Below are 144,179 nucleotides of genomic sequence, written 5' to 3'. Positions count from 1 at the left end.
TCTACTAAGAATCCACTTTTTCCTAGCAATGGGAGAAGGTGTGTATTCTTAGTTTCCATCTTCTTTTCAAATACGCAATCTTTATCAAATAGCCCTTTTATTACTGCAGGTGAATACCTTTGCATAAAAATCTCTTCCTTTGTGCATCCCTTAAAAGGATCCCTTTACATTTGTTGCAAGATATCTGTTTTACAACTATCTTTTCCTCACTTATAAAGTTATGCCTCTTTAGCTTGGATTTATGTGCTTTTTTGCATAAAGTATATCTCCTTGGTGATGAAGGTGTGAATCCTTATTTCTCCCTTTCTTAAGACATCAACATAGGTCTATGTTGACATCTTAAGGGGGCCCATACATGCGACCTCCATATAACATATGTTTAATTCAAGTTGCAGGTTTCCTTGCATACTGCCCTGTCTGGTTATCCTTTTTGCAAATTTCCTTACATGATGCCTTGTTGGTTTATCCTTATTTATTGTCTTAGATGGGATGTACATGCTCGAAAATAGATCAAATTCTTAGATGAGATGTTTCATTCTTGAAACCAAACAATTTTCTATTACATGTCTTAAACAGGGTGTACATGTACTCAAAACTAGACCAAAGTCTTAGACAAGATGTTTCATTCCCAAAACCAAACATTTTTCAATTACACATCTTATACAACTTGTTGGATACTCAAAACCATTCCAAAAGTATTATACAAGATGATTAACTCCTAAAACCAGACAATGACATATATAGAAGGATGTCAACTTATCCTCTTTTTCAAATTATTTAAGATAGGTTGACTAGCATGATACATATTTCTAAACCATTTAACCCTCCTTGTGTTACATTTATTGATGAGTGGAACTAGCATGATATAGCTTGGTAGACTATTATGACTTATACTTCCTACATGGATCACACAACATAACACAAGTTGTTGTCTCATGAGAATTTATGTTTCTGTGGATAACCTAATATGATACAACTTGCTAGCCTGTGGAGCTCATGTTCCCTCTTGCTTTTTCTTCTCATGGATCACCTAGCATAACAAATCTTGCTAGTTCGTGGCGTCCATGCTTTCTCTCCTTTCTTATCCCCATGAGCTCATAAATTTGCTAATTGTTGGATCGTGGTTCATCGTTCGACGCAAGTTCTTTCTCTTTCCATGTGAACACTTATGTTCTTGTAATAACATTCTGAGAATGAGATTAGTGGTTGAGCCATTTTGACTATCAAGGTCTCTTCAACTAGTTGACTTGGAGTTTTTGTTTAGTACTAACTCCTTTGGTGTGTGTATTTTGTCTTTGTTTGGCCTTTTTTTGTCTTTGTCTTGTTTTTTGTATCCTTGTATGTGATTGTGTGAGTTAAGATACTAAGGTTGGGTGATTGGTTCCTCAAAATTCATGATGTCTTATCTCTTTGTGATCTCGTTGCTAGTTGCTCTCTCTCTCTCTCTCTCTCTCTCTCTCTCTCTCTCTCTCTCTCTCTCTCTCTCTCTCTCTCTCTCTCTCTCTCTCTCTCTCTCTCTCTCTCTCTCCATTACCACAAGCATTTGTATAGGCTCATACTCTCGTTAAATTGGGGGCTAAATATAGTGTTGTAAATTATAACTACTATGATTTACACCTCACTCTTGGGCCCCTAGTTTAGTTTGTCTCATCCTAGTTCTCCCTTAGGCCCATTTTACTCCAAATTTGATGTCGCCTTGTTGCATGGCAGACCTTGCCCTTCTTTTTTTCTGCTTGTTGGCCTTGTTTTGGGAGGACAAGGGTGCTTGAGGCACCCCTATTTGGACCAAGGTGCCCTAGGCACCATGGTCCCCCTTAAACATGTCCCAATTTGATGTAGAGCAAGAACTTCTCCTAAACACACTTGATTGATTTGACACCTTTCACGCAATGGGTCATTTCAAACAATGGCTAAATGAATCTTAGTTCAACTTGGAAACATTGATATGGTGGCCTAACATGAATTCAACAATGAAAATAACATGTAAAATAGGGATCTTGGATTGTTCAAGCCCAACACAACACATCTCACAGGTTTCCCATCCAACCATGATCAAATAATGCATTTCTTTTATCGAATCTTGAAGCACCTAGGTTCTTTCACAATCTTCCCACAACATGAAACAAACAATCTTGCATAACTCACACATATGATCAAATTTTACAATTTCCTTTGGTGGAAACCTAGGCAGCAATGCAAAGAATATTTTCACCAAGTTATATCAATTTTTAATGGCTCAAAAAAAAGATATATCCATGGTTTACTACTGATCTCCTCATTCTAGCTTTAGCTTGGATGGAAATTGGAGATTGATTTCCTCTTCCATCCACTTGGTCTTCTTGACCTGCATAGGAAACAAACATATTAAAGAATTCATCTTTTGTGTTTTCATACTTCACTTCTTCATCCACCTCATGTTGTTTTCCATACATTCTTGTCTCTTCCTTATTCCCGAAAATATTTGGCATCACCTCAACCTTACTAAGCCATTCATTTTTTATTTTTGAATTGCTCATCCATTCTTTTGTTCTCCTTGACATCAACATTTTCAACTCCTGGATCTCTCTTGAGAACCATGCTATCTCCTTACTGTTGATGGGTGTTTTGACACACTCACCAATAGTCAAGTAGTTTATGTGAACACTCACCATTTCTCCTGAAAATCAATATGTTTCAGGAAACTAACTACTCCAAGGTCTCTATAGTCGGGTCTCGACAGTGATGGGCAACTCAATGGCTGATGTGATTGTACCTGTCAAGGGGCCTATTGGTTGAAACGACTTCCAATAACTTCTTTTTTTTTGTATTTTATGATTTAGATTCTCCTCCAAAATAAACAACAAAAGATAGATCAGGGAAACAAGAAAATAACAATGAAACCAATACAATAACAACTTAATGAACTACTCAATTAGCACCCTGCAATCTAAATATCATCAATATCATTTAAACCAAGATTCAGTAATGGACTTCCAATCAATATGCAAAGTCATGCAACCTCACAAATTCATGGAAACAAATATCACCACAATATTGTTCTATCACATCAATTCTCATACACCACTTATGTGCGCAATATGATTCATAAAGCAATAACACATAAGATCAAAACAAGTTGCTGATTTCAAATAATAGACATTACCAGATTGCAAAGAACAAATTCATAACACATATGCATAGATCATGCAATCTATAAGATGCTTTTTATATTAACTCCAAAGAATAAATTCAACCACAAAACCCTAGCCTAACAACAACAAAGATCCACCATAACATATGAAGATTACCTAAGACAATGCAAATCAAATGAAATCACAAATATTATACCATCACATGTCCAATAAGGTTTGAATCTCCATTCTTCCTATCTCCATTGATCTTGCTTGATATGTTTTCTCTTAGATTTTATATGCACAAGAGCTCAACAAAGAACGGAAATGTGGTTGCAAGTAGGCTTGATCGCATATGAAAGTTCAAAAGCGTAGTGTAGTCAATCGATCAGTTAGGGGCCTTGATAAAAGAGGAAGCATCTCCTTATATAGAAGACACTATAAGAAATGGAGGGATAAGATTAAGAGGTGTAAAAGATAAATGGTCAGCTATGATTAGAGGGTAGGTAGAGGAAATAAGAAAATAATGAGAGGGTAGGTAGTGTAGGAATTAAGAGATGAATGGCATGTGTCATAGGTAGAAAAGGCTAATGAATTAATTAAATAAATAAAGATTTATTTAATTAATAGAAGAAGTGGGATCAATTAAATAAATAAGATATTTATTTAATTAATGAAAGGGATAATTTAAATAAATAAATATATTTATTTAAATGAGAAATAAGGCTAGAAGAGGATAAATGAATTAATTAAATAAATAAAGATTTATTTAATTAATAGAAGAATTAGGCTAAAGTAATTAAATAAATAAAGTATTTATTTAATTAGACATGACAATTTTAGGTGTCTACAACATCTACTCAAACTCATAAAATATGCATAAAAATCCCTAAAAGAATCTCTAATTGGGCCTCAAATCATCAATTTGCGGACCTTTACAATGAATCAAAATCTTTAATTTATAGAGTTTCTTGTCCTACTTTCTAGGAAATAAACCTATCTAAATTAAGCACTAAATAAGCAAGGACTCACAATTGACATGCAAGTCTTTGCCTGAAACTCCAGTTAAACTAACTACTACGAAACTGCGACTGGGTAACCATTACGAAAACGATGCTCCATGAATCAACACTTCGCAATCATGCAAAAATTGCTCAATAATTAAAGTACGTGCTGGAGTAGTAGTTGAAGTCCCGGTACTAGTGGCATGCAAAATTCTCAAAATTGCATGTGCAGCAACTATATGTTCATCCTCTACTTCTTTGTATAGCTCTTGTAGTTACTAATGAAGCATGCAACTACCTCAGTAGGAGAATCAACAACATACGAAATCCGGAACTCAAACTTCTTCAAAATTTGTTTTTCAATATCTTCGAGCTCAATATGCCCGATCTCTGTCTTTTACCCATTGAATTGCCTCTTCTAGCTTTGAGGCGTATGTTCGCCCTTTATATTGGTACTTCATCGTGATCGACAACTTTTCAAGATCCGTTGTCTTTCGGGAAGATTTCATGAAACACAACCAAACCTATGAAACCAACCAAACAAGCATCAAAAAACAACTCAAAGAAACAACACTACAAAAATAGCTCACTTTGGGACTTTGGGATCCCAGGGTCTCGAGGTGAGAAAACAAAGAAAACAACAAAGGAAACCCGGAAGTTTGGGAACCTGAGGTCCCGAGCTTTGACGACGAACAAAAACTAGCAAATTCAGAATCCCAAGAACCCAAAACACCGAACTCACCAACAACACAAAAGGGACCACTTCAGGAAATCGGGAACTCGGGTTTCCGAAGTGGTCCAACAGTAGACGAGAAACAAACCCGAGACTTTGGGGTTCTGAAGTTCCCGGGAAGGACTCAACAGGAAACGCGGGACTTTTGAGACTCGAAGTCCCGGGGAAGGACTACAAAGACGAAGCCAAAAGGAAGCAAACTTGGGACTTTGAGGTTCCAAAGTTTTGAGGAAGGACTCAACAGGAAACACGGGACTTCGGAGACCCGAAGTCCCAGGGATGGACTACAAAGATGAAGCCGAAAGGAAATTTTGGGATCCCAGGAGTGTGGGGTTCCGAACCGAACAAAGAGAAAGGAATCTGGGAACTCGGGAACCCGAGTTTCCGAAGTGCTTCAAACAAAGACCAAAAAACACAAAACCACCACTTCGGGAACTCGGGTTTTCGAAGTAGTGCAAACAAACAAACGACCCCCATTTCAGAAATTTGGGAACCCAAGTTTCCAAAATGGGACACGGGCAACGAACTTGGAACCTTGATAACCTGAGTTTCCAAAGAACAGACTAGAAGAAAAAGTCAAGAGTTTGGGAATCTGAACTTCCGGGGTGAAAACCAAAAGATGAACAAACACTTCGGGAGTCCGGGAACTTGAAGTTCCGAAGTGATGCTCCAAACCAACACAAAGAGAAATTGGGAGTTGGGGAACCCGTACTTCTGAATAAGGAAATAGACAAATGACCTAGAACTTCAAAAAACTGAACCTTCGAGGCCAGACAAACAATTTCAAAGCAAGAAACATAACAAACAAAGACCCACATCGGGAACCTGGAAACCCGGGTTTCCGAAGTGAGGAAAACAAAAGCCAAAAATCCAAAGGGGAAAAACTAACAGAAAAGGACAAAAGAGGGGACCTGCATTTTCGTGAAATGAAAAATAACGGGGCTAGATATGCAGGGCATAACACTTACCCTCTATAGACATATTCTCTCCTTGGACTATCCTTGAGTCCTCTACAACTTCTTGTGTTGTCACTTACTCTTCCTAAACATCACCCACTTCCACATCAACATCACTATTAATTTCATTAGTTTGAGCAAATTCAAAAGAAATTTCTTCCACTGCTTTTTCAACTGGTTTTTCAAACAACATGGTATTTTCAAAATTTGTTACCTCAACCATTGCCTCATTTGTCTTTGCTTTGTACTGTTGTGTATCTATTTTCTCACTTAACAACAAGGTTTCAAGTCCTATCTAGTCTCCCTTCAAGGTTGTTAATACATATTTCTTCCCATCTTTTTCCAACTCATATGTGTTGTTTTTGTTGTTATGCTTCATTGTCCTACTATAATGCCACATCCTTCCAAACACGAGGTGACATACATCCAAATGCATAATATCACAAACTATTTCATCCTTATAATTGCTTATGTGAAACCTTAAGCGGGGTTTGGGATAGAAATTGCCTATGTTCAATTAAAAGATATGAATTTTTCTTTCTTGTTGGAAACCTTAGGCGAGGTTTGTGACTGTTTTCACCAAAAAATATTTTTTGAAAAACTCAATGAAATGATTCCAAATAAAAACTAAAAGTTCTATATTTCATAGATACATTATCCCTATGCCTGCCCTTGACCATATTAGGTTGTACAAAATGTAAGGAAGTTAAGTAGCGGAACAACTTCCTACACTAACCTTGAGAGGAGGGTAATGAAAAAACTTTTATAGATCATTACAGTAGTTACAAAAATAATCAAAATATAATGCATACCACAACACAACAACAAATTGATTTACGTGGGGAAAACCCTTTTGGGAGAAAAAAATTACACTCCAAAAGCAATGCAATATATTATTCAACAATCAATAACAGATTACAATATACTTGCAGGGAAATCTCTTCATAGGAGTACCACTAATCAGAGACTCAGAGGTAACTCAATCGCCATAAGACTCTTACACACAAACTCTATCTCATGCACCTCATATATAGGAGATACAATACAAGAAACTGTCAAACAATATTATAAAACCATGGGCTAAAACCACCCAATAAAGTAGATCCGACCTTATCTCCTTTCTAGATGCCCTATAACATGTTAAAATACACATCAATATGTGTCCCTCCATTTTACAACTCATTTATGTGTCTGATGTATTTTATATTTCCTATTTCAGGAGTACAAACTTCTGGAGGCCATAACTTGAGAACCGTGTGTCCTATTAACGAATTGTTTGAAGTGCCAGAAAGCTTGTGAAGTGCTCTATAGCCTCATAAGATGCTACACCTCTTATTCCCACTTTTTAGGGAATTTTGGGCCCTCTAAAATCCTCAAAATTAAATTTAAACCTTTCATTGCACCCCTCCAAAATGAAATATTTAATATCTTCAAAACTAATTGTGATCTTGTGACGTAACTTTACCAGAATGCTTATCTAACCAACCAGAAGCTTTGGGGAGAATTTCACACCATTTCATGCCCAAATCAAAATTTATTGTAAATAGTAACCTCATGTAAATGCAAGGTTGAGACACCATTTTCCCAACACAAAACTGTACCAAGCAAGTTTCTTGCTATAAAACAATAAAAATCCAGAAATGGCAATCACTAATTTGATCATAACTTTCACAAAACATAATGAAAATCAATCAAACAAAAAGAATTTGAAAGATAAAAAATATTTTACCACGTTTCCAATTAGTTTCGGGCCAACATCAATCTGTACTAATCTGTACAATGGAAATTACAGTCATATTTCACAAAAATTACAAGGAAAAAGTAGTGAAAAATGTTGTATCTCTTTCATTCAAACTTCTTTAACCCCAAATTCAAGTTTTGCTGTAATTTAAATACATTTTCATTCAGATCTACTACCTCAACTGACCCATCAATCATTGTGCTTAACAAGTCATCAATTTGACAATTTTTACAAAAGTTGCTTGACAACTATTTGAGCAACATCGCCAATTTTTACATTTTTGACATCTAATCACCCCAATATTTTGATAATGGTCCTAAATGACCCATAATGGTCTTATATGACCTTGTTAACTCAATCAAACCAAAAGAAACCAAAATTTGACAAATGACAATAATTTGACTCAAAGGGTGCATTCGGGATGCCTTTGGATCACAATTTAAATAGGACTATGCACTCTCCCTCCCTGATGGATTTTGATCCCCATGCCTCAATGTGACCATTGGAGGTCAAACTAATTGGTAATTCATTTAGGGAACCCTATATAAAGATATCATATCAATTCATTTTCACCTAGACGCATTCATCCACATTCATTCATCATTTGTGCATTCATCATCAAGCATTCTCAAGCATTCAAGGTAGCATTTCATCACACCATATTCTTCAGGCAGCATGAACCAAATCAAATCAACTTTCATGCAAGCATATGTGTTTGATTAGGTTGCATTTGTGTTAAGTCACTTGTATTACAGTAAATTGATTACATACAAGATATAGACTGAACTGCTCTATTCTAGTCTTTGTTCAAGTAACATTACAAACATCCGATTGTGTTCAATCCATAGACCATAGTCTCAAATTTCTCTACAACTAATCACATTCACCATCCAACAAAACCACCAATCAACCATCATCCTTAGTGCAAACGTTTTTCCGATGTTTATATCTCTGTCAAAAACAATTCATTTCAGTTTCCATGGCTTCCAACCGCTAACGAAGAGACAAATAGAACTCACAATGAATTCCCAATGCTCCAGCTAGGACAAATCACCAACAGACAACTTAGCAAGTCAGAACAAGTCCATCGTGGTCCCACCACGGTCTCAAAGGTTATGGACAAGAGGTCTTATTTTGACAATCTCCAAGAACTACATTATCAAAAATGTAATGTCATACCAAAAATCTCTTTGTCGCCAAGACTTTAGCATCGTCTTACCGATATGGTCTTCATCGACAAAGAAGATACCTTTGACTACCACCTAGAAGGCTCTTATTGTTCAACTCTCATGTCACCTTGATATACCTAACATCGCCAAGACCAAACAACACTATACCGAAATGTTCTTATTGTCAAGGAAAGGAACTTCATCTACTAGCTTGAAGAGTCTTACTGGCATCACATGTTACATCGAACTTCGCCAAGATCAATCAAATTTCTTATCGATATCATGGTTTGTCGGCAAGGAAGGTGAGTGCGGCTACAGGCTTGAAATGTCTTAGTGACATCAAATGTTACATCGAACTCCTTAACGTCGCGAAGACCCATCAAATGCTACACCAAAATAGGACTTGTCGGTGAAGTAATATGACTTCAGCTACCGGCTTGAACTTTCTCACCAAACATAAAGGTTACATAAACAATTCTTCGCCAAAACCACTCCAAAGTCTCATTGAAATAGTAACTCATCGAAGAAAGATGCAACTTCTACTGACTGCTCAGAGAGTCTTACCGAACTTAGATGTTACATTGAAATCACTGCTCTGCTCAACTTCACCAAGACACTAAATAGGTCACTGAACTTTCTGAAACTAGTTCTTTATGAGAGGTTTCAACTAGTAAGATTGACACTTCCTCAACAATCACATCTAAAGAGCGTTGCATCATCAACTTCAATCAGTAATTACAAGTCTGAGATATTATGATACAACATTCACTTCAACATTTTAATTACTATTTCAATTCAAGGTTCATTCCAAAACCCAGGTTTGACCTGAGTTAAACCCTCATCAACGACCCTATTTCTTTCTCTTTGTGTGCATGAAGTTGTCTAAAAAATTGCAAGGAATCTGGAAGTGTAGACGACGATGATCAAACTTATATTTTGGAGGCGCAAAAAGCAAATGACCAAGATGATTGGCTCCCCTTGGTCTCAAGAATTTCTAACGACCTTGCAACAGTGAAATATATGCATCATCCTAATCCGAAAAGGATATAGTTTGTTTACCCTCGATATTTGGAGGACCAAGGCAACCTTCTCCCCCGAGTCCTGGCAATTCAAGCCGATATTTTTGTCATAAATACTTATCCATTTTCCCTTCTCAAATCTTAGTTTACAACTTTACATGAAACCTAGAACATTTTTCTAGTATTGTTTTTTGTCAATTTCTCATTATTTACACTAGTTACAATTTAATTTCAACTCTAGCAAGGGAAGTATTAACCTGATCTGAGTTCGGTCCTTTTAGCATTGAATCAATCAAATTCCCTTCGCTTAATGTAAGGCTAATTCAAGGTTGAATTAGTGGCCTTCATTACCAATTAAGTTGTTGAAGCCCTAATTTCTCCACCTTAAAAAAAGAATCAAAATAATATAGGATGAAAGAATTAAAATAAGATGATGTGCAATTCTATAATTCAAATATTTGTACATATTTTAATGATTTAAAAAATTTCTTATTTCTTTTTCTTTTGGTTTATTTCCCTAAAAATCATTTTAGAATTCCTTTGTTTGAAGAAAATTAATATTGTCAATGTTTTTTGCATTTATATTATTTCATTGGTTGTCCTATCATATTTATAGGGCTTTCAATGCATTCCAATTTGTTAAAAAAAATAGATTTCAAAATCTTCATAGAAAAATAAAATTTGTAATAAAAATCTAAGAGGATGTGTATAAATATTATCTTTTTTGGATACAACAAAGGACGTGAATATGGAAAAATCTCATCTTATTCAATGCAAGAAAGTAAATGGGTAGACAAACCCAATCACATGCACACATTTGTTTCAACAATGTGGACAAATCTAATCACACAATGCATATTGAACATGGGTAAGTAATAAAGATCATGTATCCTATTGAAATGTTTGGGTTCTCTCTACAGCTTCTATTATACAATATTTTAAAATTCCAGATAACTACTCTAATCATATCTCTTTAACATTAGATCCCAAAGATTTACAAAGCTGTATAAATAAGATCTTTCATAATATCTAGTTTATCCGAAAAGAGTGGAGGTCTGGACAAGAGAATTGAATTCTTAATGGTAGGATAGTGCATCTTTACCAACCCAAAATATTTTCTTGTTGTAATACTACTAAAAATAAAATCACAAATTACAATTACAATTACAATATTAAGGATGTCAAATGCTTATTCCAGGAAAGCATATATACATAAGTATAATGTTGATGGTCCACATTGATGTGATGATATCAATACAAATGAATTATAATATAAATTACAATACAAATCATCCTTTTCATCATCAACCATGTGGTCATTTACTAACTAAGGATGGGAACATGGCCTAGGTGCTTTTTGTCCAACAACGAAGCAATTATGCTTCCTTGGAGTTCTTCATGACACAAAAAAACCATTGATTCTGGACGAAGAACCTATACCTAGAAACAAAAGTAGGATGGAAACCATGGTGCCTAATACATCTACATGCACATCTACTATATGATGATGCAATGACATGTTATCAGGATGTGGTAGAGAAACATATTAAGTAAATTTGCTAAGAAATTCATCTATTTCAATGAACTAGGATTTGACCAAAGCACTTTTAAAATGTGGATTTTTCCATAAAGAGGATCTTCCTTCTCTTTTGTTCCACATTCAACAACCCTTCTCGAAAACATAGCTTATCCCACACACAATGCATCAAACACCAATGATCCTATATTCATGCATTTTCCTATGAAGAGACTTCTTATTTCTCCTACATTTCTTTTCATATGCATCTTAGACAAATTCGCACTCTACATTAACATGACTTTCATTCGATATGGTTGTTTCAATGCATCGTTTTGCAATCATTTACAAACATAATATAGTCATTTTGAGAACAATAACATATTTTAAAGAAGAAGGTATGATACATGTATGCATATAATGTATATATGCATATATTCTATATACATATATATGAGCATACATTCTTAAAAACAAAATGAGGGCAAAAAGAAAATTTATACATCAATCTTAATCATGAAGAAGCACTCAAATAAAGTAGTAAGGAGAAGGTATATTGCATGTATGTATACTAAATGTATACATAAATGAGATAAAATACATACATATATATGTATGTATATATACATAAATATGTGTGTGTATAGATACGCACACACGAATGCATGTACATTATCTATTATAACAATTATATTCATGTTTTTAGTTTCAGTTTCATAACTAACTAATTTTTATATGAACATGAAGCATTATTTCTCTATGTTTCAATATATCTTATTTTTAAATTGTAATAACATCCTTTGTTTCAAATTACAAGAAAAATGACAATTAATTTTATTAATTTTCTCTATGTATTTTTGTACTTATGTAACTATCTCAATACAAATTGAATATTTGTTGATTTAAACATTCTTTAGTTATTCTACTATTTAGTTTCCTACAATCAAAACTAACTTATTTTGTTGTCTTCCTACTAGCTTAACATGGTAGTGAACAATTAGGAATTAATTATTTTCATTTATTGTTTCATCTATGGTTTTATGATAAATCTATGTTTACGTGATATGAAGAACAATTATTCGATCAAACTATCTAACGAGGATAATAAAAAATTTAATATACAGATATACATTTTAGCTGGCTTCATTATTTGATTGAGATTCAAAGAGGAAATTATTTAACCTACTTGGATATTGCCTATAAAGGCTTCAACTAGAAATGGGTTGAGCCTATATGCCTCGATGCTCAACTCAATCTGCCCGAACCCTTAAGTTAATTGCCTTTAATCACCTTTCGAATCTAAATATCATATTCTGGAGCACCTTCCCAGTCTTAACACTATGCCAATTCAACCACAAACAAAGCTGTTATTCCTATGTTTCTTCGTTGTTTCCAATATAAAAGCTATGCTCAGAATTGCTACACCCAGTTGCAAGATTAAACTTTCTGCAAAAAGTCTCGTTTTAGACTCTCTTTTTGTGTGATAAATAAGTCAAAAGATGTTGATTTTATTGTTCTATTCTATTTTGGCCTATCGCCTATTTGTGGAGTCGTTTCTATTCAAAAATAGCTGCATATTCCTACCTTCATAATCGTGTGGAGGTGCCACTTAATGGCCATTTCAAAACCAAGCTTTTATCACCTTTGCTATTTGGGATTCGATGGTTAATGATAAAGTTGGAGGCCAGTTCTTTTGAATTTAGTTTATTAATAGAATTTGATGTCATAAGGATTTTCATTTACTATATTTCATACATTTCACATTAAGAGCAACTTTCAAATGGTGGTATTACAACACATTGTCATTAATAACATTTGATCGAAACAATGTATTGTAGCACTTATGAATAATAGAAATTGGTGTCATTAATTGTAACATTGTAAGTATCATGTGACCATTATCACTTGCAATATTACAAGCCCGGTGTTTCTCATTGAAATAATTGGCCTCCAAGTTATTCTGAGGCTTAGCAAAATCAACAATAGTTTCTCATATGAGCACGTATAGGTGTGCCTATACGGTCATAAGTATATGTTTATGAGAGTGCATGCATGTACGTATAAATCTGTATATAGATGTAGTCATACTCATACTCATATGGTGATGTAGTCATGCTTATAAGTGAACTTATTAGTTTCTATGTGCAATTGTTAATTGTATGCGGGAAAAGTGGGCTGATAAAACTCAATATGTGAAAATATTGCTAAATACTTGTCCACACACACACACAGGACTTCTTGGTGCAAGCTATGGAGTAATGAAATATTACTCAGCTTCCCAAGGTGGATCCCATGGTTCTCTATCTCACAATGTCCCTCAAACCAATGTTTTTGCTTTCAAATTACTAGCAAAATGGTTTAGGGATGGCAAATGCAAGAACGAGGGATGTTTTGATAGATTTTAGTATGAGATGCATCCTAAGCTATGCATGATTTTAAAATGCAATAAACTAGATGATAAGATGACAAGGTTAGTATAAATACTATCCTAACATGATATATTAGTCTATGATTGAGCTAAAATGATAAAGAAATTATTCTAAACATGCATATTTAGACTAGTTCCTGATTTAAAAGAGGCTAAAATGATGAGCATATATGAGATATGAAAGCTTGAATGTATTTGAGCATAAGTATGATACTACAAATTTGGAAGATTTAAAATGGAGGAATGAGAGCTCTATTTATAGCAAAAACAGGGCAATAGATGGCCAAGATTGAAAGATTCAATCAAGGGTTGAGTTTGAAAGTTGGGGATCCATGTGCACAATTTGCACCAATGAAATGGTGACAAGTGTCAACATAGGGTTGGGTTGAGAGAAGGGGTTGGAAGCATTAAAGGCCTGAGAAGACCTCATGGTTATCTAGAGGGTAAGGGTCAAGCTTAAATTAGGATTACCCATTGGATTAAGAGTTAATCCAAGGATAAACCTTTGTGCAAATGATTAAGAGATAATCATGGTCAAAGCATTAAAAGCCTGATGAGACCCTTGGGTTGGATGAAGGTTGAGTTAAAACAAATGTTTTAACCATGTAGGAGGGTTTGAGTTAACCATTAATGGTTATTGGAGACTTTGGGGGATTAAGTGGTTGAAAGTTGGAAGCCTTTAATGGTTATCAAAGACTTTGAGGAATTAAGTGGTTGAAGGTTGAAAGCCTTTAATGGTTATCAAAGACTTTGAGGGTTTGAGAAGTGACTTCCCTTTGTTTAGGGATGTGACAAAGTTTAGAGGAGGGGTTAGGTTAATTAGAAGCGATTAGAAGATTCTAGAAGGGATTAAAAAGGGGTTTGGGATTTTGCAAGTGGATGGAGGGATAATAGGATTTAATTGAAATAAAGTAATTTAATTCAATTTGGTTGCAATTTGGGGAAATTAAATAAATTAGATTTATTCAATTTAAGATAACTATTTAATTAAATTTGAATTTAATTAAAAGTGGATAGGGGGGATTTAATTGAATAAAATGATTTATTCATTAAATGGGTATAGTGAATTTTATTTAAATAAATTGAGTAATTTACTTAATAAAATAGAAGAATGTGGATAATTTAATTAAATTGGATTTAATCAAATAAAGAAATGAACATAAAATATTCATTTAGGAATATGGTCATTTTTATACGTCTACATTAATAAATGAAAAATATAATACATTTGTTATTGCACTATTCATTTTGGACATATATCATTTCATGAAAAGTATAAATGACAAGATATTATAATAGCACACCAACATGTACCTGATATAAAGCAATGCACAAAAGAAAGACAAGGTACAAAATTTTACATTGTTTTTCTTTTCTAATTATTCACTCACAAGCATCAATGATCATATGTATGCATGGCAATTAAATAGAAGCATTCATCATATCATTCATATGCATGATCTACATGGTGTGTGATTTGGTTCCCATAATGGACATTGTTTACCCACATGGCTAGGATCCCTCTCCTCGACCATGTTCTCATCTTCGACTAATCCTGCAGCCACTTAAACTCAATCTATTGTTAATAGGTCAGCCTTCAAAAACCATTATCATCACATATACATAGTCTGAATCATCATCAATTTCTCATATCAATGTGACAACATCATTACAATCTAATTAAATCACTTTAAAATTAAGAATATCTTTATTGTACTTTACTTAATCAATTCAAACATAAACTAAAAATTAACTAATTAAATATCTGAATCAAGTTTTTATGCATTATTTAAATAATAAAAATAATGGGATGTGACATTCTTCACCACTAGAAAGAGACATTGTCCTGATATCTTATTACTCTCATACACACAAAAGTAGAAAAGTATCACACTACTACAATAATCATCTCACTGAGAAATCAAGCATCACTCCAAACATCAATGTTAAAGTATGTAGCTCCTCAAATGAGGAAACAATATTTCTATCTCCTCTACATCCTCCCAAGTAGCACTTTCCTCATAATATTGGTCCAATTAGACCTTATTTTGCTCAACAGCTCTATTATGCAGCTTGAGGCTATGTTGATCAATGTTGCCAAGGGGCTCCACCAGTACGATACTCGGATCCTAAACTTGTAAAGCATGCCAATTAAGTATATGTGAGGCATCAAGATGATATGGCTTAAGTAACGATACGTCAAAAAAATTGTGAATCTAGGCAAGAGTAGGAGTCAAGGCAAGTCTGTAAGCAAGAAGGTTGATTACTTCTAAAACATTTAATGGACCCACATATCTGAGAACTTGGATGCCTTATCGAATGTTATGGAACTCTTACATGGTTTGAACCTCAAAAAGACCTTATCTCCAACTGTAAACTAGTTGAAGGTCCTATTCTTGTCTGGATAACTCTTTTGTTTGTCAACTACTTGTTTCAGTCTCTCCTTGATAACACTCATTTGATCTTCCATTTCCTTAAGCATGTCGAGGCCTATCACAATCTAAGTCTTCTACTTTATCCCAACTGTCAAGTGTGAAACAGTTACGTCCATACAAAGTCTTGAAAGGTGTCATCCCCAAAGATGCATGGTACAAGTTGTAAGAAAATTCTGCCATTGAAATATAATCCTCCCACGTTGATCCATACAATACATCCTTAGGAGTTCTTATTCTACCTGGTTCATCCTTTTCATCTACCTTAGGGTCGTATGCAAAACTAAATTTCAACCTAGTGCCTAAAGTTGTATTTAATGCGGTCCAAAGCCTTGAGGTAAAGCAGGTATCTCTATTCGATATGATTGTCTTAAGGACCTCATGAAGATGAAAGATCTCCTAAACAAACTCGTTACCTATAGCCAAAGATCCATCCTTAAGATTCCCTAAAATGAAATGTGCCACTTTGGTAACTTATCTACTGCCACTAAGATGATTGCATGCTTCTTTCTAAACATTGGCAATCCTTGGATAAAGTTCATACTAATCAGATGCCACTTATATTTGGGTATATCATGCTGGCATAAGAGTCTTGTCGGGTGTACATGCTTAGCCTTGACTCATTGGCACTCCAAGCATCAAGCCACATACTCGGTTACATCTTTCTTAAGTTTGGGCCAAAAATACAAGATTTTCAATTTTGCTACCATCTTAGTCACATAGGGGTCTCCTGAATAAACTACGTTGTGGACCACCTCTAAAATCAACTTTCACAAACCTCCCTAGTCTAGAATATACTTCCTATCCTAGTATTTCAAAATTTCATCTTCTTCAAAAGCACAACCATCAAATCATCAATGTGGGACTATGTTCTAATGCTCGCCTCACTTTGATATAGTTCTCATTATTTTGAATGTATTGTAACACCCGTTGTCTCAAAGTTGACCTAGTAGTTGTCATGGCTGAAAGGTGTGCTCTTCTACTAAGGGCATATGATGTACTCAATGTCAAAATCATACTCATAAGAAACTCTAACCACCTCCTTTGACGAGCATTAAGATTTGGTTGGGTGAAAATGTACTTAAGTCCAAGGTGGTAAGTCTTCAGCTAGAAGGGTTTTCCCAAAAGGTAATGCCTCCACATTTGAAGTGTGTACATTTTAGGAGAAAGATCAACATTATTCTCCAAAACTTCATCCTTAGGAGGGAGAGTTTTAAAAGAAGTGTTAATAATCTCTTCTTGCACCAAAATGTCTTGATAGGTAGGAGGAACTCTAGGAAAGGGATAAAGTGACATAAGGAAGGCTAAGCCACTATCACATGTATGAAATATATGCAAATCATGAAACTATATAAATGAAAACACAATGAAATCAATTTTCTTTTTCAAATGATATGCAAAATGCATGATAAAGGGGATAACAATGTGCAATTTTTATGATTTTTTCACTAATGCATGTACATAAATAATGAATGAATGCATATAAATATAAGAGTTGTATGAAAAAATCATATCTGAAATTGAAAATAAGAATTTATGCAAATGGAAGAAGAGTCGGGTTCACCAAAATGCAATATAGTGGAAAATGGGGTTCACTAGTCAAAACATGCAAACTAGGAATGAAACCCAATCCAATCAATCACATTGGATAACACAAAATAGGACAAAAGACAAAACCTTGGGAGAGTCAAGAACTTGAGTGATTCGATTGTTCTCCTTTTATTGATTTGAATTGATTGGATAAGATAGATACAAAGACCTAGGATAAGTATGTACAAAATTGACAATAAGAAGCATAAACAAGCAAATGCATATATGAAAATGAACTAACATGTATAGAAATGGAAAGGGGATATAAAGAGGAATCTATGTTTGAAATTTGAGCTAAAACTGGGTAGACACTATGGCTAGGCGCCCTAGTCTAGGCAGGTGTCCATATGCAAAATAGCTGGCAGACTAATCTCAGAAGCTCCTAATCTTCTCTCTGGTCAACTTTCAAGCTGAAACACCAAGAACATGGTGCTAGGTGCCCTAGAACATGAGGATAGAGGCCTTTGGAACCCTAGTCCTCCTCCTTTCTAATGAAATTTGCTTCATTGGTCATGTCTTAGTCTATATTGTGCTCTTGAGTATTCTAATTGAACCTGTAACCTATTTCTAAGCTTGTATCTGCACAAAAGAGGACAAAAATGGCATTTGGGTTTTATAGGGGCTTACCTCAGTCAAACCCCAATTTGTACTCAATCTTACAACAATGATGAATATGAAATAGAATTCTAAATTGAAATGCGTGATTAAAATGATTATACCTCTAATTGATGATGCAATTCTCTTACAATAAGTCATCCACGTGTTGATGCAATAAAATGATAAATCGTCATTAAATCCATCATGAAATCACCTTGAAAACATAATTGAAGAGGCCTTGCTATAGCTTGGTGCTCCTTGAACTTAGATCTCCCCTTGAAGAATAATAATTACTCTTGGAATGAAACTTGTAGATGTAAGAAGGATATGATGAAATGAATAGGAGTGATGTATTATATTGGATCTCAAGGTTGATTCACCTATTGGCCAACTTAAAATAATCAATTTGACATATTGAGGAAAGATCTAGAAATGGAAAGACTACCACATTATCCTCCCAAAATTTTAGCCAAAAAGTGTCACACAATGGTGCTAAGCCCCATTGTGCATTGAAAAAGTGTATTGAACTTTAAAATGACATATGACCCATATAAGCTCAAAATGATATAAGATAAAGGGTGCACTTAAAATAAGGGTTCAAATAAGAGTGTGTTAACATGTTAAAGTAAAATAGGACTCATAATATTGAACTACATTTTAATTTAATGCAATAAAAGGTCCCAAAATACTTTTTTTTATCAATCAAAAGCACCTAAGTGGCTGCACCCGATTATATTAAAGTATGAAAATATTACATTTATGTTTATATCATCTACCATGGCTATCCATTGATTCATGTTGACATAAAAACCCTAAAACATCCCCACCAAAATGTCTCATTGTACAGAAGGAGACATATATGGCCATCTATAGACCATACTTACAACAAATACCTTACATTCATTTAACCAAACTTAGACTTATAAACATACTGTCAAAAAGAGGAGATGGTTCTGAAAAAGGCAACTCTATCCATTTCCCTAGGTAGGCACAAACCTTGCTTTCATCGGACACAAGGGACCATATTCAAAGTGCATCTCCAACTCTGTCACATCTACAATATTGCCCCCAACCATAGGATCTTTTTTAGTCACCACCCATGACCATCTCCATCCACACCACACTCAATCAAACCTTCATCCAACAAATATTTGTGAAACTACCCATCTTAATCCTTCGGTACCAATTCAAAAAAATTCTTTAGAAACAAGATGCTTCTTTCCACTATGAGCTTTCTGTAAGAAATTGAGGCCAAAAATGCATAGGAAATCAATGAAAGTCTCTCAATTTCACGATCCTATCACCTCTCAACATAAAAGTCCTTCGAAAGTGGAATTCCTTTGACTATAACCACATTCTCTGATACATCACCAAGCTCTCCTAGAAATTAATTTTTTATCATGTCTTGGTACAATGCGTTGGCTAGGACTCACCAACATTGAGCAGGGAGGGCAAAAACATGGAGGAAATATCAGTGTCAACTCAATAGTGAGGATTTGTATTGATAAACTCTTCACCCAACACCATTTTCATTGCATAGGCCACCAAGTCATGGCTCAACCTAAGCACACATTTTAGCCTCTTCTCAGAGTCCTCATCGAGAAAGGCTATATGTTGTTTCTTGTAGATTAACCAAATAGGGGTGTCCATTTCACACTCACACCTAGTACCACTATCATTAGACACAAACAAAATTCAAAACATTGATATTTGGTAGCAACAATAACCATTTAAAGGATATAGCATGTATCACATTGATTTCTTGTAGTTTAAAACTATGATGATGGATTAATCCTAGAGGACATACATGAGTGTAAATCAATCCCCGTTCTCCAAGATCATAAATATCATAATCTTTTTAGTACCATTTCGCAACTTGCCTAGCCATCACCTAGGACAAACACTATCTCCCACCTTTCAAATGTGCTATTATTCATCAAAAACCACAATACATGTCATGTGTTCGCTTCCAATCTGAATTTGGGAATATCAATTTTGGTGAGGTACATTTCCACCTTGAGAACATCAAAGATGTGTATCATGGCCATTTGAGCCTTTCCCATCCTAATAAATCATGCTTTGATGTGGTTATCTAATGGGAAAGGAGAAAGATTAAGCCTCTGCCACCACTAAATCCCCTCCAAATTTCAACTAGTCATTGTCAAAATTAGGGAGTAAACATGGCCAAATTGGTCAACTTATCCACCCCCATGTTACCTTCCCTATATACACATGAGATTTTAAAATTTTCAAAATTTCTTAACACATTCCAAATGAAAAGGATCTATTTATGCAATTTCCAATTGGTAATATGTCTATGCTTTATTGCTTTTATTGTGTAATGATTCCTTATTTTTCCCTCCTCTTTTTAAGCCACCATAGCTATGAAATTGTCTCATTTTCTACTCCATATCTTTCTATCAAATATACTACTAAATGTACATGTATACTACTAAATGCACATGTATTGCTCTACATAAGTAATAGAGTCTCACAAATATTGATCAACTAAAAAGTAGAAGGTTGCCTCCTTTGCTCCGTTGAATCTATGGAACCATAATATTGCCATGTGATGGTACCCCTATAATACTAATAGGGGAGAGGTATTGGTGTATTAATTGAAATGTGGCAAAAAAATGCTACAAAGGTGCTCTAAAATTTGAAATTTTAGAGGTGTTCAAATGCATTATGCAAAAAATATAGAGTCGTGCAAAGGTTCCACAAAGTTCGAAAAATGAAAAAAACTATAGAGATGTATGAGAGAATGATGCATTTAGAGATGTATTAGATCCTAAAGTATAATGTTTATGGAGATGCTCATGAAAATGGAGATCTAGAGCCTAAAAATCTACTATAAAAATATTTTTAAAATGCATTATAGTTTGGAAACCTAAGGATCTACAAAAAATTGGGGTTGTGTTGTTGTAAACTTCAAGAGTTTGACATGAGGAAAAATTTAGAGACATAATAATAATAATTTTGGCCACTTATCCAATTTCAGAGGTATAATGTCAAATAATCCAAAGCTTTGGTGTTAGTAGGAGTTCAACACTCTTGGTGGTGGATGGCAACAAAATACTTGTTAAATTAGTCATTGGACACAAGGTAACACCAATCTTCATAGAAGTTTATTTAAAATAAATGCCAAAGTAGTCATTTGCTTTCTAGATAAAATGTAGAGCTAGAAAAGTTGATATGGTATAAGCGTTTGGTGATGGTATGGTTGTGTGGATCCATATAGATTATATAAATTTCTATATATATTTGATTTTGTTGTACTAATGAGATTTTACCCATTTACTCATGCTTAGGTTTCAGTCAAGGAGCCAAGCTAATATTTTATTCAATAATTAGTTGCATTTTAGGTCCACGTTATATAAAAATGTTAGTACATTTAGTAATTGGTGTCGGTAGCTTGACAGTTGGTTATATCTACCATCTCTCTCCTTGCCTTGATAAGCAATACATATGTACATATTTTGCATCTCAATCCAATCATTCATCTATTTGGTGAAATAGTGTTTGCTTCTCTCGTATTGTGAAGGTGTTTATTTGTAGATTGTGCTCTTGGGAAGTGGGTTAAACCAACAGATTTGAACCCCTCCAAAAATGATAAAAAGTTCCATCTCTAAAACTTATAGTGGATTATATGAAAATATGAGCTTTTAGGTCTTTTGAGCACAACCATGAGAGCAATTTGAATCAAAGCCACATCATTTGAAAGGAGGTACCCAGAAACCCTTCCAAATTAAAGGTTATGTTGGAATAGAATTGCATGGAGGTTCTAATACCATATTTGAGTAGCCAAGATCAACTTATAATATTAAAAATTCCAAAAATAAGAATATACAAGATAAAATTATCATACAAAGCAATAATGAAATGTAAAAAGGAGCATTTCATATAAAAGTGAGGATAAGGAAGTGAGAAGGTAGGACTTAAAACTATCCCTTCAAAATTAAACACAAGTAGGATATTTGAGACAAGTGTGGGGATGCATGTAGAGTCCACAAAATGTGAAAAACAAAAAAAAAGTTTTTGTAAGTGAGCTCAAGTGTAGTGAAAAAAAACCAACTAGGCAAGATATTAACTAGTTAGACAAAAACACTTTTCACTCTAGCAATAGCACCTTGATACTTAACAACTAAGGTTTTAGGTATAACATTACCAATACTAGTATTATTGTTATTTTTGTAACTAATCATGGTCGACCAACCCTCCTCTTTTTATACTAAAAGCACCAATAGCTAGACAAGTGGGTTTATTGAAAGAAGTAATGAGGGGTCACTCCCCAATCTTATGATTAAAGGATTGGTAGTGGATGAAAGTACAAAAAAATTAAATAAATCACATGTGTCTACTATATTTGGCCACTTTGAATGACAATGATCTCCTCAAGGCCCTTTGAGAAATGAATTTCAACACATAATACTTTTTTGGTTGAGCCAAGATTGTTTTTAGGCTAAATAAAAATAACATTCCCAAGTGATTCTATTATTTAAATACAACATCACAAGGGAAACTTGTAGTGTCGTAAATTATATCCTTCTATAATTTAACACTCATTTTGGGCTTACTTGGATGGTTTTCCCTCATGCCCCTAATTCATGACTATTTGTGCTCAATCCATGGCCAAATCTGGAAGCCCAACAAAATCTTGAGCTCGCAAACCTTTGTTTTGGCTCTGAATTCGAGGACTATGAAGCCTAGCACCATAGAACTCTCAGAGTATGACGCCTAGTGCCCTAGTGTAGCCTTTTTAGGCCCAAATTTGAAACTCCTGGATAGTCAAGAAATTTAAAGAAAGAAAGTGCTTCTTGATGTTAGTCTTCTTTGAAATTCAAACATGAAATGTGCGAGTTGTGTATAAATACAACTCCCTCCCCCTCATTTGAACATCTCTTCACATCAAGTAAATTACAATTGAGCATTACACTCGGATATCTTCAAGTTATTAGAGGAGAGATTTGAAGTCAAGCAATCAATCATTCAAGTCTAAAAATCATGATCAAGTTTATGTGTTCCTCCATGAATCAAGGCATGCATTAGCTCCTATCAAGCAACATCAACCTGTTGTGAGGCCTCAAGGCAAGAAGTTTATAGATAGGTATCATTTATCAATTCAAAATTTCCTTCAAGGTTTTTAGCCTCTGCCCTACCAGGGGTAATCTCTCTCACATCATACCATAATTATAGTGGCTTGGTTAATTTCTACCCGAGGTTTGACTTAGGCAAGCCCCTATATTACACAACATTTTTCCCTCTTTTTTGCATGTAGGTTACAAATCTGACAACCAAAAGTTGTAGAGCTATAGAGAGTATACTGATACATACAACTCCAAATGTTGAACATGCAAAATCTCATGGTCTATTTCGTTTTGCACATGTGATTGACACTTTTTGGCTGAATTTTGAAGGGAGTGATCTACAGAGCATGCTGATCCAAAATCTAAAGTTTTAGTACTAGATAGACATTTTTAGGCTCAGTTTTCAGTGACAGGTTCCTCTTTGTATCTCATTTCTAGATCTATACTTTTGTGCTCACTTTGTGATCTATTTCTTTTTGTTTATGCTAAATGTTAACAATTTACTAGAGTTTTACACAATTCTTGCATCATTTCTTATCCCAATAATATCCAATCATATAAATAGAAAAGGGAACAATTAATCATACTACTATGCTCTCCTTAGGGACTAAAGCTGAGCCTAATTTATTGTTCTCCAATCAAAGTAAGGTTAGAAATTATTCCTAGTTTGCATGTTTAAGTTAGTGAACTCCATTGCCACTACACTTCATAACCCAAAAAATTCCATGTAATAAGGACACATGGAACTCTATTCTTAAAGGGCACAAAGTCTTGGTTATTAGTTGTAGAGACTAGAATGGAGTCACAAATAAACTAGGGGCCATGTTTGAAAATGACCTCTACACCACTAGCTTTAGAAAGCAAAAAAGAAAAAACCTTTTATAAGATTTTGAATATCATCAAGGTGGATCTCATGTAGGACCCAAGCCTTGGCCACCCATTTTTAATCATGGTTTCAAAGGGGCCCCCCAATACATAAAATAATTAAAGAAAAAAATTAAGCCATCAATAGACACTATCAAATTCTACAATGAGATGAACCGCATATAGAGTTGTTTCAAAAGAGATGCCTTTGAGATGAATTTCTTGGGTCAATTTGGTGGTGCCATCCCCACACATCACTAAAAAATCAACATTAATTGTAGCCACTTTAATGAAGTTTGAGGCCATTTAAAGAGAGAAAAAATATTAAGTGTGGGAAGTGAATAGGATGATAAATGTAGTAAAATTATTTAAAACCTTGGTTTGGAGTAGTTGAGCTTTATTTAGCTCCTCATGCTTTTTCTTTAGTTCTCTTGAATTTAGTTTAGGGCATCCTTGTGCTCTCTATATAAGAACATCATTATGCATTATAATTTCATCCTGTAATCTTTTCTTTTGAGGAATGTGACATATTTTTCTTACTACTCTCATTTGTGGAAGGTCTTCTAGTTTTCTATTTGATCTCATGGACTTGCATTGCACAACTTTGTGTCACAAAATTCAACATGGTATTAGAGCATGGATTCAACAAACCCCTTCTTAAGCTTTAAGAGTTTCTTTTCTTAGAAGCATTGCAAGGTCACCAAGTTTGCCTTATTGTGTGGATTTGGAAGTGGGCAATTTTTTATCAGCTTTTGGAGTTGTGTTGGTTATTTTGACAGATTCTTCTCCAATTTTTTATACCTGGCCTCCAAACTCTTGACCTCAGTTTTACACTTCCAGGGCCACTCCTTGCACATGCAAATTTTGTTTTGCGAAAACCATGCATCGTTGTGTTAGCAAATAAATTTGTCACTGTGCTTTCTTTACCAATTTGCCCAATGGACAACAACAAAACATTGCAACATTGGATAAATCATCACGGAGAAGGATGATTTTCCTCTGCTTTCAAAGAGGAGCAACTCCCTCAAATGTTAATTTTATATTTCAAAATAATCCCTCCTTTCCAAGAAATAAATAATTGTGACCAGAATAAAATATGAACATTTATTAATAGCACAAAGTCTATTAATAATTTTGGTATAATTAATATGGAAAATGAAATAAATGCTTGTACAAAGAAACATATAAATGAATATTAAGAGCACACATTCTTTCAATATCCATAAAATCCTCCAATGAATAATTGCAAATATTGATAAAACATAGTTTATCAATATTTCTCCAAATCGGTGATACAAAGGCCACTCTCTTTGATCAACACAAAGACTTTTAAAGATAAATTCATGAGAGAAAGCAATTATTCTTCTATCAAGCCTGTATTTCAACTATGAGTAAAAACAATAAACTCTAGTTACAAATCTCCTTTTTTTCCGTAGAGGAGAGAATCCCTCAACAAATAAAGAATTCATCCATAACTAAAGTAATTGGGTAACTACCCGTAACTTCCCTTTTACCCAACTTTCTTTTTCAACAATTTTTCCTCCCAATTTTGATTTACCCACTTACATTTCTTTTTCACTTTCATCAAGATTTCTACATATTTGTGTACAATAATTCTGCACATTACAATAAAAATTAATTCTTGAAAGAATTAATTTACATGAAAGGTAAAAATCTTTGACTGAATTTCACCTAATTTTCACTTGACATAATTTGATATTTAACTATTTTGCACAATATGATGATATTTAATTCTTAAAGAATTAAATATTAGTACAAAATAATTTATTAAGCCCTTATTAAATGAAAGTATTAAAAATTTATGTCCATTTTTCATAATTAGCCAGTGAAAGGGTTACCTAAGATTTAAAAAAAAAATCATAAGGTAACACGTTGGAAAGCTCATTTAGTGATCTATTTAGGTCTACTAGTATTTTATCCAAAAATTTTCCCAAGTATATTTTATTCAAATTAGTGTTTTTACTATCTGGTCGGTTACTTAGATGTTTTGGCATCTAGAATGGATCTATTTTTTGGAGAGTTCTGCATTTGATGTTCTTTACATATGTAGAGATTCTTGGGGTCAAATTATTTTATTTGAGGAGGTTTTGTAGGTTTTTTTGTTCACCATTATGTTGCTAGCCTAGTAAAGGGCAACTATGAGTCTTAGTGAAATGACATCCTGACTCATCTCAGGTGGCTAGATATTTTGCCTTATTTTGTATGGACTCATACCTGAATGAACCATATCAGGAGGTAAATCAAATTGGGGTAATATCATAAACCATGTTATAGGAGTGATTTGTTCTAGTGTTGATTATGACACTATGTGTGTTATATTGGACCTTGAGTATCCTCACACACTTTGGACTCAACTTCAAGGGAGATGCATGGAGACCCTCATATTTTCCATTCCTAGAGGATCCTACAACAAAATTATCTTCTTGGACCCATTCACATGTAGATTTCATACACTTTGATGATGATAATTTAGAGGAGCTTGAGTATATCAGAGGTCTTGCATGTTCTGATGGATCAAAGGCCTATCTTCATATTCCTACTCCTTACATTGAGATCTCATCTCAATCATCTTCATCTTCAATTATTTTTTATTAGATTGAAATTGGCTCATGAATAGCCCCCATTGATTCAATGTAACAAAACATTGTTCTTCTAGACACAACTACTTGGGATTTGTAACTTATAGACATATCATCCTTGTTTGTGGTATCTCATATTGCAAATTTGGAGGATTATTTTGAGGACATCCATCTCCTCTTTGTTGATAGCCGCATCAATGTTGTCAGCTTATCTTCATCACCCATGGAGATTGTTCTTCATTAGTTTTTACAGAGTACCGATTTGTTACCTCCTACATTTATTGGGCATGTACCTGATTGGTTTGTGGTATCAACATCTATCATTGGTATAACAATATTTGAGCAGTTCCAGAGGCACGTAAAGTTTGGATTTGGATTCCTAGATCTTCCAATTTATGGGAGTTTCTTCTCTCATCTCTAGTGGATTTATTTCTTCCTAAGGGGAGAAATGTTGTTTTTAGGCAGTGGATCGTGTTCTATCTTAAAGCTTTCATCATTGACATGAGAGCTAATTCTTCATTGGGGGGATTTATATCCTTATTTTCTCTCTCTTATGGGGAGAACATTCATTGAACTATTGTGATAGAAGCAGTCCTTGGGGAGTCACATTGAGTCCTCCTTTCCTTCAAGATTTCACTAATATTGTTATTTCATTTTATCTCTTCCGGAGAGGATTTTTATCCCACTTGGTTTTTCTCCATTTCTTCGTTTGTGAGAGTTGCATTAGTTTGTACATGAATACCTAATCGAGTCTTCATTGTTGAGACTCAATCATGCTTGCATTTTGCATTCATCATTATCTTTTTTAGATTATCCCTAAGCTAATCTTAGGGGGCGTGTTGGAGTAATTAGGAAAATGATCTAATTATCAATTAATTAGGTCCTTTAATTACTCTATTCACTTAAGCTAAACTTAGGTGCTTTTTAGTTTTTATTTAATTAGGCTAATATTAGCTTCACTTTAGTTTAGTTGTAGTTGAGAGTTATTTAGCTCCTCATTCTTCTTCTTTAGTTAGATCCTAAATATAGTTTAGGGAATCCTTGTGCTCTTTATATAAGCACATCATTATGCATTGTAATTTCATCCTATAATTTGTGCTTTTGAGGAATATGGCTTATTTTTCTTGCTACTCTCATTTGTGGAATGTGTTCTAGTTCACTGTTTGATCTTGAAAGCTTATGTTGCAAACTTTCATGTTGCAAAATTCAACAAATATGATAGATAATTTTTTGATAAGAGGGCTTTTACACTTCATTTGGTATTGTTTCATGAGCATTTGTAGGTTACAATGCCTTGGAAAATTGGAAAGATAATTGAGAAATAATAGCAAAACATCATAACATTCTTTTTCATAGTTCACAAACATATCTAACTTGAAATAGAGTCATTTTCAATACATATAGATTTGTAGCCGCAGGTATTTATAGGTGACAACTAGCAAATGATTTTGAAAACTAACTTCAATTCACACATATCAAGGCCTAAAGGTGGTGACTTACTCATGGAAGCTTCTAAACACCACAACTAATTCCTCCAAGGTGCCCAAACTAGTTTCTTACTCTCTAATATGCATTACATTACTTTTTCAACGACTTAACTTAACAAGGGAGCTATGTGGTAGTAACTAAGTGCAATAATTACATAAGGGTGACATAGCTATGTCACTAAATCTAAGAAATGGTTGTTATATGATAGAATTTATGTTTATTATTCAAAAATGGTGTCATTGATGATTTGGTGTTGTCATTAATGTCAACTTCTTGTCAACCAAACTTTCAATTTGATTTCTCACCCTTCTATCAAACTAGATATCTCTAGTGATACACCTTGCATCCACACTTAATAGCTCGACAATTTGAAAATGAACACATGACACCCTAGGAAGCTTAGTAACTTACTTGTGGGGTGGTTCTTCTTGGATAAATTAATGCCATTAGCAAGTACTCCAACTTAACTTGGCAAATAATCTCCCAATTGTGGAAATTTGTTTGAAACTTAATACCTTGAAGCAATAACTTTATTCCCTATAAGATACCCTTCAAAAAGAAGGTTGACTTGGTGGCTAGAATTGTACAACTAGATCTAAAAACTGACCCAAAATATGCAAAATCCACCAAAACATTAAATAATAGTAATCATAACAAATCCCAAACTCTAAATCAAAATACCATGTAAATATTCATCTCGACAAACCTTGAATCATAAAAAACTCAAGAAAATCAAAAAATCTATGAATGAAATGAGTGAACTAGCTAGGGTAGGTCTTACACTACTAAAACCAAAAAGACTACAGAGCAACTCTAGAAAGAACTTGAAAGCTCATTCTGATAGCATCTTTATATGTGTGCAAATTCATAATCTAGAAATGAGAGACCAAACTCCAATATATAGACCTTGGAGGAAAAAATTAGGGCATTTCAAATATTTGAATATTTTATTCCATTGAAAAATGCCCCCATATAGCCTTTAAAAAATATCTTTTGTCTCCTGGAGCCTAGGCATCCAACTCAGGGATACATACTTTATGAAAGATTTAAAACTTAAGTTAAATACTAGTAGTTGCACACTTTTTTGTGCAATGGAGTGTGAATAGGTTTTTTTTTTTTTTTTTTTGTTTTTTTAATATCTTGAGGAATAGATGAAATAAGAGAATAGAAAACAAAATTGAAACAAGACACTACTACGTTATGTAATTTTTTAATGTTCTTTGACTCTCAAATTTATTCAATCCTACAAAGATCAGAAATGTTGAGAAACAAGATGAAACAAACAACACAGAGTGAAAAGCTAAAACCAATAAACATAAACTAAATTCTAACTTTTGGCAATAGAGTAATTGATAGCTAGGCCACCAAATTTCCTTTGCCATTGGCAAAGAGCACATAGGAAACTAGGCTAATAGTTGACCTCGTCGACAAAGAGCACACAACCAAGCAGGCCAACAAGTTTTTTGGAAAAAAATGAGGTTTTTCGGGTTTAAAAGCCCACACATAAAGCCTATCGACTAATTAAAATCTACTTTTAACACACTTGAGTGAAAATATTAAATATAATTTCCAACCTTACAAAACTCACCAAAACACCAGAAATAAAAATTCTATCATATCAAAACATAACTAAAGTTGAAAGATGATAATTATTGCTGACACGAGCACATACTATAAATAGTAGTGTTCTTCGAGAACTATATAGAAGAAACCCAATAAAACTTAGAAAGATTTGTACCATGCAAGCACTTACTATAAATAGCCCAATGTTATTTGAGAAGCAAAGAGAACGCACTCAAAAAAGCCTAAAGTGATCAATGCCATGTAGTCACTTACTATAAATAGTAGTGCTGTTCGAGGACCAAACAAAACAAACATAGAAAAAATCTATAAAGATTGGTGTCATGCAAGCACTTTCTATACATAACAACTTTTATCACTACCCACTTAAATTGATAATTGAGTTGACCAAGAGCATTGGAACTCACCTAACACATTTGAGATTCTACCAAAAAAACCTTGAAAATTGGTCAATGCTCATACTCATAGGACAATATGACATGAAAATGGGGATATTACACATTAAGGAGCTATCAAAGTTCTTTGTCACATTCAGAGTGCTATATTTCAGGTAAAGAATCAAACCTTTCATGCAAGGATAAAAAATATTGATGTCTAGTACAATTTTGTTCAAGATGTGGTAGAGAAAGTATGCTAGGTAAAGTTGATATTTATTAAATTTTGTAGATGCATTGATTGAGCTAGTGAGCACATAGAAGTTTAGGTGGTGTCATAAGTTTGTGGGCCTCTCTCCCCTTGAGAATTAGTTGAAAGTGTTGATATTCCATATCACAAGGTATTTAACAATTGAGAGAATGTTAGGAAATGTGTCTCAACCTTGCAATCTTATGTGCAATATATGTTCTTTGTGATAAATTGACCCAAAGGGCTCCCAACGACTCCTCCTAAAAAATACCTTTTTGGTGCCTTTTTGTCTGTTTTAGGTGTTTATGACATTTTTTTTCTCAGCCCATGGTTTTGATGCTCACAATATTGTAAAACTCTCTTTTTGATGTGCTTATTAATATTCACCATTGCATTAAGGGTTGATGTAGTGAGTTTTTGTATGCATAATTAAGTTGCCAATTGTTGTTTAGACCTCTTCGATAAAAGCACAAAGTTGTGTCACACTTTTAGCTAATTAAGTAGTTTACAGTGAAAGTGTTTCAAGTAAAAGAGTTTCACTTGAAACCATGTGGTGTATATATGACGCTAGAGTTCCAGACAAAACTTTTCACCCAAAACCTTAAAATATATTTTTTCTTTTGAAATTTTGAATCATAGTCAAATTTGAACGTAAAGTTTTAGGAAAAAGGGTTTCAGTCAATGTGTTTAGGTTGAAACGCTTTTTACCGAAACTCTTTGTCGCAATGAGTTTTTGTATGTATAGTGAAGTTGCCAAATTTTTTTAGAGCTAGATTTTTTGTGATACAATGTAAAGTCTTAAATTTTACAAGTGTATTGTAACTATTAATTATTGAATAATGTATATAGTTGCTTTGGAGTGGGTTTTTCCTCTTGAAGGGGTTTTCCCTACATATATTGTTGTGTTTAAAGTATATTGCTTTTGTGTTTATTTCATTGTAATTGTAAGATCTTTTATTTTTTCACATACCTCCTCTTATAGACTAGTGTAAGAAGTATGTTCCACATTTATGCTTCTTTTCATAAAAGGTACTTAACTCTATATCTTATAAAGCAAGCAATATGCTTAGGATGACTCTAAAATCGTATTGGGATGCTCCCATATGAATAATATGATTTCAAAATGAATGAATATCTTAAAATACATCATAATACATAATTCAATGTAAACATACATTGGATTGACTCAGGATAGTTAATAAAAGGGAATCATCAAATTTTAAATTTAAATTTATAATTAAAAGATAATTAAGATCAATTCTACACCTACAATAATATATAAAATTTCTGAATTTAAAAAAAAAATAAAAAAAATTAATTGAACAATAACAACATTTATTACTACATAACAAGCACTCTAATTTAAATGGGCCAAAATATAGAGAATAAGGGCGTGGGTTTGCAAATTCGACAATCACAACAATACCCATTCCCAAAGACGTAAGTAATCTGCACCAATCTGTGTGTGTGTTCGATTCATAAATTTCGGAGGTTGGTAAATTGTTAGGATCACAGAGGAAGAAGATATGATCGTTGGATAGTTATGCAGTGCGGGAGCAGAGGAGCCTCTGTAGTCATAAATGTCAATGATTTTGATTTCAGACCACTCCTTTCGGAACTTAGGCTCGGGACACTCCGCTTCAAGGTGAGTCTAAATGCATTGCTACAAATTTTGTATTGAAATGAGTGAAGAGATCCCGTCTATATCAATTATGTACTGAATTGACCGAATCATTTGCTCCCTGTGAAAATTATGTTGAACTGTGTAAATTCTTTATGTCCAAATAATTAAACATCTATATCCCACCTCAAGGTTAAACTACCTTTTTGTCTACAAGCATGTTTGAGGGGCTTCCTCTATGTTAAAAATGTAGAGTCTTTTAGATGTGGTTCACACTATGAAAGGAGCGTGCTTGCCCCCACGGCCGATACAGTGGTAGGTACTTGGCCTGCACATTGTTGGGATACAGGTTGGAGACAAGCTAGTGGCGCCTCAACAACTATGAAACCCCGGGGATGGCTGTAACCATCCATTTTACCCAAACCTTCCCCACCTTCGCCGCCCCGGTTTCCACACCTCCACCCAAACAAAAGGCTTAAACGTGGACCTGTGAAGAATCTTTTAATTGGTATCCATTTATTTAATTATATTGTTGACCATAGAATTTTATTCTGGATTCTTCAGCAACCAATCCGACACCTGAAAGTTTAAGGAATTTAGCTCGGGAAACTTTTGAATCCAATGACCTTTTTGTCAATCGTTAACACGTTCTTCACTTTCGCTAATTTATTTTGATCATGGATCACTGAGTGTGATGCAAAACATAGATGTTAAAAATAGCTGCACATTTTTTTACAAAACTTTGCAAACCATTATTATGGACTGCAAAAACCTAATGATAATAATATTCTTTACTTTTTCAGCTGGTCGACAGTTGAGATGGGTTATAATCAGGAAAAAGGATCAGTTTCAATTTTTCAAATCATGTGAGGCTGAGAACCTCATTGAAACACTCTGGAAACAAACTCTGGGGATTTGTTCCCATGGTGGGGAAACACCCTCACAAACTGGCCACCTCATGGGCTTGATTATAGTCTGCTCCTTCTATGTGGAAGCATCCACGGTGTTCACACAATTGTGCATCCCAAGGGTTGTCTTACGGCAGAGGTTATCCTGCTGCTCCTCACCCTTGCCAAAGGTTTCTAGCATCCAATTATGATGTGTTCAAACCAATTTCAACACCCAAAAGTCCTGGTGGCATCTATTTACGTCAGCAACTATATTGCTCCTAGGAAGCTAGTAGCCTTCCAAAATTGGACTGGTGAAAGATTCTCACAGCTCAGTCCTCTTCTCCACAAACCAAAACCAGATTTGAATACCCATTTAAAAGTTCTAAATAATATGTCAAAATGAGTGTAGGTTGTTTCACAAGGTGTTTGCCAAAATTAGGGTTCTATTGCTGCTCCAAAAGCTCAATTAGCCTACTTTTCCAAAGGAAGTATCACCAAACTTGCTTGTCAACCTCCCACACTAGTTTGCAGAGTCTTGTAACTTCACAAATGAACACAATCCACCTTTAGTGTCACTAAAATCCCTCCTTTTCTCACTGTTCTCTCAAATTCTCTTACTTTCCCAATCTAAATCATGGAGTTGCTGAACTAGGGCTTGGCCAAAAACCCTTCTTACTTCATCCCCCGCTACAGAACTTGACATCAATGAGAAGAACAGATCAGAAAAACTTCTATTTCACCAGGTTTGATTAGATTTGGATGGTGGAATACGGTTTTATTTGCATTTTCCCTCTCAAACCCTTGTAAACTAGGGTTTTCAGGCAGTTTTTGGAAAAACAGTTGTAACTTGCTTACTACTGGATGAAATTCCCTCTAATTGGTCTCAAATGAAAGTAGATTCACAGACCTCTCCTTTGAGTATGGTCTTCCTTGGTTTTCACGTCCATACGGGACCGTACAAGCACGAGAGCAGCAAAATAACAGTCTAGAATGCAGAAAATCACAAAGTTTCTCTATTTTTTTTGTCTCAAAATCTTCCAACCAACATTTCGTCGACCCAATAGAGGCTTTTAAACTTTATTTGGCCAGGAAACCAATGGCCACAACTAATATTGAATTACATGACTCTTCAACTTCCAAAAGTTGTCAAGTTGCTCAAGCAACTTTGAGAATTTTGGACAACTTTTACAAAATGACTCAAACTTGACCTTACATGACAAAAACACATGAAAATGGTCATAACATGACCTTATCACATGAAATAAATCAAAATACAGTATTAGACTCCTAAGTACATTATTGATCCAATTTTGCCTTAGGTGCTCCTGCACCAATATCATATCATCTACATACAAGACAATAATTAGGATATGATCATCAATACATTTAATGTATACACAGTGATCTTCTTCACTTCTAACAAAACCCAATTTCATGACAAATGAATTAAAGTTTGATACCACATTCAGGGAAACTATTTTAAACCATAAAGAAACCGTTTTAACTTGCAAACCAATTGTTCCTTTCCTTTTACCTTAAATACTTTAGACTGTTTCACACAAATTTCTTCTTCCAAGTTGCCATGTAAAAGAACAGTTTTAACATCCATTTGCTCAATATCAAAATCATTAGCTACAACAATGGATAAAAGAAATCTAATAGAGGACAATTTAGCAACAGGAGAGAAAATCTCATCAAAATCAACTCCCTCTTTGTGGGAGTAGTCCTTAGCTACTAGTCTAGCTTTGTACTTCTCCAATGAATTGTCTACTCCAAATTTCTTTTTGTAGACCCATTTACAACCAATGGCTTTCCTTCCCTTGGGCAAACGAATAAGACCCCAGATATCATATGATTTTAATGGCATCATCTCCTGTAACATGTCTTGTTGCCAAGAATCACAATCATCTAAAAGAATAGGGTTCCCTATAGGGTCTAGGTTCATCATCAATACATAATAAATCAAATATACAACAGAAGTCTGGTGGGCTATACTCCGTTGTCTTGTGAATCTTTTGAGAATAGGAGTATGGGGCTCTTGCTGTTCTTGACCTCGGTCAACCTCTTCTTGTTCATCTACCTCTAAACCTTTATCTTCTTCTTCTTCTTCTTCATCCTCATGTCCACCTCTCTGTTCTTCCCGAGGTGCACTTTCTTGCTTAATTTTTCAAAATGCACTTTCCTTTTCTTATCTTTTTCTTTTGGTTGTTCAAGATTAGAAATAACACTAAGTACCTTGAAAATCACATCTCTTCAAAAGATAATTTTTATGGTTAGAGGATTCCATAACTTATATCCATTTACATTATTACCATATCCAATGAAAATGCACTTTTCAACTTTTGGTTCCAACTTAGTTTGTTTTTCTTTAGGCACATGAACATAAGCCTTACAATTAAATATCTTTAAATTTGAAACAGAAGGTTTCTTACATGTCCACACTTCATAAGGTGTTGTTTTAAAAGCCTTACAAGGAGATCTATTTAACAAGTAACAAGTAGTACTTACAGCTTATGCCCGAAAGCATCTATCAAGCCGTGAACTACTTAATATACTAATAGCACTTTCCATTATTGTTTGATTCATCCTTTCTACCACTCCATTTTGTTGAGGAGTATACGGAGTAGTCTTTTGTCTAATAATTCCTGCATGTTTACAAAATTCATCAAATTCCTTAGAATAGTATTCCCCTCCATTATCAGTTCTTAAAACCTTAATTTTGCAATCTGTTTACTTTTCAACTATGGCCTTAAAATCTTTAAACTTAGTGAAAGTTTCATGTTTATGCATTATAAAATATAGCCACGTGTATCTAGAAACATCATCAATGAAGGAGACAAAATATCTAGATCTTCCAATTGATTCAATATCCACTGGTCTAAAAACATTTGAGTGAATAATTTCCAATTTATTTTTAGATTTATTACTGGCTGAAGGAAATGGTTTTCTGAATTGTTTACTAAACACACAATGTTCACAAAACTCAAAACTCTCACTAGAATATGAAAATTGTCTAACAAAAATAAAATAGTTTTTGAACCATTCTCACTAATGTGGCCCAATGTATGGTGCCACAACATACAAGTATTTGCAGATTCATTTACATTGGTAGATTTAACAACATGTGGCTTCAAGCTTAAATAGAGTCCTCTCTCTTGTCCCCCTTGCTACCACCAAGTTTCCTCTTACCAATCTGCAACCATACTTGTCAAATATTACATGCAATCCACTATCACTCAACATAGAAATTGAATTTCTATTTAAACCTGGAACATGCAAACACCTGAAAGAGATTTAATTCTCCCATCACTAAACACAATTGTATCTTACCCCTTCCGACAATAGGATATGAAGAGTTATCACCAAGGTAGATTTCTCCTCCATCATATTTCCCGTATGTGTGTAATGACCCTTATATTATGTTCATATATATATATTTGTTCATTTTATGGATTGCTTTAATCATTTCCGTACATTATTATTATTATTCCCAAATTAATATTAAAGAGTTATGCACAATTTATTATTAATTGTTAGAATAATATTTAATATTGTTAAGTTTTGGTGATCAGATTATAATTGCAAAATTATTTGCCAATGAATTAGTTTCACCTACAGTTCAGACTATGAGTTCAATCAGCCCTATCAATAATGATCTGCTGGTAGACAGAGGAATCACGACACAAAGGAGGAACTCAATCTGATTGTTAATTGTGTAATGCACGATCTGCAGAATAGAGAACACGATCTGCTGTTGGACTTGGACAAATCTAATACGTAGAATGCGGGACTGTATTTTATATTTTTATCTTCTGTACTATCGATATGCTAAAGGAGGGAGAGATCGAACTTATATATGCAACATGATATCTGAACCAAACAACATGCCTCTCTTTAATCATCACATCTCTCCTCCTTAAGATCGGTTAGACATTAACACGTCTAAAGACAAGTTAGTTAATACGTTTTAAGAAAGAATCGATTCATATATTAATCGATTCATACATTAATCGATTTATGTATATATATTAATCATTTCATAAATCAAATCATATAAGAGTCGATTCATACACAATTATTATTTTATCATAGCAATATATGACTAATTTGTAAACTAAGTTGTCTAAGGCCGATTAGGCCAATAAAACAACTTAGTTGACTCAGTCTGATCAGATTACTGACCGATGCTATACTTTAACACTCCCTCTTAGCTAGGGAGGAATCCCACTCAAGATCTGAGTCACATAGTGATATTCACCATGGCTACTCTCAGAGAGTGAATCTATCATGGCTACATCCATGAGAGAGAATGCAAGAGAACACAACTACCATGGTTACTCCCATGGATGGTGAACAAATAGATATCACCTCACGGTGATAACAAACATCATGGCATATCCATAGACATCACTTCATGTGATATCCACCATTATGGCTTATCCACGGATATCACCTCACTTGATATCCACCATAGAGATCTCCTCAAGTAATATCCACCATTATGGCTTATCCATAGATATCACCTCACATGATATCCACCATTATGGCATATCCATAGATATTACTTCACGAGATATCAACCATTATTGTGAGATCGTCACCTCACAATAATGGTAAGATGTACAAGTGTTTATCATTGTGAGATCATCACCTCACAATGATATTCACCATGGCTCATCCAGAGGGTAAACACACAAGTACAAGAAAATCATCACGGACTCTCTCACGTGATGTTGTCATGGTGTCACACACATGACATCCACCATGAACCATATCAGAGGGTGGAGATAAGGGCTTACGCCTCAAGCATCTCTCAAGGAGAAATGCATTAACAAGAGTTTACACATTAAACATCTTTTGAAGATAAGAATACATTAGTATACAAATGAACAAATATAAACAAATCAATTAAGCTGAGGCTCAATCTCAGCTAGGGCTTCATTCTCCACCATACCAAGCTTACCTCGAAAGTACACAACTTTACTCTGGAGAGAGGCTTGGTGAGGATGTCTGTTGTTTGCTCATCAATACTAATGTATCTTAGCTGAATAGCATTCCTTTCCACCATGTCTCTAACATAGTGATATTTGATCTCCACATGCTTTGACCTATCATGGAATACAGGATTGATTGAAAGCTTTGCACAACTTTGATTATCACAATGGATAATTGTAGGTTCTAAGGATTGTCCAAACAATCCTGCAAGAAGCTTTCGAAGCCATACTGCTTCTCGTGCTCCTACACGTGGTGCAATATACTCGGCTTCTGTGGAGCTCAGTGCTACTGAAGACTGTTTCCTGCTGCACCAAGAAATCATAGCTGAACCCAGATTGAAACAACAACCATAGGTGCTCTTCTGATCAGTGACACATCCTGCCCAATCGGAATCAGTAAATCCATGCAGCTTCAAGTTCATATCAGAAGAATATCTCAGGCCATATCCAACCGTGCCTTGCAAGTATCTCTTGTTTTGTTGCAACTAGGTGTATTTGCTTTGGTTCACACATGAATTGGCTAAGTGCACTTATTGCATAGCAAATATCTAGTTTCGTATTGACTAGATACATTAAAGTTACAATCATCTGTCTGTATAGTGTAGGGTCCACCAGATCTGAGGTAGCTTTAGCTTCTCTTAGCTTATGCAAGTTGGTTTCCATAGGTGTGGCCATGGATTTACAATCTATCATACCAAACCTCTTTAGAATTTATAGTGTACTTCCCTTGACTCAGAATGATCCCATTAGATTTCTGCCAAACTTCTAAGCCAAGGAAGTAGTGCAATAAACCAAGGTCCTTCATCTCAAATGTAGAAGCTAGCTCCTTGTTGCATTTGATAATAAGATCATCTTCTCTAGTGATAAGTAAGTCATCAACATAAAGAATCAAAATTAATGCTTCCCCATTAATTACCTTGAAGTACAAGTTTGAATCTGCATCATTCTTGGAGAATCCCAAGCCCATCAGATAACGATCAATTCTTTCGTACCAAGCACTTGGTGCCTGTTTGACGCCATACAATGCCTTCTTCAGCTTGCAAACATGAGATTCCTTCCCATGTACCACAAATCCTTCACGTTGTTCAATATACACTTCCTCCTCAATTATACCATTTAGGAATACCGTCTTTACATCCATTTGATGAATCTTCCATCCTTTAGATTCTGCAATAGCTATAATGGTTCTGACTGAAGTGTATCAGGCAACTGGAGCAAAGGTTTCCTCATAGTCAATTCCCTCCCTTTGAGAGAATCCTCTAGCCATAAACCTAGCCTTGTATTTTTCAATATTACCATCAGCAACATGTTTGATCTTAAAGAGCCATTTAGAAGAAACAACTGATTTACCTTCCGGTCTAGGTACTATGTCCCAAACATCATTCTTTAGACTAGACTGATACTCTTCAGTCATGGCATCTTTCCAAACTTGTTGACTAGTGGCTTCCTCAACACTGGAAGGTTCTGACTCAATGATTTGACTCATCAATGCAACCTAGCTAGAGAACTTATGAGATCTCTTACTTTCTCTAAATGTACCTTTTGGGGCTGCAAAACCTTTAGCTTCTTGCATCATTTTCCTTGCCCAAAGAGGTCTTTTCTTACCAATCACAATGTCAGTAGGCCCATCAGTAGGATTCAAGGGCTCATTTGGATCATCATCTTCTTCAGGTTCATGAGTCTCCCTCTGAATCTTAGGAGTATGGTCTTCTTCCATATTTTGAGGAGGCTCTTGATCTTCACTGTCCACTTCAGGGATGCCCTTGGACTTTTTGAATGCAACATCTTCTTCAAATATCACATCCCTACTCAACTCAATCAATTTCTGTCATGGAATGTAGATTCTGTAGGCTTTTGATGTTTCGCTATAACCTACAAATATTCCCTTCTTGCCAGAAAGTTCCAACTTTGTCCTTTTATCTTTGGGTATATGTATGTACACTGGACAACCAAAAATCCTCAAATGACTTACATCCGGCTTCACCCCTGTGAATGCCTCTTCAGGAGTCTTATTCTCCAAAATGCAGTGAGGACATCTATTTTGAATATAGACAACAGTTATAGAAGCCTCAGCCCAAAAGAAGGTTTGAAGATTTTGGTCATGGATCATGGCTTTGGCTGCTTCCACAATAGTTCTATTTTTTCTTTCTGCCACATCATTCTGTTGAAGATTATAGGGAACACAAAACTCGCTCTTAATCCCAGCTTCAATACAAAAATTATGGAAGTTACCGGAGATATACTCCCCCATTATCAGATCTCAAGACTTTAATCCTCTTCCCTGATATGTTTTCTACTAGAGCTTTGAATTCCTTAAATCTCATAAGTACTTCATCAGATTCTTTACTTTAAAAAAATTAGATCCATGTTTTCCTAGAGTAGTCATCAATAAAAATAACATAATACAAGAAACCACTCAAGGAAGCAACAGACATAGGACCACATAAATCTGAATGAATGAGCTCTAAAATACATCTGGATCTACTTTCACTACTATGAAATGCGCCTTTAGTGTTCTTACCCAATGCGTAACCTTTGTAAGTTCCTTCATGCTCCTGGTTGAGTTTTGGAAGGCCTGTAACCATCTTCTCCATTGTAGGTTGTGCACGAAAGTGAAGGTGACCCAAGCTTCTATGCCAAATCTCACAAGTACTTGATGAATCATGAAGTAAGGCTTGAGGAGGAAGAGTGCAAAGTCTATAAAGACATCCATGACGAACTTTGATGACTTGAGCTGTCTTGATATTTGATTTCTTTGGCCATGCGAGGACTTTGCCATCGATGAATGCGATTCAATAATCTTTGTCTTCCAAAGCTGATATAGAAACAAGTTTTCACTTATTTCCCGGAACAAATAGGACATCATTCAATTCCAAGGAAACGCCTGAATCTAGTTGAAGAGAAGAGGTCCCAATTCCTTTCACAGAATAACTAGAGTCATCTCCAATGGTCACTTGTTCATTTGAAGTTTTCTCCACTAAATTATTTAGACGTTCTCTAAATCCTGTAATGTGGCGAGATGCACTACTGTCAATTATCCAAGTATTGTGGTCGGTAGGCACATTACTTGAAAGGGCTGAATAGAATATGAATCCATCTGAATCCTTTTGTGCAGGAGTCTCACCAATATCCGCAATGGAGGCTTGAGGCATAGTCCTAGTTGGACACTTCATTGCATGGTGACCATATTTGTCACATCTAAAGCATTGGATTTTTGAAATGTCCTTCCTTCTTTTGTGTGTAGGAGCATGATTTGATTCTTTATCTTTCTTTCTTTTGGAGTCTCCTTTCTTACCCTTCTTCTTTGAGGAGTGTGAGGCAAGAACATGAATATCTTCATTTGTAGATCTTTGACCAATGCCTCTAGTGACCAATCTTGACTCTTCTTGAATGCAGTCCGTTTTTAATCGATCAAACTTGGAAGTTTTGATCTTGTGCTTATCGCTTGAATAAATGATTCCCATGAAGAAGGGGGACCATTGAATGCCAACATGGTTAAATCTCTACTCTCTATGGTGTGTCCAACGGTAGAGAGTTGATCTTTCAATTCTATAATTCTTAAGAAGTATGAGGTGATGGATTCGCCTTTTGTCATTTTGACATGGTGAAGTTGTTGCTTTAGAGCAAGAGCTCGGCTTGTGTTGTTTATCTCATACATCTCCTCTAGTGCTTTGAACATGCCATGTGCTGTCTCCAACTTGGAGATAATTGTCACGATGTGATCTTTCACTGAGTCAACCAACATCTTCATTGCTTTATGGTTCTTTCTCTTCCATTGAAACTGCTCATCCTCTTCGGTTGGTTCTGGCATGGCTTTCTTCACGAATTCGTCTAATTCATTTTCCCCCAAGGCAAGCATAATTCTAAACTTCCTGGATACGGAGTTTGATGCTCCTTCAAGTTTGTCTTCAACTCTAATTCCATTCACCATCTTGATGCTGATAGAAATAGATGAACTTGAAGATAATAATAGAAGATAATCTTGCTTATATAAATCTGATCTGATCTTTGCTCAATCTTGCTCTGATACCATGTTAAGTTTTGGTGATCAGATTATAATTGCAAAATTATTTGCCAATGAATTAGTTTCACCTACAGTTTAGACTATGAGTTCAATCATCCCTATCAATAATGATCTGCTGGTAGACAGAGGAATCACGACACAAAGGAGGAACTCAATCTGATTGTTAATTGTGTAATGAAGATTGGGAGATGATAGAGAATCTGCAAAACAGAGGACACGATCTGCTGTTGGACTTGGACAAATCTAATACGTAGAATGTGGGACTGTATTTTATATTTTTATCTTCTGTACTATCGATATGCTAAAGGAGGGAGAGATTGAACTTATATACGTAACATGATATCTGAACCAAACAACATGTCTCTCTTTAATCATCACGTCTCTCCTCTTTAAGATCGGTTAGACATTAACACGTCTAAAGACAAGTTAGTTAATACGTTTTAATAAAGAATCGATTCATACATTAATCGATATATATATATATATATATATATATATATATATATATATATATATTAGTCATTTCATAAATCAAATCATATAAGAGTCGATTCATACACAATTATTATTTTATCATAACAATATATAACTAATTTGTAAACTAAGTTGTCTAAGGCCGATTAGGCCAATTAGACAACCTAGTTAACTCAGTTTGATCAGATTACTGATCGATGCTATACTTTAACAAATATTATTATTGTTAATCGTCAATTATGTAATTGGCTGTTAGACATCTTAAATGTCTACAGTAACAAGTAGTTAGAAGTAGGTAGTTAATTAATAGCTACAGTATTTTGTAACTTCTATATAATGTAATCCTTACTTAGTTAAGATGAATGAAGTTTTTTACCAGTTCATTTCATGAACATGGTGCTATTAGAGCCCCAGGTTAGGAAATTTTTTGAAAATTCTTTTAAGTGTAATAATTTCGAAATTTTTGTGCCTAGTTCCTGTGCTAGGGTTTGCGTGTCTAGTTCCTGTGCTAGGGTTCGCGTGTCTGTTTTAACCCTGCAACTTGCATGACTGGTAATTGAAAAAAAACAAAAAATACCTGCAACCCGTGATCTTTTGGTCGCATTTTTCTTAGACCGTGCGTTTTTTTTTGGGCGGTTTTTTTCTTGTCTACATGCAATTTCTGTTTTTTCTAGTATTTTCACGACTTGTAAATCACGTTTTCGCGATTTTCTTAGAAAAAGCGATTTTTACCTCGTGACCTGCAAATATTCGCGCGATTTTCGGCTGCCATGGCTAGGGTTTTGCCGCTTTGTGTCTGTAAATTGCGATTTTTTTGCTGCCTAGGGTTTCAGAAAATTCATCTAGGGTTTTAACCCAAGGTTTCAACTCGATTTTTTTTTTCAATTTCAGTGTTATGGGCACTTAAACGTGCTCTATCTCTCTTAGTTATATTGGGATGGTTTGGTTGCTGGTCTACCCGAGATCCAACCTCAAAATCATGGAGTTTGTGGAGCCTGTCAAGCCGAGAAGCAGTATCGGACACCATTCTCGGATGGTGATTCTTGGCGAGCCTCCAAGGTCCTTCAATTGGTTCAGGCTGATGTATGTGGGCCAATGAACACTCCATCTGTTACTGGTTGCAGGTACTTCCTGTTATTTGTTGACGATTTCAGTCGTAAAATGGTATATTTTTTGAAAATAAATCAGATGTGTTCAATACATTTCAGCAATTTAAGGCCTTAGTTGAGAAAGAATCCGGTTCTCAGATTGTCACTCTTAAGGTCAGATAATGGGGGGGAGTTTTGTTCCAATGGCTTCTCTACATTTTGTGCTACACATGGCATTAAGCGCCAACTCACTACACCATACACCCCTCAGCAGAATGGTGTCGTTGAACGTAGAAATCGCACATTATTGAAATGGCTCGTTCTATGATAGAGCATCGCAATGTTCCTAAGAAATACTGGGATGAAGTAGTTTACACTATAGTCTATCTGCTAAATCAGTCACCTACACATGCCGTTAAGAAGATGACTCCTGAAGAACCCTGGTCAGGACGCAAGCCTAAAGTGGGCCATTTGAAAGTCTTCGATTCTATGACTCATGTATGGATTCCAGACGCTAAGCGTGGTGAGCTAGATTCAAAGAGCCAAACACTTATGTTCACTAGTTACAACGACAACCACAAAGCCTACAGGTTGATTGATGTGGAGATAGATCGTCTCATTTTCAGTCGTGATGTTGTGCTTGATGAGATTATTGGTCCATTCATGCCTACTACTCCTAGTCTTGCGACTTTGTCTATGCAGACTCTTGATGTTGGTGTTCGTCTTCCTCTTGGTTCCCATGATGGGAGGTCTTCAGAGCATTTTGACTTTGAAGATGAGGAATTTACTAATCCAGCACCACCTGATTTTTCATAGGATTTGCATCCAGATGATTTTGTTCCAGCAACTCTAGGGGATGTTGTTCCTCCAATGTCAGATGTTGGTACTTCTACCCTCAGGCCTAAATGGTGGGCCAAGACTATAGGAGATCTTCATGATGATGAGCTTCTTGAGGATAGATTAGTTTGCCGCAAGAGAAAGAAGCAAAATACAGTCAACCTTGCACTTATGGCCAACATCCACAGCATCCATGAGCCGCAAACGTATTCCGAGGCTAAAGGCATTCCTGAGTGGGAAAGGGCTATGGAGACAAAATACCATAGTCTTTTGAAGAATAACACTTGGGTTCTTTCTGATTTGCCTCCTGGGAAGAAACCTATCAGTTGTAAATGGGTTTACAAAGTCAAGTATCATGCAGATGGTACTTTGGATAAGTACAAGGCCAGATTGGTTTCTTGGGGTTTTACACAGCGGGAGGGCATTGAATACGAGGAAACTTTTGCTCCTATTGCCAAGGTGAGCACTATTCGTCTTCTTCTCGCCATTGCAATTCAGTTTGGATGGAAAATTCACCAGATGGACGTTAAGAGTGCATTCCTCAACGGTGAGTTGTAGGAAGAAGTTTATATGACTCAACCTCCTGGCTTCAAGGTTCCTGGTAAGGAATGTCAGGTTTGCAGATTGGTAAAAGCCCTCTATGGCCTGAAGCAAGCCCCTCAGGCTTGATAATTCAAGATTGATCAGTATTTGGTTGCACATGGTTTTCAGTGCAGTCCCTTTGACACTAATCTGTATGTCAAACTCTCTGATGATGATATCCTTTTTCTTGTTGTCTACGTGGATGACTTGATCATTACCGGCAATTCAACACATTTGATTACATACATCAAATAGGACTTGTGCCAACCTTTTGACATGACAGATTTGGGGCTTCTCCATTATTGTTGTAATGTCCCCTTTTCCGCTCTAGCTTGTTTTGGGGATTGTTGGCCAATTCTGAGATCTGTTGGTTAGTCAGAAGCTGAAATTAGGGTTTCCTATTTTCTAGGTGGATGCTTTGGCAGTTTTGGTGGCTTGTATGTTGGAATTTTATAGTTTTGATTCTGGATTCCTTCTGGGTTTTCAGAAATCTTCGCAATGGGGGTACTTGCATAGCAAGCAATGGAGTTTGACCGACTTACTATTTTTAGTAAGTGGTGGTGGAAGCAGCTAATTTCTCTGGGTTTTTCTGGGTTTTTTGAGAGCTTCGCGATGGTATAATATGCAAATCAATCTGAAGACCTTTTCAGGACTTACTATTTTTAGTAAGTTTGGCAACTACTTAGAATGTGGTTAAAATCGCTTTGGAAACACTTACTAGTTTTAGCAGTATGCTATTTTTAGTAAGTACTATTTTTAGCAGTGCTATTTTTGGCAGGGGTTCTGCAACTCAGCTCAGTGGTTATTTTTGATAGGCTCCTGTGTTCGAACTTAGATGATTATTTTCGGCAATGCAGTTCAATGCCTTGGCCTTAGCTCATTTTGGCAGTATTCAGTATTTGGAAGCAAAAGTATTTTTAAATACTTTATTATTTTTCCCTTGGCCTAGGCGTAACTTGTGTATGGCATAAAGGGGGCCGATTTGATATTTAAATTATCAACTTATAACCTAAGTCTAGACTCCCATGGAGGTATTTTTCATTAAAAAAAGATTATGACTTTACATTATATATTGGTGATTGATTATTTGGGCGGCCACTTAAGGGAGAAATACATTTGTTGTGAAATGAAATATTTTATTACTTGGGCGATTTGGTGAAGGAAGGAAATGAAGTGAAATGAAATGTAAATTAAAGGAAATTTGAATGCCATTGTTTAATCTCATATTGGAGGGAGGAGAAGTTCGACTTGGGGAAAAAGTTATAAATAAGAGTGTTGGGCTCTTATTTGGGTTATCCAAGAACAATTTTATAATGAAATGCTGCCGAAATGCAGAGTGAAAGCTTCGGGGAACGCTTACCTCCTAGCCATAGCTTGATTTCTTGCTTGCAATACAACAACTAGTCGAGCCAGAGACTGCTCTTCATTTAGAGGAGTGGATTGAAGATAATGTTGTAGATTTATGTATTAGATTTCTGATTTTTGGGAGTGTTGTAGTGTGTTTCTAGGTTGTTGTTTTCCAATGTAGCTGAAGCGTGTTTTCGTTCGTAGCTCCTTGTGTGTGCGTCAGATCATTCTGGGTATTCGCTCATTCATCTCCTAGGTCATGGGCAATTCATCTTGTAAGTTTTCGTTGGTTTTCTTGGAGTATTATGCAAGTTGAAGTTATCTGTTGTAAACACCTTATGCTGGGAGTGCTTTGGGTTGTGTGCCATGGGTTTGGGCATTGTTAGTTGATGTCTTTCATTTCCATCCTTATCGCCATCATTATGTCTCTCATTTGCATCCATTTGGGGGTCATTCCGTTGAGTGTGAATAGAGTTACGAGCATTTTTGTGAGTTTTTCGGCTGCTGGTTTGTGTGTTTCCAGCGTGTGGGTTGCATATCAAAATCTGAAAAATTGTTAGTTTGGAGTTTTTTCTTGTGTAGAGTTCGTTTTAGAGTGTGTGGGTTCTTTGGAGTAGAGAGGAAGATCTTGGTAATTGTTTGTAGTTGTTGGTTCTTCATTCTTCTCTTCTATGATTCATATTGTAATGCTGGTAGTTGTACTAACAACAATTTCTATTGATCTTTCTTATACCCACTGCAAAGTGGAAGAGGTTGGCCTTGCCACCTATCTTTTGGATAGTGATTTCTCTTAATTTGTAATCCATATTGTGCATTGTAAAGCTGGTTAGTAGTACTAACAACTATCTAATTGGATTATTGCTCTTAGTCCCACTGCATAAGTGGAAGAGATTGGCTTTGCCGCCTATTTTGAATATTGTAATACTGTCCTCCCGTTGTATAAGCGGTCGAGTTGATTGTAATTTTATTTTAGTCCTCCCACTGGATAAGTGGTAGAGTGATTGTTCTTCAGTTTCTTGTATTGTCCTTGGCTGGTTTACCGCCAAGCGATCTTCAATATTCTCCATATCCCGCTGAAAAAGTGGAAGGGACTGGCTTGCCGCCCAAGTATTGTAATCAATTTCAGTTTCTTGCATCTAACGATCCCCTCACACCGTATGCTCTCACCCTCCCAGATTGGGCTTTCAGTGATTAGAAAGTGAAAGGGTTACTTTCAGCAGTGTTGGATTTTCATTATCTAACCCTAACGGGTGTCGGTGTTGATTGTGAATTGTGTAAAAATAAAAATAAAATTGTGGGGATATTACAATTGTTTAGGTGTTGAAGTTTGGCACTGATGACAGGATCTTTATTTCACAGTCCAAGTATGCCCGCAGTTTGCTTGACAAGTTTCGAATGCAGGATTGTAAACTTGCCTCCACACCTATGGAGAAAGGGCTGAAGTTATCAGCCAAGTCTGATTCACCTACACTAGATGAAACCCAATTCAGGCAACTAGTAGGCAACCTCATCTATCTCACTGCCACTAGTCCTGACATCTGTTTGTTGTCAGCTACATCTCTCGCTTCATGACAGCCCCAAAAGCTGATCACTGGATTGCAACGAAGCAAGTATTGTGATATGTGAAAGGCACTTCAGACTGACATTCTGTATGGCAGGTGCAACAATCCAAAGCTGATTGGCTATATTGACTCACATTGGGCAGGATCAATTCAGTCGCAGTATGTTACGACAACGGATCAGACTGCGGATATTCTCACCAAGTCTTTAAGCCTGGATAAGTCTGTAAAATTCAGGGGACAACTTGGTGTTTTTGATAGACTGACCATTAAGGGAGGGTGTTAGAATAATATTTAATTTTATTACTGTTAATGGTCAATAATGTAATTGGCTGTTAGACATCTTAAATGTCTACAGTAACAAGTAGTTAGAACTAGGTAGTTAATTAATAGCTATAGTATTTTGTAACTTCTATATAATGTAATCCTCCCTTAGTTAAAATGAATGAAGTTTTTTACCAGTTCATTTCCTGAACATTAATATTGTATTACTTACAATTAATAAAATTATTCACAATTTATTATTAATATCCTTATTTATAAATGTTTATCAGTAATGTCCTTGTTTGTTAATATTATATTTAATATCCTTGTTTAATATAAATATGCATCAATGGTAATTTGCAAACACCAATCTATATTAAGGAAATTAATATGTTTGAAATAGCGAGAGACATGACCCAAGGAACGACTGTCCAAGGAGTGGTGTCTCCTTGAAAGAAGTCACAGCCAGTCGATGGTTTTAAATGCCATCGATCCTCCTTTCCTCCAGCATTACACACACAGAGGATAATAAGGAGAGGAAGATATGGTAGGAAACAACAACAGTCATATTGACTGGGAAACTCTACGGTATGAATGTGCAGATTGGTAGTAATTTCGTATGATGCTGTTTAGTATCATTGGTACAATTCAGTATGGTTAAAAGTTAAAGCAATTAATATTACTAATAAAATCTAATTAATACAATTCAATATTGATGCTGCTAATACAATCTAATATTGCTAATGTAATTCAATATTAATACTACTAATACACATTAATATGTTTAATACAATAATACGGTTAGTACATTACAATGTGATTATATTGCTAATATAATATGATACACAGTTAATACTGTTAATGTAATACAATATAATGATAATAAAATCTGATACAATATTGCTAAATAGTATCATTGTAATACAATACTGAAATGACATATAATAAAATATAAGTAAAATAAAATAGTGACTAACAATACAACACAATATAATGTTCTGAGTGACATTGTGAATATCAATCTGATAAATGGGCTCAGCAAATACCAATTACTATCATAATTTGTTCATTGATGTCTTCATCACTTATATTATATACTAAATATATACACAATGGTGAAGGAGGGTGTGAGAGCATTGCTAGAGGGGTACAATGTATGAGCATCCTTCTAGATACGCCACCTCTAAGTGGGACAAGATGAGCCCATAGAGGCCAAAGGAGTGCAAAGGGTACGGTCTTTGGGTCTAGGAAGAGATGGTTTCTAGGGAACTCTCTGCAATCTTTCCCTTCTCCACCATGGCTCACAAATACAAGAAGTGAAATTATTAAGGTATTAGGATGATGACTAGATGAGAGTCAAAGGCACCTTATTGTTGAAGTGAATCGATCATAAGAGGTGAGAGATTGATATGATGGAGGGGAACGGTGTAAAGCCCTCACTAGGTACGCCACCTCATGATGATGGTTGAGGACCATCGGTTAAGGACCACATGAGGCCATAGAGGATAAGGTCTTGCTATTGGGCCTAGGGTAGAGGATACTTGAGGCACCTCATCATGTCTTCCAACTCAACACTCGTTATGGTTGAGTTTCCATGTAATTGTTGATATTGGTTTATACATATCCTAACCCTAGAATTGGATGTGTTTCATGAGTTATATCTACATTGTTGTGTAATCTCATTGTGGGTTTCAAAAAATAGGCTTATCTCATCTTAATCTTAAATGAAGATTATATCCCTAACTATGTTTGCCGTTGTCTCATTCTACATTTGTCAATTTAGGGCAAAGTAGAGGGTGATCCCAAAAAGGGGACATTACAATGTGGAACTCCACTCCTTATAAGGAGTCATATGGTACGAGCATCCTGAATCAATTAACCAATGTTCTTTAGTCATAACATAAAGAGAAGAAATCAATGCATCATCACTTGAGTTTGAGGATTTCTCTGTAGAGGACTCAAATTGTTTCTTTGGATTCTTGCATTGCTTCTTAACATGTCCTCTCTTTCCACAGTTTTAACACTTCACTCTGTTCTTTTAACCATGAAGTTTAGATCTGCTCTTAGACTTGTCCTTAGGTCCATTCTTATCTTGTTTAGAGCCTCCTTCTTTAGGCCTTTCTTTGACATTGAGAGTCTCACGCGAACTATCTATAGCCTTTCTCCTCATTTCTTGTGCCAACAAAGCTCCAACAAGAGCATCCGTCTTTGGGTTGTCAAGGTTAGTAGTGATAGCAAAAATGAAATTTTTCCATGAATTACGTGAAGAACAAAGAAACATGATGCATTTATCCTGTTCAATTGATATATCTATAGATGCTAGTTGACTCAAAGTTAAATTAAAGGAATTTAAATGCTCAGCTATTGATTCACCTTCCTTCATCTTAAGAGAAAACAATTTTTGTTTAAGTAAAGTTTGTTTACTAGACTCTTGGCCTGGTAGATCTCACCAATTCAATTCCATAAAGTGTATGCAGTCTTTTCTTTTGACACATTTAATTGAACAGAATCTAAGAGACACAATTCGATAGTACCTTGTGCCTTTTTATCCACCTCCCAGTCTTCATCAAAAGTTTCTCAAGTTTCTCTTTATTTGTCATAGCTACCCATTGATCTTGTTTTTCAAGGAGATCCTATATTTTCAGCTTCCACAACTCAAAACCCATTCCATTGAACTTCTCCATGTCCAAAGGAGATGAAGTTGTAGCCATGGTATCAGCACAAATCTGCAAAAAATAGATCTATTGAAACTCCGACAAAAGTTCAAAAACCCTCCCTTCTACCACCTGTTGACGTGTATTTTGTACACCATCATACACAGAATAAAATACCAATAGGCATCTTATCCTCTCTTGAGAAAATAGTCTCTAACTGCTGAAGATTCACGTAAAGGATCAGTTAGGTAGACTCCAGGGTTCTTTGATGTAGGGTCTCTACGTGTGGACAAGCTCCAGTGGTATGATGTGATTTGCTGGAATCACAAGGGGACTTACATTGAACTTCCGATTTGCTTTGCTGGACACAGGCTCTTACTAACTAAGATTTGAAAAAATGGAAAAAGGATGGGGTGAAGAGAGGATCTAATCCTAATACTAAGAATGTAGGAGCAATGATTTGATTTTTGGTGAAACTCTAACTAGGTCTTGTTTTGACATCAATGGAACATCTACACAAGACTAGTGCGATCTTCTATGGGAAGCTTTATGATGTTCAAATCATCACCGCAGACATAGATACCATCCAAGTTGATGCATATCAATGAAGAGGCAACAAATTGAAATTGAGCTTAGGCTGAATGATCCAGTTGACTACGCAAGGCAAGTCTGCAATCAACAAACTGCTAGTAGTATGGATGTACGAATTCCACCATCAATCAATCACATTTCCTCCATTCATCTAATCATCTACCATCTAAGATTGAAGACTCAACAAGAAACCATGCAAATTGCAAGAAAACGACATATTTCACCATTACTTCAATGAAAATGGAGTTTGTTTACAATCAATGGCAACAATTTCTTGCCTTGTCCTCCTATTCTACTCTCTATCTACTAACTACTTTCAACTATTTCTATACTATCTCTCTCTAATCATTGCTAAAATTCCTTTTTACAAAATGAAATGCCTGGGCTTATATAGTGCCCACAATACAATTTGATGGCTTAGATCAATTCAAGATCAATGGCCAAGATTTTACAATGAAAACCCTAATTAGGGTTTGTTACAACCATTACATAACATTTAATGCTTGACCAATGATAAAATTGTATTGCTTGGACACATGTCCCTTCTAGAAAAATCGACCAATGGATAGCCGGGGTAGGTACATCGGAGTTTGTGCCACCTTCCATGAGTTAAGTACATTGAATCTGGACATGCTGAGGTGGACCACACTGACTGGAGGAGTGATGACTGGGATGCCACCTCATCTGACACTTGTAGCTTGCTAGATATTCAATTTGATGTCGTTGAGAGGCTATCTTTAATTAACTCTTGTCCTAACTCCTTTTGTCCTTGATGTGCAGGATGATGATGTACCTCGCCTTGGAACGCTGGATTGAAAAAGGTCGCCCATGTCCTGGCTAAGACCGTCCCCGCGAAGACTGTCCTGGCGAAGACCGTCCTGGATCCGGCTTGATTTTCCTTGAAGAGACCTCCATTTGATGCCTCACTAGAGAGCTAACTCTAGAATGCAAAATGAGGAATTTGCCTAGGCAAAAATCAAAATTTGAAGCCTTTGACTTGATCTTGAAGGATAATGAACGTCCTCTTTATTAATTCGCCACCCTTGGAATCTTTGATGTGTTCTTCAATGTCCTTGGCAAGCTCGCCTAACTTGAAACTTCAAGTTCGCCTCTCCTTTGGATAGTAGTTTCGCACCACCTTTGATTGAATTCGCTCCTCTTTTGCCTTCTCCAAGTTGCATATGAGAGATGATAAATGATGATGTGAAAATGAAATAAACACCTTCCTTTATAGGCGCTCACCTTCATATTGACCTTAGGCCGACTTTTTGCAAAATATAGCAATTAAAACGATTTTTAAATAAATAATAAAGGCCGACCTTGACAAAATAAACCCAAGCGCTCCCTTTTGATTTTTATTAAATTAATAATTAATTATTAAATGCCTTTATTTTTAATTAATAAATTTCGATTTTTTACAAAGGCAAAAAATAATTAATAAATAAATACCATGCGCTATTTAAATGCTTTTAATTAAATATCGATTTTTTTTCTAGCATTTAAATAAATTCAAAAAATGTGTTTGAGCGCCAAATTTTGAAGATGAAGGATACGTACCTCATCGCCCTGGTCCCTGACTGAGGGACAGGAGCGATCCATCAATTTGGTCATGATTCTTGCAATTTTTACGTCCAAGGTCTTCATCCTTACGTCCAAATCACCATTTTAGCTGGGTCCTTTGAGTTAGATTGACTTGTATGTGTGAATGAGTGCCTTTGGATGTAATATCGCCCTGGTCCCTTCCTGAGGGACAGGAGCGATCCTAGTGTCCTGGCTCAAATTTGCAAACTTTTGATCTTTGTTCTTCATTCATTGTCTTCCAAAGGACGTCCTTGACCATGCCTATCTTTGCCTTGTCTTGGTTTTGACGGAACATGAGTGTTTTAGTAAAATCGCTTTGGTCCTTGTCCAAAGGACAGGAGCGATATAGGCTCTTTGTGCAAATTGGTAGCATTTTAACGTTCAACACTTTGGTATATCACCTTCAAAAGACGCCTTAGACCTTTTACCATCTTGCAAAACCTTGGCTTGACGTAAATTTTGAGAGACTTGGCCAATATAATCAATATCGCTCTGGTCCCTTCCTGAGGGACAGGAGCGAACTTCAAGTTTTTAAGCTTGTCCTTGCGTTCTTCAACTTGCCATTACCTTCAATGCGTGAAATGACGTCCCTTGATTCCTCTTGGTGGCTTGATACTTGTTAAACTTTCAAAATCTTGGTCTTTATGGAAATTTCGCTCTGGTCCCTTCCTGAGGGACAGGAGTGAATTAGGATATTTTAGAGCAAATCCCTCAATGTGGCGATCCTTGTAACTTTGTGCTTGATGGAGATGCTTCGAAACGTCCTTGGTACCTTGTTCTTTGCCTTGGAGTGTCCTGATCTTGGAGGGACGGCAATATAATCATCATATCGCCCTGGTCCCTTGGAGAGGGACAGGAGCGATCTTGGCTTTGTATGCTTCACTTCACTTTGCTAGCTTCCAGATTTATATTCAACGGGTTCATAATGCGTCCTTCCATTCATCCATGCCTTGGAATCGGTCGTAACTTGGCGAGAAAATCATCTATAACAAAAATCGCTCTGGTCCCTTCCTGAGGGACAGGAGCGAACTTAAGCATTTTATTGTTTTGATCAAGTCTGGATGCTCTATCATGCTCATTTCGTCCTTCACCATGCCTTTGATGTCTCGATTCGTCCAAACAAGGTCAGGAATGGCCTAACTAAGCATTTTCGCTCTGGTCCCTTGGTGAGGGACACGAGCGATTCGCCTTGGACCCTTGGAGAAGGACACGAGCGAAATTTGACTTTTCGCACTCTTTATCAGGATAATTTTAATGGAATATAACATTTAAGTATAAGTGACATTTCCTTCTATGTTTCTTCTTTCTTATACTTTAAGTTATATTCCATATATACTTTCAGGATGTTTGAGAGTGGTTTCAGACCTCCAGGAGTTATATTGCAAAATCTAGTTTTTGGAGGTTTTTTCAGTTTCCAGACTTAGTCAAATTCAGGATCAGGGCATTCCAGACTTAGCCAAATTTCAGGATCAGGACCTCACTCAGGCCGGACTTGCTATCCTATGTGATCCCCTGGGCGACGCTTCAAGTTATATTCATTTGATAAAATGCACCTCTCTGGACCTTTTCACATCGTCAAGACGTTAAAATCCTGCAAGGACAAAGCAAAATTGGATTTGTAGCTCCGGTCCTTCACTGAGGGACAGGAGCGATTTTTCCCCTGGAGGCATTTCTGTGCTCATGAAAATCTTCAATTTATATTCAATGGAAAGATCTCGCCTTTCTCCATCACTTCCAATTCGTAATTCATCTTGACCCTGCAGGAATAGTAAAATATTTGAAAACGAGCTCCCGTCCTTCACTGAGGGACAGGAGCGATTTTGCTCCTACAGGCCAAAATATCATGATTTTACACATTTTATCACTTCACAAGGCGAAAACAAATCATTTGAAATGCCTAGGATCAAATATCAAAAAAGTCAAAATTTGGTCAAAATTACTCAATTGGACAAAATTCATGTTTCATCTTCAACACTTAGACAAATTTAAGCTCTGCATCAACATTCCAATTGAAAATTAGACCATTCTGGCAAATTCATTGCATTCAAAATTTGCATTCTAGAAAAGGAAATTCAAAAAGCTCCCAAAACCGACCGGATTCAAACCAAAACCCTAAAAAGCAAAGCGAAAACGAGCAAAAAACATGGGTCCCCATTTGCAATGGGGCGATGTGTGAAAACGTCACAACACCACCCAAGACACAAAATTGGCAAGGCTCTGATACCAAATGTTAAAAAATAAAAGGTGGACAACAATATAAGAGGCTTCAAATCAACTGTAAATCAGATCTAACTGTGTTTACCAAATGGAAATAAGATCAGCTATAACAACAAAATAAGAATACCATAGAAAGTTGAACACATAACACCACCATTACATGGAGAAACCCTTTCAGAAAAAAACTCTACCAAGAAGAGATGAATGACTTGTATTATCAGCAATATGTGATTACAATACAACACTCTAAACTTCTCTCAAGTCTTCAATCTGGTAGCATAACCCTACATAGAAAAACTTGAACACACTCTATCTTACCATTATCACAAACCCCCGGTATATAGAAACTCTTGGTAGTGGTAAACCACCATGGTATCACAAAACAACTGGCTGCAAACTCACTTGAGAAATACCTCACCCACTTCCATGGAATCATCAATTCCACCCAAAATAGCCACTTATAGATGCTCTTATAGTTGTCATAGTTTGTGAGATACCCTTACTGATTTCACCCCGAATCATTGTAATATTTTCCAAACAATTTTTACTAACAAATGTCTAATGCTCAAAAAATAATATTTGTAGAATAGATTTGGATTGTAACTAGCTTCACATTTTATAAGAACTTAGAGTATTACAACATGGTGCACCTTATCAGCTATATCTTCCAACATATTTTGCATTCAATCTTAATCAACTAAATAGAGGTATTTGCACACTGAATAGCAACTAAATCATAATAAATGAACAGCTATTACTTGACAGATTTGCAGAAATAACTTTGATAGAGAGTTTTATAAATCTGAGTTTGATATATATATTGACCAATCAGTAGTACTGTGTGCAGATGATTAATATAAATCCCTGTAAACTTCTGACTTGGAAATGTTGCAGAAATACAATGCACTTTGACAGTGAAATGACCACATCTCAGTTGATGAACTCATGCATCCCACTATTACTTGGACTTGCACAAACAACATTAAGTATGCATCAAAGTCCAAGGTTTGCATTCTCTTTATCACTCCTCACGTCCTTGAAATTTGTCTCCAATGGAGACTTCACAAATTTGCCCAATTGCGAATTCCGTCACAAATCCACTCTTTAGGAAGAGTTAGGTTTTCGTCCAACCCTTCTGTCAATCTTCTGAAGGTGTTCATCCTCAAAAATCTGCTTCATGCAAAGCTTCATAAATCCAATCATATCCAATTCATAAGCATCTTACTTCACCCAGCCAGCCTCCTTATAAAGAAATCTAGGAAACTTGTAGAGATTAGGAAACATCTAGAAGATTAGGTTACTTTCCATATTAAGTTACATTCCATTTTGTCACAATTGGAGAAATTAATTACTTTGAAAGATCCCTGATGGATCCCCTTGCTGATCCGCTGTAATTTTTAAAATAATAAACTATAATTTTCCTGTGATTTTGCTGATGGTCTTACAGAATAGAGAGAAGTTGCAGAATGTTTGGTTTCCTTTTGTATTTTTTTGAATATATAAGCAAGTAATGAATAAAGAACAACAAATAAGGAAGGAGGCTGAAACAAGTAAGAACATTCAATTAAATCAGAATTGATACAAATCGTACCAGGCAGATTTCTGATTTATAATATCTAGATTATTCCCTACGCATTGGGGATGTGCTTACATCCAATAATGGCGCCAACTGAAGGGTAGATGATGAACACAAACCAAGAACACCAGCTATGGCTGAATGAAAGTCTTCACCACTTCCAGCGTAAAGTGTACCTGCTGTAATGGTGGCATCAAGCTGAAACAATCATGCCCCATCTGGGAAATTCAACCACCCTGCTGAAACCCTCACCAAGCAATCTGAATCTCCACAAGGAATAGCGCATACACTCTGACCAATAATGCCAATGCCAAAAGAATCCACTGCCAATCAATAGCTGAGGGCTACGTCCCAGCCAGTACCAATCATGGGGTTTGCATCCCAGATTGAAGAATTGCTCTACCAGAGCATTATCGCACCAAACGAGTTTTCAATATGTAAAAGATAATGAGAAAATAGGTTTCCTTCTCCTTATATCTCTTTCCTTCCAAATCGAACCCTAAAGATATATGAAAAGTGCGCTTTAATATAAAGTCATATTTCCCAATATTGGGCACCCAAGTATAGAAAAACACCACTTTTTCAATATAAAATAACTCCAAGTGCCAAAAGGACCCTGGCAAGTGAAAATCATTTAGAAAAGTTCAAGACCTTTCCAACGAGCTATAACACATGGGCATACGAATCCAGATGAAGCCAAAAACCCCTTATTACTCCGAAATGGCTATAGACATAGCCTTTTTAAAAATATTAAAACGCTAACTTAGGAAATATTTAAATATATTAAAAATATAACCCAAATAGCTATAGAAAGCTCAAAACACACTAAAAGCCTGAAACTGAACATGTCACCTGTCTGTGACTGATGTCGGAAATCATGGATCAACTGGCAGTTTCATCCCTAAAATCTAGGGATGCTCCTAGAAACTAGGAAACACACCCAAATCTCCTGAAATTGAAACCATCTGAAAGGTCATGAATAACCTCACGACTGGCAATTGTCACGACCTCCTAAAATTTAGGGATATCCCCTAAAATCTAGGAACTGCTCCAAATAGGTTCCAAACCACCTGTAAAGCCAAAATCCAGTCACTATATGCACTGAATGAGTCCCAGTCAACCTCTGCTAGCCTACGAGACTCCAATGATAGGCCAACTCCTCCATCTTTGATGTCCACTCTAGAAAGGGGACATGACAATCCTCCCCTCTCGAAGTTGCTTGTCCACAAGCAACTGAAACACCAATCTTCCACCATCCCAAATAAGACGTAAACAAATCATTCCATGTAATTGCTGCCCATCTCTGATATAAACAACATGCAATACCCCGGTCTGGTATGGCTCCTCAAAAAGCTGAAGCACCTGTGCTGTCAAATCAACACTGCCTGGGTCCTAGAGCGAAGCATAGCTCCCGCTGAATACCTCAAGTGAGCAATGGAAAACTATATCATCTCCATAGATCAAATATCCATAAATGCCAAAATCACTAGTGTGTCTGTGATCACCAACATGCATAACATCCGTCATAATATCCAATGAATGCCAATCCATGGAAGACCCTCTATGATCTGACCCCATCTGACACAAGTGACACACAACTTCCACACACTGCTGCTGATGTGCTGGAAGATCTAATGCCAACTCACTAGACAATATATAATACTGACTACAATCATCACTGTCCAGGCTGACATCTAAAAATATGTAATCACCAACCAGCAATGAAACAATCACCCTGTCTAGAGAATTAGGTGAAACTGCCACATTAGTTGGCTCAAAGTACTCACTAGGAGTAACATCACATAACTCATCCATGTCAGCTATCTGATGACAATCAACCTGTGGATCAATTGTCGTCCCACTCTGCTCGATAAACTGAGATGGATAGTGGGTAAACTCTAGCTCCATCCTCGTGAAATTCCGAACATACCATCCAAGTGTCAACAACCACTGTACACCCACAACTACATCTATACATCTGAAGCAAAGTTACCCCGAGTTTCCGGGATGGGGACGACAGGGGACGGCGGGACACGTTTCTGGGACGACAATTTTTTTTGCCAAGTTTGGGGACGGCGAGGGACGGCAAAGGAGACGGCTATATATAAAATATAGGAAAAATTTAAAATATATAGGACAATTTCAAAATTCTAAATGTTCATATGAAAACATGGATAAAGCATGCATACATACATTATATTCATTGAAAACAATAAAACATGGATATAGCATGTGTATGATACTATGAAAAGTTGAAAACATTTTAGAATGTAAATTCTGAACATACAACATTGTTAATACTCAATAGACAATATGCAATTATGCATTCATAAATCAGAATTTCAATTCATTCACATTGTGAATATGCATATCAATAGACTTGGAGGTTAAATTTTCCCTACTTCTATCGACGTAGTTTCCCCCCATATTTTTCAACGAGGGTTTGGGGGCAGCGCCCCCAAGGTGGGGTCAAGGGGCATCGCCGAGTTTAAAAAAACTTATTCTTTAATAAAGGCGTTGGGTGTTATTTTTCTATTGACTCGCCAAGTTTGGCGATTTTCTAATCTGTGTGTCAAAATGCCCAAAGGCCACATTGCTGCCGTATAGTTTCATTGTCAAAATTATGAATTAAATTAATAAATTTAAAATTTAATTAATGTTATCTTTTAATTTTTTTAATTTTTAATAACAATTTGAATTAATAAGGGGCCTATATTAGAAAATTTAAATAAAAAATTGAAAATAAAACTTTTTAAATTTTTTTAATATTTTTTGAGGCCCTTAGATATGGGGGACGTCTGGCCGTCCCCGGGACGGATTGGGGACGTCCCAGCCATCCCCGGGACGTACGGACGTCCCCTAGAGCTAGGGCAGGCGTCCCCCCGTTTCGGGGATGTCCCCTCAAAATACAGGGCAATTTGGGGACGGGGGAAAACGTCCCCTGGCCGTCCCCAAGTCCCCGAAGCGTCCCCGGGACAGGGACGAGGGTTTTCAGGTCGGGGACGTGTCCTCGGGTAACTCTGATCTGAAGTGAAGCAACCCATGTAGGATCCACGAAAGAAAGGTACTACACATGTCTATACCATGATCCCACACAAACCACCTGTAGGACATAAACTGCTCCTGTTGCTCTCCTTTGATATAAGTGCCATATAATCTTAATATCTGGAGCAACATACTATAATCCCTATAAGATGCTGTATCAAATGAATCAACACTTGGATCCCAAATAAAACTAAATCCACATCCATCTGTCATGAAGAGACAATGATAGTAAGAGGCATCCTCGATACCGTGTCTCTCTACAGCCACTGTGAAACTCTCACACCTGTGATAACCATCCACAACAACACACCTGCTAATCCATGCATCATCCTTCCCCCATGATCCTGGATGAAGTCTTTGTGTCAAGGAGATGAAAAACTCTGACGGTCGCTGCTCATCATAACGGTTGATTGTTTGCTGATCCCACAAACAATCCATCCCAAACTGCTGGTTCAGGTGCCTGCAATCAATAATTCTATCCTCTGAAGATGGGAGAGCACTATCGCAACACGGATAGTATAAGTCCCGAACCAACTCACATCTGCGAGCCATCTAATCATTTACAATCAGACTAAAAGAGAAATGAAGTGCACTCCTCGCGAGGTAATCTAAATGGACTCTCGTAGGCTCACTCAATGGCTCTATGTCATAATCTTGTCCATCAAACTCATCATCACTCCCATTGCTCTCAAACCATGAATCCGAAGACAACTCATATGTCTGAGATCCAAAATCCAAAATACACCTCAACTGAGCACTGTGGCTCTGCGGTGAAACATACTGGTTTCCCTCGTCAGCTGTAAGAGGTGTAAAAGAAGATTTGCTTTCCAGAGAAGGAAACAAGTCAACATGAGTATCATACTCCCAACCATCTGACAAACTGCTAGTCGCCTGTGAAAACAATGATGGAGTAATATCGTGAGTCAAATCACAACTCTCTGGTGAATCTCGCAGTGTCACAGTAGAACACTGTACTGTATCTGTCGCTGATGATGTCTGTGCCACTTTCAATCTATCAGAAAGCTCCTCCAATCTGGAGTTAGCTTTCTAAAGGGACAACTGGGTATCCTCCCATGCAACAACAGTCACCTCAAGCTTCTGAGAGAGGATATCAACTTCCTCCTCTTCCCTCAACAAAGCACCATAACTAATAAAATCCCTCTGAAGGAGATAATCTCGGTCAGCCACTAACTGTAAATACTCATGCTTCAGTATCCCAATGGCTCCATAAAGAGCATGAAACTCTGGTAAGGAAAAATCACTGCTGCCCTGCTCATCAATCATGAGGGTGCTCCAACTATGTGTAGCCAACAACTGGTGAGCGACATCGAAATGGTCAATAACTGTGTCTATACTCCTGTCATCAACCTTGAGTTGTCCAATCAGGTGATGAGGAGTCCGAGAATGTTGGCTCTCCTATAACTGTACAAACTCAAAATCTACATTGTGGAAAGAAGTTGTATCTGTATCCTGTACCTCTCTGTAGTCAACATTGTGTATGCACTCGGCCATGGATACAACCTCATACAAAGTACTGCTACTCTGTGCCTCTGAGAACACCACATCCGTCAATGATGATACTGCTGAAAATGCACTGTCATCACTCTCTTCTGCATCCCATGTGTCCGCACAACCCACTGGCTCACGATCTTGGGGTCTAGTGCTACTAAGAGAACATACTGGGCTGGATTCTAAGGTCTGATCTATAAAATCAGAGTCATCATGATATGAGTTCTCAACATTCAAAGCATCATTGGTACCCGAATTTTGAATACCTTCATGTGACAGCCCATTGGCACCATCTTGTAAAAGTGTAGACATTGATACCTCAAGCTGATGCAAAGGTACCTCACTGCTGTCATGAAAATCAGAATTGCTAACCTCTAAATCAGTTGCCTCTTGGGAAATCCCCTGCACGGAAGGTGAGGACAATTCATTATCCAAAGCTGTCCTAATGTCTCCTTGAGTTGAATCCACATGTCTAACAAAACCATCACATAAATTCTTGTCCCACTCATCGGAACTTGAGGGCACCAAAACATTCTTATGTAGAGGTATATTACCCCTAAATGAAAGTTCTTTGTCCATTCCTGATTCTTGCACCCTTGATTCTTCTTTCCTTCTTTGCCACTGATCTGAACTTGTAGCTACCAAGTTATCTTCGTCTGCTCCGGGTACACCCATAAATTGTGTGAAGGAAAGGAGCTCACGTATCATCTTAGGAAGAGAACAATACTAACGATAGCTGCTCATAACTGTATCATTAAATATCTTGGCAGGAGGCATCCTACTTTTACATGTTGGAAAAGATGAAACTTTTGAGTGCCCAATTTTAGTTCTAGCCATCGTATTTACCTGTAATTAAACTGATATCCCAACGGATCCCGGAGGTCGAAATAAAGTTTGTTCTCAACAATTTTGGGACTTTGGCCAATGTATTGTCTTACCAGCTGTCAACTGTAAGCATAAATGTGTAGGCTAACAACTACCCAGTTGCTGATATGAATTATCAAAACCTTTTATCAAATACCCAGATGCTGGAATGAATTATCAAAACTTTTTATCAACTACCCAGATGCCGAAATGAATTATCAAAACCTTTTATCCAGTACCCAGATGCTAAAATGAATTATCAAAACTTTTTATCCAATACCCAGATGTGACAATTTCTCATAAACCCTACAGGCTGGAAGGATGTAGGCTCTGATACCACTGAAAGATCCCTGATGGATCCCCTTGTTGATCCACTGTAATTTTTAAAATAATAAACTATAATTTTTCTGTGATTTTGCTGATGGTCTTATAGAATAGAGAGAAGTTGCAAAATGTTTGGTTTCTTTTTGTATTTTTTTTGAATATATAAGCAAGTAATGAATAAAGAACAACAAATAAGGAAGGAAGCTGAAACAAGTAAGAACATTCAATTAAATCAGAATTGATACAAATTGTACCAGGCAGATTTCTGATTTATAATATCCAGATTATTCCGTACGCACTGGGGATGTGCTTACATCCAATAATGGCGCCAGTTGAAGGGTAGATGATAAACACAAACCAAGAACACCAGCTATGGCTGAATGAAAGTCTTCACCACTTCCAGCGTAAAGTGTACCTGCTATAATGGTGGCATCAAGCTGAAACAATCACGCCCCAGCTGGGAAATTCAACCACCTTGCTGAAACCCTCACCAAGCAATCTGAATCTCCACAAGGAATAGCGCATACACTCTGACCAATAATGCCAATGCCAAAAGAATCCATTGCCAATCAATAGCTGAGGGCTACTTCCCAGCTAGTACCAATCATGGGGTTTGCGTCTCAAATTGAAGAATTGTTCTACCAGAGCATTATCACACCAAACGAGTTTTCAATATGTAAAAGATAATGAGAAAATAGGTTTCCTTCTTCTTATATCTCTTTCCTTCCAAATCGAACCCTAAAGATATATGAAAAGTGTGCTTTAATATAAAGTCATATTTCCCAATATTGGGCGCCCAAGTATAGAAAAAACAACACTTTTTCAATATAAATAACTCCAAGTGCCAAAAGGACCCTGGTAAGTGAAAATCATTTAGAAAAGTTCAAGACCTTTCCAACGAGTTATAACACATGGGCATACGAATCCAGATGAAGCCAAAAACCCCTTATTACTCCGAAATGGCTATAGACATAGCCTTATTTAAAATATTAAAACGCTAACTTAGGAAATATTTAAATATATTAAAAATATAACCCAAATAGCTACAGAAAGCTCGAAACACACCAAAAGCCTGAAACTGAACTTGTCACCTGTCTGTGACTGATGTCGGAAATCATGGATCAATTGGCAGTCTTATCCCTAAAATCTAGGGATGCTCCTAGAAACTAGGAAACACACCCAAATCTCCTGAAACTGAAACCAGCTGAAAGGTCATGAATAACCTCACGACTGGCAACTGTCACGACCTCCTAAAATTTAGGGATATCCCCTAAAATCTAGGAATTGCTCCAAACTGGCTCCAAACTGCCTGTAAAGCCAAAATCCAGTCACTATATGCATTGAACGAGTCCCAATCAACCTTTGCTAGCCTACGAGACTCCAATGATAGGCCACCTCCTCCGTCTCTGATGTCCACTCTAGAAAGGGGACATGACATACTTTCTGTTTTTGTCATAGCCAGAGAAATTTAAATACTTTCCACATTAGGTTACATTCCATTTTTTTGACTGTTGGAGACATTTAAATACTTTCCATATTAGGTTACATTCCTTTTTTGTCACAGTTGGAGAAATTTAAATAGACTTTTTCATTATTTTCACTTTGTTTTTAATTAAATTAATTAATTAAAGTCATTCTTTAGAAATTAATTTAATTATTTGGACAACTTAATCAATTAATTTAATTATGTCACTTTATAAAAATTTGGGGACATTATAGGTCATAGATGTTGGTTGTAATTAGGGCCAGCAGATTCCTATTGCCTTAGGCAACATTGGAATCCGCCCCCTTCATATAGGGCTAGGCCCATCACCACACGACACTTAAGGTTTGCTCGCCACACACTCAGATAAACGCGCCTCCTTGATAGGTTCGACCCCATCAAGGTAAATTAAAAGGAAAGCAATAAAATGGTTTAAAGTATAAAGGAGGCTGACATGTTTAGGGATCTATATGTCACCTATAAATGCAACACTTTCCTCTCATTTAGCACAATCAAGTTTCATGTTGACAAAATAATCTTTGGTGAAGAGCGAAATTTATACCTATGCATTCAGCAAAATCAAAGTCTTCCATATAGTAGGCAGCGAACTTTCATATAGTGGCAGCGAACTTCATAAGGATTGCATTAGACTTCAACCAGCAAACAGCGAACCTCACATGTTGTAGCAGACCCAAATAGGAGGGTGCGAACTTGATCAAACAACAGCAAACCTTACATTGAAGGCAGCGAACTCCCTTAGAGATAGCAGATCATCATCCAACATTGAAGACTCCATTAAAGGGCTGTAATCAGATAAGGAGGACTGTAACCTAATTATTCCTCCCTCATGGTGGCTGTAAAACCAGGTAAGTGTGTAATTTCCTGTTGAATTCTAAATCATAAATCAGATCTGAGGATCCTTTGGCTGGGTTTTTCCTCCTAGGAGGTTTTCCTAGGGTAACTGTGCATTGTCTTTAGCATTTCATTTCCTTTATTATGCTTAAAATCTGAAAACAATAAATTAATTAATCTAAATCTAATTTTCTGAGTTTTATTCAATCTGAAAGTACTAAAATTAACATGGTATCAGAGCTAATTGGTTAGATTAATCTTCAGATTTAAAATTCAGTTCACCTTTATTTTCAGTTTGCTGTAGTTTTTGCAAATCAGGTCAATGGGGTTGAAAGTTGAAGATAGGCTTGATGGGAATCTAAATTTTACTGCATGGAAAGTTCGAATCAAGTTGGCTCTCGAGGAAGAAGACCTCCTCCAATTCATAGAAGAAAAAGAGCTAATTGTGCCATCAGATGCTGCTGAGTTAAAACAATTCAAAAAGGATGCTGTCAGGGCCAGGAAGATCCTCATTGATTCAGTCAAAGATCACCTCGTCACCTCTATTGCCTCATTCACCACTGCAAGGGAAATGTTCAGCCATCTTCAAGGTACATATGAAGCTAACAATCTTAGTAGGGCAATTACGTTAAGACAACAACTACTTAATATCAAAATGGCTAAAGAAGATTCTGTTATTTCCTACTTCATGAGAATTTCTGAACTTAAGAATCAGCTAGGATTAATTGGTCATAACATGGAAGACAAAGACCTTGTCATGATTGCCCTTAATGACCTACCCTTCTCTTGGGAATCATTTATCCAAACCATAAGTGGCCGGTCTGAGCTACCTTCCCTTGATCGTCTTAAAAATGATTGCATCCAAGAAGAGTCTCGCCTCTTCACAAGAGGTCAATCCAAGAGCCCTCACGTAGATGAGCATCACATGCTTGCTGCCCAATGCAAGAAAAAGGGTAATTGGAAGCAACCTTATCCTAAAAGAAATAGGGAATCAAGACTTTTTAGTTCCCAACACCCTTGGAAGAAACCAAGAGATACTTCACGTGTGCGATGCTTTAGATGTGACAAATTCGGTCACTATGCTAAGGAATGCCAGTTTAACCCTAACCAAAGTGAAGCTAATCTAAATGAAGTTTCAGAACACAATGATGACTTCCTATTCATATCAGCCCTATCTAGCAGTATTCCCTCAGATAGCAATACATGGTTGATTGACAGTGGTGCCTCCAGACACATCACAGGTTACTGTGACCACCTTTCAGGTCTTGTAGAAAAGGATACCAGTCTTCACGTGGTAATTGGTGATGACGTTCGTTATTCGGTAAGAGGTTCTGGTTCTACTTCTCTAAATTTAGATTTTGGTATTTCATTACATCTCAGTGATATACTGTTTGTTCCTGGAATTAAAAGAAATCTAATTTCCATTTCTGCCCTAGAAGATAAAGGTTATCAAATTACATTTTCTGAAGGAAAAGTTCTTGCTTGGTCTAAGAAAGCTAGTTTCAAATCTGCTCGTATAATTGGTCATAGATATGATAGTCTTTATAGGCTCTCTACTAACCCTATTCAAGCCCTCATTAATGAGGTCCCGGAACCCTGTGAGCTATGGCATAGAAGACTTGGACATCTACATTACCAAGCTCTTCCATCACTTGAAAGGTTAGTCAAAGGTATGCCTAAACTCAGTCAAGTTCATGATAACATTTGTAAAGGTTGTGCTATTGGTAAGAATGTTAAAAGTCCATTTCACAAAAGCGAAAATAGAGCTAAAGACAAACTTGAACTTGTTCACTCTGATTTATGTGGTCCTATGTCTATGGCATCTCCTAGTGGATTTCTTTATTACGTAATCTTCATAGATGACTTCTCTAGGAAAACTTGGATCTACTTTTTGAAATCTAAAGAATCTGATGAAGTGTTAAGTAAATTTAAAGAATTTAAAGCATTATCTGAAAACTCCTCTGGTAAAAGAATTAAATGTTTAAGATCTGACAATGGAGGTGAGTACACCTCCGGAAGCTTTCATGATTTTTGCGTTGAATCAGGAATTAAGAGGGAGTTTTGTGTTCCATACAATCCTCAACAAAATGGTGTCGCTGAAAGAAAGAATAGGACCATTGTGGAGGCTGCAAAGGCTATGATCCACGATCAAGACCTTCAGACTTTTCTATGGGCTGAGGCTTCTAGAACTGCAGTATATATACAGAATAGATGTCCTCATCGTGCTCTAAAGAACATGACCCCGGAAGAAGCTTTCACAGGTTCCAAACCAGACATCAGTCATCTCAAAATCTTTGGAAGTCTCGTCTATGTTCATATACCTAAAGAAAAGTGATCAAAGTTGGAACCCTCCGGAAAGAAAGGCATGCTTGTCGGATACAATGAATCCTCCAAGGCATTCAGGATCTACATCCCAGGTCAAAGGTACATTGAGGTAAGTAGGGATGTTACATTTGAAGAAGACATTGCTTTTAAGAAATCGAAAGGCTCTTGTGTTTTGATGAATCTAATGTTAATCAAAATACAAATGTTGATACTAACCCTGAGATTCAGAGGGAGCAAGTTGAACCTCCATCCCAAGAGGATCATGATGATCCTCCTGAGCCCATGAATCCCACTGACATTCCTAGTGACATTATCGTCTCCAAAAAGAGGCCACTTTGGGTAAGAAACACCATTCATGAAGCAGAAAGATTTGCTGCTCCAAGTGGCACCTTTCGTGAATCTAAGAGACCTTAGGTATTTTCCAACTATGTTTCCTTAATGTGTAATCTCATTGAATCTGAACCTTGCAATGTTGAAGAAGCCCTAAGTCATCATGCCTGGAAGCTTGCTATGGATGAAGAATATTAGTCAATCATCAAGAATGATGTATGGGACCTTGTGCCCCGACCCAAAGGTAAATCTGTTGTTTCCTCTAAATGGTTGTTTAAAATTAAACATAATGCTGATGGTAATATTGAAAAATATAAGGCTAGATTTGTAGCACGTGGTTTTTCCCAAAAGGAAGGCATAGATTATGAAGAAACATTTGCCCCTGTTGCTAGATATACCTCCATTAGAACGATCATTGCTATTGCTGCTGCTAAGGGTTGGAAACTACATTAGATGGATGTTAAGACTGCTTTTCTCAATGGTGTCATTGAGGAAGAAGTCTATATTGAGCAACCTGAGGGATATGAGATCTAGGATAGATTAACTCACGTGTGCAGGTTAAAGAAAGCTCTTTATGGTCTTAAACAAGCCCCTCGTGCTTGGTATGAAAGAATTGATAAATATTTGTTAAAGTCTAGGCTTTCGTAAAAATGATGCTGACTCTAACATTTATCTTAAAATTGCAAATGATGAAATGTTGATTTTAGTTCTTTATGTGGATGACTTATTTCTTACTGGTAAAAATGAACTTATTATTGGATGCAAGAAAGATCTAGCTTCTGAATTTGAAATGAAAGATTTAGGTCTAATGCATTATTTCCTAGGTTTAGAAGTATGGCAAAGATCTAACGAAATCTTTCTAAGTCAAGGAAAGTATACTATTGACATTCTGAAAAGATTTAGGATGATGGATTGTAAGCCAATGTCTACTCCTACGAAATCTAACTTAAAGAAGTTGAGTATTTCTGCAGCTAACTTTGATTTTGCAGATCCATCCGAGTACCGACAGTTGATTGGATCTCTGATGTATCTAGTCAATACTAGACCAGACATATGTTTTGCTGTGAATGCTCTCAGCCAGTTCATGAGCCTACCCAAGCATGTTCACCTGGTTGCTGCCAAGCATATCCTAAGATATTTGTGAAGCACTATTGGTTTTGGGCTGAAGTATCCACTTAACACTCCAATAACCTTGGAAGGTTATTCTGATGCAGACTGGGCTGGAAGCGTCAAAGACAGGAAAAGTACCTCTGGTATTTGCTTTAGCTTGGGCTCTGCAGTGATCTCTTGGGCTTGCAGAAAACAATCCTCAGTGGCATTGAGCATTGCTGAAGCTGAGTATATTGCTGCAAGTGTAGCTTCCAGAGAAGCAGTATGGCTTCGTAAGCTTCTTGCTGGATTGTTTGGTCAGCCATGGGATCCTACAGTCATTCACTGTAATAACCAGAGTTGTATTAAAATGTCTAACAATCCAGTGTTTCATGACAGGTCAAAACATGTGGAAACTCATTTTCATTATGTTCGAGACATGGTGCAAAGAGGTGCCATTCAGCTGAAGTATGTCAGCACTGATGAGCAGGTTGCAAATATTCTTACCAAGCCTCTAGCAAAAGTGAAGTTTGTGTACTTCAGGGATAGACTTGGTATTGTGGAAAATGAATCTCCAATTGAGAGGGAGTCTCTAGTGCAGTGATACTTTGTATTGTATAAATCCACCCTCTGCGGGCAATGTAAGGTGGTAATGTAAACTTCTCAGGGAGAAGCATAATTCTTAAACCATCCTCTGCGGGCAATGTAAGATGGTGTTGTAAATGTTAACCACCCTCTGCGGGCAATGTAAGGTGGTATTGTAAACTTCTCAGGGAGAAGTGTGATTATTAACCATCCTCTGCGGGCAATGTAAGGTGGTATTGTAAACTTCTCAAGGAGAAGTATAAACTTAAACCATCCTCTGTAGGCAATGTAAGGTGGTATTGTAAACTTCTCAAGGAGAAGTATAAACTTAAACCATCCTCTGCGGGCAATGTAAGATGGTATTGTAACCTATGACCATCCTTTGCGGGCAATGTAAGATGGTAAGCAAAGGATCCTCTCCACCCTCTGTGAGCAATGCAAGGTGGATCTAGTCTATGCTTGTGTGTAAGCTGGAAGATTATGATTATGATTCTATTCCCTAATTAAGAGGGAGTGTTGGTTGTAATTAGGGCCAGCGGATTCCTATTGCCTTAGGCAACATTGGAATCCGCCCCCTTCATATAGGGCTAGGCCCATCACCACACGACACTTAAGGTTTGCTCGCCACACACTCAGATAAACACGCCTCCTTGATAGGGCCGACCCCATCAAGGTAAATTAAAAGGAAAGCAATAAAATGGTTTAAAGTATAAAGGAGGCCGACATGTTTAGGGATCTATATGTCACCTATAAATGCAACACTTTCCCCTCATTTAGCACAATCAAGTTTCACGTTGACAAAATAATCTTTGGTGAAGAGCGAAATTTATACCTATGCATTCAGCAAAATCAAAGTCTTCCATATAGTAGGCAGCGAACTTCCATATAGTAGGCAGCGAACTTTCATATAGTGGCAGCGAACTTCATAAGGATTGCATTAGACTTCAACCAGCAAACAGCGAACCGCACATGTTGTAGCAGACCCAAATAGGAGGGTGCGAACTTGATCAAACAGCAGCAGACCTTACATTGAAGGCAGCGAACTCCCTTAGAGACAGCAGATCATCATCCAACATTGAAGACTCCATTAAAGGGCTGTAATCAGATAAGGAGGACTGTAACCTAGTTATTCCTCCCTCATGGTGGCTGTAAAACCAGATAAGTGTGTAATTTCCTGTTGAATTCTAAATCATAAATCAGATCTGAAGATCCTTTGGCTGGGTTTTTCCTCCTAGGAGGTTTTCCCAGGGTAACTGTGCATTGTCTTTAGCATTTCATTTCCTTTATTATGCTTAAAGTCTGAAAACAATAAATTAATTAATCTAAATCTAATTTTCTGAGTTTTATTCAATCTGAAAGTACTATAATTAACAATAGAGGCTCTTCTAACCTATGATAGATTTTATAACGCCCAAAGTTAGGTGATTCTCAAAGTGGGCATCCAAAGTAAGTAACTCCACCTTTTTACTGTTACCGTGTTGCGCGTCTAGTGAAAAATAACTCAGTAACTTCCTGCCGGTAAATAGACAATTATTGAGGCCAGTAACAACATATTTACTGTACCAGTAAAATAATAAAATATTAATTACCATGTCGGTGAAACCCTCCATCCCTTATGGGTGAATTATAAACAATATTAGGAACAATCAATTACATGGATTTACAAGGTTCATGGCACCTAAAACCCAACATATATTTGAAGCTTGCATAATTACAATTCGTTTACTGCTAGGAAAAATCACTCTCCAGCCATTTAGTCTGCTTGGAGTCATTGATTTTTAAACTCTAAATTTTGATGATGTTCCTCACATTGTACATCCATGCTTCATTGGAAGATTGGTTGGAAGGTTTATTCACTTAATTCTGTGCTTCCAACTCTGCATAAAAACTTCAAATTATGACTTGAAAGCTTCTTTATTAGTTAAAAAAACACATTAGAAAAATGATCACGTTTCCCAAAAAAATGCAAACAATTATTTTGTCATTTTTCCATAGTTTCTTAATTACCCAAATGTTCTCTATAAACTTTTAGACAGCTAGTAGTTTTTTCCAGCCAATATATAATCATTTTTCAATCAAGTTATGTTTGTGACCATAGTTGAAAAACTCGGACTCGCCACGGACTCGGCAAACCAAAAATTTGGACTCGGACTCGGACTCGTGAAAGACTCGTGAAAGACTCGACAAGGACTCGACAAAAAAAAAAACCGTAGTTTTACAAAAAAACATAAAGAAATTAATGCATTTAGAGAACATAAGAGCCATAATTGAAACATTACACATGTCACATACTCATAGTTTCAAACTTTCAACTCTAAAATGTATAACACCAAGATTTCTTCAATGCTAATTATGCTTTTATATGGAGCCTAATCAGACTCGGAGGTTAAATTTTCCCTACTTCCATCGGCGCAATTTCCCCCCATATTTTTCGACAGGGGTTTCGGGGCAACGCCCCCAAGTTGGGGTCAAGGGGCATCGCCGAAAGATCCTAAAATTTGACTAAGTCTGGAAAATTGAAGAATCCTCCAAAAACTAGATTTTGCATTATAACTCCTGGAGGTTCGAAACCACTCTCAAACATCCTGACAGTATATATGGAATATAACTTAAAGTCTGGAATGTCATCTTGATCTTCAAATGCCCTGAAATTTGGCTGAGTCTGGAATGTCTTCCTGATCCTGAAATCTGACTAAGTCTGGAAAATTGAAGAATCCTCCAAAAACTAGATTTTGCATTATAACTCCTGGAGGTCCGAAACCACTCTCAAACATCCTGACAGTATATATGGAATATAACTTAAAGTATAAGAAAGAAGAAAGATAAACTTATACTTAAATGTTATATTCCATATATGAATCCTGACGGAGAGACCTAATTTTTTCACATGTTAAACTCAATTTTAAAGATTGCATGACATTTTCTCTGGGTCGCACGAGTCCATCTGAAAGACTCGCGAGTCCATGCAAAAGACTCACGCGAGTCCTTGCAAAAGACTCGCGCGAGTCCTTGCAAAAGACTCGCGAGTCTTTCAGATGGACTCGCCAGGACTCGCCTCGCGAGTCCTTGGCGAGTCGACTCGTGGCTCCCATGGACTCGCGAGTCCGTGGCGAGTCCACGAGTTTTAAAACTATGTTTGTGACTATCAGCAAATAGGAAACAGGTAGCCAGAAGATCTAGAAAATCAACATGATTTGAAGTTGTATGGATCAGAGGAGGATTCTAAGGAACAACTTCTTGTAGAAATGAATCACCACCATACAGAAGAAACCATCTCAAGAAAACCAGTAGAAGACGGGCTACAGATGGAATCTGAAAAGCCAGATTAACCTTACAGTTATTTCTGTAGCCCTGGTTGCCTTTGATAATCAACTTTAATAAATATGAAATTTTGAAGTTCTTATAAGCTTGGGAACATTCTTGAGCCATCTTGTCTCACCAATCAAGGAGTTTACATTCATGTGAAGGGGAAGGTGATCAATCCACTCATCAATGAGATCAAGACCAGTGAGGGGCCCATGATGGTCTTTGGGCCTTGAAGTGAGATGTCTTAAAGGCTCAAAAAAAGCAATGTGTCTATAGTGCTCAAGAAGAGTTCTAAAGGGCCCAAGAAGACAAGGCCTAGGTTCAATAATGCCCTTCAATTGTAAACAAACACATTAGAAGTGCTACCTATAAGTGAAATATTGGTCCCTGATTTATATGGGTTTGTGTTTGTATACTGGTATAGGAAAATTTGACCATGATTCTGCAGTCCAAGGGAACTTGAGCGTCTTAAACATCAAAGGATTTATAGACTTTGTACATGAGGTTGCATTTCTAGCTGTCCACAAATCTATAAAATGTTAACAAGGCGCTTTGGTGAAAACACAATGAAATGGAAATGTTTAGAACATAACTTTCTCCTATTTCAGTCTAAGTAGAGTTGGAAGTAGTTGTTGTTTTTAAGATTTTAATTAGCTAGGGGTATCTATAGGGGCTTTCACCTGAGAAAAGAAAAACTATGTCACAAACACTATAAAAACACCAATGCACATATGGATAAGAAGCTGGAGAAACAATACATATACATAAAAAGCTAATATGACTATGGCCAAACAATTTAACATGTCACCCAGGAGAATGGGCCAATGTCTATGAGCCAAAAACCTTGAAGAACCTCGCGGCAGCCATCTGCTAGAAAGCATTTAACTGGAACTAGGCAACATGTTAAGAAAACTATGAAACACCAGCAACAGAGGAACCTGAGGTCCTCGCTTTACAGCACCAAAAACCACACATATCTCTAAAGACCAGCAGACCAACTACCTATCACTTGCATATTCCCCAGTGAGCAGCGCCAGAGGCCGAAGCTTCTCCTCATTTAATTGTTCCATCAACATTGATATTGGGCCAGGCACTAAAGCACACACAATGTATGATCTCTGCCTGTTTATTTGCCCTAGCACTACATGACCACATAAGTGGGGTATGATCACTTGTAACCTCCAACTGCCCTTTGCTATGTGTAATCAAGAGTGCATGCAGCACCTTGACCACGTCAGAGCAATAAACCCTCATCAAAAGCACCTCCTGCTCAAGGGAAAGTACTTTGTCTTCCAGAACCTCTCTCTACAAACCTCTTCATTCTTCAAACTAGTGCCACCCAGTGCAAGCTTTGCTGAGAATAGAGACATGCCTTCAAAATTATACGGGGGAAGCATACAAAGTAACTGCACCCACAGAGATGCATCCGAAACACAAATTGCTAGATGAGGCATAAAAGCCTGATGCACGATTGCATTGGAATGAGGAGATCCACAAGTTCCCATTCTTTCCTCTCCCAGAAATGCTTTCACAAAACACAGGGCAGCATTAGAATTCAGTTAAAAATTGAACCCATGTGCCTATAGGACCCTGACACTAGGGGTCTCAGCCAGCCTTATTGCTTCTCCAATGAGTCATCACCTGAGCATGAAATGAGGGAAAAATAAAAAACTACCCACAATATGCAGCATTTAAACATCCTACTAGAGCACACCACAACATCTCATTAATCCAGAGGCTCCTCGAGCGCATCAAATAATGGTATCACACATTTCAAATAAATGTTATGCTAGCCTCAGACATACAACATCAAAGCCTTTCCAAAACTTTGGTTCCAATTAATAACAGCCACTGCCGAATGCAAAGGGGACCACCATAAGGTGCAGAAAACAAAATTTAATTGAACTTAAGGGGGTTTAAACCCAAGTAAATGTTCCATCTGTCCCCAAGATGTGGAAAATGTGGCTATATCACATTGTGACAGGGCCCTGGTCATCCTCAACATTAGCCAGGAAATCTGCCACAGAATTCATCTTCCTTTTGCTGTATTAAAATTTAACATTAGAGAAATTTGATTAGAGATCTAGGGACTCTCCCAAACAGTGCCGTAATCTCCAATATGGATAGGTTCCTTTAAATAAAGCATTTATAACCAACATTGAATTTCTTAAACCCCTTTGAAAGGTGCCACCACAGTCATTGCTATACAGCTTCCACACTGCCTCATTGTTGGTTATGATGCCAAAGAAGAAGGATCCACCATATACAATCATCTTTAGAGTTCCTTAGAGCAAAACTACCCCCTGCATTCCCTAGGTTGCCCTGGGATGCTGGATGCACCATCAAAGTTCATTTTCACATAACTCTCTTGAGGGGGTTCCCAATCTGTCCTTTTTCACATGGATTAACTTGATTTGTTTAGCATTTTTACTTCCAACATGAGCTGCCTTTAACCCTTTGCCCATCAATAAGGGTCTGGGAGTTGTTATTGTTATTATTTGGGAAAAATTGGGAAATTTTGACTTTCAGCATGAGCCCGTTATCTGGGAGTAGTTAGTGTTATTATGCAGGAAAATTTGGTAATCATCATTGTAGTTTGAATTTTTTTAGCATGATTATTCCTTTACATGATATTTTTCAGGTAGCTGCCTTAGTTTTGGGCCTGTATTATGCTCTTATTGGTTACACTTTTTTTGCATTTTACTTAAACATGTTTTTTTTTGCTTCTGGTGCATTCCTCAGGACACATCACTGGTAAAATTCCAATTCTTCAGAAGCTGAATTAACACATTTGCCTTTTTTTTTTAAATTCTTAAATTCCTGATTCTGTTTCTTTGGGCCTTCCTTGAATATTGTCATTAAAACGTCAATACTGGCATCATCTGTAATCCATAATTACAACATGTTTTGGAGCACTATGTTTTTACTGTATTGCCAATTGTTTCTGTACAGTTCTAATATTTTAAATTGGCATTTGTTTGTTTGAACATTTAGCATATAATTGTTTGGTTGTTTCACTTTCAACATAATATCCTTGATTCTTATCTTTAAAATACATAAGCATATAGGGAATTTGATTTTGCTTGGTATTGCATTTGGTGTTTGTAATGTGTCCATTTCTTGACCTTGTATCCTAGCAAGGTAGTTGAAAAGCTGATTGAATTTGATACTATGATGCAGACTTGCATCAAAGACAGCTGTTACAATTTAAGGTTAGTATATAAATGGATTTCCCCCGTTGTTATAATCAACTCATTAAGAGAATAAGGATATAACTTAAGGTTGCTTCAACATATTTTACTTGTTTGACACTTTATTAACTTATTTTGTGCTCAGCTGGGTGTCTGGATCAGAATACTATCAGACTGTTGAATAGATACAACTGCGGCTTCAGCATTGAATATTACATCCATAAATGTTGCAATGGATGAAAATAGTAGGCAACCTTCTCCACCTGGAGTTACATTTTCTCCTTCTCCATCACTGCCGCATCCACAATATTCTTCTCAGCCCATACCAGGACAGGTTTCTCAAAATTGTCCTTTGCGTCCAACCAATCCTCAAGTAGACTCTAGACACTCATCACCTTTTTCAGAGCAGAAAACAGTGCAAAGGCATTTATCTCATTCATCTTTGCAACCAAATCCAAAGCAACTACTTTCTGCCTCACAGCTAAGTACAGTGTCACAAATTAGCCAGCCAGTAAAGCAGTCTCATTCCACTTTTCAGCCATCAATATTGCCCTGGTCTACTGTAAGTGCAGGACAGCCAACAAACTCTCAATATGTGCAAACTTACTCTGGTTTTCTCCGGCCTCAGTTCAGTTCTCAAGCAGATGCTGCACATCATGGCTCAGGAATACACACTGCACCATGGCAAATGCCTAATCATTCAGGGTCTTCAAATCATTCTGCAAACCAACATGTAGCGTATCCTCCTGGGTTGAATTGTGGGCAGGTACCTCATTTTTTGCAGCAACAGCAGTTTCAAGGAGGTATTCCTTCTAATCCACCCCATGCACCAGGTGGACCTACTTCCACAGAACCACAGGTACTGTGTGTTGGAGAGATACAGAATCAATCACTTCAGCAAGTGGTATCAAACCAAACAATGCAATGTATATCCAACCCGCTGCAAGAAAGTATTGCTTCTCATGAGGATGGACAGTTGCAGTATCTGCAGCAAACTTCCCAAGAGAAGCCTTTGGGGCCACAGGAAGATGAATCAGAGCAAAAGCTTGGAAACATATCTGAACAGATTGATAAGAGTGATCAGCCAAAATCCAATCGAGAAATTAAGCGCAAATCACGGTGGGACCCTGTGCTCGAACAAAATCAAGCTGAAGAGCAAAGTGCTGAAGAGAATGTTAGGTCTTCATGTTGTTCAAATTCATGGTCGAACAATGGGCAACTGGAGCCTGCCATTTGTGTATCTCAAGAATCATCTACACCTGTTGTTGAAATATGTTCTGCATCTCCAGCAGTTTTGAAAGGTTTCAATTCCTTCAATAAAGATAACATTGAAAATGCTGTCCAGGATGCAGTACTGCGCGAACAGGTAAAATTATTCCAGAAGATAAGTCTCATCTCTTTGTTTACTTTATCCTGATTCATCCATATCTGTGGTCATGGTCAGGAGGTAGCCACCCAATATGTTATCAATCACCAAAGGTGAGTTTTAATTGACACACTTGTGTTACAAGGTATCATTTCACATTTTGCTGTACTGTAATTTTTTTTTCTTTAGCTCATGACAATCCTTACACTACTTACAGTGTTAGCATTAAAATTTTAATCAACATTGAGCTTGTTTTTGTGTATTAGATGCCCTTTAATGCTTTGTATGCCCTTATAAACTCAACTGCAGACAAGGGAGGAGGGGGAATGAAGGTATGGACAAGGAAGATAAAGATATTTTGTCAGAGCGTCATGACTCTAAAGCTTTGAAAGTAAGAGCATTTTGATCTCATTTCTGAATCATTTATTGTATTTATGCCATATGTGGTTATTCACTATGTCATTGTGCTAGAAGTAGACTGGTTAGTTGTGTGGTCTGATTAGTTTTTAATTTTTTTTCTTTTGCAGGAGGTTCTATTGAAGATGACAACTGACCATCGTACAGAGGTGGCTTCCAAGCGGGCTAAGTTGAATCATCCCAATCAAGGTGGTAACTGCCACAGTGAGAATGACATGCTAGCTTTAAAGCTACTTTTCTTTTTGCTCTAATTCTGACAAACCCTTATTCTTCATCAGTTCCTTTCTCTTGGTTCTGCTGGAAATTTTTCTTGGCTGAAGAAATTCTTGATGTAGATTATTAATCTTTACATGACTTTTGTATATGCTTTGTCCATTTGGGTTCATGCCTTATTTCTATATTGGTTCTAATGCTTCCAAGTTTTAGTTTTAAAATGCTATGTTTGGTTGTTAGATTTCTTTTTACATTTAAGATTAGCTATTGTAATGCAGTGTACTTTTGTGCCTCACTACCCTACCTTTGTCATCCTTGACCGTTAATAAAATTTCCTTCTTCTTCATGTTAGTCCTCTGATACCCAAGTCACTGAGTTTTCTGAAATTCTATGAACTCCATAAAAAAAATAGTTCAAACTACCTCAAGATTCTTATGAGTTTTTCTTTTTTCTTTTTTGAGATTAGTGAATTGAGGGATATATTGAGGCCTTCAAACACAGAAATACTGACCTATGAAATATATAAAAAATAAAAGATTGGAGCAAAACTGGGCATCCAACTTTGGTGCCATACACAAACTTAACAAAATCCTACCCTATCTTTATGCTGTTTTTGGATTTGATTGTGTTTTTTTTATTTGCATCAATGTTTCAGATCACACTCTGTGGTCCATCATCAAGTTGAAAGAGAGCTCAGGAGTATAAAGAAAACCCTAACCTTCCACATGAAAATCTAGGTCAGAAACCCCTAAAAAGTGTTGATATGTGGCAACTGATCATGCAAGTACTATACACGTAATATATCCTTGCACAGAAAAAAAAAGGTATAGATTTTGATGAAATATTTTTGCCAGTTGTAAAAATGACTTCAATTAGAACTGTTCTAAGTCTTGTGGTTGCAGAAGACTTGCATCTTGAACAACTAGATGTTAAAACTGCTTTTCTCCATGGGGATTTGGAGGAGGAAATCTACATGCAGCAACCACAGGGATATGAGGTCAAAGGTAAGGAGGAGTTAGTGTGCAGGTTGAAGAAGAGTTTGTATGGCCTAAAGCAAGCACCTCGACAATGGTATTTGAAATTTGATAGTTTCATGGCTGAACAAGGTTACCACAGATGTCATTTTGATTATTGTGTTTATTTTAAGAGATTGGATAATGACAGCTATATTATCTTTTTAGTTTATGTTGATGACATGCTTGTTGCTGGGTCTAACATGCAGCATATAAATGAACTTAAACAGAAATTAGCAAAGTCATTTGCTAAGAAGGATTTGGGTGCAACTAAAGAAATCCTTGGCATGAGGATTTCACGGGACAGGAAAAATGGAACATTAACTTTGTTCCAAAGTGAGTATATAAAGGTGTTGAAAAGATTTAACGTGCAGAATGCAAAAACAGTTAGTACACCTTTGGCTAGTCATTTCAAATTGACTATGGAGATGTGTCCAAAGACACAAGAAGAGGTAAATAAAATGTCTAACATTTCATATTCATCAGTTGTTGGTAGTCTGATGTATGCGATGGTATGCACACGGCCAGATATTGCACATGCAGTGGGAGTTGTGAGCAGGTATATGAGCAATCCGGGAATGGAACATTGGAATGTTGTCAAATGGATTCTTAGGTATTTGAGAGGTACTACTACCAAGGCATTATGTTTTAGAGGATCAAACTCTGCTCTACGAGGATATGTTGACTCTGATCTGATATTGATACAAGGAGGAGTACTACAGGGTATGCCTTTACTGTAGGGGGAACTGCAGTTAGTTTGATTTCTAGACTGCAAAAGGTTGTTGCACTTTCAACCACTGAAGCTGAGTATGTGGCTGCTACTGAAGCTAGCAAGGAGATGATTTGTTTACAACATTTTTTTGGAGGAATTGGGCAAGATGCAGGAGGATAACCCATTGTACACTGATAGCCAGAGTGCCATTCATCTTGCAAAGAATTAGATACTCTTCATTCGAGGACAAAGCACATTCAACTCAGGTACCGCTTCATACGGTTTGTTTTAGAGGATGGCTAGTTCCGGCTTGAAAAGATTCACACAAGTGACAATCCTACAGATATGTTCACGAAGGCAGTCACACGAGAGAAGCTGATTTCCTCGTCAGTTTCTATTGGCCTTCTTGACTGAAAATCATGGAATTATGGAACAATTGAGTCTAGGCGTTTTATATCCAGTGGGAGTTGCAAGTGCAACAGTGTCGTCCAGGATCAGTCTCCAAGTGGGAGATTGTTGATACGTCGCAACTGATCATGCAAGTACTATACACTCGTAATGTATCCTTGTCGGGGTTTAGGGTCGAGCCAAGCCTCAAGTGGGGGTTTGGGGGTGCAACCCCGGAGGAAATTTTTTTTTGGCATTTTTTTGTTGAAGAAAAAAACCGACATTTGAAAAAACCCTAAAAAGCCGACTTTGTAGGTTGCCCTAAAAATTGCATGTTATAAGTAGCTAGAATGTAAAAAGGCATGGTAATGGTGCTATATTGTTTTACTGGATAATAAGAAAAGATTGGATAACTGTATTCTGTGGATGTAGCCCATCTTGGGTGAACCACGTTAAATCTCTGTGTTACTTGTGTTGTGTATGATTCTTCATCTTTTGTGTATTCGAATCTGCATATAATTGTTGCTTTGGATTTGCCTAAACCGTAACAAAATGTCTACCACCCTATCACTTCAGGCCATTCAGATTTGCTTGTTAGCTGCTAGCCACTTGCAACCTTTTATCTGCCATTCTTCACCTTATTTGGTCATACATCCAAATCATCATCCTGGCCTCCTGCTCTATCACTCTTTGGTTGACCTTCCAGGCATCCAACACTCTGAATCTTAACACCTAGTTCCATATACAAGCATTGAGTAACAACTTTTTAGAGGGTGATGGGATTCTAGACAGGCCAAGCACACCTGGGATCCAATCCTTGTGAACAACATGATCCCGAAAATGGATCAGTCTAGGCTGCAAGTTCATACATAACGTTGTTACAAGTATCTCGTTCAGCTATAAATGACATAGTGATCTTTCTCAAAGTCATCTAATTGTTTTCAATGCAACTAAAACACTCTGCAGCTAGGGCTTTTTGGATTATTTGAAGTCATGACTGCAACCATTCTTTGCATAAGATTTTGTTGCTTGCTTGCTTTTTAGGTTTTTTTTGTGTTTGTATGCCTTTTGCCAATATCAAGTCATGCGAAAAAACAAAACTGCAGCCACTGTTTGCTGTTTGCTGGTACAGTTGTGAGATGCTGCTGTTTGTTGTTTGACAGTGCATGTCAAACTGTAACTGCTGCCATTTGCTTTTTGACTGTGGATATGGAAGTGAAGCCACTGCTGTTGAACTGAAATTACTGCAATTTGTTATATTAGAACTTAGCTTTATATTTCATTTATTTTTGTATTTAACATTTAATATTTAACTAAAATATATTTAGACATTTGTTAGCTTCAGTTTTTGAATATTTCTATTTTTTTAATATAACTTTTATTTTAATAAATTAAATTAGTTTTTTTAGTAGATTTAGTGTTCTATATGGGCCATCTCATGAAAGTAGAAGTGATATACATTCTATTTGGTTGACCTGTAAGTCATAACAAAAGCATGTGAGTAAAAAATCCAAGCAAATCTGCTTGAGGAAAAACACTTTAAAACAAAACCCAAAGCTGTTACCACTTGATTTGTTTTTTATGCGCCTCAAACACATAATAAAATACCAAGGTATTCTATCCTCTGTTGAACAAAGAAACCTTATATGCTATACAACATGATCAAATGAGATGACTCCAAGGTTTACAATGCGAACTATGCAACTTAAATGCTCAGGATAGACTTAGTGAATATGATGTGATTTTGCTAGAATCACAAGGGGACTTACATTTATGAACTTTGCTGGACTTTAATTGACTTAGAAAATAAAGATAAAAGAGACAAGGGTTTAGAAAGCCTATACTAATCCTAAGAATGTAGGAAATGATTGTTGAATCGGTGACACCAAACCAAGCTTTGCTTCGCCATGCGAGAACAACTACACAAAGATGGTACAATCTCCTAAGGGTAAGCAAATAATTTTCATATCACCTATGCACACCGACATCATGAACAATGAGCATTAAGTAATTGAAGTTAAGCTTTAAATTGAGTTTAGTCTAACCATGCACTATGACTTGTAACCAACAAACCACAAATGGCATGAACATAGGTTCACCATTCATCAACAATAAGATCTTCCATCCATCTTGCAAACATTTACACTATAAGAAGTAAAGACCATGCAACAAGTTGAAATAGCACACCAAAATCCACCACGCTTTCAATGAAAATAGTATGTTTATTACAACAAGCCTGGGCAACAATCTCCTTTCCTCCTACTCTATTCTAACTGCTAATCTCTAACTATTCGCTATTAACCTTTACAATGAGAAGACCGAGCCTTATATAGTGGACTCTTTACAATTCAATGGCTCATATCGATTCAAGATCGATGACCAAGATTACATAATAAAACCCTAATTAGGGTTAGTTACAACTAACTCCATTTGACCAATGAAATAATTATATCTTGATGGACACATGTCCTTCTTTGACTTCTAATCAATGAGAAAATAGGTTAGGCATATGAAACAAAATTAAATGAATCGCCATGTGTCACTTGCTCCATCCTTGAATGAGTTAGGTTTGTTGTACTTTGATGTGTTGACTTGGAATCTCCTAAGTGGCTTGATAATGACTAGGCGCCACCTCAGCTTGCTCATGTAGATCATCACAAAGTGTTTGTGATGGTGAAATATTGTGATGGTGAAATATCTCTTGATACTGAACATTTGTAAGCTTGATATGATGTTATGGATCATATTTCCAAATTGCATCATCCTTGGTGATCAAGCCTCTAACTTTGATTAACTCTTCTGAAACTATCACCATTGCTTGATCACTCTTGCACACTTTCATCTCCTAATTTGGACATTTTCCTTCTCATTGACAATGTTTGATCTTGATATGTGGAACACGTCCTTGAAGTGGTACATGCTTGATGATGTTTATACTTGATCCTTGCCTTGGACTTGGAACACTTTAACTACTCCCTTGGCATTTCTTCATAATGATTTGAATTTTACTTGATACGTTGGATTTCATCTTCATGTTATGGAATTGAAGTAGTCACTAGTTATGAGGGACCTCAAAGAAATCAATCCAGACTGGTCAGCAAGAGTAACACAACGGAAACACAAAGATATGATGGAGGCAATGCAGAACAGATTGTATTATAACATGAAAACTGATTACAACCAACCGGTAACAAACGGGTTACAACATAACCGGCTCACAGGCCTGGTAGAACATACAGAATAGGTCACAACCGAGACCTTGAATCTTAAGATCTATCTTCTACGCTCAATCTAGCTACTTGATTCTTCGATTGATTACATTCTAATGCTCAATTACAATTATATATACGATCTAAAGGATCCAGTCGGCCCAAAAGGGGATCAAAACCCGAAGAACAAGACCTAACATGTAAAATCAACAAGGTTGGCCTCCGCCAAGAGATTGCTTCGGAAAGTCCAAAGGATGAAGTGTAGATTGCGGGAAAAGGTCGGCCACACGCCAAGGAACATCAGAGTCAACGCCCAAGGCTCCGCAAACTTCGGAAGGGGTTCCGGTAGATCACCAAAATAGGTCCAGGCAACCGGTAATAGGAAATTGTCAAGGAAACCGATAGTGATATCTTGCCGGAAAATGATCCAAATGCGATGCGGTCTGGAAATAAGAAAGATGATCAAGTCTTAAAGTAGAATCCAACTCCATAGGATCCGGTGAGCCAAAATTGGGACACACAGAAAGAAATGCAAAAACTGCAAATAGAAAGCAAAACAGAAAGAAAATGTTTTTGGTTGATGCATGATTGCTATGAATTGGGGATGCTCCTGCATTAGACATCCGGGGTTATTGAAAAAGTGAGCCTCTCACTTTGCTGGGGTTAGAGGAAAACCAAGGCGGTCTACCTCTGCCTGAGAAATCCAAGATGAATATTCAACTAGTCTGTCCTTCCACTTCACAAGATACTCCTTATATTGACTGCTCCGAGTACTCTGCCCAATCCTACTATCCAAAATTTCTCCAGTTCCTTCCGGGGCAACTGTTTCTCCAAGTCTGCAATACTATCCTCATTGAATTTTGGTTCATGATACTCATGAAGATCTGCAATGTTAAACACAGGTGAAATACTCAGACTATCCGATAACTCCACTTCATATGCATTTCCAGAACTGAACTTCCTCAAAATCCTGCAAGGTCCAAACTTTTTCATCTGCAATTTGTTATAAGTTCCAACTGGGAATCTCTCTTTTCTCAAATATACCATCACTTCATCGCCAACTTCAAATTCCTTATGTCTCTTCTTCTCATCTGCCTTCTCCTTATACTTGTTCATGTCTTCCAAATGCTGCTTAACCTGAATATGCAAGGCTGCCATGTGATCTGCAAAGTCTTCTGCTTCTAAACTTCTCTGGTCTTCACTGCTAATATCTCTCAATTCTGATATACCTCTAGGATGTACTCCGGTAACAATCTCAAAAGGTGTTCTTCCGGTACTCCTGTTCACTGAATTGTTGAAGGCAAACTCTGCTTGTGCAAGAATCAAATCCCAACTTCCGGTCTTATCTCCAACTAAACATCTCAACAAATTTCCCAAGCTCCGGTTAACTACTTCTGTCTGTCCATCAGTCTGTGGATGAAAAGTAGAATTGAACTTCAAATCTGTCTTCATCTTCTTCCAAAGTCTTCTCCAAAAATAGCCAACAAACTTAGTGTCTCTATCTGAAACTATGCTCTTAGGTAATCCATGCAATCTCACTACTTCCTTGAAAAATAGGTCTACTACATGTAATGCATCTGATGTCTTCTTACAAGGTATGAAATGAGCCATCTTCGAGAATCTATCCACTACCACAAATATAGAATCATTCCCTCTCGCTTAGGCAATCCAAGTACAAAATCCATGCTTATATCCTCCCAAGGTCTTACCGGTATTGTCAAAGGTTTATACAATCCCACATTCTAACTACTACCCTTTGCAACTTGACAAACTCTACAACTTTGCTCATATTTCTTAACATCCTTATGAATCTGGGGCCAAAAGTAATGCTCACTCACCAATGCTATTGTTTTGTCAATACCAAAATGTCCAACTAATCCTCCAATGTGTTTCTCTTTTATCAGATTCTCCCTCACAGAACTCTTAGGTATGCACAACTGAACTCCTCTGAAAAACATCCCATCCTGAATGAAATAATTCAATCACTTGCTTCTATCTACCATAACCGGTTCTCTACATGCTTTCCAAGGTTCAAAATCTGGGTCATCATCATACAAAGTCTTCAATTCCTCAAATCCTAATACTGTCACTCTCATCTCTGTCAGCAAATTCCTTCTCCTACTCAATGCATTAGCAACTTTGTTAGATTTTCCACTTCTATGCTTCAACACAAAGGTCTAACTCTGCAAGAATTCTACCCATCTCACATGTCTCTGATTCAACTTACTCTGACTGTTCAAATACTGCAAAGCTTGATTATCTGTATACAACACAAACTCCTTAGGTAACAGGTAATGTCTCCACTTCTTCAAGGCTTGAACTATGGCGTAAAACTCCTGATCATACACTGAATATCTCCTCCGGGCATCATTCAATTTCTCATTGAAATAAGCTACTGCTCTCCCTTCCTGACTCAAGACCGCTCCTATTGTTGTTCCACTTGCGTGACAATCCACTTGAAATACTTTATTGAAATCCGGTAAAGCTAACACAGGCTGCTCAGTCACTTTCTGCTTCAACAGTTCAAAACTTTTGTTTGCTCCGGTGGTCCACTTGAATTCCTTCCGATCTCCTCTCATGGTTTTAGTCATACGGTTACAAACTGAACTGAAATTTCTGATGAACTTCCGGTAAAAACTAGCCAATCCATGAAATGATCTTACCTCTCCAATGCTCTCCGGTGTAGGCCACTCAACAATTGCTTTTACTTTCTCAGGATCCATCTTCAAACCATCCTCAGATATCACAAATCCCAAATGCACTAACTCATCCTTCATGAAAGTACTCTTCTTGATATTTATCAGCAACTTCTCTTCTCTCAACCTCTGCAAAACTTGTCTCAATTGCAACAAATGCTCCTCTTTTGTCTTACTGAAAATCAGAATGTCATCCAAATACACAATAACAAACTTACCCAAGAATTTCTTCAATACCTCATTCATCAGCCTCATGAAAGTGCTCGGTGCATTATTTAACCCAAAAGGCATCACCAACCATTCATACAGTCCTTCATTTGTCTTAAATGTTGTCTTCCACTCATCTCCTTCTCTGATCACGCTCTAATGATATCCACTCTTCAAATCTATCTTTGTAAAGTATTTTGCTCCATTCAAACAGTCCATTATGTCATCCATCCTAGGCAAAGGAAACTGGTATTCACTGTGATCTTGTTTATTGCTGTGGAATCAATACACATTCTCCACTCTCCACTCTTCTTAGGTGCTAATACTGCTGGTACTGCACAAGGGGTCAAACTCTCCCTGATCAAACCTTTCTTCAACAACTCCTGCACTTGTCTATTCAGTTCTTCATTCTCTGCCGGTGTCATCTGGTGTGCATCTTTGTTAGGCAAACTAGCTCCGGGAACCAAGTCCATGCAATGACTAATACTTCTCACAGGTGGCAATCCATCAGGTACATTATCTGAAATGATGTCTTCATATTCTGTCAGCAAGTCTTTTATCTCTTCCAGTTGTTCCTCTTCATGCTCCAGATTCTCAGTCTTCTTAGGAATCAAGGCAAAACACACATTTTCATGTCTAAATCCATCTAAGAATTTCCTTCCATCTACCAAACAGATTCTAGCATTTGTACAAACTTCATTCTTCAAAGGTTCCTCCAAGGGCAACAAGGTTTGCTTCATCCCATTGGCCACAATAGTGTATGTATTCTTCCTCCCATTATTAACTGCCTGTCTATCAAACTGCCAAGGTCTACCCAACAAAAGATGACAAATATCCATAGGCATAATATCACACAAGACTTCATCATGATAATTCCCAATTTTCAATTTCACCAAACATTGCTCACTTACTAACAACTTATGTTCATCCTGAATCCATGCTATCTGATAAGGCTTAGGGTGTTTCAATCTCTCCAAATTCAACTTATTCACCATCTCTTCTGAAACAAGATTATCTGAACTACCACTATCAATAACAACTTTACAACACTAACCGGATACCTTACATCTGGTCTTGAACAAATTCTTCCTCTGCAAGGGCTCTTCATCTCCTCCAGTATGACACAAAGCTCTCCTCATCATCAACGGTTCTCCATCTTCCGGTTTATTGTCTGATCCGGTGGGGTTTTCTTCCACCACTGCTGCTCTTCCGGCATTCTCTGTCTTCTTACACTTGAAAGCACGATATCCTTCTCCTCCACACTTATAGCAAGTTCCTCTGAATGTTCTCTTGTCTTGTCTTCCATAATTCTCATTCCGGTAGCCATCTGGTTCTCTCCTCCGGTAGAAATTTCTATCATCCTTCCGGTATGAATTACCTTCTTTGTTCACTTGCTTGTCCTTGCTCTGATCTGTACATCTTCCTCTACCTCCAGTATATCCTCTTCCTCCTTGAAATCTTCCTCTGGTAAACCTTCCACCTCTACCTCTCTGCCTTTGCTCATGTCTTTTGTTTAGCTTCTCTTCTGCCTTTAGGGCATACTGGTAAACCTCTTCAACACTCTCCAATATGATCAAACTAAGTTCATCTTGTATAGACATCCGCAATCCATTCAAATATCTTGCAACTTGTTCAACTTCATCATCAACATGTCCGGATCTGATATTCAACTTGTAAAATGCTTTGGTGTATTCCTTCACACTAGATTCTTTCTGTCTCAAATTCTGCAACTTCCGGAATAGATTCACTTGATAATCAGCTGGCATAAATTTTGACTTCAACTTAGCAATCATCTAATCCCATGTTTTAATCTTCTTTTTACCTCTTCTCTGTCTATCAACTTTCAAATGCTCCCACCAAAGAGATGCATGACCTTTCAATCGGGTACAGGCATATTTCACCTTTCTTTCTTTCTTCTACAGTGTTTTCAAAATCAAAGTACTTCTCCATCTGTGAGATCCAGTCCATCAATTCATCTGAATCCAACTTCCCATCATATTCCGGTGGGGGAAAATGAGGTTTAGTATTTGCCCTACTCAAAACCCTCAAAAACCTTTCCTCATCCGGATCAACCGCCGGTGGGTTTACTTGTTCTGTCGGGGCTTCTTCTCCTTCATCTTCACTTACATATTCAATATGTCGGCCTCTTTTTTGGGCTATCTCCACGGCTTCCAACTGGGCTGCTATACCTCGCAACATTTCCATCACAACCGGGTCTGCATTCCCACACGCTCCACCATTCATAGCTCCTCTTCATGCCATCGTTCATGCCGGTCCTTTGCAGCTGTAGGTCGGATTCACAGTCTACCACCCTACAACAAAATCTCAGGACACGCAACCTCTAGAACGAAACTTCACTCTGATACCACTTGAAGCAGTCACTGGTTAGGAGGGAACTCAAAGAGATCAATCCAGACCGGTCAACAAGAGTAACACAATAGAAACACAAAGATACGATGGAGGCAATGCAGAACAGATTGTATTATAACATGAAAATTGATTACAATCAACTGGTAACAACCGGGTTACAACATAATTGGCTCACAGGCCTGGTAGAACATACATAATAGGTCACAACCGAGACCTTGAATCTTAAGATCTATCTTCTACTCTCAGTCTAGCTACTTGATTATTCGATTGATTACATTCTAATGCGCAATTACAATTATATATACGATCCAAAGGATCCGGTCGGCCTCCGCCAAGAGTTTCCTCCGGAAAGTCCAAAGGATGAAGTGTAGATTGCGGGAAAAGGTTGGCCACACACCAAGGAACATCGGAATGAATGCCCAAGGCTCCGCAAGCTTCGGAAGGGGTTTCGGTAGATCACCAAAATAGGTCTAGGCAACTGGTAACAAGAAACTGTCAACCGGTAACAGGAAACTTTCAAGGAAACCGATAGTGATATCTTGCTGGAAAATGATCCAAATGCGATGCGGTTTGGAAATAAGAAAGATGATCAAGTCTTCAAGTAGAATTCAACTCCATAGGATCCGGTGAGCCAAAACTAGGACACACAGAAAGAAATGCAGAAATTGCGAACAGAAAGCAAAACAGAAAGAAAATGTTTTTGGTTGATGCAAGATTGCTATGAACTGGGGATGCTCCTGCATCAGGAATGATGTTTGGAATTCCTTATTATGACACAAATTCACCTCTCCTTAGTGTAAGTCTTGAATCTTGCAATCACCTCATGCATGTGAAACTCAAGAGAATTGCAATTGAATCCTTCCTTATATCTATCCTAAGACTTGCTTTGTTGAAGTGTCCCTTCCGCTTTTAATAGCATTACTAATGAATCATGATCAATGAATCGCCTTCCAGGTGCAGTTTTGAGATTGACAATTTTTTTGCCATCATGACTGCCAATAAAGCTGCTTGGGCTTCGCCCTCATTGTTTGTTCCTTGGCTCAGTTTCTTAGCTCCCATCGCAATGGTGTTGCCATTCCAATGCCTCACTACATATCCTGGCCTTGATGGCCTAGGTAATGCACCATCGAAATTCACTTTTACCCATCCCTCATCCGGCTTGATCCACTCTATAGGTATAGACTCTTTTGATTCTGGGTTAGCCCAGACAAGCCCATTAACAGGCCAACAAAGAACTCCATCATTAATATATAAATATTGGACACCATTATTGAGGACCAGCATAAACGTAATGAAGTTGACCATACTTAATCATGCATCGCTGCCCATTATTGTTATGTTAATCAGTGTTAATTAAAATCATTGCACTCCAAAATATCATTGTTGCTTTCAAACAATATGCTATCCCTATGCATTATTTGGTCTACACGCTTGTTGTGACGTTTTCACACATCGCCCCATTGCAAATGGGGACCCATGTTTTTTGCTTTTTAGGGTTTGTTTTCTAGGTCTTTTAGGGTTTTGTCAGTTAGCCTTTGCATTTTGAGTGCTGTCGGGGAGATCAATAGGATAGCAAGTCCTGCTGGAGTGAAGTCCTAATCCTGAAATTTGGCTAAGTCTGGAATGTCCTGATCCTGAAATTTGACTAAGTCTAGAAACTGAAAAACCTCAAAAAACTAGATTTTGCAATATAACTCCTGGAGGTTTGAAACCACTCTCAAACATCCTGAAAGTATATATGGAATATAACTTAAAGTATAAGTAAGGAAATGTCACTTATACTTAAATGTTATATTCCATAAAAATTATCCTGATGGAGAGTTCAAAAGGTCAAATTTCGCTCCTGTCCTTCACTGAGGATCCAGAGCGAAAATCGCTCCTGTCCCTCTCCAAGGGTCCAAGGCGAATCGCTCATGTCCCTCACCAAGGGTCCAGAGCGAAAAAGCTTAGTGGAGTCATTCCTGACCTTGTTTGGACAAATTGAGACATCAAAGGCATGAAGGAGGACGTAATCAACCCATTGAAGATAGTTTTGAAAGTTAACAAGGCATAAATGAGCTCATAAAGGCCAGGGCGCTCCTATCCCTCTCCAAGGGACCAGAGCGATTTTCCCTCAAGACAAGTTTTTGGCAAAAGGAAGGCAAGTTTTGCGTTTGAGGTGGGTGAAGGAAGACACAATCGATCCGTTGAAGATAATGTTCGAAAGCTAGCAAAACACAAGTGAGCTTGTAAATGCAAAATCGCTCCTGTCCCTCTCCCAGGGACCAGGGCGAAAAGCACATTAGCTAACCTTCCTCTCCAAATTCGAGCGAAGCCAAGTCAAGGCGCAAGGTCAAAATGATGTTTAAAAGGTTTCACGGAGGAATGAAGTAACTAAGGCCATCAAGTTGATGAAAGATGGCTAGGGCGCTCCTGTCCCTCACCAAGGGACCAGAGCGAAATCTTCAAATATGCCTAATAGTCTAACATTTTGGAATGCTACTTTCATTGCCAAGACTAAAGATGGAACAAGGAATGATGTTTTACGCCTTGAAGGAGATTAGATGTCGATGTGGTTAGAGGATTGTGCAATAAACTAAAAATCGCTCCTGTCCTTCACTGGAGGACCAAGGCGATTTCTATAAAATCAATCATTTCCTTCCGAAACCATGTCTAGGCAAGGGTTGTGCAAAGTGAGAAATGCCTTTCGAAGATGATGAACAAGGAATTGCCCCCAAAGATCAGCAATTTTAGGATTAAAACCAAAAATCGCTCCTGTCCCTCACCAAGGGACCAGGGCGAAAATGGTTCTAAGGAGCATTCATTCCAAAGATTGAATTGATCAAACTCAAAGTTACGAATGAAAATCCCATTTTGGGCGTCCAGGATGAAGTGTTGAACGTGAAAAACAAGAAATTGTAAGGCTAAGATGAAAAGGCGCTCCTGTCCCTCTCCAAGGGACCAGAGCGATCTTGTTGATGTCCATTATCTTGCCATGCCTAGGCGCCAATATCATCTATGACACATTAAATGCCAATTTCGATAAAACCTTGAAATATTTTTGAAATTAAATTGACATTTAATAAGTGCGCAAAACATTTAATAATTAAGTTTGAGCCTAAAAATCGAATTTTTTAATTATAAAGGCATTTAAAATTAATTATTATTATTTTAAAATAAAATGGGAGCACTTGGGGTATTATTTAATGTTATTTTTCAAGTCGGCCTCTCCTTTTATTTAATTCTTATTTATCTTTTGGCCTATTTTTCAAGTCGGCCTATGGGAAATGAAAGGATGAGCGCCCATATAAGAGAGGTGTGTTGAGCGATTTTAATCCATCATTCATTCATTATTCCAAGTGCGATTTGGAGGAGCAAGGAAGGAGGTGCGAAATCTAGCTTGTGTGGAGCGAATTTCTACCAAGTGTGGAGACTAAGGAAGGCGAAATTCATCTTGAAGGCTATTGGAGAGGCGTATTTCTTGCTAGATTGGAGGATAACTTCCAGATTTTTGAAGACTTAAGGTGGTGGAGTTGATGCTTGAGAAGACTAAAGGAGGCGCATTTTGCTAAAGGGAGCTTTGATCTACACTTTGCCTAGCGAATTCACCTTATTTTTGCATCTTTTTCTAGAATTAATTCTCAAGTGGAGGTATGGCGTAATCACCTTGGCACAATTTTTGAAGATTTAAATTTTGCTTTGAAAATCCTAAATTAGGAAATGATAACTCAAGATTTATCATGAGGTTTCCTAAATTAAAATCTTGAATCTTCCTTTTAAAGTTTAATTTTTAGATTTCAAGATATATTACTAATTTTGAAATGTTGTGTAGGCATCAAATGGAGATCCCGGAGTTGGAAAATCAAGCAAGATCAAGGACGGTCTCCTCCAAGGACGATCAAGCAAATATCAAGGACGGTCTAGGACGATCAAGCAAGGACAAGGGCGACCTCCTCCAGTCTAGCATCGACAAGGACGGCCTTCTTTGGACTAACGTCATCAAGGGCGACTTCTCCAATCCAGTATTCCAAGGCAAGGTACATCAATCGTCCTACACATCAAGGACACAAGAAGTCAGAACAAAGGGTTCGTTGAAGAAGCAGATAATTTCGGAAGAGTTAATTAAAGATAGCTTCTCAACAACATCAAATTGAATATCTACCAAGCTACAAGTGTCAGACGAGGTGGCATCCTAGTCATCACTCCTCCAGTCAGTGTGGTCCACCTCAGCATGTCCAGATTCAATGTACCTAACTCATGGAAGGTGGCACAAACTCCGATGTACCTACCCCGGTTATTCATTGGTGGAATTTTTCAGAGAGGACATGTGTCCAAGCAATACAATTTTATCATTGGTCAAGCATTAAATGTTCTGTAATGGTTGTAACAAACCCTAATTAGGGTTTTCATTGTTGAATCTTGGCCATTGATCTCAAATCGATCTAAGCCATCGAATTGTATTGTGGGCACTATATAAGCCCTGGCATTTCATTTTGTAAAAGGGAATTTTTAGCAATAATTAGTAATAGTTAGAGAGTTGAAAATAGTTAGAATAGTTAGAGAATAGTTGGAAGCAATTAGAGTAGAGTAGAGAGAGAAGGCAAAGATTGTTGCCAAGATGTTGTTGTAAAAGACTTGTAACTTCATTGAAGAAATGGTGAAATTTATGGGTCGATTTGACAATTTGCATGGTCTTTACACTTCTCGTATTTGATTTCATGTTATTAGATGAGTGGAAGAAATGTGCTTGATTGATGGTGGAATTCGTATATCCATACTACTAGCAGTTTGTTGATTGCAGACTTGCCTTGCGTAGTCAACTGGAATCATTCAGCTTAAGCTTAACTTCAATTGTCGCTTCTTCATTGATATGCATCAGCTTGATGGTGTCTATGCCTGCAGTGATGATTTGAACATCATAAAGCTTTCCTTCGAAGATCGCACTAGCCTTGTGGAGATGGTCCTGGGATGTCAAAACAAGACTTAGTTAGAATTTCACCAAAGATCATTCATTGCTCTTACATTCTTAATGTTAGGATTAGATCCTTTCCTCGCCCTCATCTTTTTTCCTTTTTTCAAATCTAAGCTAGTGAAAATCTTGTGTTCCAGCAAAGCAGATCAGACATTCAAGCATCAAGTGTAAGTCCCCTTGCGATTCCAGCAAATCACATCATACCACAGAGAGCTTATCCACACGTAGAGACCCTACATACAAGAACCTTGGAGTCATCCTGATTGATCCTTTTTCGCGATATCTTCAGCAATCAGAGGCTTTACTCAAGAGAGGATAAGGTACCTTTAGGTATTTTATCCTGTGTTTGATAGTGTACAAAATACACGTCAACAATGCTGCATCTTGAAACATCATATCCTTCTTAATATTATATACTTTGCCATACCTCCATATGTTTCACGGCCTCTACAAAAGTGCTAATGACTAAATTTAGTTCTTCACAAGTCTGCTCACCCAGCAATGATTTGCTATAGGAATTTCACAATGTGAGTGGTCGCTATCTGGGGTGTTGACTCCAATTGTAAATTTCTTTGTTGATAACACTGTGATATAAGAACATTTCAAAAAAATTCATTTCAAAACTTCAGCATGATGCACTAGCACCTTTTTTTACGATAATGTTGGCTAAAGCTGTAACTGCGACTTTGACTTCAGGAATAGCTACTTTCTTTTCATCTCTTTATAGGAGTTGAATAATGCTGAATCTAGTGAACTCTTTTCATTTCTAATTATCAACGCTGCAATCACATTTCAATCAGCGATGGTACTACAATGCTTTCATTCATTTCAAGAAGATATAATGTAACATATTCTGTGAGAGCCCTGCTCATCATCTCTATCTTATTGTCCAATTTTTCTGAGATGGTTTGTCAATCATGTGCACAGTCAACTTCTTTCAATGGTTGAGCAGATTACAGATCATATCATTCTCTACAGAGTTCTAGCGTGGGAAATCCAAACTGATCATATCATGAGTTTAGAGCTGAATGCAATTTGGAAGTGCTCACTAATAATTTAGAATCTCAACAACTATTATCTTATCTTCTAATTTCTTAAATGTAGCCTTATTGTACAAAGCTGCATATTCATGGATATCCATAGTGATTCAACACCATCAAGTTTATCACATAATAATTTCTCCTACGAAAATATCAAGCAATGATGTATGCACTCAAAACTCATCTGTTAACATCAATGACAACTTCATCTTCGTACCTTTGACATCAATGACAATATGTTCAACGATCTCATCCATACTCTTTTGACATCAATGACAATCTCCATTGAGTGCCTTTGACATCATTGACAATATTTCCAACAGTATTGTCATTAATATGATAGTTATAACATTAATGTGGTAGTTGTACTAGTCAATGTTTAGATCTATAAATAGCTGTGCTCTGTTCACGAGAGACAAGCCTTTTTCTCTCATCTCTTTCTTTTGTTCATATTAACAAAATCTCCAAAAGAGGAAAGAGTAACTTGTATGGAAAATGCTGATGCATCATCCTCAATGACCAACTCTTGGAAAAGCCGGGCTAGCTCAGGCTAGGCATAGCAAAAATACAGAACAAGCTAATGACATGAAACAAAAAACTACAGCAACAAGATTATGGTGTTAAAATATCTAATGTTCAAACTTTCACCATCCATATTTTTTCCGAGCCCTACGGTGCTTTCCAATGTGAGTACAATTGGAGCACATTTGAGGCCATTTACATGGAGAAGCAAAATACCAGTCTTTGTTTAGATTTTTATTCTTAAATTTGGGATACAATTGCATAGATTAAAGATTTACCTCTTTTTGAAATCTCTTCAAGCAAATCTATGATAAACTCGTTTTTGATGATACTATGCAGAAAAATAATTGTAAACAGAGATTTTATGATTCTCTTAGAAGATGGAGTGATAAATTGCTATTCTATGTGGGCTTCTTGAATTGAGTACTAAAGGTCTTGTTTCAGGTGGCCCTTACTTTATAAGGAACTTTCTATAGGAACAGCATTAGCTAGGTTTGGTTTCTCTATTGACCCTTTTTTAGTTTGTGGAAAGGAGGGATCTATTACCCATGTTTTCTTTGAGTGCTCTTATGCCAGGCTATGTGGAAAAAAGCTGTAATTAGCTTGGCTTTTGTGTGCCCATAAGGAGATGGCATGGTTTGATATATTGTTTGAAGTAGCCATTGTATGCTACTATGGAGATAGTATGGTTTGATATCTTGTTTGAAGCGGTTTGTTATTTAGAAAAAATGATGTATTCATGTTTTATGAGGTTTTTATAGCTAATTTGTTCCAGAGATGTCCTTTGGTATTTGTGGAAAATGAGAAATGATCATGTTTTTAAAGTGAAGGTTAGGGCCTCTATTGTATGCTTGCCTTTCTTTTTGAAATGCTAATCAGTGTAACCTGAATCAGAGTTTAGAGCCTTCATCAATGGGCATCCTCAAATATAGGCACTCTTCAGTGATTAGCTATGGTAAATTACATAGAATTGTTCTGGTCCTAGATTTGTCAGTTGACATTACACACACTCATGGAGTGGTGGTTGGGATGTGTGGGATGATGGTACTGGTGCAGTGGCAGAGCCCAGTGAACATGTTTGTTTAGCAGAGTTGCTGCAAGAGCAATTAGCTGACAATGAAAAGGGGGCAAAGATTTGAGAAAGTACAGATTGCAGATGTATTCTCAGATGATAGTACGACTGAAGCTTTCTAGATTTTTTAACTTGTTGGATCTTTAGATTTATTGTACAAGTATGCCAAGACTATGAAATTCTGTTTGCCCATTCCTTTCAACACAATATGTTTCAAATATTTTCTGTCAATTTTTACTTACAAATGTCACAAAATATTAGATATGGTGGGATATTGGAAATGTTTTAAGTGTGAATTATATTCCATGAAATTCTTAGGTCTAGGTAGACAACAAGGCATGATGAAATTCTATTCAATTCTTTCAGGAAATACCGAAATTGGGAATGGCTATGGAGTACCTGGTGGTGGTGCGTATTACGGAGCACCTCGGCCTCCAATGTTCAACATTGCATCTGAAGCTAGCCACCATAGATCAAAAGACCATAATACTCTCACAACGGGGCCTTTAGATGATCAGATTTCTACTTCTTTTGCATCGGAGGTCTCAAGCAATGTAGGTTCTATGGTGGGTCCAAATAATGGTTCTCTGGCAATGGAAGAACATACTTTCACAGAAAGCAAGATGGAAAAGAAAGAACTTCCTGATCTGTTGAAACAGAGGCTCAAAGCTCGAGGGATACTCAAGGAGACTAAGGCAATTGGCCAGGCAACTTATGAAGCAAGTGCATTCATATTTTTTCATGTTTCTTTCTTGTCTTTGTAGTCTACGTTCCTTAAGTTTGTCTTTTCCAATCTAACTCTACATTTGTATTTGGTTATGGGATTTAAAAGTACTTTGACATTTCCTTTATATATACTCTTTTAGTGTTGCATTTTAATTTGTAGTCGATTGATGTGTAAATAGGTGCCATAATATAGTATATATGTGATTGGAAAGTTTCTTATTTTTCACAGCACCTTGTTTGCTGTAATATCCCCTGCTCATAAATGACTGAATTTGCAAGGAATATCATCAAACAATTGGTGGACAACCTGCTGTTCTAGTTTTCTGTCTGTATAATCTGCGTGTTATGCGGTTCCTAGGTTGCAGTATAACTTGCGTGTTATGCTGTTCATGGCTCATGGAATTTTGTCAAAACAATTCATTCATAAAGTCTCAGTCTGCTGGTCTGAATTTCAGTCTGATTAAATGTTGTTAACAGCATCAAGGATGTTTACAAATGTTTAAACTAACAGCACAATGCATAATAACTTCAATCTAACCCCTCTAATACATATTCATGACTTTCAAGGGTGTAATGAACATCTACAGCCAATAGATATTTAATCAAACATTTGGCATACAACTAAATGATTATAAGATCTGAATGCAACCTTATTCCCCCTTATCATTAAGACAATAGACTGATTACAAATTGGCTAAACAATGGCCAAGACTCTTGGCTATCAACAACTAGTTTCAGAATTTTCTGAGTACAAAGACAGCCATGACTTCATACATAACATCATCAAAACTCATTGAAATCAATGCCAAAATGAACCTGGTTGAAACGCCTTGATGTGAGGATGATGAAGCAAGCAAGATCGAGTCCCTCCACACCTCTCTTGTCCCAAATTGAAGCCTTTATTCAAAATCGCCCCTGCTGCACATGATGGTCTGAAATTATATAATTATCACTTTCTAAGACTTCAATCTTTCCCCCAAAATGAACATTATCTCCCTCCAAGCAAAACGGCAATGTTAGTTGCCAAATTCGATGCGAGTGTGGGTGTCTAGGTGCAAAATCGTGAGACTTAGCAGTCTGATATGGTTTGTCTTCAGATCTGATCTGAGTACTGATTTCTTCTTAAAACTCCTCCCAAGTGCTCATAAGTGAATCGCCTTGAGACCCCAATGTTAGCGCTGCTCTTCAGCAAATGTCTTGATGCTTCCACAAAGAAATATCAGCAAAACCGTGGGTTATGGATGATGAACCCGATCTATCTCAGACCTGCAATATAGTCAGCCACCTCCTAATTTCCACCTTCAACTATCTTCACAAAAATGGCCTATTTCCTCCACCAATAATAATCAATGCATTAAGGAGACCCCGATATGATATGTTGAAGACACCATGAACTCCCACCACCATGAAAATGCAATAACTCAATAAGCTCTATATGGAAGACTAATTTGTCTCCCACTCTCAGCTGCAACCCCTCGGAAGGTCTTTCACTCCCTTAGTTATGCTATCTATGGGAGTTTTCATTCCCAAAGATGCTATTCTGCAGAAACCTCCTGGTTCTACAAAACCCAATCAATTCAATAATCAACTCCTGGCTGCCTTGAAGTTCAACTTGATCTCCATACTTTTTCACCCCAACATCCAGAAGCTTCTAGTAGTGACTTTATGATATATTATTTAATTAGTCACTTTATTAAATTAATTAAATATAAAGTCATCTTTTATTTTTTTAATTTATTTGATAACTTTATAAATAATTAACTTAATATTATTAATTAAGCTATCCATGAAAAATAATAATTATTTGGACAACTTAACTAATTAAATTAATTAATCAGTTTCTCTCCAAAAATGGGGACATTACATTTGCTTATTTAATCTTGTGGTTTTGCAGGAAAAAAAAGATGTCATTTCAACAGGCAATGAAATATCGTCCAAATTATTACCCCAGGGATGGGTAGGTTTATTATTCTGTAAATTTCTCATTTCGTTTTGTTTAAAGTTAATATTGATGGAACTTATTAATAGTAGTCTTTTTGTCATGTAGATCAATACAGGATAGAAGCATACCGTATGTTTTTTACAATTCGGGGAGCATTGAATTAGATTACTTAATGTCTGGATAAAATACACATGTTATCATTACTTTGTTGACTTGCTCATGTTACAATAATTAATGTAATTGTCATAGAATTAAGTTATCTGTTCTTATAGACACATGGAAACTAATGCATAATAATATAATATATAACATTATGCTCTATAGAAGTTAGTAATAAGGGAGATGCCTATCTCTCAATTCAGATAAATGTTTTTAACATTTAGTATTTCTAATTACCATTGTCTTTGTCAAGATTGCATAAAAGCTGCAATCAAGGGTCGTACTGTGGGGGTATGGCGAATGAACTTCAGATTCCTATCTTTTAAGTGCAAAAGTTTTGGAATATAGCTGATGCTATTATCTCTATGTCTATTTGTTTGTCTTTCTGTCTACCCTGGTCAAAAAAATGAAAGTAATGTTGACTAAGAACATAGTTCCACTTTATCTTGCATTAATCCCATTGACCTACTTTGGTCAATTTGCAGATATAAATATATATTTTTCTTTCCTTGTGCATGCATACCACATGGTAGAGGGTACAAACAATAGTGGTATGGAATCTATATCAAAGGTGGTGTGTATGAGGATTTCTTCACTGTTGAATGGTTGATTATGAGCAATTTGAGTAGAAAACAGACACATGGGACCTATGAGAGGAATTTGGGATAGAGAAATAGTTCCATTATGTCATAAAAAATTCCTAGAATCTATAACTAGTTGGAGCTGCTATTGAAATCTTTAAGCTATACAAGGTTCTCATGCTGGATCTTATATGGGTCAAAATGGGGTGCATAGGGAAATATGTGACCATGTGTGGACTCAATCAGAAAAACAACATATATATTGATTAGATGGAATAGAATATCCTATGTTTGTTGCTTGCATAGACTGTCTTCTAAATAGAATAAGATGCATGTTATTCTCCGTGAGGTGGAGTGAATTATATTGAGGTATATGTATGATAAATTTGTAACATTTATATATTTGTAGGAAAGAGAATCAAATATATAAGTGACTGATAAGAAGATTGGCAGCAAATATAATTAAGATACAAGGGTTATGTGGGAGGGTGTTGACGTGTATTTTGTACACAATCATACACAGAATAAAATACCAATAGGTATCTTATCCTCTCTTGAGAAAATAGTCTCTAACTGCTGAAGATTCGCGTAAAGGATCAGTTAGGTAGACTCCAAGGTTCTTTTAGTGGGGTCTCCACGTGTGGACAAGCTCCAGTGGTATGATGTGATTTGCTGGAATCACAAGGGGACTTACATTGAACTTCCGATCTGCTTTGCTGGACACAGGCTCTTACTAACTTAGATTAAAAAAAATGGAAAAAGGAAGGGCGAAGAGAGGATCTAATCCTAATACTAAGAATGTAGGAGCAATGATTGATTTTTGATGAAACTCTAACTAGATCTTGTTTTGACATCAATGGAACATCTACACAAGACTAGTGCAATCTTCTAAGGGAGCTTTATGATGTTCAAATCATCACCGCAGGCATAGATACCATCCAAGTTGATGCATATCAATGAAGAGGCGACAAATTGAAATTGAGCTTAGGCTGAACGATTCCAGTCGACTACACAAGGCAAATTTGCAATCAACAAATTGCTAGTAGTATGGATATATGAATTTCACCATCAATCAAGCACATTTCCTCCATTCATCTAATTATCTACCATCTAAGATTGAAGACTCAACAAGAAACCATGCAAATTGCAAGAAAACGACATATTTCACCATTACTTCAATGAAAATGGAGTTTGTTTACAATCAATGGCAACAATTTCTTGCCTTGTCCTCCTATTCTACTCTAATTGCTACTCTATCAACTATATTCTAACTCTTCCAACTATTTACAACTCTCTCTCTAATCATCTAAAAATTACCCTCACAAAATGAAATGCCTGGGCTTATATAGTGCCCACAATACAATTTGATGGCTTAGATCAATTCAAGATCAATGGCCAAGATTCAACAATGAAAACCCTAATTAGGGTTTGTTACAACCATTACATAACATTTAATGTTTGACCAATGACAAAATTGTATTGCTTGGACACATGTCCCTTTTAGAAAAATCGACCAATGGATAGCCGGGGTAGGTACATCGGAGTTTGTGCCACCTTCCATGAGTTAAGTACATTGAATCTGGACATGCTGAGATGGACCTCACTGATTGGAGATGTGATGACTAGGATGCCACCTCATTTGACACTTGGAACTTGGTAGATATTCAACTTGATGTTGTTGAGAAGCTTGCTTTAATTAATTCATCTTGAACTATTTTGCTTCTTCAACGAGCCCTTGTTCTAACTCCTTTTGTCCTTGATGTGCAGGATGATGTACCTCGCTTTGGAACGCTGGATTGGAAGAGGTCGCCCTTGTCTTGGCTTGATCGTCCTGGCGAAGACCATCCTTGATCCGGCTTGATTTTCCTTGAAGAGACCTCCATTTGATGCCTACACAACATTTCAAAATTAGTAACATGATTTTGCAATGAATAGATAGAGAGCAAATTTTAGGAAACTTAATGATAAGTCCTTTATTAATCATTTCCTAAAAACAACTGAGCTAAGGCAAAACAAAATTTCAAAATTAAGGCAATGACAATCAAAATTCGAAATTAAAACAAGAGATCTTGCCATACCTTACTTGAGAACTAACTCTAGAATGCAAAATAAAGGAATTCGCCTAGGCAAAATTTGAAATTCGATAGTCTTGATGTGATCTTCAAAAGAACGTTCCTCTTATCAACTTCGCCACCCTTCAAGCCTTGGACGTGATCTTTTCTTCAAGTTAGCAATTTCGCCATCTTTGATATGTCATTGACGTGATCTCCAATGCCTTGGACAAGTTCGCACTTCCTTGGATAGTACTAACGCCTTCCTTTGGATATGAATTCGCACCTCCTTGAACACAACTTCGCACCTCTCCCTTTGAAATTCGCTCCTCCCCTTGAATGATCTTGGCGCCTTCCTTTGCATACTCCAAATCGCATTTCTCCTTTGTCTTCCTCAAATCGCATGTAAGAGATGAAAATGATGATGTGAAAATGAAGATTTTCACCCTCCCTTTATAGCGCTCACCTCATACTTACCTTAAGGCCGACTTGGTAATAATAAAGCAATTATAAATGATTTTTAATAAATAACAAAGGCCGACCTTCATAAAATAAACTCAAGCGCTCCATTTTTATTGCAAACAATAATTAATTAATTAAATTTCCTTGTTTATTAATTAATAAATTCGATTTTTTTTTTTTTTTTTTACAAGGCAAAAATAATTAATTAATGTTTTGCGCAAATTTTAAATGCCATTTTAATTGAATTTTCAAAGATTATCGATTTTTAGCATTTAAAATAAATTCAAAAATATTTGTTTGAATGCCAAATTGTGAAGGTGAAAGATACGTACCTCATCGCCCTGGTCCCTTGGAGAGGGACAGGAGCGATCCATTAATTTTGTCCTGATTCTCGCAATTTTTACGTCCAAGGTCCTTATTTCCACGTTGGAATTGCCATTTTCGCTAGGTCCTTTGAGCTTAATCGACTTGTTCTTGCAAATGAATATCTTTTAGATATGATATCGCCCTGGTCCCTTGGAGAGGGACAGGAGCGATTTTGCTCTTGTGGGCCTCATTTCACTTCATCACCTTCGAAAATTATATTCAACGGATTCGCAATGCCTCCTTTCATTCATTCATGCCTTGAGATCGGTTGAAATTTGGCGAGAAAATCATCTACAACAAAAATCGCTCTGGTCCCTTCCTGAGGGACAGGAGCAAACTTAAGCATTTTGGTCCTTTGTTGACGTTTGATAATCTTCAATTTGTCTTCAACGGGTTCGATTGACCTCCTTTCCTGCCTTCGAACATAAAATTTGCTTGGTCTTTGTCCAGATCGTACCTTATGAAGAATTTCGCTCTGGTCCTTCAGTGAGGGACAGGAGCGAATTTGACCCTCTAGGCAAAACTTCATCATTTCATTGTTTTTTGATCAAGTCTGGATGTTCTATCATGCTCATTTCGTCCTTCACCATGCCTTTGATGTCTCGATTCGTCCAAACAAGGTCAGGAATGGCTCAACTAAGCATTTTCGCTCTGGTCCCTTGGTGAGGGACACGAGCGATTCGCCTTGGTCCCTTGGAGAGGGACACGAGCGCATTTCGCTCTGGACCCTTGGAGAAGGACACGAGCGAAATTCGACTTTTCGCACTCTCGATCAGGACAATTTTAATGGAATATAACATTTAAGTATAAGTGACATTTCCTTCTATGTTTCTTCTTTCTTATACTTTAAGTTATATTCCATATATACTTTCAGGATGTTTGAGAGTGGTTTCAGACCTCCAGGAGTTATATTGCAAAATCTAGTTTTTGGAGGTTTTTCAGTTTCCAGACTTAGTCAAATTTCAGGATCAGGACATTCCAGACTTAGCCAAATTTCAGGATCAGGACATTCCAGACTTAGCCAAATTTCAGGATCAGGACCTCACTCAAGCCGGACTTGCTACCCTGTTGATCTCCTCGACAGCACTTCAAGTTATATTCATTTGATAAAATGTACCTCTTTGGACCTTCTCACATCGTCAAGACGTTAAAATCTTGCAAGGACAAAGCAAAATTTGATTTTAAGCTCCGGTCCTTCACTGAGGGACAGGAGCGATTTAGGCAATTAGCACTGTTATGGATGTCCCAAAAATCTTCAATTTATATTCAACGCATTTATCTCATGTTTTTCCTTGTTTTTGAACGTAAACTTGCCTTGACCTTTGTCTGGATTTTGCATAATGAAGGAAATCGCTCTGGTCCCTGGGAGAGGGACGAGAGCTACAAGGTACCTCGCCCTGGTCCCTTGGAGAGGGACAGGAGCGATTTGGTCAATATAGGTCATTCTCCTTCGTTTTTGCATCTCAAATTATATTCATTTGGCAAAGCATCTTCCTTTGGACGTCCTCAAATCATTAAGTCATCAAAATCTTGCAAGGACAAGGCGAAATTGAATTTGTAGCTCCGGTCCTTCACTGAGGGACAGGAGCGATCTTTCCCCTGGAGGCATTTCTGTGCTCATGAAAATCTTCAATTTATATTCAATGGAAAGATCTCGCCTTTCTCCATCACTTCCAATTCGTAATTCATCTTGACCCTGCAGGAATAGTAAAATATTTGAAAACGAGCTCCCGTCCTTCACTAAGGGACAGGAGCGATTTTGCTCCTACAGGCCAAAATAACATGATTTTACACATTTTAACACTTCAAAAGGCGAAAACAAATCATTTGAAATGCCTAGGATCAAAATTCAAAAAAGTCAAAATTTGGTCAAAAGTATTCAATTGGACAAAAATTCACATTTCATCTTCAACACTTAGACAAATTTGAGCTCTGCATCAACATTCCAATTGAAAATTAGACCATTCTGGCGAATTCATTGCATTCAAAATTTGCATTCTAGAAAAGGAAACTCAAAAGCCCTCAAAAACGACTGGATTTTGGCCTGAAAAGACAAAAATAAAAAACCCTAGGGTTTGACCCTAAATCCAGACAACTAACAAACTAACAAAACCCTAGAAAAGCAAAGCGAAAACGAGCAAAAAACAAAAAACATGGGTCCCCATTTGCAATGGGGCGATGTGTGAAAACGTCACAACAGAGGGGAGATATTTCTATATTTCTACATGGAAATATCTATGTTGAAGGGTTCGTTTGGTAGAGGGCTTGGTATCGGTCCGATTCGCCACGAGTATGGGTCCTGGTCTGGTATGCTTGTGGGTTCGGCCAGGGTCTATGCCCAGGCAAGCCAATTTTTCTAGGGTGAACCTTGGGGAACTCGGGCGCCCAAATTTTTTTTTTTTTGTAAAATTGAATAAAATTTTGACATCCATGACTTGAAAAAAAAGACTAAAAACCCTAAAAGCGACTTCGAAAATAGACACTCAAATCATTTTTGCTCATTTGTTTTGCAAACAACTGTTTTTTCCTCGTAAGTTGAGCAAAGTTTGGCTTCCAGCATCAAATAGGAGGAGTTGAAGATTGAATTTTGAAGTTTCATCAAGTGTTGCAGCTTCATTCCTACTCATTTGCAAGCTTCCATTGGCTAAAAGAGGTTAGTTTTTTTTTCATTTTTTTCATCCATTTTTGTTTCACAAACATGAAACATTATTTATTTAGTTTACCTATTTTTTTCCATTCTTTTGCTTTTGTTTTTGAACGTATTCATAAAATTTCTTTCCGTAGGAACTAAAATGGCATCTACCTCTTTCTCCGTAGGCACAAATGAACAACAAAACAAAAAACAGATCCAAATTCTCCTCTATGGAAATATGTTGATATTATATGACTGCTTTTAGGAGGTGGGGGATTTCGTTGGAAATGCCAGGGATGTGGTGTAGAACTTAATAGTTCATATGCAGGCCATTTGTGTGGAATACTAGGAAGAGGCATCAAAAAATGCTTTGAAAAAAATGGTGTGCCAGTACCACAAGAGAGTGTTAAAATATGTTAGGGAGCATGAAGAAGCAAAAGAGAGAGAAGCACATAGATTAAATCAAGCCGTTTCAAAAAAATTAAAGGGAATGTAGCCCCCATCTAATCCCAATATTATAGTAGAAAGCCACCCTTTTTTTTTGCAGCTGAGCATGAAAGTGAAGCACCCATTGTATGCAAGAGATCAAAAGGGCCTTTAGAAAATGCATTTCAAAATGAGAGTCGAGGCATTGCCAACCAAGATGTAGCAAGATGCATATATGCAAATGGGCTGGTTTTCAATGTTGTTCGCTCCCCATATTGGAAAAAGCTGTTGAAAAGTGTTAATAAAGCTCTAAGAGGGTATAAGGGCCTAGGTTATGAGAAGGTATGTGGCACCTTGTTGGAAAGAGAGGTCAAGGGGGTTGAAGATGCATTGAAGCCCATAAGGATTCATGGATTGAGACAGGTGTATCCATTGTTTTAGATGTGTGGAAAGATTCCAAAAATCATCCCTTGATCAAGTCATAGCGATGTCCCCTAAAGGAGCAATGGTTTTGAAAGCTGTAAATTGTGAGGGCTAGGTAAAAGATGGGCAATTTATTGCAGATATTCTCATCTCTGCCATTGAGGTAGTGGAACTCTGTAATGTTGTTCAAGTCATAATGAACAACACGAAGAGTTGTAGAGCTACTGGTTTGTTGGTTGAGGAACACTATCTCCATATCTTTTGGATACCTTGTGTGGTCCACTCACTCAATCTTATGGTACAAAAGGTTGGGAATAAAATTGATTGGATCAAAGAGGAGTATGCAAAGGTTGAGGACATCCAAATGTTCATCACAAACCGCCACATGCTCATGGGATTTTTAGATCTTTTTCAAGTTTGGAGCTATTGAAGGTAAGTAAAATAGTAATTTAATTATACATATTCTGATTTTTTGATTTTCATTGTTCATAATTTGATTGTGTAATGTGTATTCTTCTTTAAAGTTGTCTTTAATTTTTATCCATTTTGGCTTTAATTTCTATTATAGGTTGTAGAGACCCGTTTTGCATCTAACACAATTGTCTTGAGATGACTTGTGAAAGTTAACATGGCATTTTGTAATATGATGATCAGCCAAAATTGGGCTATATGGAAGCAAAGCAACACTGAGAGGGCAACAAGAACTGGGCAAAGGATATTGGATGATTCATGGTGGGATCGTGTGAAGTATCCCCCTAGTTTCATCGAGCCCATTATGCGCATGATTTGCTACACTAACATGGATAGGCTTTGCATTGGAGAGGTTTATGATGGCATTGACTCAATGCTTGAGCAGATGAAGTGCAAAAGAGCAAGACCCTAAGGAGACTTTCTTCAAACAATTGCAAACAATTGTTGTAGAAAGGTGGAGTAAGATTACCACTCCTTTACATCTTCTTGCGTATGCATTGACACCAAAGTACTATAGCAATCAGTTTCTTGATCAACTTGGAAGGTTTGTACCATGGAGAGATTTAGAAGTGTTTGAAGGGTACAAGGCAACATTCCTTAGACTCTTCCCTGAAGATAATATGCGAGATTTGATTACGAATGAGTTCATAGATTTTGTGAATGCAAATGGTCTAAGTGTTGACGTTCTTTGTCATAGGTTTAAGAAGGATGCTCATAGTTGGTGGTACTTCCATGGTCCATGCTTCCAAAACCTACAACCCCTTGCAATCAAAATTTAATCACAAGTAAGTTTCACAATTAATGAATATTTATTTTATCACAAGTTTTATTTATAGGTTACTTTGTCTTCATAGGTTGCTAGTTCATTTGCATCAGAAATAAATTGGAGCACATATTCTTTCGTCCACTTAGTAAAGCACAATAGATTGCAATCAAAGAGAGTGAAGAACTTAGTATATGTGCATTCCAACTTGCGTCTCCTTTCACACAAGCAACATGACTACAAGCAAGGGGAGTCGAAGATGTGGGATATAGAGCTAGATCATACTGAATTGGATGCTTCCACTTCTGAGCTTGTTGCATTTGAGGACTGGGAAAGCGAGAACACTAATAGTGCAAGTGCATGTGGCATTGGCATTGGTTCATCTAATGTTAATGTTAATGATGAGGATGATTATGTTGATGATTTAGAGAATCCATTTGATGATTAAACTTTAAAACTAAAGTTCCAATTGTTGAAACAATGATATTTGAACTTGATATTATTATTTTGATATTGAACTTGATGTATATGATGCTATGATGGTATGATCATGATGCTATGATTAGAAGTTTATGGTGGTTTTGTTGTTTATATGATGCTATGTGACATTCTAATCTTAATTCATACTTCTAGGCTGCATATATATATAATTTTTTTACAATTTTTATACTAACCCAAACCCCTTTTCAAAATTTTGCCGAACCAGCGAATCAGGTTCTCGAACCTGAACTCGTGCCTGAACTTGAACCAACAGCTTAGGTTATTTGGGCTCTTTTTGGAAAAATCTTGAAGGTTTCCCATTGGTCACAACCATAAAATTCTGCATGAAGCGAATATGGTTTTGAAAAAGATTTCAATGCCATTTCTGATGCATTGAGTGCTTATGCAAAGAAGAAATATGCCAAAACTATAATGTGATAGGGCACAAGAAGGACTTTGAAATTGCATCACATGAAAGGGTATGTAATTTAGAAAAAAACATTTGGTTGACAAATGAGACTGTTGGTGTGAATAAGGTTTTAGACCTAGTAAGGTTTTTTACTTAGTGATTTTCACTAGTTTCTAGTGGGGGACTTATTCACATGACTTAAGTTTACTTAGGTCCTAGGTGTCCTTCTAGAAGATAGATTAGTTGTCACATGATCTTATCTTATCTCATGACAACTACTTTACAACTACTTTTAGCTACGTAAGTCAACACTTTAGTTGTCTTATTGCATAGGATTATGACACGTCACAATCTTGTCTAATTCTACCTCACACCTTGCCTTCATAAACAAGGCCTCTCATTTACATTTTGATGTCCATTTGTTATATTTGATCAATCTTGCATTGTTGAAGCAAGCTATTCTTGCCTTTCTCTCTTGTGGAAGTTATTTTTGTCTTGTAGGGATCCTTGGGGTGTTGTGGAGTCACCTATCTACTCCAAAATGGAATTAGAGCTCCAAATGTTATGATTCATTCCCAAATTTGAGGGACATGTTTTGGCTTGAAGAATTTGGTAGGTGCAGATTGGGGTTTTATTGACCTCACGATTGAACCTAGGGCATCGAAGAAAGTCAAGTTTGCTTTTTGTTTGGTCAAATTTCATCATGTTTTGCCAAATCTACAAGGGTTTGAAGAAGTGTGAAGATTGGTTGCTCTAGGAGGTCGCTATATCTTTTGAACCTTTAGGGCTCGAATCGACATCACTATTGCGTTTAGGAGGTCGATTGGATTAATTTTGATTGTAAATTCATCCACTTTTGAGAGTTGTTTTTGAGGCAAATTGTTTTGCCTGGAAAGTCTTTATGGCCCCTTGAGCGTAGGTACGACACAACAAATTGAAAAAATAATATCTTATATTTGCGAATATGTTTTTGAAGTTTGGGCAATTATTTTTTCTATAGCCAAAATCAAAGGATTGTAATAGAAAAAAACACAGACCAAACATTTGGTGAGATATTTTTAGATTTGCACCATTGTACTCTGGTCAACATTTTTTACCTGTTGGCCTTTAGATTTTTTTGCAAAGGTAATTAATACTTTGTTAGGCCTATACTAGTCTATTGGCTGCATATCTCCCTTGCTTTGGTAGGGTATTGACTAATTTGCAGGTGTTGGGAGTGATTTCTTTGCAAAGGTGTTACATTCATTGACTAAGTTATAGTTACTTGTTTGGCATGTTTGTCTTTGGCAAGGTCTGCTTCATTGTACTAGTTGTAGGCTTTGGTGGTTCCACACGTACCTTGCGTGTCGGCTTGAATCAATGGAGCAGTGAATGTTTTCTAGATTTGAGAACAATTTTCGGTCTTTCTTTGTTGGATTAGGCATATGCCCTACTTTGGTTGGACTGTAATTTGTAGGTTTCATTTAATTTTGCATGCTTGTTTAATGCCTTGATCGAGTGTTGGTTATTATTTGCTGGAGGGTTTCTTTTTGCAAGTTGCGATGTAACTCCTTGTCAAGCACATTACAATCTCATTGGTCGATACTTTGTACATGCATTCCTTTTGATGGGATCGACGTTTATTGTTGTTGTAGGTTCATTGATCAGCTTGTACATGGTCATGGTCAAATTGCTTGGCAGGATCTTTTTGGGTTGGTCGATTCTTGTTGAGTTGGGCTTAACACCCACGGTGTATGTACTACATTGTGGTCGGCTCGAGCAATATATTGTAGGCATTGTTTTGGATGTTAATCGGCTGTGTAAAGACCTTTGGTTGTTGGGTGCCTTTATTGTATTGGCTGACCTTACCCTAGATCTGGTTGTTATAATTTTTGGCCGTGTGGTTTTTTGCCTTGGCAGTTTATTGCTTGGATCAACAGTTTAGTCTGCAGGAACATTGATTGGTCGGGGTTTTAAATATTTTTGCACCTCCTTGATACTTTATGCAAATTGGTGTATTCATTGTTGTTCAACCTAGAGAACTTTTCTTTGTAGGGTGCTTTATTGCCTTTGATTGATGGCTTCTATGGTGAGGTCAACTATTATTTGATATTTATAGCAGACACTTTGTAAATAATGGGTCGGTGTACTATTACCTTGTGCTTTGGCAAGCCACATGCATTGTTTGGGGCGCATGTAAATTTGGGGACTGCATTTATATTCATTGACAACACTGTGGTACTTGGAAGGTGTGACTTCATTGCCTTGTTAGCCCTCTCCATTTTGTGGTTAGGCGAGTACAATAGTTGGTAGGCATGGTGCATTTATTCTTCATTGGCCTATGTGTTTGTTATGACCAATGTGTGACTTGGTGTTCGGTCACTTGTATTGTGGGTGGCGCAATGTTAACCCGCTACCCCTATCGCCACCCACAAATGTTGCCTTTCAATACACATCTTCGCTAATCGCCACTTGCAGCTTAGCTTGCCCACCACTACATTGGTGCTTAAAAAATTACAAATCTGCACCATTGTGGTTGTATGGGCAACCACCTTTTAGCCCCTGATGCCTAGCTATGACCCCCTATGTGCTCTCAAAGCTTTTTTCTCCTTTTGCTCATAACTTTCACATATAGAGGCAAAATAAAGCTTTTTTCTCCTTTTAGCCCTTGGTGCCTAGCTATGACCCCCTATGATGTTGACAAGCTTCTTTTTAATGTTTGTACCTCAAAGGAGTTTGAATGTGATGAAGAACTTGAGCTTCTTGATGATCTAAACACTTCTCTAACAACTCCTACTTTTATTGAGATCATGCTCTTTTGTTGGTGATTCATTGAGAACTATCAATGGTTCATTGCGATAAGTATTTGTTTGTCTTCCTGATTGGGATTCCTATTTGACAAACATTGCTTCATTGTTTGTGGAGTCTCACATTTCAAATTTGGAAGACTGATTTGAGGTTTATCTCTCCTATTTGTTGACAATCATGACACAATTGTTTCACATCATATCTATCATTGGAGCTTGTTCCAACCCGGTTTCCACTGGTTTCTTGTTTGTCACCATCTATTGTGATTGGGTATGTACCTGATTGGTTTGTGGCATCTTTATCATCCAAGGACTTGGAAAGACATGAGTAGATTTTAGAGACATCTTCATACATTTGGATTGCACTTCCTACTGATTCCTATTCAAAATGGGAAAGTATTCCTGGATTTGTACTTGATTTATCTTCTTCTCTAGGGAAGAAATGTTGTCTGTAGGCATTGGACTATGTTTTGTCTTCAAGCACTCACCAATTCTATAGGACGACGTATATTGTGGGGGGCTATGTAGTCTCCTTTCCTTCTTATGGGGGGATTCTTGATTCTAATTTCATGATGGATGTAGTCCTTGAGGGGTATCATTGAGTCCTCTAGGCATCATCCTTTCTTGTTTGTTTCTTTTTATCCTTTTTGGAAAGGAGTTTTGTCCCATTGGGTTTTCTCCTTTTCTACTTTTGTGAGAGATTGCATTTGCATTGCACATGGGTAGCTAAAATGGTGTAGCCGGGACCCATTATCATAATAATCTGCTCCCTAAGTTGCACTTAAGAGGAGGGTGTTCGTGTGAATAAGGTTTTGGACCTACTAAGGTCTTGTACCTAGTGATTTTCACTAGTTCCTAGTGGGGGACTTATTCAGAGTTGAGTTTATTGAGGTCCTAGGTGTCCTTCTAGAAGATAGATTATCACATGATCTTATCTTATCTCATGACAACTATTTCTAGTTACAGAAGTCGACACTTTCATTGTCTCATTGCATAGGATTATGACACATGCCACAATCTTGTCTAATCCTACCTCTCACCTTGCCTTTATAAGCAAGGCCTCTCATTTACATTTTCATGTCCATTTGTTATATTCAATCAATCTTGCATCGTTGAAGCAAAGCTATTCTTGCCATTCTTTCTTGTGGAAGTTATTTTGGTTTCGTAGGGATCCCGAGGGTGTTGTGGATTCACCTATCTGCTTCAATAGGGATTAGGACCTTATATATGATGAGAAATCGTTTCTTTCATGTGTTGCTATAATAAAATATTTCTTTTGAAGTGTGGAGTTCAAAAGATGTGTAAGAACCCCAAACCAATTGCTATGCCAAAATTTTCACTTATTCTTGTTAATCAAAAGAGAGGCAATTTATCGAACAGTTTGTATGTATTCTTTGTGGAGGGTTTCTGAATTGCAATATTTAATGATGCACATATCTAGAAATTCGCCTCGCTTACATTATCAAAATTTCAGCTTGGTATTATAACAACAAATAAATATGATAACAAACAATTTGCACTAAATCACCATAAATACATTAAAGATTGCAACACAAACTGTTGTTTATAACAGAAATTTTTGAGTTTAATTACAATGGTCTAACGTTGAATTGCTTCTATGATTAGACTTACAAATCTGCTAGTGAAAATGCCTTGTTAAAGCTATGTTGGCTATTGGAAGGGATCTTTCACCTCTTCTAACAGCATAAGTTTTATCATAGCTCTCTTCCAAATTTCCTAGCTCAACATGTCATGGTCGGATGTCCAAGTTTGCCAACAAAGGAATGTCTATCTTCAAATATTTCATCGCCCAACTCCAGATAATAAATTGCCTAGCAACCTTAGTCCCAATGGTCTGATATTAGAAGGGTATGGAACTAACACTAGATGAATGTGGCACTTATCAAGAAGCCAATATGGTCTGAGATGGCAGCTTGCAATAACTATTTAACTTGTTCTAACTCCACACTCAGCAAGGACCATCTTCCACATATTCATTCTGTAACATCTAATCCGAAGTAGCCAATACTAAGTTACTATCACCCAACCATGTAAGATGATTATGATCATCACGCTAGCAAATAAAGGTATTCGGCAAGCCCCACTGTCACATGTATCATTTCTCTTCAATTGCCCTTGCAAGGTATCGGTCCCTCATACCAATAATGGCGTCCAACTTTGATATAAACAAAAAAAAGAGAACTCTAGAAAGATAATTAAATCTTATGTCAATTGACTTGCTTGCAAATTTATTATTTGGAACAAATCCCAATATATTTGATCTTTCACCTCAAAGCCCAAATTATAGAGAATTAATCTTTTGTTTCTGCACCAAAACACAAATTGAATCGTTTAGCATGATGAGGAATTTTGAATGAAATCGCTCAAATGGTATTTGAGGTTTTTGTCCCCAAATCACAAATCTCCTCACATTGTAAATCCCTAGCTGGAACTGTACTACCTTTCGAGTTTTCATTTGTCAGGAAAACAGTTAATGTTTTCATCCCTTTGGTGAGAAATCCAGCTACAAATGCAAATATCCTAAGGGAAATAAACAAACTTATCCCCAAATCATAAATCTCCTCACACTGTAAATCCCTAGCTGGAACTGTACTACCTTTCGAGTTTTCATTTGTCAGGAAAACCGTTAAGGTTTTCATCCCTTTGGTGAGAAATCTAGCTACAAGCGCAAATCTCCAAAGGGAAATTAACAAACTTAGAATGAATCCTTTTTCCTCCTTAGCCTCCTTTCCTCTCATGGAACGTTTTGGATAAAAGATATAAAATCACATAAAAATAGTAATTTCCTTTTCCTCATGAAATTGACTTTATATCATTTATTTATAATAATAATTAATTAAATACAAGTTGCCCGAAAATATTAATTTAAACATCTTAATTAGTTAATTTTTTTTTTTTTTAATGCCCAGGCCAAAAATGGGAACATTGCAGTCCTTACCTAAGATTGCTTGATCCCAAGCAATTTGAACCTGTATGCCAATACTAGGATCCCAAAGGATCCTGAAGAACGCTGCACCTTATCCCAGGTGCACCGATATGATACAACCGAACCCAACAACTCTATTAAATTCTTTCACACTGTGAAGCAATCCACTCATCATAAAAATCGTTGGATTCGAAGGCCAAATTGAGAGTCTGTCATTCCCAATACCTAATGGCTTCTGCTGCATCACTCTGATTACAGTTGGAATAACAATGTGCCAAGTCTCTAGTTCTTTATCTTGTAGCCCAAGAGAACATCCATCCTATAGAAATAAACTAAGAGACTTGCAAGATTTGGATTCTTCTTTTGTATAAGGAAGCGCCTCTAGAGTGATCTATATAATCCTTTATCCATCCCATTTTCATGTATCATCAGGAATATAGTCAAATCATTTGTTTGTGGGTTGAAAGAAAAATGATGAGCATACGTCAATGCAATCAATGCAAAATTCAGCGGCTTGTTCCATTGGAAATGCCAAACAATCACTTGGATTCCATATCTCAACATTCTCATTGCATGAATTAGGAGGTGTCTCACAAATTAGATTATGAAGAGATGATTTTGCATTAGAAATGGAAGATGTATCGCCATGCAAAATTTGCTTATCAAGTCCAATGGAATTGCACTTGTGATGCTCTTCCCAATTGACAGTAGAGCTGCTGTAGTCATTGAGTAATTCTTCATCACTCCTAAGCTCATTAATTCCTTCAATCATCCGTTTGATCTCCAAAGTCCTTGTATTACATTCTTATTTCTTTGATGTGGCTGCAATAGGTGGCTGATTTTCTGCTTTGTAAAGAGTGCTGGGGTAATTAATTATTCATGTTGGATATTATTACACCTTACTTAAGTTTACTTAGGTATATGCATTTCATAGTAGTTTGGGTATGAGACACTTGGGTGTTTGTGCCACATTGGGATAGTGTGTGTAGGAGAATTTCCACCTTTTATTGTGTTGATCTTGTTACTACTCTATCATATTCACTTATTGTGGAGTGATAATTCCACCTTTGGTGGGTGATCCACCTCATGTGGAATATTTTATTGTTTCTCCTACCTACCACACCTATTTCCTACCTACCCTTGTTTCTCATTGAGTCACATGTCATGTTTGTGTGCTCACATATCCATATAGCCTTGCCTATATAAGCAGGCTCATATTCATTGTATCTAATGATTGATGATCCAGTTGATCAATATTTTCATCTTGATGGAATACAGTTTATTCCTATCAATATTTTGTCTCTCTATTGTACTTTTCATTGAGCTCTTGATCTTGGCAAAATCTCACGAAGAGAAAAGTGCGTTAAACTTAACTCAACATTAAGTTCAACTTCTTTCTCTTTTTCAATGAATGCTCTAGAAGTCTTCCCTACAAATTTGATGGCATGGTTTTTATTTGTTAGCAAATGCAGGTAATCTGACACAACGGTGGAACATCATGAACACCTCGCTTTATATGGCACCCTATGCTCTCAATCCCAAATGGTATGCACTGAGACTTGGGAGAGTGTCTCCATTTAGTGATGAAGAGGTGAAAGAAGGCTTTTTAAGGACCCTTGCAAAAATGTAAATTGAAGAGAAATCTACTCTACTTTACACACAGTGGCTTTCATTTAGTAGTATTTGTTGTCCAACCTTCAGCAGACGAGAGGTGAGGTCGGATAGAGCTACATTAGCTCAAATTGACACCTATTGGATGGTGGATGTGGCATGACAAGGATGCACCGGAGTTGAGAGTACTTGTCTTTCATCTTCTTTCACAGTCCCCTCGATCGTTATATATATATAATCTAAACGAAGCAATTATTATTATAAATTAATATAATAATTACCAACAAATAATTATTTGAAATTTCTTTATTTATTAAATATTATTATTTAATTAATATTTATGAATAATAATATTCTAGAAATATTCAAATTAAAAAATAAATTATATTTAATATTATTATAAACATGATTCATATATTATAAATAATAAACATAATTTACATATTATGAACACATTTATATATTTAAAATAATAAATATATAACTGTGAAGATCGGGGAACATTACACAAAGACTTTATTCATGTGATGAAGCTGACTCCTAATCAGAATAACATATGAGTGAAATTAATAAAGAAGATAATAGTTAACATTAAGGAGACAGCACGATAGAGGAAAAATAAAGATTTATGGACAATAATAAAGATATATATGTATATTACAGGTTTACACGTGAAGGAATACATATTGGTGTGAAGCATATATGATTTCCTTATTAATGGTGTAGTACTTAATAACTTACAAAACTAAGCAATTCGATTGCAAGGAAACCACGTTAAAAGGTCAAAGTTAATACATTGTTTATTGTAAGGAGGTGTGGTTTCTAAGAGAAGAGGTACTTTCGATTAAGTTATTGAAACATTAATACAAGAGTGGCGACTGTATGAAGAGACGTGTCTTTTCGATAGAAGAAACATATAAATATTGATTAAAAATGGAGTTCGGTGTGGAGAGTATAAGAATTAAAAAAAATAAGAATATATTTTACAGAGTGGATTTGTGATAGGGAAGAAAACACGAATCAGACCAGATTAGAACTATTATTAAGTACAAGCAGTAACATCCCTGTTCTTGGTGGTATGCATATGAATGTGTCTGATATGAATGCTTAATATGTATAACCCAATAATGCTTTATGCAGAATTTAATAATAATACTAATTGCAAAATGTATTATATAATTTCCTAACAATGGCAAACCAGACCTGACATGTGTCAGATCTGTCTGCTTTATATCAGCTACTTAATATGTTAATAATTAAGGTTGAAAGCAGTAGTAGTATTAATGATTTATTAAAAAGTAATCAGCAAAGACATTAATAATTGGTAATACAATTATATATACACATATATAAAGATGTCTTGATTAGAAAAATAATAATATGAATGTAGTTAGTAATATAATAGTTATAAATATAGATATTATTATAATAATTATAATATCTTTTAGAAACTAATCTGCAGTAATGCATAATAATTTATACAATCAGTAGTTAATAAATATGTAAATGATATATAATGAATCAAAATAAAATTAACTATCTAGTATGATAGAGTTAATTATCTGTTGGGGTAGATGAACCATTTACTTATTACCAAGCTGATTGATTGAACTATGGAATATCACCATTTCAATTCATGTTAAGTTAGATTTGTCTCCTAATCAATTAGTTCAAGTCATAAGCATATTGAGATGGATTAATTATGGTGAAAACAAGCCTAGACCTAGTAGGGGCCATTACAAGTTGCTAGTTCCTCTGTTGCAAAGAGGAATTGGTCCACATATAGCTTCATCCAATCAGTCAAGAGGAACCACCTTACCTCTAGATGATTGAAGAAGTTGGTGGTTGTACATAGTTCTTTGTGGCTATAGGATCACCAAACTCTTGCGTATTGTCAGACTCCAGCCTTACATTGGGATGTCAATCCTAAAGATGCTATGTAGGTTGATGAGGAGGAGACACTTGAGGGATTGGTTGGGGTTCCATTGGTTGAGGCAGCCCCTTATACTGGTAGTGAGTCAGACTCGAGGTCTGATTTTGATTTAGACTCTTAGACCTACCATGTGCTGGTTATGGACAGCCATATATTTTCTTAGTTCTATGTTTATTGTTTAATTTTATAGTTTATGTCATTTGATAGTTGAAACTTGGAGCCTTTGGGCATTTTTGTTATAATTCTAATATAATATGTATGCATAATGACAATGAAAGCATTTGAATTTTGTTTATTTGTTTGTCTTCTCATTAATCATTAATTATATGTTAATCAACACGTGTCTTAAGGTGTTAGATTATAATTAGTTAAGATTCATTTGCAACCGGTTTACAAAGTCGCTAAAATCAGAATGTAAAAGAATCGGCAAGAACATGATATTTAAATCGGAGAACATAAATGTCTAAGGCCGATAGGCCACTAGGCATTTATGTTGGTCTGAAGGATCTGACAGACGCTACATACATCAACACTTTCTTCAATTCCCCTTTTGAAACCTTTCTCTTGAAGGTACCCGTCTAGGCTTGAGTAACAAGCCCTTAGGGCTTCTTTTAGTCCATAAATTGCCTTCTTTAGCTTGCAAACATAGTCCTCATTCTCTAATAGGAGAAATCCTTTTGGTTATTCAATGTACACTTTTGCTTCCAAGTTTTCATTTAGGAAGGCTAACTTCACATCCATTTGGTAGACCTTGGCGTTCTTAAAATTGGCAAGGGCTAAAAGCATTCTATTGCATCCATACGAGCAACAAGGGCAAAGGTTTCTTCAAAATCAATTCCTTCAACTTGGCTTTGTTCTTTACGACTTGGCCATCCTCATTCAATTTGTTTTTGGAAACCCATTTAGTGCCAATGACACTCTTCTTTGCAAACTTCCTCATTTTGAGGAACATCTTCTTCTTCATAGTGTATTCCTTCATTGACTTTCACATTTGCACTTTCAACAACCTTGTGCAGTCTCTTGTTATAGCATTTGTATGCTTTACTTCTTATGGGGTAGCCAAGGAATATTCCTTCATCAGCTCTAGGATCAAACTTTCCTAAATCTTCTTCATCTCTCCTTATATAACATGTGTTCCCTGATACTTTGAAATACTTCATTGTTGTAGGCCTTCTTTCCATAACCAATATGGCGTCTTGCTATCGTTTACTTTGATTTCTTTACATATTTATTTGATCTTTTAAATTCATCATGTATTCTTGACATTAATTAAATATGTCAATAACTTTCTTTTGGTTTTCCTGCATTGTCCTTCTATTTTACTTGTGTACATAATGTCAATTATGCTAGGTAATTTATGTCAAATGTCTGTCTTGCTTTGTTTTTGAGAAATCACTGTTTTTATCAGCTGCAAGAAATAGGAGTTTTTAGTTATTACATCTGATTTTGCATTAAAGATTAAACCTTTGTTTTGGTTTTTGTTAACTTTGCGGTTGAAAATTTTGCAATAATATTAGAAGAGAGTTCCTAGTGACAATTTTTTTCTGATGGTTCATTAAATGTATTAATGATGTGATTCCTTTAGGCCGAAGCTACTGATCCTGAAAGTGGTGGTTTATATTATTACAACGAGAGCACTGGAAAAAGTCAGTGGAATCGGCCTGTTGAAACATTTGTCCTTCCTCCACCTCCACCTCCCCCTTCCCTTCCACCTTTGCCACTGGATTGGGAAGAAGCTACTGATAATGCAACAGGTATTCTCCATGAGATAGAGCCATCTTATGTATTCTTTAAACGCTTTTTATGTATTCTAATTGTCTGCTGTTTATTTTGAACTGCAGGTCAAAAGTATTATTATAATGTCAAAACACATATATCACAGTGGGAGCGTCCAAAAGCTTCAGATTCTGCAGCCTTTGATGTCAAGAGTAAAACTAGTACTTTATCTGGAAGCGAGAAAATTGCTAATGAAAATGCACCCTCCTCTAACTTTAAGAAATGTGCTGGCTGTGGGGGTTGGGGACGGGGCCTTGTTCAGGTTTGGAACTACTGCAATCATTGCACAAGGTAAAATGATATTGGTTTTATTTTGTTACTTTTCCAGTTTTCCTTAATCAGATGTACTCTTCAATCTGCTTTCTGTCCCTTGTACATGTATATCATGCCCAATATTAATCTTATTCTGAAGTTTACATCGGTTTCTCTTAACACAATACAGCACCTGGGAGTAAATTACATAACAATGCTTCAATAGAATATTCATTGCCTTAGTTTTTGTTTGAAGCAGTATGAATTTGTAGACAATTTTCTTTTCCTTTTCCTCTATACCAATAAAAATGTTTCAAAGAGAATGTGTGTGAGTTGATAACCATATTACTCCTTTGTTAACTACTAGATAAAGTGCAATGTTAACTCCTTTAAAAAATTCAGTTACAGGTAATTTCTCCTGTTGTCCCTTAAATATTGGGGACAGCCCAATGATATTATGTTAATGTCTGTCTACAGCTGGGAATTCCAGGGAACATTCAGCTGGTTCCTTACTGAACAGGAGACATCTGCACATTCCTAAACTTCTGTAAACAAGAACAGAAAAAGAGCAAGAGGATATTTTCTTAACAAGTTCTGGTGTTGAAATCAAACGAAGCTTGAAACAAGGCTCAGAGTTGGGAACATCAAAAGAGATTAAGTTCGTAGGCAGGTTTTGATAAAATGCAGGCAATACCTAGGCGGCATAGTGGAGCCAAGAATGGAGTCCAATGTAGTATTTTACCATGGTGAAAGAATACTTGGTATGAAATCACTATGAACAATGGAAGATTACTCTACATTATTGGGGAAACAACTTGTGCATGGCAGTGAGAAACTAAGATATGTTATTACATATGACAATGCCAAAGGAATGTTTAAATGGGAAGCTGCCATGAAGGTGAAAATTGATGCATTGATGCAAAATAAGAGTTGGGTGTTGTCTGAATTTTCCGCAAGGAAAAGAAGCCCATTGGTTGTAAGTGGGTTTACAAAATGAAATGTAAATAGGATGGTTCTTTGTACAAGTATTAAGGTCCACTTGTTGCTAAAAGATATTTACAAGAAGTTGGGGTGGATGAAGAAATCATTGCGTCTGCAATTATGGCAATCTTTTGGCTGGTTGTCTCACTTGTTGCTTAATTTTAATCGAGGGTGTATCAAATAGATTTCTAAAGTGTCTTCCTAAATGGGGAATTAGTTGAGGAGGTCTACATGGTGTAGATGCAAGCATCCCATGTTCCTAGAAAAGAACATTCAGTTTGCAGGTTGGTTAAGTACTTGTATGGACTTAACTAGGGTCATAGAGTTTGGTATTTTAAAATTGATCAACTTCTTGGAGATTGAGGACTTCAAAGAAGTTATTTTCATCCCAATCTCCACATCAAAATCAGTGATGATTGTACAGTGATCCTAATTTTTCAAGTTAATCAGTTTACCATCACTGAGAGTGGGGCCAATAGTGTTCAACATGTGAAATCTGATATTTGTTTTGTTTTTGATTTGACAAGTCTTGGCCTCTTACATTACTGCTCAGTCCTAGAATTTTGTAACTTGATTATTCTATTTTTGTCTTGAAAACTAGGTATGCCAAGACACCCCAATTTTTTATTTGAGAGCGTAATATAACGTCTACACCTATGGAAGTTGGGATTAAGATCTCAAATTACACTGATTTGCTGCAAGTTGTGTTGTGACCACATCACACATCGTCCCATCAAGATGGGGACCCCCCTTTTTTAGGTTTTGCCTTCTCTAGGAGTAGTCTCTCTATGCTCTCTTCTAGTGAATGGAGTGGAGTAGATCATCAAGTGTTGCAAGAATGAGTCATAGATGAAGGACTTGAGGATTGAACAAACCAAGTAAAGTCATGTGAAAGAGCTAAGTGAAGAGTCATTCATAAGGTTGTGTACCTTACCCCAACTTGAGAGAAAATTTTTCATCCCGTGTACCTTGCACCCTCATTGAGCGAAATTTGTCTAAGTGCCTTGACCCTGTACCTTGCTGAGGTCCTAGAGCGAAAATTTTACCAAGGACATGTACCTTCCAAAGGTCACAGAGCGAATTTCCTCCATAGGTGCTCTTAAGGGTCGAATTGATGATGCTTTCATGGGGAAAGATTGGAAAACTTAAGGTCAAAACCAAACAAGTGTCCTTCCAAAGGATCCAAAGCGAAATTTTCATGTTCTTGTTAAGGGTCCCAAAGTGAAATTCTTTCACCAAGTTGCATACCTTCCAAAGGTCCTAGAGCGAATATTGAATTGATGTCCTTGGAAAGGTCATAGAGTGAATTTCATGTTTTGAGTCATGTCCTTGCTGAGGTCATAGAGCGAATTTTTTGCCAAGATGAGTACCTTGCAAGGGATCAAGAGCAAATTTATCCAAGTGAAGATCGAGAGTGAATTTGGAAGTCTTGGAGAGGTTTTAGGGTGAATTTGTTCAAGCATGTACCTTGTTGAGATTTGAGATCAAATTTTCCTAGTAAGTCATGTCCTTCTGAAGGACACAGAGCGAATTTTTTTTATCAAGTCATGTCCTTGCTAAGGTCCATGAGTGAATTTCGTCCAATTGATGTACCTTCCAAAGGTTTGAGAGTGAACTTATTAAGGTCACGTACCTTAGAAAGGTCTTAGAGAGATTTTTTTGACCTAGGTCGTGTACCTTCCAAGGGTCATGGACCGAAATTTTGATTAAGCTCATGTACCCTCCGAAGGTCATAGAGAGAATTTCATCATGTGTACCCTACCAAGGTCCTAGAGCGAATTTTTCATCCAATTGATGTACCTCCCGAAGGTCTTGGAGCAAATTTCAATACAAAGTTACGTATCTTAGAAAGGACATAGAGCGAATTTTTGATCAAGTTGACATACCTTGCAAAGGTACAAGAGCGAATTTTCTTATCATTGCATGTACCTTGCCAAGGTACCAAAGCGAAATTCCCAAAGGCAAGCATTTTGGCACCAAAATGGTATTCAAAATTCGAATTTCTAAAAGTGAGCGCTTAAATTTATTAAGTCGGCTAGCCTTGAGGAAAATAATTTGTTATTTTTGTTTTTGTCAAAACAAGTCGGCTTTAGGGTAGAAAGACACACCCATTCACCTTAGGCGCCGATAAAGGTAAGTTCGAAATCATCATTTCAACATCATCTCAAATCAAAACATTTCTCTGATTAGTAAGATTAAAAGCAGAGCAGCGAATTTAGTCATCAGCAATCAGTGAATTTCAAGTTCAAGACATCGAAGTACATTAAGGAAGGAGAATTCAATCATTAGCAAGACGAATTTACCCAAAGAAGCAGCAACATCATTCTCACAAGGGCGAATTCTAGCAGATTGGAAGGCAAAATTCATCATTTGAGCAGCAAAGGATTAAGGAGACAGCGAATCCTTGAGCATTAGCAGTCACATCATTAATCAGATTTTGAAGTTTAAGTTCTGAAATCAGAAGTAAGTGCATCATTTAGACTGATATAAGGTCAGGAGCAGGTCTGATTTAGGATTGGTAATGATTTTGTTAAAGCCAATTAGAGCTTCTTAATGCATATAGTGAATAAATCAGTCTTATTTAGTAATTGATTTCATATTTTAGATGCAAGGTTCAGTTCATGCTCAAGTAGATAGGCTTCAATGCATTGGTAATTCACCACAACCCTAACTTGAACATCTCTAATAGGTGAATGATGGCAGCGCCCAAGGCAAGTGGATCTACCTCCCGATAGGCTCTCATCAAGGAAGATCAGAAGAACGATGACTTGGAGACTAAAATCACATCCCGATGGAGCAACATTGGAGATACAAATCTTGGGAACTGCAATGTGAAGAAATTTCATGAGGCACCATATATTGGCAAACTATCACCTATAGCCAAGAGGATAATAGAAAGCGGCATCATCAAGGCAGTCGGCTTCCCTCGTGCAGTTAGATGTCATGAACTAATGATTGAGTGTGCCAAACACTATGATTCACACTCAAGGACAATTGTGGCCGAGGATGGAACCGTTCTTGCTTATCTATCAGAAACAGCTATAAGTGAAGCTTTCCACCTACCAGAACAAATGCCAATCTATAGAAGCTTGGAAGTAGCTAAATCAATTTATGAAGATGATCTTGATGCATGCTTAGCAGTCATCAATAGGGATTGGTTGCAAAATAGTAGACCTCGCCTAAATAAGATACCTAATGGGCCACACCGAATTGACTTCCAAGAGAAATTCAGGGATTTGATCACCATGCTTAGCCGAGTTATAGGTGCTTCTCAAGCCTTTTGTTTTGATAAATGGATGTTCTTCTTCATACAAATAATCATCCAAGGGAAAGGAATGATCAATTGGGCAAGAATCATTAGTAATAGCCTAGATGTACAACCAAGAAGGTTAGTTCCCACCAAGTCATTCCACATGAGCTCATATGTCATATATTCTCTGGCAAGGAATTATGAATATGCGGGACTACCACATAGAGGCAGAGTCGAAAGGAGGCCCAGAGAGATAAGGGTTTGTGATTCCTATGAAATATTGCATCACCCACCTAAGCAACACTATAGAACAGTCAATGATGCTTTCACAATGCACATCACTAGGATTCTACAAGGTGGAATCCATCAAAGATTGTCTCCGGAGGCACAAGCACTTGTCAAGCAATATGGTGCATGGTTCATTCAATTTCCCGAATTCACATACATAAGAATCCAAGGATGTCCTTCTCCTCCTTATATGTTGCCACGTTATCCAACAAACAGGATAGTAGTACTTGAAGTGGCAAGACAATCATTATCATGTACCAAGTCATTAAGGTACAAACATGGAGGTGTCATCACTATTTCCATTTCACTTGGAAATTCAATAGAAGTCCGTCCTTCCTTTCAAGCAGCTGAAAGTGCTGAGCAAGAGTTATCTCTCTATTCGTTTACACCATTTGCTTCTAGAGATAACTTTGATCCCTACGGTAATATAGAAGAAATGGCTGGAAGAAAGCATAAACATGTGTTTCAAGTAGAAGACTTTTGGATGAACACTCAAGATGACTTGGAGATAAAGAAGAAGATGCACTCCCGGCTGCCTCTTGATCTCATCAAGAAATGCAAAGTCTATAGAGTGGCCGATCAAGCACAAGATAGTGGTAGATATATCTAATCTACCTACGAGTTGGAAGATAAAGGAATAAAGATTAATTGGGATGAAAAGGAAGTCACGGATCTAAGAGAATTGATGAATCAAGTCTTAACTTGCACACGTAGATGGGTGGATATTCAACACCAGAAATTGAAGGAGCAAGATGTAACCATGACATTCAATTTGGAAACAAGGACAGAAGAAGAAGAAAGGGCAAGTGTAAGTGAGAGCACTTCTCATTCTAAAGGATCAAAGAGGAAGAATGAACAAGGAAAGAAAGAGACATCCAAGAAGAAGCAAAAGACAAATTCTGATCAGCCTCCTAGTGCTTCTTCTTGACATGAGAGAGAAATAAATCAAGGCAAGGATCAAAGGATAGATGAAAGCATGGTCCATGAAGTATATGAATCAATGGAGTCTACAATACAAAATGACAGGAATAATAGACAAGATAAAGGAAAGATGCCACAAGAATCATCAAATCCAGCCCTCCATATCCAGATTTGTGATAATGAGGAACAAGAAGATAATAACGAAGTGACTTCCCCTCCCAGGAATGATCCATTGCCCGAAGAAGTGCAAGTAAAAGAAGATCTTCTATCCCCGACTGGCTCAAAGAAAGACTTGCCAAGGAGGTAATAGCGGAAGAAGAAGAACAAGCATTTGATTTGGGGAGTCTTCTAAATGGACCTCAAGAAGTCATTGCAAAGAAAAAAGCTTCAAAGATGTCTAAAGTAATAAGAGACGATACAGGCTCTAGGAGGGTACAGATTGCCACTCCAACAGTAGATAAGTATGAGGATGAGATTACGGTAGATGAATATGATTTGGAGACATTTGACTTAGGTCCACTTACTTTTGAGCAAGCCATGGATGAAGCAACCGATTCAATGCAGGCAGTCAATGAGAAGCTAAAGGTTGAAATAGAGAAAAACAAAAAGTTAGAAAAGGAGATAAATGCATGGAGGACTTATTTCTATCAGTTCAAGGAACCACTAAGGCAACATGACCCAACAAACACACCTCCACTAATGCTTCCTCATGAATTGGTAAATCATATGGAGAAGACAGCAAACTCAGCGCAACTTCTATATGCATGGGTCAATAAATCTTTCACAATGGCTAATGAGTTTGTGAGAAATATGATGAAAATACTTGGTAGAGCCATTCGTGTCCTTGAGATAGTTCATAACCTCATGGTGATAGTTGATGCCTTCACTCATACTAAAGATGTCACCATCTTGGTATTGCAAGCAATAAGGAAAGCACCTAGACAAATACTGGCACAAGAAGGGATAATCAGAAAGGAATCAACTCCTAATATGTTACAGTGGTCGGCTTTGCTTCAAATGAAGAAACTCCTTTTTGAAGACATTAGTAACAGATGTAATCAAGTTGAAGATACCATCCATCCTATTCATGACAAGGTAATTGAGGTGATGTGCATCATTCTTGACAAAAAGGCAAAATTTGAAACAGATGTGGACATTCAAGAATTGGAGGATAGGATAAAAGTCATCTTTCAAGGAGGTGGACCGATCACCGAAAAACAGTTGGATCATATATATACCACTATGTTCCTTATTGATAAGACAAAAGAACTTGAGCATGGATGGGAGATAACACTTCTTGTAGCCTTTGATGAAGTAATCCACCTAGAGGAATGAATGAAGAATCTACCTGAGATTCCAATTTCTGAAGTTGAAAGTATGACATCCAGATTCATTGAATATGCCAGAAAGGAAAAGGAAAAAGGGAACAAAATTCTAGAAGAAAGTTTGCTATGATCCCACTTGGCATTTAATTTTCCTATTGGAGGATTTTTCCTCAATTTCTATGTCGGCGCATGTTATCTTCTTATTGGTTGATTCATGTTGATGAATATCTTGATAGGGTTTTTATTTGTATCAAACCCTAATTAGGGTTTAGGTGGCAAAATCTTGGCCCTTGATCTTCATTCGATCTTAGCTCTTCATTGTATTTGGGAGTCTTATATAAACTCCACTCATTTCATTTGTAAGGGTTAATAAGCAATATAGTAGAAGAGAATAGAAGAGAGAGTAATAGTGCTAGAATAGTGGTAATAGAAAGACTCGCAGAATTGTTGTTGTTTGGCTATTGGATCAATAAACATTGAAGTTAAGGTGTTTTTGCTCAATCCTTGAAGCCTATTGCATGGTTCTTTTATCTTCTCAAGTCAATCTTTGATGTTGGTTTTAGTGTTTAGATTAAATGATGGAATGTTACACTTGATATATTGTGAAGCTCGTTATCCATACCACTAGCTTTCTTGCTGATTGTAAGCGAGCCTTGTGTGGTCAACTGGAACCTTTGAAATTGTTTAAGTTTGATTATTGCTCAATCATTGATATGCATTCAACTAATGGTGTCTATGATTAGTAGTGATTTGAAAATCTCCAAACATACATAGAAGATTGCACTAGTTCTAGTGGAGTTGTTCATGTATGGCAAAGCTATAACTGGTTGAGTTTCACTTGTGTCATTCTTCATCCATCCGTTCTTAGGATAGTTTAGAACTTCTCTAAACCCCTCATCTTTTGCCATTTTATTGATAATCATTCAATAGTGTTAGGAAGGAACTTCGTAGCATATCATTTGCAAGCCACTTCACGAAATCTTTTCAAACCATAAATGCCCCTAGATGAAACAGCAATCACAACAACCAACAAAGCTTATCCACACGTAGTGATCCTACATTTATGAACCTTAGAATCTTCCCAGGTGATCCTTAAGCCAATCTTCAGCATCCGAGAGATTTTATTCAAGAGAGGATAAGATACTTATGGCATTTTATTCTGTGTTCACATGTGCCTAAAAAGTTAAAAACACATCAACAAGTTGCCTATTAGGTAGTTTGATTATATCTATCTACCACTTGGGCGGACTTATGTCTTGCTGTAAGATGTCTTTCTCAACTCATGTCCAAGCCACAAGAACAACTTTGGTAAGCTGCAAGATATCTTTGATACAGCCAAGCAACCCTTGTCTTTGGCATTCTAGATCCAAAGATCTATGGATATCATACTGAGATATATTGATTCCACTTGAGTTGGATTGATTGATACTTGAAAGTCTACAACTGATTATCTTTTAGCAAGCCACAATATTTTAATTGCTTTATCTTCCATTGAATTGGAATATAAGTAGCTGTCAATGTAGGTTGTGAGGCAGTGTACTTGCCAACCCCACTGTTTTGTGACAATTAGATTTTGCTCAAGATGGTGTCTAGTACCAAAGATATTTAGGTTCATTGCCATTGCATTCACCAATGACAGATTGCTGACATTATGACTATTGCCCTAAAACTTCTTGGAACAGATAAATTTGTCAAGGTTAGAGATAAACTTGGGATTGTACCTGGTTAAGTTACCCTGTACTGGATTATATAAATTTAAAAATGCTAGCTAACATAGCTGTTTGAGTTTTCTTAATATGAAGTAGATTGTTACCCTCAAAACAGAAGCTTGTTAGTATTTTGTTGCACGGTTGCACGGTTGTACAGTTGTTATTTTGTTTTCTTGCATAATGCAGTGCAAATCCTACCACCTGTGCTTAAATTTCCGTTACAGTTACCTCTATTTCATTGTGAAACACAATGCTATCTTTTATAAAACCAGAATAATTATTAAAGGAATTACTAGAATGGTTGACCAAACAACGTATCCAATAGATAAATTTACTTTCTTTACATTGGCCGAAGCTTTAACATGCAATTCTTCTGACTTTTAAGGCTTGACAGCATTCCTTCCATTTTTTGGCTAGAATTAACTTCTCGTATTCTTAACAGATTCAATAGGGTTATTTAATACAACCATACTTGAACCCTACTTGATACAAAACAATAAAAATTGAATAATATTTATATTTATATATGAAAAGATGATGCTTACAATACATATCCAAATATCAAACAATCAGTTAAGTCTATAAATATCAAAGCAAATAAAAATTGTAACTCTAAGATGGTTCATCTTTTGATTGTATATAGCTTTATACCTCTTGCCCTAGAATAGAAATGATTGTTGGTGTACAGATTACAGATTTGTTTCTTTCTTGTCCTTCAAGGAGGTTAAATATTTGGCTTGGTCTTGGTTGAGTGTAATTGTTTGATTCTTAATTCCAGTTTATGCTTCTAGAGCTGGTTTCCTTTCTCCTTGTTTCTCCCAGGAAATTCCTGGATTACTGGCTCTTTTGTGTTTTTCTGTTATCTGAATTCTGCATATAAGTGTGCCTCTTTAGAGGGAAGTTCTAGAAGTCTACTCGTGTTCCTTGTCCCCTGGAACTTTTCCTTTGACCCTTTAATTCCTTCCAATTTTGTTGCTGGTGTTTTTGTTATCATACTGTTAGAAACTGTTACGCTGAGCTTTTTCGTGAAATTTCAATATAGAACTGTTGGTTCTGTTATCGGTAGTGTCTCAGAAAAGTTTTTTGAATGAACAGGATGTAGTAATATCAATCATTTTTGCATGCAGGACACTGAACATTCCAGTGCCACAAGACATGCTTCATAGTTTGAAGCAGAGCACATATTTACCTGAAGCAGAGGAAATCCCAGGATCCAAGTTCAAAAACAAGTGGAAGGCAGACATTACCGCTGCTGTTGAAGACGAATCAATTAAAAAGGACCTAAAACATAGGTAGATTACTGTTGACAAAATGTTTTTTTGAATTCTAGGTTTCATTTTTTGTGAACATAAATATTTTGGACCACTGGAATGCCATATGAAATGACTATTTTTTACTGATGCAGGTCTGCAGCAAAGCCTCCTCCAGGAAAAGGATTCAAAAGAGATGTCAGGAAACGGATTCCTAGTGATAATGATGAACTTGACCCTATGGATCCTAGTTCTTATTCAGATGCTCCACGTGGCGGCTGGTAGGGTTCATTTTCATCATTGTTTTTGATTATCAGATTGTTAGGTGCTTGGCATGCCGTTGTTTGTCAAAAAAAAAATCCGAAGCTCTAATACCACTTTAATCATTTGCATATTTAGTGATGCACCAATTCCACAAGATAAGTAAAAGGGATTTAGATTGTCTGATTAAGCTATTGGTTATTAATGTTCTTCAGGGTCGTTGGTCTTAAAGGTGTGCAACCCAGAGCTGCAGATACTACAGCTACAGTATGTCTTATTTTGACTATGCCTAATTTCCACTTGTTTGTTGATTGCTTATACTTATCATATGTTTTCGAAGTTCTGGTACACTAATTTACTTTCTAACCAGATATCACGCCTTGCATAATTTGATTTCAGGGACCATTATTTCAACAGCGTCCTTACCCATCCCCTGGAGCTGTTCTTCGAAAAAATGCTGAGATTGCTGCACAACGAGGGAAATCCAGTTCTCACTTTAGCCTAATACATAAGAGAGGAGATGGGAGTGATGGGCTTGGGGATGCAGATTAATTTTAATCTTCGTGAAGCATGTACATTTGAGCTTGATTTGAAATATGGTCATAGTATTGGCTGGAAGATGCTGGAATTTAATGCTTTGAATTCCTCGTAGAATTTAGTATCTGTAAAATAATGTTTCATCATCAGTTTTGACATTGTGCAAGTGGATCTTGATCCATCTTTGCCTACTCTTGAAGGCCCATGATATTTCTCATTATGTCATTCTGGGCAAAACAAGGTTCCTATCTGGGACTTGATGATCATAGCTGTTATATTGAGATCTCATACAAAGGTAATAATATGTTTTTCAAGGATAAAAGGTATATATGTTAGTTCAAAACAACTACCTGGTAGATGCAATATATCTTAGCCAAACCAGCTGATACCGATGGAATAGAGCACATAGTACTATGATTATTTCAGAGATAGATATCGTAATAAATTTTCTTTTTCTTGTTGGTCAAAGCTAACTTTCTAATCTCTTACTGAAGAAGGCTATAATATTGAGCATATGTTGCATATGAAAGGAGAAATTGGCAAATAGAAACTCAAACCACTGCAAACGTGGTATGTAAAACTGAGGATATTATTGGGCCATAGAATATGGGTTTTTACTGGAAAAACCATATACCTTTTATCTCTTATGTATCACTGGATAAACTGTATGTGTTTAAACTCTGATATATTTATGGTGCTTAAGTTATTAGGAATTTAGGACTAATATCTTGAATGATATTGAAGTGAACTCCTTCATTCTAGGGGATTCTTGCATGGTTGCCAGGTTTGGAATTTTTTATTTGTTCCAGAGGTCAAATGAATTTGGAAATCTGGAATTCCAATTTAAAAAATGGGGTAAAATTCATAGAAGATTTGAGAAGTCTGGACCAAATCTGACAAATCTGGCAGGTCCAAATAAATCCAGATCTGGAGAGATTCGAACTGGATCTGGCTGGATTTGGCAACTAGACTTTATTATAATAATGTAGAAATCACATTTGCAAGTCTTTAGATACTGAACTAATAATATGATAGATAGAACTTTTAACGTCCACGAGGCTAAAATTAGCCTATGTGACAATTAACCTTGATGTAATGATCTTCTGTATTTAAGTCCGATGCTTATTCAAGGAGATGATAAGCATACCCACCTTCTCAATTGTCTCCATACTGAATAAACTGTGCCAAGAAACAGCTCCGACTTGTCTCTAATGTCCTTGAAAGCATTACATTCTGAAATAAGGTGTTTTTTTAATTCCAGCACCCTAGCATTGCAAAAAATTCATACCCTTTCTTCCCATGCCTCTTTGGGTCTTTTCCACTTTCACATCGGAGCTGATGAGAGTTGGTTCAAGTAGAGCAGTGAGAATTTTGGCTCTCCACGGAATATTAGTTGTTATGTACTCTTTTTGTTGGTGGTCACATGTGGGGTTGAACTCTTCAAGATAATATTACAATAGTCAGATTTCATGATGTAAAATGTATGTTAAATTACAGCCAAAACTAAGATGTTTAAATTAGTGTGATATGTACAATGGTCTTTTATGCAAAAAGCATGTTTCTATTGAGAACAATGACTCGGGTTTTCTATTATTTTCAATGATGTTTGTTCATCATTTGATTTCTTGGGTATAGATAGACCCAAATTTGAGACCATTTAGAGAGTTTTCAATCTTATGGTGTCTCTTCTTATAAATGTGATACTACAAATAAATGTGTGTTCATTTCATTATTATCTCCTCATAAATGTGCTCTGGCAAGTAATATCTTCTTGTGAAATACGTTACTATGATTAATATCTCCTTAGAAAGTTTGCACATTGAAGAGGGTGTAGACAACTCAGGCAAACTGTATTTTGAGTAATTTACACAACTTAATGTTGGAATAAATGAAGAATGCATGTGCTATTAGTGTGCTGGTAGTTTGTTATGTTATTTTTAGTACTTTCAGATGAAATAAAACTCAGAAAATCAGAATTTGTTTCTAACTAGGTTAATTAGATTTATTGTTTTCCAGATTTAAGCATAGTAAGAAATGAATGCATAAAGACAAGACAAGGTTACCCTGGGAAAACCTCCTAGGAGGAAAAACCCAGCCAGAAAAGATCCTCAGATCTGATTATGGTTTTAGATTCAATTGATAATTACACACTTATCTGGAGTATAGATGTTGCAGTCACAAGGAAGATGACATAGAAGTCTACACAACTAGCTTACTGACAAAGATCATGATTTACAGTCCTTCTAATCTGACTTGCTGTGCATAACAAGGGTTAGTTGCACCTTTCAACTAGTTCGCAGTCCTTTTATGGGGTTTGCTTGAGCCTTCAATGGAGATCACTGTCTTTAATGATAACCTGCTGCCTCTAATGAAGTTCGCTGTGATCTGACTGGTACTCTGCTGCCTTTTAATGAAGTTCGCTATGATCTGCTGCCTCTAAAGAAGTTCGCTACCTGTTGACGTGTATTTTGTACACAATCATACACAGAATAAAATACCCAAGGGTACCTTATCCTCTCTTGAATAAAATCTCTAACTGCTGAAGATATTGCAAGAAGGATCAGTTAGGGTGACTTCAATGTTCTTTTAAGTAGGGTCTCTACGTGTGGATAAGCACCAGTGGTCGTTGTGATTGCTGTGTCATCAAGGGGCCTTACGTTTCCGAAGTAGAATTTCCTAAACTAAACAAATTCTCAAAAAAGATCAAAAGAGTAGGGCTTGCAAGAGATCTAGTCTAATCTAACCCTAAGAATGACTCAATGTGGATGAGACTTGGCAAGATTCTACCAACTTCAATATTGCCATAAAATAACAACTCAATTGAAATTGATGCAATCTTCTAAGGTAACAAATGATTTTTCAATTCATCAAGGATCATAGACACTACCACAAAGGCACATATCCAAGATACAATAATGATTGAAGGTTTAAGTGATTCAAATTTATTCAGTTGACCACGCAAGGCGTTCCTACAATCAGCAAGAAGCTAGTGGTTTGGAGAGTGAATCTCACCGACGATCAAGTCCAACACTTTATCCTTCAAACTAAAATACTACTTTGATTGAGAATGATTCAAGAAAGTGAACAACCATGAAGATAACCATAAGAATTGCAATAAAACACCATAACTTCAATATTCTATTGATCTCAAAGCCATCATGAACAACAATTGTTTGAAATTCTTTCCTCAAAGCTCAATCTTGCTACAAATCAAATTGCTAATCTCTAATATCTCTCTAATTCTCTAATTTCTCCTTAATCTCTAGTTTTTTCTAGTTACAAAATGAAAAGAAATGAGGGTATATATAGCATCCTCAATTACAATGAACGGTCCAGATCAAAAGAAGATCAATGGCCAAGATTATGACACCTAAACCCTAATTAGGGTTTATTACAAATAGCCCCCTTTTTACTGAACAATATTAAATGCATAGCCAAATATTAAATTTGGCACGAAAATCTAGGAGACATAGACCAATGACAATTAAGGTGCCACATCATCTATAACAACCTCTCATCTAGAATCTTATTCCCTTTCCAATGCTCCTTTTTAGCATATGCAATGAATCTAGACACGATTCCTTCGATCTCAGCAATTGGAATCTCGGGAAGATTCTTCATTCATTCCTCCAAGTGGATGACCTGATCGAAAGCCCTAAGAAGAGCAGCGTCCCATTCAGGTTCAAGTTTTTTGATCTTCTCAATCAGGAGCATGGTGGCAAACATCTGATCCCGTTGCTCATTTGTAATAACATTCTCATCTTTGCAAAAGATGACCTTGACCTTTTCCTCCAATTCCTGCAAATCCACATGTGTCTCAACTTCGATCCTCCTGCCAAGAATAGTACGTAGTACCTCAAATACTCTGTCCTGGATAGGGTGGATAACCTCCTCAACATGATTGCATCTAGTACTGATGTCCTCGAAGAGAACTTCCTTCATCTGGAGTAAAGTCGACCACTGAAGTAAACTATGAGGTCCTCCATCCATTATCTTTTCTTGCACTAGGACCTTCCTTGATGTTTGTCTGATTACTTGCAGGACAGGAATGATAACATCCTTAGTATGAGCAAAAGCAGCTACAGTTATCATCAAGTTGAGTTGTGGATGACCTCAAGGACCTGAATAGCTCGGTGAATGGTCTGCATCATCCTTGTTGCAAATTCAATAGCAACTGTATGGGATTTGTCAATCCATGAGCTCATAAGCTGAACCAAACTCCTGACTCTCTCTGCCTCGCCAACTGATTCAAGGGGAAGTGCCTGTGCAGGAGATACTGCTGGATCCTGACGTCTCAAAGGCTGATTGAGATGGCTAAAGTAGCCTCTCCAAGCACTGACCTCTCGCTCAAGCTTCCTATTCTTTTCCATTTCTTCTCTAAGCTTGTCCTTAAGTGCCTCAAATGAATCAGTGGCATCATCCAACGTCTGTTCGGCTGTGGGTGGACCAAGCTCAAATGTCTCTACATCATATTCCTCTGCGAGGATCTCACCTTCATACTTGTCTACTGCCGGTGTAGCTATCTGTAATTTCCTGGATCCTGTCTCATCTCTGATCATCTTGGACATCTTAGTGGCTTTCCTCTTTTCTGTCACTTCTTGAGAATTTCCAACAAGACTCTCTAAATCAATCACATTATCTTCGTCCTCGATCACAATCACCCTTGTTAGTCTCTCTTTTAACTAATCTGGAATGGCAGATCTTGTTTCTCTAACCTGTATCTCATTAGGCAATGTTTCTTCTTCTCTGAGAGGAGATGTTACTTCATTATCTTCCTTATCTTCATGTAGCTCATTAGCTTGGAGAGACCCACTTGGTGACCTTCGAGGTGCCTGTCCTTCTTTATCGTTCTGTACCATTGATTCCATAGACTCCTCTATCTCAAGTGTCCTCTTCTCAGGTCGAGAAGATGTGTCGGATGAACGATCTCGGTTGGCCTCTTGCTTCTTCTTGGAAGATTCTCTTTTCTCAGGTCTCTCTTTCCTCTTCGAGCCCCTTGGATGGGGATTGCCCTCACTTACACTTCGAAGGTTGCCTTCGCTTGCATTTCTGGGATTAGGATTACCCTCACTTACACTTGCTCCTCCTTCAACTGGTCTTTCTTCCAAAGTGAAAGTCATAGATATGCCTTGCTCTCTCAACTTCTGATGCTGCACATCAACCCATCTACGAGTACAAGACAAAACTGGAGCCATCAAAGCATCTAGATCCACAACCTCGGGTTCATTCCAATCTAGCCTCACTGATTTGCTTTCTCGATCATAAGATGATTGGAGATGTCTACCACTATCCTGAGCTTGGTCGGCCACTCTGTAAATCTTGCATTTCCTAATGAAGTCTAAAGGCAATCTAGAATGCATCTTTCTTTTCACTTCAAGGTCATCCAAGAGATTCATCACAAAGTCTTCTATCTGAAACTCATGCTTATATTTTCTTCCGACTGTCTCCTCTATATACCCATATGGATCAAAGCTCTCTCTCAAGGCAAAGAATGAAAATGAATATAGAGCTAACTCTTTCTCTGCATCATCCATGGCTAGGGCATTAGGACATATCTCAACTGAATTCCCTAATATGATAGGCACAGGAACTCCATTTCCATGTCTATGTCTGAATGCTTTCACATAAGCTGCCAACTGTCTTGTTACCTCAAGTAACACAATTCTGTCTGTCGGATATCTCGGCAACATGTAGGGAGGTGAAGGACATCCATGAACTCTAATATATGTAAATTTCTGGAATTGGATAAACCATGCACCGTACCTCTTTACAAGTTCTCGTGCATCCTGAGATAGCCGGTTGTGAATCTCGCCTTGCAATGTCCTGGTGATGCTCATTGTGAAGGTATCATTGACTAACTTGTAGTTACTTCCCGGCGGATGATGCAAGTGAACATAGGAATCACAAACTCTGACTTCGCCAGGTCCTCTTCCAATCACTCCTCTGTGAGGTAGTCCTGCGTACTCAAAGCTCCTGATCAAGGCATATATGATGTATGAACTCATGTGGAAAGACTTGGTAGCCTTCAATCTTCTTAACTGTACGTCCAAGCAATGGCTAATCATTCTAGCCCAATGGATTGTTCCTTTTCCCTGAACTATCACTTGGATGAAGTAGAACATCCACTTCTCAAAATAGAAGGCTTGAGGAGCCCCTATAACTCGGTTGAGCAGTGTTATCAAATCTCTGTACTCCTTCTGGAAGTCAATCCTATGTGGTGTGTTCGGAATCTTGCTCAGGCGAGGACGACTCTTGAGTAACGAGTTCTTATTGATGATGCTTAGGCAAGTGTCTGGATCATCTTCGTACATGGACCTGGTTCCTTCTATGCTTTTATAAATCATATCTTAATGTTCTGGCAAGTGAAGAGCTTCACTGATAGCTTCCTCTGAAAGATAAGCAAAAGTGTCTCCTTCCTTGGACACTATCGATCTGGACTGTGGATCATAATGGCGAGCACACTCGATCATCAACTCATGGCACTGGATTGCTGGAGGGAAGCCGACCGCCTTGATAATGCCACTTTCAATTATTCTCCTTGCGATAGGTGACGGCTTGCCAATGTAAGGGACCTCTCGAAACTTCTTCACACTGAAGTTTCCCAGGTTGGTATCTCCAATGTTGCTCCACTTAGACACGATCTTGGTCTCCAATTCTTCGTTCTTCTGATCTTCCTTCATGAGAGCTGGACGACTGGTGGATGCTCCCGCCTTTGGGGTCGCCATTGTAACACCTCACTTTGAGAGCTAACTCTAAAAAGATGCAAAAAAAATGAAATTCGCCTAGGCAAAAAATGAAATTTGAAGTCTTCAACGTGATCCTCCTTTAGCAAAGGCGCCTTTCTTGTCAATTCCACCACCTTGAGGACTTCAACGCTTTGATAGAGAATTCGCTCCACTTGCAACAAAATTCGCACTCCTTTCTTGATGATATTTCGCACTTTCTCCTATTGCTCTCCAAAATCGTATGCAACAATGATTGAATGATGATTTGAAATGAGATATCATACCTCCTTTATATAAGCGTTTATCTCTTCAATCCCCCATAGGCCGACTTTTGAAAATAGGCAAATAAAATAAAAATAAAAGGAGGCTGACTTTTGTATAAATATAAAATAAAACCCAAGCGCTTCAATTTTATTTAATTAAATTAATAATTAATTAATTAAATGCCTTGTAATTAATAGCTTCGATTTTTAAAAGGCAAAATTAATTATTAAATGCCTTGTGCGCACCCATTAAATGCCAATTTTAATTAAAAATATCAAGGTTTATCAAAATTTAGCATTTAATGCAATTTGAAAATGATGTTAGCGCCAAAACATGGGAGATATAAGGGATACAAACCACATCGCTTTGGTCCCTGGGAGAGGGACAAGAGCACCCTAGCCTTTTAATCTTGATTTTCACGTTCAAAACCACTTCCTCTACGTCGAAACTGGCATTTTAAATAAGAACCTTGAGCTTGATTGATTCAATGTTTCGAAATGAATGCCTCCTAGGCCATTTTCGCCCTGGTCCCTTGGTGAGGGACAGGAGCGAACTTTGCTTTTCTCCTTGATCCTTGATCATTTTAATTGCCAACTTACGTCACAAGGCAAGAAACAACTTCATCCATTCATTCTACGCCTACTTAACTTGTCCCTTGCAAGGCAAATTTGATATTTGAGTGATTTTCGCCTTGGTCCCTTGGTGAGGGACAGGAGCGAACTTTGTATTTTAGCTCAAAATTGTCAACTTTTAATATTAACTCCTTGTTCATCACCTTTCTAATGACATCTCGGACCTTGCATGACTTCGCCTTGATGAAGCTTTTGAAGGAAATGACTAATTTTATGAATATCGCCCTGGTCCTTGACTGAAGGACAGGAGCGATTTTGCATCCTTGCTCAAGTTAATCACTTTTTGACGTTTGGTTCCTTGTCCATCATCCTTCCAAGGACATATTCGACCTTGTGTAACTTTGCCTTGGCGTGGTCTAGGAAGAAAAGGATTGATTTTATGAATATCGCCCTGGTCCTTGACTGAAGGACAGGAGCGAACTTTTGTTCATTGGGCTAATCCTTGTTCGTATCAACTTGCAATTGCCTTCAAAGTATAAAATGGTGTTCCTTACTCCTTTTTGAATGTTTGAAACGGAAGAGGCATTCAAAACTTAAGCATACTTGCATATTTCGCTCTGGTCCCTTGGAGAGGGACAGTAGCGAACTTGGGTAATTTCATCACTTTTCATGGTCCTTGCAACTTTGTCCTTCTTCGAAGCGTTCCAAACATCATCGCCCCCTTGTACCTTGGCCTTGATTCATCAAAAATCGGAAGGGAAGGCTAAATAACCAAGATTTCGCCCTGGTCCCTGGGAGAGGGACAGGAGCGATTTTGCATTTATAGGCTCAATCATTCTTTGCCAACGTTTAAAACTATCTTCAATGGATCCGCTATGCTCCCCTTCACTTATCTTTGACATGGAATTTGCTTCAACTTGGTGAGAAATTTGTCTTAGGAAGAAATCGCTCTGGTCTCTTGGAGAGGGACAGGAGCGCCTAAGACAAAATAGGCTTCACTGGCGTCTTGCACTCTTCAAAGTTATATTCAATAGATTTGTTACGCCTCCTTTTACTTGCCTCAAACTTAAAAAACTCATTTCACTTCGCCAAAACTTGTTTTATAAGGAAATCGCTCTGGTCCCTTGGAGAGGGACAGGAGCTACCTTTTAAAATTCGCCCTGGTCCCTGGCAGAGGGACATGAGCGATTTTGCTTCTAGGGCCAATTTTCTCCTTCGAGGTACAATCAAATTATATTCAACGAGTAAAATGTACCTCCCTTGTTCTTCTCAAATCGCGAAACCGTTCAAGTCTTTCAAGAACAAGGCAATTTTGGATTTCAAGCTTCGGTCCTTCAGTGAGGGACAGGAGCGATTTGTCTTCATAGCATGTTTCCTTGTTTGCAAATTTCTTCAAATTATATTCAATGGACAAAAGATGTCCTCCTTTACCTCTTCCAATCCAAAAATCGCCTTAGTCCTGCAAGGACAGTGAAATTTTGAGAAACAAGCTCCGGTCCTTCAGTGAGGGACAGGAGCGATTTTTGTCCTTGAGGGCAAAATCTCAACTTTTCATTGCAAACGGTTGAATCCTGGTGTTCCATCATGTTGATTTCACCTTCCATTACGTCCTTGACGCTTCAATTTGATCAAAATGAGGTCAAAATGGTCTAAGTAAGTCATTTCGCCCTGGTCCCTGACTGAGGGACAGGAGTGATTTGGCCTTAAACTTCAAAATTTGCCATTTTGAGTCTCAAAAATCTTCTAAATCTTCAATTATTGCATCTCCTGGCGACCCTGCACAAGACAAATGAAATAAATTAATAACCAAGATGCATAAAATATCATTTTCGCCCTGGTCCCTGACTGAGGGACAGGAGCGATTTCACTTCCATAGGCCAAAATACCAAGATTTTAAGACTTCAGTCACTTCACAAGGCAAAATTAGGCCATTTCCAATGCCTAGGATCAATTATCAAAATTTCCAAAATTTGGTCAAAAATCACCCGGACAAAATTCACAATTCCATCATCAAGACTTAGGCAAAATTTAGACTTGCATCCAAAAATCTAACTGAACCTAGACAAACTCTTTTGACCTCCTGACAGATTCACCTTATTTCAAAATTGCATCCTACGAGAGGAAGCTCAACAACCTTCAAAATTTGGACTAGACACCGGCTTGAAAACATCAAAACGGAAACCCTAAGGCTTAACCCCAGTCCAGACGACTGACTCACTAACCCAAAACCCTAAAAGCAGAGAGAGAAACAGGCAAAACCGAGCAAAAAGAGGGGGTCCCCATTTTAATGGGGCGATGTGTGAAATGGTCACAACACTACCTCCAGATGTATTTCGCATTTACATAAAACTGAATGGATGAATATTATGTGAAGTATATGTCTTATTTATAGGAGTGGCAATACTTCTAATTAAGTCGGCTTGCCTTGCAAATGAACCTTTTAATTTATTTAATTCCTTTTGTGCGAAGTGGATAGGGTCAGCCCTATCATGGTGGTGTGTTGGGTTTGTAGCGTGGGGACCTTTTAGGAGTAGCCGAGAGGTATAGGGCTTGGCCCTATATGTTGGAGAAGGGGCTGGCCCCCTTAGGCGGATTCCAATGTTGCCCAAGGCAATTGGAATCCGCCAGCCCTAATTACAAACAACATGTTAGACTGTTGATAAGAGTCTTAGAGGCAGCATAGTTAGTTTCAGTTGGATAGAATGAATGAATGAATGTTTTTAACAGTGTTCCACGGGTGTCGGGAACGGGGGGACGTGGGGACGCGTCTCCAGGACGGGGGGACCAAGGGTCTAAATTTGGGGATGGCGGGGGGACGACGGCGGGGTGGTGGTGTTCATATACTTATACATATACATATAGTACTTGAAAAACTAGTTTTGAAAAGATGTATAACAGTATAACAGTATAAGAATTAGATTTCAAATGAAACTATAGGAAATACCAAGATTACTTAGATTAGTGATACGTAACTAATTGCTAAAAGTAAATAAAATTTGACAAATGAAATTGTCAAATTGGAGATTTCTCATTTCTATCATATGAATATTGAAAAAGGAAAATGAAAATACGAATATCTGATGCCATTGCAAAGTCTATAATAATAAAGATGATTACATGATTCATCATTACAATGAGTAGCCAAATACAAATACATGTAGCAATAACATTACAAAAGAGACTAGAGTCAAATACAAAATGACAAAACTGAAAACTCAAACTGTAGCTAATGTAGGCCTCTAATCATCTGCGAACTCCTCCTCACTGGAATTGCTGGACTCCTGAGGATCAAGGTTCCTCAAGCTCACACCAACTAGCCCTGCATCTGAAGTGGTAGGATCATCCTCATCAATTTGTGAAGGCTCCTCTGGCTCTACATCCCATCGTGCCACTGGACTCTCCTTGTACACAAGTGTCTCGCGGTCCATGAGACGCAAAGCACTGTGTACAACCACAAGCTTCTCTGCTCTCTTAGAGGTAAGTTTGTTCCTCTTAAGAGAGTGGATGAAGCTATATGTAGACCAGTTCCTCTCAGCAGTTGAAGAACTGGAAACCTGGGATAGCAAACGGATGGCTAGAGTGGTGGTCAAAGATTTCGGGCCATGACAATTCCACCATAAAAGTCGGTCCTCCTGTGCCATGCTGTCTATATCCATCTTTGCCGCATCTGAATAACCTCTAAGAGTGGCAAATCTTCCCCACTCAGTGCGCATTGTGCCGACATCTCTGGAATCAAACATCTTCTCTATGCAGCTAAAGAAACCCGCCTTCACCTCATCATCCTGAATCGGTGTCAGTCTACCCAGTCTAACCTTGTACCACTTAGGATTCAAGGCAAAGGCAGCCATATGCAAAGGAGTGTTCAACTTGTCTCATCTATGCTGAATGATAGGCTGGATTTGCTCATTGTAGAATGCTAAAGAGGGGTCCTTCACTCGCACAACAACCCTCATCTTGTCAAGCATAGAGTCATGCAGATTCCAAAACATTTTGCTTATTGTATCTCCTTTTCCTTCTGCATCTTGGATCTTCTACTGTGTATCTTGATCAAAAAATTTGTAAGTCTTGTTATCCTTTCTTCTTCTTCGAAGAGGTTACTCAAGTGTTTAACTTTAGTGTCTCAATATATTTGATCCTAATATCCTTGCAAGCTGCACATTCCATGATGTAATGCCATTCAGTCTCTACCGCTCCTTGTGTGCAATATCTACATCTTTTATTTGCCCAATCCTCTTTAGGTATCATCCATCTTCTAGTTTCGCATCTAAGTTGATGCGAGCTAGTTCCTATCTAAGCAATTAACATTTTTGTTTTACATTTTATTTCGATACCTATGTAGTTCTTTTGCGTATGATCATGTGTGGGATTGAAATGTTTGATGTAGTATTCCTTTTTTCTCCTAAGTTGTCTTGTCCATTTGCTTTCTTTGAATTTTTCTTGTACATACTTTTTTATTTCTCTATTGTTATTTAGGTAGTCTTTTAAGTTAATATCCCACTTATTTATCCATTTAATGTTTTACTTCATCCATGTGCTCTTCCTTCTATGTAGTATCTCTTTTGCTGCTATTTTTGGCCAATGATGTATCTCCATGTTTTCTATTTTTTTTAATTAACTTAGCAACCGGAACATAGCCAACACCTCAGTAGGAAAAGCCCTAGCCTCTACTAGGACAATCTCATATGGAATACATGATTTAATCTTGAGGTTATTTGTAATTAGATGTTTTTGTAATCTCTCTATTTGTCTCCATTTGCTAGCTGACGTGTTGTTGCCCCATACTTTACATCTGTAAAGTACCATTGGAATCACAAGAAGGCCAAAAAGAGTTTTCTTAGTTTTCTAGTCCCATAATTCAGCTCTTCTACATCTATTTTGTAAAGAGTATATAACTTTCCATCCCCCTTGTATTCTTTTTGCCTTACATGTTTCCCAGCCAAGTTTATTGTGGAAGTCAAGGCCAAGGTATTTATATTCATTGACTGTTTGTAAGGGGTTGCCTTCAAAAGCAAATTTTCTATGAACCTTTTTTCTTTTCAAAGTAAAGATCATGATCTAAGTTTTGCTAGTGTTCACTTGCATGCCAACCTCATGGCAAAAGAGTTCTAGAGCCATAAGATGTTCCTTCAAATCTTGTGTTGTTTTTACCATTAAAATAAGATCATCAACATATAAAAGCAGTTTTACTACATGGTCAAGTGGAATCCACTACCACCAAACTTGTCTATCCATTCCTCTAATTTGTCAATGTATATCCCAAATAGAGTAGGGGATAATGGGCAGCCCTGCTTGACCCCAATGTCACTTCTAAAGCCTTCTAATAATCCTTATTTGGTTTGGATTTTGGCCTAGACTTGGTCATACAATCTATGAACAAAAATCCTAATGTTCCGAAATTTTCAATTCTTCCATTCTACTCCACAATTTGCTTCTAGGTACTATGTCAAAAACTTTCTTGAAATCAACAAAGCAGCAAAAAACTTCCCCTCCTTGTTTGACCCAAGCCTTCTCAATCAAATGTTTGAGTGTGATGCAATGGTTGATGGTGGAATGCTTTGGCCTAAAGCCCGCTTGCCCTTTTGCTCTCTTTCCCTTTTTTTCAGCCCAAGTACTAATCCGTCTTTCTATCATGCTCCCAAAAAGTTTATGAAAAAGAGGATTGATCATTATGATCCATTAATTTGAGGGATTGTTGATGTCTCCACTTTTGAGCAAAGGGATGACAACACTAGTTGCCTAATTTGTTGGAAACCCATTTTGAATTACCCCATTGAATATTCTTTGGACGTGAGGCGTGAGAATTTTCAAGCCCCATCTTAAATATTCGACTTGTAGGCCATCTGTGTCTCGAGCTTTACCCGTCGCAAGCTTTTTAATTCCTTCCTTAATATTGTTCAAAGAGAAGAGTTTGTTAAGGTGGCTTATGTAGGCTTAGATTCCTTCCTTAGTTAAGGTGGCTTATATAGGCAGAGATTTGGAGTTTTTAGAGGTTATATAATTCACAAGATGTTTTATTGAATAGAATAGGTAGTTCTCTTTTTTTTGTGTAACCTATCATGTCCCATTCTCAAACATAATTTTTTTCAGAACAATTAGTTTATTTTTTGAGTTTTGATGTGGCTAAATGATGGGTAAAGGAGAACTCCAACATTCTTGGAGAGCATAGGATTGATCAAGCAATGGTTTTGTTCATGGCAGTTAGTTTAAGTGGTCTTGGTAAGCTTCATGATACTTTGAGAATGTGGTTCTAGATCTTTAGGAGCTCTCCAAACTTTTTGGAGAAACATGGTTTTTTAGATAGATGCTATGCTGTTTTAATTCACCATCTTAAGTCTTTAGAAAAAATATAGTATGGTTCATATTTATTTCATTAGAAAAAATATAGCATGGTCAAAAATTCATATTTATTTCATTCTATGCTTTCCACAACTTGGATGATTTTTTTTAGTTCTTGGGCTTGTGCACTTTGGGAGATGATACGTCATCCCTCGGAGACTGCACATGCATCCTTGTCCTTGCTTTCTGGCTTCCGTGACCATGTTCGTTGATTTTGTGTTCTTGTTTCCCGTGTCTTCGGTCTTTGGTGTCTTTGTTTTCCTTTTGGGCTTTTATTTTGTGCATGTGATTATTTATTTCCCTGGTTGTGTGTTTAGTTTCTCTCCCTGTCATTCGGCTTGGCCGTGGCCCGGGGGTCCCAAGACACATTAATTCTCATGCGTGTGAGTTTATGGAAGGCAATATTAACCCCACTAGTGATGGGGTTCCGAATGTTAATCAGTGCAATAAGTCGGAGGTGGTTAATTATGTGGGTAACAACCAACCAAAGTAAACATACAAAGCAGTTCTCTCGGCTGAAGAGGGTAGAACCGAGTGTCCATCATCTGCAGAATTTAATGGAGGAATCATGGCATTCAGTGGAGTGCGACTAGAGAGATTATTGGGGCCCAACGAACATGGAGGTCGAAATGGAGGCATCGTCGACAA

General features: G+C 37.1%; 1 protein-coding gene and 1 long non-coding RNA gene across 7 annotated transcripts in view; both read left to right on the top strand.

Annotated features, from left to right (window-relative positions):
- Window positions 1-31,917: 31,917 nt before the first annotated feature.
- LOC131073819 (uncharacterized) lies at window positions 31,918-130,061 on the top strand. Of its 6 annotated transcripts, none has more exons than XM_058010334.2 (14): window positions 31,919-32,184; window positions 75,731-75,762; window positions 75,887-77,107; window positions 77,186-77,220; window positions 77,417-77,498; window positions 77,635-77,713; window positions 96,283-96,635; window positions 98,537-98,599; window positions 118,670-118,838; window positions 118,926-119,151; window positions 128,714-128,878; window positions 128,992-129,117; window positions 129,313-129,364; window positions 129,497-130,061. In XM_058010334.2, the coding sequence occupies exons 3-14, from the start codon at window positions 75,974-75,976 to the stop codon at window positions 129,647-129,649; spliced, it is 2,637 nt and encodes an 878-aa protein (XP_057866317.2). In that variant the 5' UTR covers window positions 31,919-32,184; window positions 75,731-75,762; window positions 75,887-75,973; the 3' UTR covers window positions 129,650-130,061. The 6 variants fall into 6 exon arrangements, with proteins under 6 accessions (XP_057866322.2, XP_057866317.2, XP_057866318.2 ...); XM_058010335.2 differs by having other exon boundaries at window positions 75,692-75,762; XM_058010336.2 differs by having other exon boundaries at window positions 75,688-75,762.
- A 13,573-nt stretch (window positions 130,062-143,634) lies between these two features.
- The window catches only part of LOC131073818 (uncharacterized), a 6,166-nt gene continuing 5,621 nt past the window's right edge, over window positions 143,635-144,179 (top strand). The window contains exon 1 of the long non-coding RNA XR_009112996.2: window positions 143,635-144,179. This exon is cut by the window's right edge and continues 26 nt beyond it. This is a non-coding gene — a long non-coding RNA (uncharacterized LOC131073818).

The sequence above is a fragment of the Cryptomeria japonica genome, chromosome 2 (assembly GCF_030272615.1).
Source record: "Cryptomeria japonica chromosome 2, Sugi_1.0, whole genome shotgun sequence".
In the NCBI taxonomy this organism is placed as follows: domain Eukaryota; kingdom Viridiplantae; phylum Streptophyta; class Pinopsida; order Cupressales; family Cupressaceae; genus Cryptomeria; species Cryptomeria japonica.
This window is presented reverse-complemented; position numbering and strand designations above follow the sequence as displayed.

What these genes read in the sequence shown, in the direction of transcription:
- LOC131073819 (XM_058010338.2), top strand. Translation starts at nt 75,974, where the DNA reads ATGGATGAAAATAGTAGGCAACCTTCTCCACCTGGAGTTACATTTTCT. An exon ending in TTGGCCAGGCAACTTATGAA is followed by an intron (nt 96,636 to 98,536) that starts GCAAGTGCATTC and finishes GTGGTTTTGCAG; the next exon opens with GAAAAAAAAGATGTCATTTC. An exon ending in TACTGCAATCATTGCACAAG is followed by an intron (nt 119,152 to 128,713) that starts GTAAAATGATAT and finishes TTTTGCATGCAG; the next exon opens with GACACTGAACATTCCAGTGC.